Source organism: Crocodylus siamensis, chromosome 3 (genome assembly GCF_052110815.1).
Source record: "Crocodylus siamensis isolate JL-2025a chromosome 3, ASM5211081v1, whole genome shotgun sequence".
NCBI lineage: Eukaryota > Metazoa > Chordata > Crocodylia > Crocodylidae > Crocodylus > Crocodylus siamensis.
This window is the reverse complement of record NC_143397.1, coordinates 127,196,873-127,341,051: the sequence shown is the minus strand read 5'-3', so window position 1 is coordinate 127,341,051 and position 144,179 is coordinate 127,196,873. Positions and strand designations below refer to the sequence as shown.

The 144,179-nt window shown below is 45.0% G+C and overlaps 1 long non-coding RNA gene across 2 annotated transcripts; it reads right to left on the bottom strand.

Annotated features, from left to right (window-relative positions):
• Positions 1 to 35,962: 35,962 nt before the first annotated feature.
• On the bottom strand, positions 35,963 to 94,835 carry LOC149868783 (uncharacterized). 2 transcript variants are annotated; one of them, XR_016441027.1, is made up of 5 exons: positions 45,086 to 47,219; positions 44,666 to 44,888; positions 40,532 to 40,698; positions 36,677 to 36,768; positions 35,963 to 36,346 (listed from the first exon to the last, which is right to left on the bottom strand). It is a non-coding gene; the product is annotated as an uncharacterized LOC149868783 (long non-coding RNA). The 2 variants fall into 2 exon arrangements; XR_016441028.1 differs by lacking the exons at positions 44,666 to 44,888; positions 45,086 to 47,219 and adding an exon at positions 94,618 to 94,835.
• Positions 94,836 to 144,179: the final 49,344 nt, after the last annotated feature.

Here is a 144,179-nt window from a genome sequence, read left to right as displayed (position 1 = left end):
AGAGAGACTGAGAGCAGAGACCCTATTTCTCCCATGGGACAGAGGAGAGAGAATAACAGAGGGAGGAGAGGGAGATGTGGAGTGAGTTGATGGGATGAGTAGGAATAGAAGATACCGTAGTGAGCAGAGGCTGAGTTAAACATTTAAGAAAAGCTTTTCACGTGTGTTCACTCATTCTGTTTTTCTCATTTTATGAGTGGCCAGCTTGAGGCCCTCAGGGTCTGCTTTGCAAAAGTGCTGAGCACTCACAGCTGCGTCTGATCTCCATGAAAGCTGACCTTTCAATGTATGAAGTGCTGAGTATTCTGGAAAATTGCATCCTAGGGGACCAGGGATTGGGGTGACAAGGGAAGCAAGTTTCAACATCAATGGCTGACATTTTTGAGATAACACACAGTTAGGTTGGCTGACTGCCAGCTCCTGTACCAGGTGATATCAGCAGCAAAACTGCCATTGACCTCAGTGAAGATGTGATCAAGCCCTAAGATTTTCTCTTGATTTTTTCTTACATGAAAGAATTATGATATCATATTTTGGGGCCATAGAAAGAAAGAAGAATATGGGACACTACTTTATATTCATACCGTCTCCCCTTTTTACTCCATTTTGAGCCTCATGTTTTTCACTTTCTGGAAAGAAGCCAAGAATATAATTACTACATGGTAAGGCCTCTTATTTCATTTCTGAAGAATGATGCAAATCCCATAGCATCAATCAAAGTGGCTCTTCAAACAGCAGGTTTAATTAATGCCAGTTAATTTTGCATATTCTATTGGGTTTATTTAATTTACTGGGACAGATAAACAACATCTGTACATCTGAAGGACATTTAAGCACAATGCTTTGCCTTAGTAGTCATGGCACTATCATCTTAAATATACTTTCTATTGTTTATTTCTTTTTGGTCAGAGACTGTTTTAAGTGACGCCGCAAAGAATGAGACTTTGCTTTAATGGCCGTTGGCATGTTTCAGTCAAGTTTAAATAGTACTAACAGCATCACAGCTAATAACCTTACACCATCATTTCAGCTAATACTTGCCACTTGTGTGAACAAAAATCAATTCTTGAATAAAATTGTGGAAAATGAAGGGTAGAGTCTGAATATCAACTATATCATTAATTTCTGCCTTTCTTTGATTTCTTACTAAATGGCTTTTTGACCAAGTTTAATTTATCAAATAAAAAACTATTAGTGGAATAATAAGAGTTCTTGTGGTATTTGCTGAACCAATGGGCACAGACAAAAGTGACATTTTTCCGCCCAATCTGGGCAAAACACAAGTGCACGGTTGCAAGCCACTTAAAAATGACTGATTAGGCAAAAATCTGAATCCTTGTTGCAAGATGTTTCAAAACAGAGCGTCTTCTGTAACTTCTGTCTGCACTGCCTCTTAGCCTATTGCTGTTTTCAGAAGTTGAGGGGGGAAGAGAATGGGGGGGTTAGCCTCCTTTGGAGGGTGGGGAACGGGTATTGGAGCCCCCACAAGGTGGGAGGGGGCTCCACAACACCTACCCCACCCTCCAGTACCAGCTGGGGAACCCCTAGAACAAGCTCCCTCTGCTCCCTTTCCCCCCTCCCATTCTGAAAACAGGGGCAGGCTGGGAGGGAGGAGATGTCATTGCTATGGGAAACCAGCTACAAGCTCCCAGCCACCAGCTAGGTTCCCCTCCCCACCACCCTGGAACCAACAGTGAACTTCTGTTCGGTCCAGGGGATCATTGAAACTCAGAACGCTTCCTCCAAGAGGTTCTCAGTCTCAACAGGGAGCTGCACTTTTACCTGCACCCAATGTGATGCAGGAAGCCACACTGAAGGAATACTGTGAAATGTACTGAAAGCAGGACTAAAGAAAGTGCTTGTTGCTCTTTGATACCTTCTGAAATCTGATGGTTCATCTAAAACCTGTTTCCCACTCCTTGGATCATTCTCACGGCTGTTCCCTGAATCCCCTCTAAATATCAAAATTCTCCTTGAGTTGTAGATACCCGAATTGGACACAATATTCTGGCATTTACCATACTAGTGCCAACTATAGATAAGATAAAACTTTTCCACTTTGACTCCTAGAGGAACAGAGAGATAAAAACATCTGTCTAGGAATCTTGTCTAATGCCTATGACAGTTTCATAGATAAGCTCAAGAGAAAATTAATAATTCCACTTTTAGGGCAGAGTTTGAATTATTTCCTGTTATTTGAGTAAACAAAGAAAGGCTCTTCCTCCGTTTGCTTTCATGGGCTACGGCCATAAATTATTTCCTTTGTAGGATGTATACAGACCTATGTTTAGTGATACAGTGGGAACCCAGAGCACAGTTTAATTCTTTTAAATCAGAAGTTTACGGTTTTGACTAGTCTGAATCTGTCAGAATGGCTGTATTGTTAAGTCCCCTCCAAGGTTTCTTTAGTTGTTACCAAAAGGTCACGTTCTTTATTTTGAAGAAGATGAGATGGTCCCTCTGTATCTCTTCACTGGGCACATCTACACATTTATTAACATGCTTTTCCTACTGCATATTAAATTTAGTACCTCTAATGTGGGGTACTAAATAAATGTGCATTAGATTGCCCTAATGCACAGTAGCAAAAGTGCACACTTTTTTTAGTTATGCTGAATGCACAGTAGCCTATTTTTACTGTGCATTAGCTTATTAGTACATTTTTTGATGTAACGCTTTAATGTGCAGTAAAATAGGTTACTGCACATTAAAGCGCATGTGCAGATGCAGTCAGTATGTTATTAGGGGTATACTTTCATGAGGTGGCTGCTGTCTTAATTACATGACTGGAGAATATGTATCTACTACTTCTTCAGTGAGTTCTAACACCGGGAACATGATCATTTAAAGATCTCTACTCCCTAAAAATGACTGTTGTTAGGAGAAAGAGACCAGCAGGGAATAGAGAAATATCTGGCTGTATAGGGAAATCAGTATTAGGAATCAAAACCTATTCCCTCATTTCTGTATCAGTAAGACTAGGAGCAGGTGGTTTCCTTTGTCTCTGAATGAGGCAATCAAGAGGAAGGGAACAACTCACCTCATTGTCTCTCTGTCATATCTAGCCACTGCACTGACATGCCATTTGTGCAGTAGTGCTAACAAGCTGAGGTATTATATGTGTGGCTCAGCCAGTCACAAGGAACTTATTTCTTTTTTATAGTGGTGAACAGGTAACACACTAAAAAAGTTCATTAACAAGCATGGTCACAAACCCACTGTTAACATGAAAATAACTAATGTAGGGTACAGAACTTGGTAGTTAGAATAAATTCTCTAATCAAAGCCAAAAACCTAAAAGCAACGCAAAGTTTTAAAATGAGAAGGCTCTGAGACATACAATTCATACCTGAATGTCTAAAATTTAAAATTGGATGGTGATCAGAAGTAGGTTTGTGTTTCAGCTCATCTCTATTTTTATAGCAGTTCTTGTGGTTTAAAGTAGGTCTACATATAGTAAGTTTTATAGATATACTATATATTGACTTACTGTATATAGACCTACTTTAAACCACAAGGGGAGTGTCTACACATTGCCCTATGTTGCTGCAGCAGTGCTCTACATCACTGTATGATGTGCTACAATGATCTAGCAATCACGTGAATCTACATGTGCTCTCAGTCTCTCTGCCCAGCACTTCACAACTGGGATTTTTCACAAAACTAGCAAAAGGTGCAGAAGCACAGAAGCAACCCTCTTGCCAAATGTCAAGTCCCCTGCTTCAAACAGAGCCTCAGAGAGTTTCTCAACTAACTAGTTATAATCATTTGTTTTTTAAACACGAGCCAAATGATATGTTTTCAAAACAGGGATTATCCTAGGATGCCACCCTCCAGATGAGTCCCCAAACCATGAAAGAGAGTCATTCTCAATCATCTTGGTCCAATGAGTATTTGGGTGTCTTACATGGTTTCAGGAAGAGAGACCACACCAAATTAAACAGATAGGGTATTCAAAGTGAGGTTTCTTATATGCTAGGTGCGTGTTTTAACCATTAATGAGTGCCATTTGCAAATCAAGGGAAGTATTTATCTGCTCTGTTTGACACTGAAGAGGCCTCACCTGAAGTACTGCATCCAGTTTTGGGCCTCACACTCCAGGATAAATGTAGACAAATTAGACAGAAGTGACAAAATTTATTAGAGGCCTGGAAAGCGTGACTTATGAGGGAATGATGAAAGACCTAGGATTGTTTAGTTTGAAGAAGAGAAAGACTAAGGGGAATTTGATAACAGTCTTCAGACACATGAAGGGAGATTATAAAGGGGATGGAGATAGATTTTTCTCTGTGGCCACAGGGGATAGGACCAGGAACAATAGTCTTAAATTACAGCAAGGGAAATTTAGGTCAGATATTTGGAGGAACTTTCTCACTATAAGGGTGCTTGAATGTGGTGACATGCTATCCAGTGTGGTTGTGGAATTTCTGTCTCTGATGTTTTTAAGAGCAGGTTAGACAAGCATTTGCCTGGGATGGTTTAGTTAAGGAGGATCCTGCCTTGAACAGAGGTTTGGACTAAATAACCTCCTGAGGTCCCACTGAATCATAGGCAGATCTAGAATTTTGAAAAGTGGGCTGCAGATGGTGAGGTGCATCATCACATGTAAAACAATGCATATTTTTCTTCCATTAAAGATAAACTGCAAGCTTTACTAATAAGCCAGGTGCCTAGGGCTGCATTGTTCTAAGACTGAAGCAAAAAACAAGTAACTTCATGGGAATAAGTTAAAACAATCTGCAGGGCTGTGAAATAGGAGCTTAATTTATAAGAGCAGCTAAAAGAGCAGAACTGAAGAACAAAGGATAGCTTGATTGGTGGAACATTAATGCCATTAAAAAGAAAAATGGGTTATTAACACTTGTGGAATGAAGAGATTAGAAGGGATTAGGTAGATGATAAGGAGCCAGGAAGTCAAGTGCCTCCCTTAGCACTGCCTGACTACAGATGCTGCTGCCACTGCCAAGCAGTTGATTTTAAATTTTGGGTGGACCAAGAATCGAAGAGGGGTGAGAGTAGAAGTGCACCAGTGCACCCCCCTGGATCTGCTCTTGCTCCCAATCCTGAGATTCTGTGATTAGGGCAGGAAGGCCCTTGTCTCAGTGCTTCCTCCCTCTTGGCATTAGAAATCCAACCTTTGTTTTTATTAAGAAATACTGCAAAAGAGAAACAATTAGCTTTGTATGTAATTAATTATTTGATTTCACATGAAACAAATATTTTTGATTTACTAGGTATTCTAAACAACTTTCAGTTTCAGGTGGACCAAATGGTGTTTTAAAATTTTATTTTATGGTTCATCCACCAAATAAAAATAAAGTATTTGCCTAGTCCTAGTTTAGAGAATAGCAGAGTTGGTCGTCTTATTCTATTCCGCACTTGGAAGTTGCTCCATCACTAGACCATTTTGGATTTTGTTGAACAAATATCCCAGAAAGGAGGCATAGAGATGTGGGCAACCTGCACCATTGGAAAAAACATAGGTGTGGCTTCCAGAAGAAATTTTCTATGAGACAATCTCTTTTTGCACCTGGATTTTGATTGCTTCCTCCAAGCAGTCAAATGAATACAAATGAATGTTAGGCCTTTATATATTTTTGTGTCTGTTGAATCCTCAATTTTTGTTGCTATTTTGAGAAAATGCAAGCTTCACAGACCAAAAAAGCCTGTAGAGGTCTCAATCTGGCCATCTCATTTGAAAGTAGGGTGGGCTTTTTAAAAAATGATTTAGCATTAGGAATGTGTTTGATGTAAACAGACATTTACATTAGCTGCAACTACTGTCAGAATGAAATAATTTCCTACACCACCTCTCCAAAATGTGAAGGTCAGAATATCCATCTCTTTTTGATGGAATAAGTATATGGGTCAGAATGTCTGCTTCTCTATGGAGCTAGAGAGGGACTCATAGATTGATAGAAAAGTACAGCTAGAAGGGACCACAGGCATTCATCTAGTCCAACCCCTTGCTGAAGCATCCCTTTCTCAAGCATTTTTTCCTTCTTTGTGCAGTCTATGTAAGGAAGTGACTGCTCAGTCTTTGGTCCCAGACATTACTGATGGCCAAAAAGAAGTCAGAATCATGTCATGAGCTTTTTCTACACAGACCTACAAAGAACGGCTACTACGCAGAAGGGCACAGTCTGTGTCATTCTTGTGTGTGATGCAGAGTATGCAGTTTCCTCCCACGATGAATGCTACAAGGGTAAAAACAATTTATAGCATATTTTCACACACAAAATGCATATGGGACATTAAGAAGCTGCTTGCAGATATCCAGAAACAAGGGGAGCAGATAAATTCACTGTAGCAATTATTCGCTGCAAATTACTTGCTCAGCTGTAACTGCAAATATGTATAATGTAGCTTGCTTTCTGTAACAACTGGGTAAAAGGAGCAGAGAGGAAATCAGGCATTAAAGATGAGTGTGATTTTCTTTGAAATGATTATAGTACATATGACTGTGAAAAGAAAATGATAGGTGGACAGACACAAATAGACATATTTAAAAAGCCTGTGTATGTGTAAGTTATTTGTAGATAATCTTTCAGAACATACTAATTTTTTCCTAGTGAAGGCGTAAGCTCTGTAATAGTGCCAAGGTCAAGACATTATACATTCATGCTCTGGAAAAATGCTGGTCACACAATTTAAGGTATCACTCCAAATCCTGCCTCTCCAACACCTATGACTTTCTTTTCTCTCTAGCTGTCATACTGCAAGGCACACAGCAGTAGTACTTTATCACTGTAATGATAGATTAATGAGCATACTCTGTAGTATTTGCACTCCTTCTGGTCTGCCTTTCTTAGGCAATGTGATCTCCATAAAATTTCTATAAGCCATATGGCTTCACTAAGAGCTTATAAATGAGATGCATGAGCTAGTTACAAGACAGGGCAGGTAGATATTAAAAAGCTGACTAAAAGAGACTCCTGATATCCCAATAATGACACTATGAGCTAGCATGCACTTTTCACTTTTGAAAAGCTTTGTCATTCTTGTTTTTGTGACATGACATTTTTCTAAAATTGTTTGACTGAGGAATCATTAGATAAGTAGAGTTGACGCAAACTATTCTAATAATTGGAACACTTATTTTACATTGGGAAGCTTTTGCTCCTGCCCTAGCTACCCTAAAGTGGGATTAAGAAATACAATGCCTGTAGCCAGCAGAAGCATTAGTCAAGACTGTGATGCTGTCTTGGAAGTGATGGCCAGTATAACAGTGTAAGGGGAAAGGGCAGAGGTATCTGGGGTTCTCAAAATGCCTAATATTCCTGTGGTTCAGCCTGCCAGCAGTCCCTCCATCACAGGATCTCATTCAGACCATCTTGTGCAATTCCTGTGTAAGTTATTTCAGCTATAACACTCCAGTTAGGATGTAACGTCTGCTGTAATTTCACTTGTTCTTTTTATCTAGACTAGTGCTGAAATTTTATCACCTCCCGTAAGGAGTCCTTTGGTAGCCACATATTTAACTACTTTGAACCACGTCTGGATTAAGGCAGTTCAGGGAATACAGATGCTGTAATTTTTCTCTTATTCTCATACATTTTTATCCCTGCTTGTACTGTCAGGGTGTTGTTAAGATCTTATTCTAGCATGATTACTTTCTTCCTTCATTTCACGTGCTTTTTATATTCCTTTCCTGAGCTGATGGCCCCAGGTTGCACACTACAATTCACCATGTAGCCATCTTGAATGGAGACAGGAGAACAGACTGTTACCTTAACTTCACAGTTCCTTGACTTCATTAGACTCTAGATGACAGAAAAGCTTCTAAATTGCTAGGAAGGCCGATTTTAACATTGCCTTGGAGCAATTAAAAGTTGGGTTTGCATAGGATTAGAATAGCCAAGGACATCCTAGTCACTGACTCTGATAACATGACATGTTGAACTGTATGCCATAAGACCTTCTGCCAGCGTATTCTAGCTTTACTACATTTGTGATTATTCTCTTATGAACAATATTTTCATGTGACTGCACCCCTGATGATGCACCAGTATGTGTCTTATGAATAGAAACACTAAAAGTGTAATTGAAAAAAAAGAAGAAAAACCCATCAGCTAATGTCATTTTATTTCGGACATTATCTTCTGATGACCATTAAGGAGATTAAAAGTTCAAGGCAACTGTAACTTAATTAAAAACAATGAAAAATAAAATAAAGGACAAATGAGAAACTCACGGTCTATTTATTTTAATAGCTCCTGCCTGGTAGACTCCCAGATCCACATGCTGCATTATGAGGAAAGGGGGCCATGCCTCAGAATCATATAAAATATTCGTCCTAGTTTGGCCCATATAAGATCTGAAAAAAATCACATTAGAGTAACCAAATTCTGAATTATTAGAAAATATTTCAGTTTATTTAACAAAACAGCAACAAAACATTATGCTTTCCCACCTCGGTTATTAGTGCTTAAAAAAATAAGACCTAAATCATAATCCATGCTATGTGTCAATTCCCCTTACACCTCCAGTCATTACTTTGTGTCGTGGGTCATTGGGCTGCTGCTGTATCTCCATCAGACAGGTCAACAGGGGCAAGGGTTTCGTGTCGTTTTACGTTTGGAACCACTGCTCACCAACATGATGTCCAGGAGAGCTCAGTCAGTGTGGAAGGAGAAGTAAAATGCATCAAATCTTAGCCTGGCAAAGCTTATCTTCTCCATGAGATGAGAGGAAATTAAAAACTTAACTAAGGCTTTCTTTCCTGCCTCTGGGACAATGAAGCTATGATGGCTGAAGGTGGTTTGCAAAGTGTTAGTTCAGTTGCTAGTAGTAAAGTTTCAAAAAGTTCCAAATCCATTATTTAACAGAGGAGTAAGATTTCAGATCTCTGCCAATGTTTGAATGGCATCTGACAAAAAGATGACATTGCATTGCAGAGAAGTCAGGGGGAGTTATTTGGCTCTTACTGGTAATAAAAAAGGATTAATGTGCACAAGTAAGGAAACTTAACTTCTTCCACTGTCCCTAAGTATGTTGCCGTATCTCTCCCCCTACTCTGCTTATGCTCTATAGACCTCTTTTACCACTGGCTGCACCACACATTGCCATTTCCAGTGTTGAACCCACTGGGTTTTCATATCCAAATGCCAGATATTGTATCTGATTTTCCTCTCACAGTGTGGTTTTATACCAATATATCCACTGGCTCTTCCTGCCATATGTTGGGGAGGAGGAGTTATTTGTCCAACTTTTCTGCTTGCCCAAGAACTGCTAAAACACTTATGACATTGTGAAATTGAGAGAGCTGGTCAGAAATTTCCAACTGAGCATTTTTTATCCAATAATACTGATGCATCAAGATTAAAATGCTTGGCCAATGTGGTCAACTTTGGCAAAGATCTAACAGATACCCATGTGGTTTTCTGCCATCTCTCTCCCACCCAGCTCCACAGCAGAACCGCCTGATGGCCCAACAGGGGACATGACCATCCTGGCTTCTAGCTCTTTGCCAGTCTGCTTGACAGGCTGATGGGAAGCCAAGAGCCTAGGCATGTATGCTTCAAGCATCCAGCTTTGTGGTCCCCTTGAATCCTCAGTTCCCAGGGTCTGAAGCTTCATCCAAGCAGACTTTCTTGTAGTTGTGCATTTCTGGATTTTTTCTTTTCTGGAGAATTTTGAAACTTTTGGCCATTGTTATCCAGTTGGAAATAAACCAGATCTTATAATATCAAAATCCTTCATGAGACAAAACTGTTCCTCACTAGGTATGTCTACACATGCAATTGATGCACCCCCCACTCATACACATGTGAACGTTCGCTTGTTGGGAGCATATTTACTCTTGATGGGTCTGACCAGGAGCCCAGTTCACTCCAGGGCTGCTCCTGCCTTGCTCTGCCACTCCTGCAGCTGCCAGGGAGAGCTCCAGACTCCCCTGGATGTCAATCCTGGGCTGGCAGGGAGCATGGGGGCTGGTTCTTATCTCCACATTGCTGGGAGAGCTGTCCCAGCTGCTGGGACTGCTGCGTCCCAGCCACATGGAGATAGGGTCAGGAGCCAATCTCCACATTGCTGGGACACAACAGTCCTGGCTGCCAAGACAGCTATCCCAGCCCCATGGAGATGAGGTCCTGCAGCTGTCCCAACTGCTGATCTGCATGTGACTGGGACACAGCAGTACTGGCTGCCAGGACAGCTCTTCTAGTTATGTGGAGATCAGGTCCTACAGTACTCCTGGCTGCCAGTCTCCACATGGCTGGGACACTGCAGTCCCAGCTGCTGGGACAGCTCTCCCAGCCATATGGGGATCAGGATGGGTCCCAATCCCCACATGGTGAGTAGACAGATGCCCCTGCAGCTGGCACAGCCCCCCTGCTCCCGCATCGAAGCTTAGCCAGGCAGCTGCCTGGTCTGACCAGGAGCAAATTGCTCCCAATCAGTGTCTACACATGTGCTACTGTGCAATAGCTAATGCACAGTTAATTTAGTACCTGTATTTCCTGGTATTAGCAAATGGCACATTAGCTTAATTTACTGCACAGTGGGCGCGTCTACATGAGATGCTATATTGCCATAGCCTGTCACTCTGGTGACGTAGTGTCAGCAGGCGTGATCCATGATGCTGACACTACTGAGCAGTAGTATCAAGCTACTGTGCCGTAGCTCATTGCTACTGTGCAGTAGGGTCAGAAATGACAAATGCACTGCTGGGACTGCATGGTAATGGCAGTTACTGTGCATGTGTAGATGTGTGTGCCCACTGTGGAGCTCTAACTGAGGTTCTACTCTCCATTGCCACATCTCATTTCTTATTTTACTTCCAAAACATGGAAGAAATACTAGGCAATCTCCACATTGCAACAAGCCCATTACCCTGACCTCAGAGCAATATTCAGGGATTTAGAATAAATATTGAGTGAAAGGATAATTAAAGTAATGGAGCCAAATGAAAAATAGATAAAATTCATCATCAATTTACCAAAGATAGATCATTTCATAGTATTATTATTACTGGATACTCATCAGGTCAAAACATGACATTCATGAGAGAATGCAGAATTAGACCTTACCCTATTGATTTCATAGATTTCATAGATTTCATAGACATTAGGGCTGGAAGGGACCTTGGAAGATCATTGAGTCCAGCCCCCCACCCAAAGGGCAGAAAGTCAGCTGGGGTCATAGGATCCCAGCAAGATAAGCATCCAATTTGCTCGTGAAGGTGTTCAATGTAGGTGCTTGAACCACCTCCAATGGCAGGCTGTTCCAGACTTTGGGGGCTCGGACAGTAAAGAAATTCTTCCTTATGTACAGCCTGAAATAGTCTCGCAGTAGTTTATGACCATTCGACCTTGTCATCCCTTGGAGTGCTCTGGTGAACAAACATTCCCCCAGATCCTGGTGGTCACCCCGATAAACTTATAGGTGGCCATCAGATCACCCCTGAGCCTGCGCTTTTCCAGGCTAAAGAGCCCCATGGCTCTCAGCCTGTCGTCATAAGCTCTGTTTTCCTGACCTCTGATCATGCACATGGCACGTGGCTCTTCTCTGGACTCTCTCAAGCTTCTCCACATCCTTTTTGCATTGTGGAGCCCAAAAGTGGACATAATACTTTAGCTGCAGCCTCATCAAGGCTGAGTACAAGGGGAGACTGACGTCCTGAGATTTGCTTGAGAAGCATCTATGGATGCAAGCCAGTATTTTGGTCACTTCGGTAGCCGTAGCATCATATTGAAGGCTCATGTTCATCTTGTGGTCAGTGATGACCCCCAAGTCTCTTTCTTCCGTAGTGCTAGCCAGTGCAGCACTGCCGAGCCTGTAAGGATGCTGCAGGTTTTTCTTCCCAAGGTAGAGAACCTTGCATTTTTCAGGGTTAAACACCATCGGCTTCTTGTCCACCCATTTGCTGAGCCTGTCCAGGTCAGCCTGAATCACCCGCCTGTCTTCTGGCATGGATGCTTTGCCCCAAAGTTTGGTGTCATCGGTGAACTTGGCCAGCGTGAAGGGACTGTTCTCTACAGCAGTGTTTTTCAACCATTTCAGTAGCAAGTACCCACTAACTTCTGAAAATTTTAATAAGTACCCCAACACTCAATTTTCCAGGGGATTTTATGTTTACAGACTAATGTGTGCCATATGTTGGAAGAAGGGCTGTGTATATAAGGTCATGATAGGACAGATGTCTGATCTGGTGTGGGTAGGGTTGCCACCTTTTATACCAGGGGTGCACAACTGAAGTATGTACCTGGGCTAGAGGTGATGTTGGCCAAAGCTAGGAGGGCTGAACCAAATTATTATTGGGGAAATTACTGGCCAAATTTTTTGCCATAGTTTTGAGAGGAGGAAGGGGCAAGAGAGAGAGGAAAAGAGGGTGAGAGAGGGAGAGAGGAAAAGAAGGTGAGACAGAGAGAGTGTTGGGATACCCACATACCCCCTGCCTTATCATGTTTATTCAGGAAAATGGCATTAGGACAGTCCTGAATAAGTTTTCTTTTAAGGAAAAGAATTGCCATTTATTAAGTACCTGCCACTTTGTCCCTTTGTTCATGTGGGCTTTTCCAACTTTGAGTAGATGAGATGTAACCTGACTGGTCATGACTACAAATCAGCTTTAAGTTGGAGTTCTCTGAGGGGCTTCAATCCAACTCGTACAATTTCAGATTTTATTTTGTCCTTATGGCTGCATAAGGCAGAATTTAGCAATTCTGTTACATGGGGTCCACAAGCACTGTGTCCAGTTTTGTCATCCATTTTCAAGCAATAAGAATTCAAATTGGGGTAGGTGCAGAGGGGGGCTATTAAGTTATTCAAAGAAATGTAGAACCTGTAATACAAGATGAGATGAAAGGAACTTAATTTGCTTTTGAATAGATCAAAAATGAAGAAGGTTAGGGGATATGATAGCTCTCTTCAAATACACTAAGGGCACATCAGAATAAACACTGAAGAAGGAGAAGAGGTATTGAAGGTGCAAGAATGACCAATTATATCCAAGCCGTCCATAAATTTGGTGCTGTGTATCAGAAAATAATGTCTAAAAGTATTAGAGCAACCCTTTTGAAAGTTCTGAGGTGGCAAACAAATGGTTATAAGATATTGTAATTAGTGAATACTAGTAGGCACTTCAAATGTCTTTAAGATGACAATGACTTATTCAGTAAAATCCATTTTTCTAAGAAAAAAACCCTTATACCAGATAACACATGCAGAATTTCAGGCACAAAACAGGTTTGTTTTATGAGAAAGTTAGACAGTGGTCTTGGATTGTAAAAGCAGTGACCTAATGCTTTAGCTTTAGAGTTACTTCAGACAGTCGTTTCAAAATATTCTTTAGTGACTAAGAAGTTTTTATGCCTCTGATCAGGGATAGATGCCCTGGATAGTAGATAACTTTTCTTCAGCTCACAGATCAGTTCCTAGCTTAGTTTTCTGAGGATGTTTTGTTCTACAGTCTCAGCTGCACTTAACTGTGTTAAAAAAAGTTTTAAAATAGTAGTAGGTAATCTAGTTTAGTGCTGTCAAATAGACATACCATGTTTGAATCCTGTTAATCAAAGACTCTGGATATTTTGGAACATGTTATTCATTATTACTATTTCCACAACTTGTTCACACTTTAGGCTGAAACCTGATTGCAATTTTTATGTATTTTTTTAACAGCATCTAAAAGAAAGGAGAAAAGCCCTTCTTATTGCAAAGTATCACCCATATTAATTAATCTGGCTTCCTAAAATGGGCTGTAATACTTAGAAGGAATATTCAGTTTACATGGAGTTCTAAGCTGCAATGCAAACCTCCTAGTTTGTTTTAGGTCTCCTCTACACATGTAAGTAAAGGCACAATGGGATCTAATGTGCAATCCACACAATTGCACATTTGATCCCATTGTGCCTTACTGCTGATGCAGGGGGAACCCAAGATCACAATCCCAGGCTCCCTCTGCACCAGCTCCCATGGCTGTGAGCTCCACAGCTAATGGGGCTCACAGTGGTGGCACCATACCCTGTACTGCACATATGGGTCTTGCAGATGCGGGCAGCACCGGGAATGCTACCACCACTTCAAGCCTTGTCAGCTGTGGGGTGGACAGTGGATAATACACCTCTGTGGCTGTTGCACTTCAGTTGATGGGGCTCCAGCCACAGGGGAGCACTTAGCCACATGTTCAACTAACAGCGTGATTAGAACAAACTATAAAGTTATTCCACATCTTTTGCGGAATAACTGTGTACCTTATTGCTTGTTTTATCATGCCATTAATTGGTTAAAATTGTAGTTGGGTCACAACTTAAGGCATGATTACCTGATTAATCATGTAACAGCATCTTCACTGGCCATGTCCAGTTCCTATAGTCCACTGTTGAACTTAATTGGTGGAGAGTCATTGACAATATGCAACATGGTGGGTGCATCTACACAAGGTCGCACATTTATTTAGTACTGCACATTCATTTGGTACTTGTATTAGCAAGTATTAAATAAATGCACAGTAACTGGAGTTACTGTGCAGTAGTGCCACCGAATGTCTTTTAGGTGATGCTACTGCACCAGTAGCTTAGTAGTACTGTGCAGTAACATATTAGCACTGTCCATACTGTGATACACTACTACACAATATTTTTTGGCTACTGTGCAATCAGCATCTTGTGTAGGCATGCCTGGTGTGTGTTTTGCCACAGCTACATTCTGGGTTGTCACAAAGGTCACAATTTGTCTTAAAATTTTGTTTTGTCACACTCTTCTTGTACACCTCAGCACAGCAGTTTCATAGATTTCATAGACATCAGGGCTGGAAGGGACCTCGGGAGATCATTGAGTCCATCAATAAACAAAACAAAACAATGTACCACAGATAAAAGACATCACTGTAAAGGTCAGAGTTTGTTAAGTTAATATATGTTTTGCTTATTCTAAAAGGAAACAGGTCCCAAGCCACAAAGGTAACCTCCCCAACCCCGACATCCTTTGCCTTGACCCAAACATATTTCTAGTCATCATCAGTTAAATACGCAAATTTGCTAATTTAGTCCAATAGAGTCAAGATAAAATAGTGCTTGAAAAAAAGAGGCAACATTAACAATATTTTAAAATATCACTTGTAAAAAACAGGCAACTTTAACATTATTTAACGTTATATGGAAAAATAATGTATACCTACAATTTTCACATTGTAGGTATAGAAAAACAAATGAAGCAGGAAGGCCAGATTCTGTATTCCGACTGTTGGACATCTACGTGAATTTAAATGCTCAATTGTAATTCTATTATGCCCTGTCCATGTCCTGAAAAGCCATGAAAACATCTACTTTTATAACACTCCATCATCTGGCCCTTAAGGCTGAGTCACAGACAAGCAGTGAAGAGAAGAAGAGGCCACCCACTTTTTGAGTTAACAGTTTTTAGGGACTTGAATAGAGTTTAATAGAATTGCACTTAAGTGCCTGAGTCCATTTGTGAGCCTAATAGATAAAATAGAATTTGGTGCAAAATACACAGACATTTCCACATAAAATCAGCTAGGAGAGTTTCATACTATACAGAATGTTCCTAGAAGACGATAATATTCTAAAACTTTCAATCTATGCAATTATCATTTTACTAGGATAGTGTTTTCTGCTATTCACCGAATTGTGATCTGTAGTTTGGTTTCTCTCGTTCTCTGAATAGTTTTAAGAGTTAGCTTTGAAGAACTTAATAATCAGAGAACCAAGGGCATAGAACTGTTCCATTGAACTGTATGAGATTTTTTGGGGGTGACTATCGAAGACAACGGAAAAGTGGTTGAGGAGCATTCTTTTCCAACCTGCATGCTCAGATGCTGAGGCGCCAGTTTTATTATTCTGATAACATCTTGAGATGCAAAGATAGTTCAAAGAAGGTGTTCAGAAAAAATGATGATGATAAAAAAGAGAGAAGCCTATATGGAATGTGCTTTAATATGCAAAGGCACAAAATGCCTCAAGCAGAGTTCATCAAAGGAATAATGGGGACATATTTTTGGTTTGCAGAATTTAAAAAAATAAATTACATTTTTATTTCTTATTTATCTACTTTCAATAGCAAATATCAAAATAGGCTCCTTTAAGAGATAGCTGTAGTAATATTTTTATTCTTGTTACAAATTTTATGGAAATCCATAACTAGGAAATGTGAAAAATGGATATTTATGTAATACAGTAAATTTTATGTCAAGTGGAATATATTACTAGAACAGAAAGAGCCATTAAAACTCACTCTGCAATATTTACGTGGAAAGTAAAGGATATGCAACAAAAAAGCTACCTGCTAAATTCTTACTAAATGCATATCACTTCCCAGTATTTCTTGTTATGCAGCTTGTTTCTTATACCTCAGAATAATTTTTGAGCATGCTAATTCTGGGGTCTTTACCCAGGGATTAGCCCCATCTATATCAGGGGGAGCAGTCACATTAGTTTAGACAGCAGGAATACACAGCTAGGTTGTTTACATATACGGTTTTCTTTCTTTCTTTGGAGAGGAAACAAAAATGACCTTTGGAATGTGGCAATGAAGCAATTCCTGACATTTAAACTTGACCTTGAAAACAATGAAGAATATCTGAAAAAATATACAGATCGTTTCTTTGTGTGTGAAGATTAATTAGTTACTGAATATTCCAGGGAACCCTAGTAGAGCTTATTGCACTGAGATGCCACTCCAGTCCTCACTGAAGTTGATGGGAATAGCTCCATTGTCTTCACTGAGTGTTGGATAAGAGCCTACATGAAATCTGTATGGCATCCAGATATATGTGGCATGTGAACACAATGCCCAAAGCATGCTACTTTTGATTAAAGAACAAAAATATTAATGTTAGTAACTTATAATCTTCTACTTATTTCTAAGGATGGAGTTGGAGGTTAGAAATTTTCTGTGACTCTCCTAATGAGGAGGCTAGAAAACCTTCCAGTTTTACTTGCTTTAACATAATTATGAAAAACTTAAAAAAAAATCTAGCATTATTTATTTTTTCACATGCCCTATTTTATGCAATATGAAGTTCTTTGATATGAAAAATGGAGTTCTTTGATATGGTAAAGCTCAGTAGAAAGTTTGTGAATTTTACTCAAGGATGAAAGGAAAAATGAAGATTCAAGATTGACTTCCTATCCCATTGAGGTCAGTAGGGCCATTAATTTCAAAACAGGAAAACAAAAACACATCAATGTTTTTTCTCCATAAAAATGCCAAACCCTGCAGTCTTTAATCAGATCTTCAGTGGTTGTTTTGCCTGAGTAGATGTCTGGATGCTAAATCCATTCACACAGACTAGCTGAATTTTTTATTGGCAGAAGCAAAATAGAACTATGTGTGGCTAGTTATAGTTGGAAAGGTCCTAAATGACAGGTACCTGCATGTCAGTATAACTTCTTTGGAGCTCCTGAGTCCACCATCAAACATGGCCTTGCCCACCTATACACAAGCTGCGTGGGCCAGACCTGACTAAAAGGCAGTGGGCACATCTGCATGAGAAGCTTTACTGCACAGCAAACTACTTTGTTGTGCAGTAAAACATCACCATCTACATGTGGGCAGCCATAAGAGTGCAGTAAACTAATTTACTGCACTGCTGTATAGTCCTGTCAGATGGAAGTTGTATCCAGTAGGTATCACATGTAGACAGTGATGTCAGGAATAGTTTACTCTGACTCAAAACTCAGTTTAAGCCAGGGTATATTAAATTACATTAATTGCACATGTAGATGTGCCCAGTGAAGTTGGCTTGGGACCAGAGGCAGACCTGACTGGGTACTTGGTGGCACATAGAAGAGGACCACCGAAGGAGTGTCGACATACCTTGAGGTACTTGACCAGGACCTAAGCTGGTTAGGAAGCCTTTCTGTATGGGAAGCATAACCCTGTTAATTTGAATTGCCCCCTTGGTAACACCAAGACATTTAGGGTCTGGCTCAAAAGGGCTTCAGTGCATACTCCAAAGATTGTCAAAGTCTATCCTATTTTATCAGATAAAGAACTTCTCTGGCATTGTTCCTATGCACTCACATGGTGGAAAATAATACAACAGCAGCATTTAGTAAAATGAAAAATTATGTATTTTGTGTAGAAGTTTTGTTGCTTAATCGAATATCTTCTCTGTTCATTGCTTGTTTTCTTTCATTACTTCTTCATTTTTTGTGTTTATCAGATGTTTTCATGTTTTTTCTATTCATTTCTCCTCAGATTATCATGGTTTTTTTGGATGGTAAAATCCATCAACAGTCAAATAGTTTGTGACCAAAAAATATGATTAGCTGGCAGGGCCATTCAGAAAGGCCTTCACATACAAATCAGGGGGTGCCTCTACACATGCAGGTAAGGGCATGATGGGATGTAATGCATGATTCATACAATTGTGCCTCCTGCCATACTACACATGCATGGCAGGTGGCAGGATTGTGGGATTGTGAATCATCATGTTATTGGCAGTGCAGGGTGGGGTTGATCCCTGCTAATTGGTTAATCATTCCTTAAGTGTAATGTGTAGATGGGGCCTCATTGCTTGCTTTTGTAATTTCCCCTGCCACAATGATTTGTGTGCTTATTTTAGCCATGGCTTCTAATGTTCTTCAACCTTTTTAATCATAGAATAATACTTAATTCTTAGTATGAAACTTGTATGCTGTTCAGCAATACTGTTTGCACTTGTTTCCTGAAGAACTGCTAGTTGATAACTGCACGTGGTACACAGAATCAGAAAAAAAGTAAAATATGTATCTTATCACATATAGATGTATTAGGGAAAACTTTCTCACTAGGAAGGCAGTAAAGAACTGGAATAGGTTACGCAGAGAGATTGTAGAATCTCCACCCTTAGTGGTTTTTAAGACCTAGGTAGACAAAGCCTTGGTGGGGATGATCTAGTTGGGGATGGTCCTGCTTTGAGCAGGGGATTGGACTAGATGACCTCCCGAGATCCCTTCCAACCCTAATTTTCTATATGTATATGGCATCTTTCTCTATTGCTCTTTCTGAATTCTTAATAATTGTCCTCAGAGTTTCCTATCTTACTCAACTGTCAAAACAATGTACACCTAAATATTTGTAGTGTGCATACAGTTAAGAAGAAGAATTTACTTAGTTATTGTTAGGTGTTTATTTGGGTCAGGAGTGTGGTGCATGACCAGTCAATAAGCCAGATGAATGGCAGTCCCAGCGGGTCACAGTGGACTCCACATGCAGCACAGTTCCCAGACAAGCTAAGGCAGGCTTCAATTGCAGTGCAGATCCCGGAGAAGGTGCTGAGCGAGGCATGGATCCTGGACTGGCTAGAGCGGGTGCTGTGTATGGATTGCATCCCAGGCAGTGCACATGGGCCTGGTCTGACATGTCTTGTGTGCAGTATGTGGGTCAACTTGAGACCCAGGGGCAGCACTGGGGGCTGGATGATGGGGCTCCACAGGCTCGATCTGGCCCATGGGCTGGATCTTTGACAATCCTGGTTTAAGGATTCTTCAAACAGGTCATTGGTATTTGTAGGTATTTTGGTTGGTATGTTTAAAATATTGAAGTGGAAAGACAGTCCGGAATCCCACTTGAAACAAGTACATTAGGTAAGGATTCTTCCTTGCAAATGCATTTTCCATCTCTGTCAGTTAGCCACTTTAACATAATCCATTTAATGTGTGCTTTCCTTCTCTTTCATGCTGACCTCCTTTTTCAGCTAGATCAGCTTCCTGTTTTAGCTTGTTAAACAAATTTAGGTTTGGTATCAGCAATTCTAAAAGTAAACCTCATTGCATACTGTTTTCCTGAGTTGAGTGGGCAACAGGAAATAATTCTAATTTATTCTGCTTTGTACAATGGCATTGTTACTTCTCTGTCTCTTTGAAGCACATCTAGTATTTCACAGGACTGCATTTGCCTTTTTCATGGATACATTATATTCACAGCTCATGGCTATGCAATGGTTAATTAACAATCTTTGGTTTTCTCCTCCTCAGTTGTTTCAAACTGATGAATTTGGGGCATTTATACATGTGCCCTGGGAGTGGAGGTGGGGTGCTTTAATTTGAGCAGCTCTGGCAGCCGCTCTAATTAAAGTGCTCAGGGCATCACATATGTATCAGTGTTCCCACACTGAAAAATGGCGGTGGGGGCACTTTAACTAAAGCTCATCAAACAAGCTTTGGTTAAAGTGCCTCCACCACCATTTTTCAGCATGGGGATGCTGATACACGTGACACTGGAGTCTGCTGGAGTGTGGTAATTACCATGCTTCAGCAGACTCACTTAACTGAGTCTGTCTGCCCCAATGTGCTGTAATGTGTATAGGCGCCCCTGCTGTTTACAGCAGAAAATCTCATTAGTCTCTAAGTGTAGACTCTTTTACTTTCTACAATTATATTTCATCACATTTCTGTTATTCTTGTCTTCAAGATGATCCAGCTCTTCCTGCTTGATATTCTGATCTTCCTCTGTATTGATGATGCCTCCCAATTTTGTATCGTCAGAAAATGTCATAAGCATATTCTTACTGGTAACTTCCTTATACTCTTCAGATTCCCCTTTGAAAAAGCTAGTGGTTTGAATTGTTAGCAAATTTACACACTGATTTTGAAATGGCTCACACTTGTGGCTAACTTTTGGCAAGGTCAATAGCTCTGTGGCAGTTGAAGTTACAAGGTTACTTAAAATGTACAAAGTTAGGCATTTGCACAAGTCTTCACAGCTTGAGAACTTAAATGCCAACCCTCTCCCCACCCCCAAACCCCAGTAGCAAGTTCATATTTTTATTTATTTCTGCATGGTAGGCCTCTGGCAGACGTTACCCTTAAAATGGTATTAGCAACCCAGTCACAACCTAAATTGTTACCAGTCTAAACATTTAGGGAATTAATGAAAGCACAAAAAAGGGAAACCAGCCACAAAAAATATTACATAAAAATGTAATGTTTTTGTGACTGGTTTCCATTGTGCCTTAAACTGAATGCATAGCAGGGTTAAGACTGCACTGGGGTCTCCAACTGGCCTAAGTGTGGCTCCCACAGGCTGACAATCAGCTAATTATCAGCTGTATCTGGGAATGCACCATGGCTTAAATCAGCTGATAGTCCACTAGCTCTGGGGCTGGAACCAGAGCTGGTTAGAGCCTCATAACAGTCTTAATCCAGCCAACAATCAGCTGATCACCAGCCAGTTCCAGGAAGCATACTGGGCTGGATCTCATGCATCACCACTGGCAACCTCAGCATCTTTTGTCTTCCTCAGACTTCTTGCCAATTTCTTATTTTTTGACTCGTCTCTTTCTTCTTTATTCTCACATTATCCTTAACTTTAATCTAATTCACTCCAATCTATACCAAAGCTGCTACAGTGATCACTTTTCTTATCTACTACTCCATGCCCAGACCCTCTCTACATTGCTTCACTGCCTCAGGTTCCACATAGAATCAAGGCTCTTTCTTCCTTTCTTTTATGGACCTACAAAAATTACCTGCCCCCAAGTTTTGTTGCTTCTCCTTTCCAACTCACCATCTCCCTCACAACTATTCTGTAAGATCTGAGAGTCTAGGATTACTATTACTGAATAGACCAAAGAATCCTACCATCAGCATTTCAGAGCACCCATAACCCAACCTAAAACAGCTATCCAGCTGTGCAATTATTGGCTCCTGCTTTCACTGGAAGTATGAGAGTTTATGCTTTCGTAAACAATGAGGTTTACCTTCCTGAAGGTAAATCTTGCCTTAGGTCTGCTATTTCCTCAGCATTTTGCTATTTAAAAATTGTGTCTAGAAATAAAGCTGGCTGCAGGCTGCCATTACCATTTTAATTTGTGTTCTTTAACTGGAGGTAAATTGAGGGTGGGATGATATAGGAGCATATTAATTTTAATGGCATTTGTTACTGCCCGCCACTCACCCTTCACGATGCTTTCTTAGTAACTTATTTTGGAAGTGCTTCATATTTATTTTGTCTGGGGAGGAATTCTGAGCAAAAGTGTTTTATGACCATAGAATAAATTCACTTTATCAAGACTTGGTTCTAAAATCTCCATAATTGCTCACTATGTGCTATGTGTTGCCTTTAGGAGATCTTGTTTATTGTTCAAAAAGGACATTACTGAAAAACTCTGTCATTATAAAAGACTCAAAGCAATTCTCCTGCACTGCATGCCATTTCTCCCTTCATATGGCTGGTAAATAATTAAGCTCTGTCTTGTACAGTGATGCCTGTAGAAATAACCCATTTTATTTTATGTTTTTTTTCAGTTCTCCCTCCGCAGGGGGCACCTGCTGGGAGGACATGCAGGTCATGAGTCTCCCTAAGGATCCAGCCCCCCTCTAAGTGTCCTATAAATAATTAGAAATGAAAGGTTTAGCTATAATAATGATGACTGTACGTGGTCATATTCATGTCACTAATTAGCGTTACTTGGTTGAACTTATCATTAAATCAGTAAAAATGAAATGGCCTAGCAGGAGGCAGAAGTTGAATCCTCATCCAATATTAATATTTATACCCTTTGTTGTCCAGATAGCATAAAACTTTTACCAAACAGGAGAATCAAAGAATAATTCTCTGGAGAACAAATACAAGTACATTTAAGCCATCTCTTAAAAAAATGAATGAAACACAGACTTGATTTTACAAAGAAAAAGAATAGAAGAACTTGAAGAAACACAGAACATTTCATCTGGAAAAATCTCAAAGAATCTTGCAAAGCAGGTATGTGAACTTGCCACTCCCAGGGCCTTATAACACATTCACTTGCAATGGTTGCAAATCCCTGGATTGTAGTGACTTAGGGCTTTGTCGCATATTACACTTAGGATGTACTAACTATAACTACACTTAAAATGCTAGTGTCTGAGCATTCAAGTGGTAAAACATGTGCTAAGCTCCATCATAGCATAACAAAGATAGGAGTTTTCTGGAGAGGGATGTCTCCAGATCATATTACCTAACAAGTATTGGGCTAATATCCAACTGCTCCTGGGAGGTTATATGATCAGTGAACTCTGGTGTGGTGGGTGGCTGGGACCAACAGATAGCTGAGTGTTGGTTTCAGCCTCCACAGCATGGTACAGTGCAGACATTTTCAATGGCTCTGGTGCTTAGGATGCATTTTATTTAGATTGCAAATAGTGTGTGCTAAGCTGCTTGAACATGCATCTGCTTACTGCTACACTTAGTAAGTATTGAAAATGTGACACCAACCTTATTTATAGGACTTGACTTCATGCATGTGCATGGTCTCTGCAGGAATTACATGCAAATTTCAGTTCTCTTGTGACTGTAATCCAGTTGCCCGTATTCTGCCAGTAGCAGAATTTAGCATCTAGTAGAAAGATCTTCCAGTACTGTCCACACAGAAAAGGAGAAAGGTAGTTTTGGTCAGGACTCAGGGGCAAATCTCTCTTCTGGGTTGAATTTTAATGTTTTGTAGGAAATCTGTTTAATCTTCTTTAAAAAAAAATGAAGGGGTGAGATAGTCTATATCGGGGTTTCCCAAACTCTAGTACACATACCCCCTGGGGATACACAAGACATCTCTGGGTGGGATACGTGCTAGAAATTGTGTAATGGCAGAGTTAATTTTCATTATAATAATAATTGGCATTTAAGGGGTCAAAATACAAAACATATGCTGGTACATGGGTAGGGGTACATGGGAAATCTGGTACGGGATACATAATAGGAAAAAGTTTGGATCTATTTTAGATCTTCTACATAGTTGAGATATTTCAATCGTGAGGCCTAGACCCAACAAAGCAGCCAAAAAAGGAACAATATAATCCCTGACTGTTGTTGATAGTATCTTTGAAATGTGTTTCCCATTACTGTAATTGGACTTTCTTGACAGTAACTGAAAGTGAGGATGTGACAACAGCAGCACCAAATAGCTCAGTTATTCTATGTATCTGCATGCCGTCAGAGTTAGTCTGACAATTACTCACTCCATTTTATGCATGCTTAATACTGTCAATCACACTAACATGACTTTTTGGTCAGATATGTCACCCCCCATGTTGTTAGCATCAGCACTGATTAAAAGATCCACTCCTGGAGTCCATAGTCAAAACTCTCACTTGAATTTATTGACAAAGGAAGTTTGGCCTGAGTAAAGAATGTTAAATTGCACCCTACATTTCTGTACCAGAAAAGCACTAAGATAATACCTGGAATGTATTGAATGACTAGATTAAAAAAAGAAAGACATCCTTTTTGTAGGTAGAGGGTGAGAAGGAGGTAATTTTGGTATGTGCAATAAAATCACTGAGACATTCATGCCAGAGCTAATTGAAATGTGTATCAGCTGCCTGAGATATTGGCTATTATTTCTCTAATTTTTTCTGCACAATAAAACAAATCAGACCATTAATCTACATGAATGAATATTATTACATGCTTTGATAAGGACACAAAGGGAAATCAGGCTCACCATGGAGACTCTCACTCTTCGCTTCATATTCAAATATCTAGAAATCTCTGGAGAGATTGTAGCAAAGATCAGGTTTACACACTGCAGTTTGTTTGCAAATGTGGCAAGTGTTCCACCATGACTTAAGAAATTCTTCAGACAACACACTCAAGACAATGCTGAATCTTTAATGATAAATTTTACTAATATTTCTACTATGTGTATATATCTGTGCTTGTCTGCACATAAGGGATGGGAGCAGTCTAGACATATATTATATAAATTACAAGTAGAAATCTTCATTTTGAAAATGTAAATGGATTCTACTACATCTGTTAGGCAAGTAAATGTATTTAGTGTGATTCCATACTCTGCTTGAAACCTGGAGGTGATTCCTCCTTGTCACTGCTTTTTTGTGACTGTCTTAAGAGTCGGATGAAGGTGTGTTACAAAAGCAGATGCCTTAGTGGATTTTCAAGACTTGAATAGGGTGGGCTAGAATTGCATTTAAGTGACTAAGTTTAGGCACCCACTAAGTGAAATAGGATCTGACTGTAAATTTAACAACCGAAAGTCAAGAGGTTTCAAAGTTAATGTAGAGTCTTGAGTTTTGTCCTATTTATGTGCACTCTTATAATTTTTAATTACTTGGCTACATACACAGCTGTGAAAGTAACTCATTTTTTTTAGTTCATTGTTATTTCTAAAAGAAATCAAAAAGTGTTTGGTTTTGGAAAATCAAAAAAAGGAGGGGAGGGGAGTTAATGAAACATATTTACAATTTTAGAGGTGCACCGATACATTGGTCCAATATTGGATCGGTACCGATATAAGGAAAATTGTCTATATTGATATTAGCACGATGGGGCTGATAATTTGACTAATAAATGCTCATGCTGCCCGCAGGATGGAGGCATGGCTCATGGGGTGGGGCAGCAGGGCCAGTGGGGGAGGGTGGGGAAGTGGGCATATGCCCCAGATATGCATAGCTCAGGGCAGGCTGCAGCTGCATGGTGGAGCTGGAGCCAGTGCTGTGCAGGGCTTTTCATGCCAGGAGCTGGGCTTGGAGCTGGCTCCAGCAGCACTGGGAGGAGGCTGCAGCCACCCCAAATTTTGCTGCAGCTCCGCACCCAGTGCCAGGCCGCCACCTGGCGGAGCCCGGCTTTTCCCAGTGCTTGGGTGGAGGCAGGGCACTCAGCTGGGGCTGCACTGAGTGGTGGCGTGGGGCTGGGAGTGGAGCTGTGGCAAAATTTGGGGTGGCTGCAGCCTCTTCCCAGTGCCACTGGAGCCTGCTCTGAGCCCAGCCCCAGGCAAGGAAAGCCCCGTGCAGTGACGGTTCCAGATCTACCCTACAGCTGCACCCTGACCCGCACAGATTTAGGGGGCACATACTCTTTCACCCCTGCTCTCCCAGGATGCAAGCAGTGGCGGGAGCTACCCCATGAGACAATGGGGTCCTGTGCCCCTGTCCTGTGCCCCCCCTACCCCGCTGGGCAGCGCCTGCCCCCTCCCTCACTGTAGAGGGCATTGATTTGCCCCTCCACACCCCTTCCCTCTCCCTGTCCCCTTCCACCACACTGGACTTACCGCCTGATGGCAACAAATGCACGTAGCAAATTTAGTTGTGAGTAGTTACTGCACAGTAGCATACATGTAGAAGCCAACCAGGAGGAAATTTGCTCCTGGTCAGCCCTGCCACTAGGGGGCCAGCCTCAGGTTAGCCCCAGGACTTGAGAACTGGGAGCCTCTCCTGCCCCAGCTCTATGCCAGCCCCAGTTAAGGGCCTGTAAAAGCCTGGGGGCGTTTTGAGCCCTGGGGCACAAGACCAAGGAGTCTGGGGTGACTGCTGCCCCTGCACAGGCTGCAGGCCAACTGTGACAGACTGCCTGTACCCCAGTGCCACTGCCCGGTGCTGCAGTGCCACACAGCTGCCAGGGCCATGCCATCCAGACCTGCAGGATGCACCCAGGCCCAGCTGCAGGAAGCTCCTGGACACTGAAGCCAATTCTTCCTGCTTGCAGCCAACCCCTAACAACCTGCCTGAGCCCTGCAGGTGCTGTGGGACATTGCCTTGCCACATGGTTACTAGTCCTGTACCATTCCCCTGTACCAGGTAGCTGTCCAGGCCTGGCAGCACAGGGGCAGCTACGCAGAGGCACAGAGAGCTAGCACAGGGGCCTTGATGGCATAATTGTCCATGCCACACACCACCTCCCAGGGACCCAACTGGTCCATGGAGGAGGTGATCTCCTGGTGCTGTGGGGCACGGTGGAGGTGCAGCAGCAGTTTGCATGGGGTGGGTGCTCCAATGGACGCATTTATGAGAGGCTGGCAAGTGGGATGCAAGAGCATGGGCATTATCGGTTGATGCAGCAGTGCCACATGAAGGTCAAGGCCTTGCAGGCACAGTGGGTTACCATCACCAACCACAACTGTTGGTTGGGGAGGGCCTGTAAATCCATGCCCTTTTTGCAGCAGCTGCCTGATATCCGCATACCCTGAGACCTAGGCAGCAGCCATGCTGTGTACTGCAGCATGGGTGGCTTGCCCAAGTCCTAGCTCCAGACTGGCACCTATGGTGATACGTTGCTGGGGTAGGGTCTCTTGGGTTGCCAGCAGCCTGTCCCACCAACCTCCCTGCCCCTAGCCTCCACCAGCAGCTTGAGGAGCCTGGGCAGTGCCTGCCCCAGCAGCTGTGAGATCTCAGCCCCAGCCATGAGGCACAGCTAGTAATGTCACCACCGACTGCCAGGAACACCAGCTTCTCAGTCAGCAGCTGCACACTATTGCTGTCAGCCAAGACCTATTGGAGTCTCCAGGCATGCTGGCCCTTCCCGTATGGTAAGCCCCAGCCACTTCCTCCAGGCCCTGTGCCTGCTCTACTTCCATGCCTAGCCTGGCCACTCTTCCTTGGCCCCTGTGTTCCCCCTTACAGCATGCAGGGAGGTGGGAGACATTGTAAAGCTTTATTGACCAGCCCGTGCCCCTGCAGCTACTTGAGCATGTGCCACTCACATGTCAAGGAACATGTTGATGCTGGCAGAAATGTCCTTAGCTGTGGGGGACAGGGACATGTAGTATAGCCACAGGTAGCCCTCCAGGGAGTGATGAAAGTTGCAGGGCAGTTCAGGCTTGCCCTTCACATTGTCAAAGCTCAAGGTCCCATGCCAGATGTAGAGATTTGTCCAGGGCACCATGGGCATCAGCAGCAGCAGGGTGTAGTGTGTCAGGCACCCCTTGGTCCACACAAACTGCTCTTTGTGCTGTGCCAGGGACATGTGTAGCAGGGGCTTTTTCAGGGTACATAGCGCCCATGGGTGGGTGGCTGCCCCTGGGGTGCCTCTCCAGAAAGGCCCCCTGCTGTCAGAGTGAGGGTGCAAGCAAGTCCACATCCCAGTAATCCAGAAGCCTCACATCCCCCAAGCCCAGGCATTATGGGCCTGGAAGCAGTACAGGAGACAGGATGGCCTGCAGGAGAAGAAAAAGAAGTGCAGGGAGTGGAGACTGGAACGGTGGCAGAAAGTACTGCCAGGAGCCTGGACTGGCTTGGGATGGGTATAGGAGAGGCAATCTGCCTGCAGCCAAACAGGGACAGGTGGCTCAGTCAGTGGCTGCCTGGATCTGGGCTTGCCCAGCTGACTTACCATGATCCCTGGGCACCCATGCATGACCCCTGATCAGAGGCTGGGCAGTGCATGGGCCCCCAGCACACAACATCTTATCTCAGAAAAGTTGCAAACTCTCACAAATAGATGCTTTCTCATGGATCTGCAGGCCCTGCAGCTGTATGTGGGGTAGAGGCCACAGCTGGCAGCCAGAATGTGGTCTCAGGGTTGCTGCCACCCAAGGCCAGGGCCCTGCAGATCTGCCAGCTCTGCAGGAGGAGGACCCAGGATAGAACCCTCCTCCTGGACTAGCTGGTCACAGCTATGGAGGACCAGTTTGCAGATGCATGGATGTGGCTGGGCAGAAGACACTGTCTGCGAGGACATGCTGAACCAGGCAGACTGGGAATTCAGAGCATAGCTCCTGGTCCTGGAGCAGGAGCACACACAGGCCCTGCGGCAGCAGTTGAGGCCATGGAGGATGGCCACTGGGTGCTGGACACTATCCTGGCCCTGGTGGTCACCTTCATGCTGCCTGCTGCCCTGTCCCCAATTGTAGTCCTGCCTGGCCCCTTGCAGCCACCTGCAAGGGAGCAGCAGGCTCCCTTGTGGGCTTGGATGGAGGTCACCTCCATCAGCCTCCTGCTGCCTCCATCAGCCAGGAGGTCCTATCCCAGCCCCCACCCCAGGTCCTCCACCTTCAGCCCCCCCTGTCTGGGCCTAGCCCCACTGCTTGCCCTGGCTCCATATGGGTGCAAAGCCAGAGCTGCCTGCAGCAGGGCCAGGACTGTGCACCGGCCCTGCTGGCCCTAGCCACTGGATGTCAGAGTGGGAGCTGCACAGAGACTTGCAAGGCAAGCCATACAAGGAAAGGCTGAGGGACTTAGATCTCTTCAGCCAAAAAAAGAGAAGGCTGAGAGGGGACTTGGTAGCAGTTTACTGCAGGGCAATACATCAAGAGCTTGGTAAACAACTGTTCACCTGGGCACCCTTGGGGAAAACCAGGAGCAATGGCCACAAACTCCTGGAAGACCATTTCAGGCTTAACACTAGGAAAAACTTCTTCACAGATAGGGTGTCCAGACTGGAATAAGCTCCCTCCAGAGGTGATGCAATCACCTACTCTGGAAATCATCTAGAGGAGACTGGAAGGTCTTTCAGGAGACTGGAAGTTGTCTTTCCTGCCTAGTGCAGGGGGACTGCATCCAATGATATTGCAAGATCCTTTCCAGCCCTTTACAATCTATGAATCTATTTGTAGGACCAGAGCCCGCCATTGTCCCTGAGTGAGCCCCCTACCCACTGGGCTTGCTTCACCATGTGTACCCATGGGGGAATAGCCAGAGGATATTGCTGCTCCTATTCCTGGGCTCCACCACCTAGGTGCCCCTACCCCATTATCACCCACCTCAGGAGGGCACACACACAGACCACGTTGCAAATAGTGTGCACAGGGAAGAGGTTGGTGGGTGGAGTTGGTAGTGGAGGGGCTCTGTTGTTGGGGAGGGAGTGGGAAAGAGGGAGGTTTGTTTGTTGTGAGGGCAATAAAATATTTTCCTGAGAACTGTCTGCAGTGAGCATAGTGCTAGGGTGGTTGGTGGGGTGGGGGGGTCTGTGGGCAGCTAGCCAGGTGGGCTACAGCAGAGAGTGGAGGAGGAGGTGGTTGGCCAGTGCCTCTTGCACTCAGTGCCTCGGTCCCTGCTAGTAGGTGTGTGGGTCACCCGGGGCCTCAGTGGTGGTAGTGGTGGTGGTGGTGCTGGGGCACTGCTGTTGCTGCCACCACAGCGGGCGCTTTCACTGTCGGGTGTCCTCTACCTTCCATGCTTCCTCCACCCAGGCCTCATGAAAGAGGTCTCGCTGAGACTGACAGATTTTATGCAGCATGCAAGGTGCGATGAGGACCTGGGGGATATTGGCCTCGGCAAACTCAAGGTGGGCTGTAAGGGTCTGCAAGCGTCCCTTGAGGTTTGGCCCAAGCATCTGTTGAAGTGCATCTGGCAGAAGTCCAGCTGGCCAGTGTAGGGCCTCATGAGCCAGGGGAAGAGCAGGTTGGGGGGTCCCCAGTGATGAGGGGCAGGACCACTATGGCCCCTACCTGGAAGTCTGGCACCCCTGGCACAAAGCACTAGGCCTGTGCAAAGTGGCTAGTATTCGCTTCAGTTTTGGCCAATTCGGGGGACAGTGATTCAATTTGGTAATTTGAATCACTGACCCAATTCCATTTGGCTGAATCTGATTTGGAGATTTAGCTGCGGCCAAATTGCCGAATCTCAGAATGGCAATGGCTGCCCAGCCTGTCCCAGCTCCTGGCTCTTTGGGGAAAAAAAGCCCCAACTCAGTGCGTGGTGAGGGGTAATCCCTGATGTCCCCCTCTGCCCCATGCTGCATGAGCCCCCCAACCCTCCCTCTGCTCCCACAGCCCCCCCTTCCCCATAGGTGCCCCACCCAGGCCAGCTTTGGCCTTTTAAGAAAAAAAAACTGAAAAAAATCCCCAGACTCACTGCTCCTGCCGGCGGGGGGAATCCCTGCTGCCCCTTGCTACCCTGTGCCATGTGGGGGACTCTGCACGAGCCCCTCAAGGCCCAAGGCCATTGCAGGAGCAATGATTTCCAGGATTTTTCTTGGCTTTGTTTTCTTAAAGGGCCAGAGCTGGCCTAGGTGGGGCACCTGTGGGGGGACTGGAGGAGTGAGGGGGGGATCAGAGGGCTCATGCAGAGTCCCCCATGCAGCATGAAGCAGTGGGGGGAAGCAGGGATCGCACCCCTGCCTGGCAGAACCCGGTGAACACCGGAGCTTTTTTTTAAAGTACCAGGCTGGGGCAGGTGGGGGCAGCCATGGGGTGGAGGGGTGCTGGGGGAGCAGGGGAGTTGGGGGGCTGGCAGGGGTCCTCCCATGGCTTCCTTCCCTAGTCCCCCTTCCTCCGCCCCTAGTACTTACCAGCTCAGAGTCTGGCTGCAGCTCCCTGATGCGGCCACCAGTGACTGCCTGAATCATCAAAGCTCTCCAAATCTTTTCCAGAGTTTTGGAGAGCTTTGAATTGATTCAGACCTTTAAATTGGTCTCCTGATTCAATTCAGATTCTGAGATTCGGCCACTGAATTGGGCTGAATCTCCTCTGAATTGAATCACCACTCAAAGCTTTGTACAGCCCTATAAAGTGCAAGGGCTGGCAAAGCAGAGTTTCTGAAGATGCAGACATTGTAGGCATTGCCTGCTAAGCCAGTGCTCACATTGGTGAAAGTGCCAGGGTGGTTGCTGATAGTTTGGAGCACAACAGAATGAAAGTCCCTCTGGCTGTATTAGGGGTGATCAGTGTGGGGCAGACAGGTGATGGGGTCGTAGATCCCATCCAGGGCCCTGATGCACTGGGGGAAGCCTCCAGAGGGTCATGTACCCAGAGCATAGTATGCTCAAACATGTCCTGGAGAGCACTGCACACCTCCAGAATGCCGCCCCCCCACAGAAGTCTTGATCATGCCAAAGAAGTGGCCCACATAATGAAGGCTGGTGGGTGTAGACAGCATCAGCAGGGTCATGGCCAGCACAGTGTTCGCGAGGAAGTGCTGCCACATGGTGGGATCCTGCCACTCCAGGTGTGGGTGGAGCTGCTTCAGGAGGATCTGGAAGGTGGCCCAGGTCATGTGGAATGGCTTCAGCCACTGTTTGTCATTCTAGGTGTATTAGATGACATGCAGCCACCAGTTCTGGCTGGCCTGACAGGCCCAGAGGTGGCAGGGCTGGAGGCCTAGGAGGGTATGGATGACTCTGGTGGTGACATCCAGGAATATGCCATTGGTGTCTTTGCTGGGAACTGGCCAGCAAGATAGGGGCCAGGTGGCAGCTGCACGGCGGCAGCAGTCCTGGGATGGTGTGGTGCAGGTGGGCAGATGGTCACTGAATGTGGGGGTGCTGGCAGGGCCCAGATGGCCATGGGCCAGATGATGGTTGGTGTAGCAGGCTGGAAGGGCCAGCACAGAGGCTAGCAGGATCCCATGACTCTGGGTATCACTGCCAGGGGCAGGGGCAGGGGCAGGGGCAGGGGCTAGAGAAGCCATGGCATGGGGAGGCAGAGGCTGTCATGAGACAACTGCTGTGTTCTGCCCCTGTGCTCTGCATGCTGCTCCTGGCCAGGGAAATGGCTGGCCAGGGAGCAGGGAAAGGGGCTGAGACCTTTACAAAATGGTCTCTGGCTGCAGGCAGCCTCCTGGTGGTGGCAGGGGTGCATTGCACAGTTTCAGGAATCAGAAGCAGTTTGCTACCATTAGCAGCAAACCTGCTCCCGTTTCTCTGAACGTGTAGACATCTGCCCAGGAGCATTTACTTGCAAGTAGTTTACTTGTGAATAAACTGTTCCTGCATTAAATGCACTTGTAGACACAGCCAATGAATATTTAGCTAGTTATACAAACCAGAAGAGCTTAGACATGAGAGGCTCAGACATACCCACCTCAGAGAATCCTCTAACATAGGTATTAGGCCACCTAGGAGGGTGGAGCCTTTAGCACCTGTTCTAATTTAAATAAAGAAGTTATTTGGAGGCAGATTTCTCACATGCTGCATTACTGGCCCTATGGATAGGCAGGATGGTAATCTGAGTGACTTGGTTCAAATGTTTCTGATTTATTTTTTTTACAATCTGAATTCTTTCTGAATGCAAAGATAGTTTAAATTATCCTGAAACAGCATTTTTGGGTCATGAAGAATCAAATGCAAATGTTTTACCCAGCTGTGAAACTATTAATTCTGACATGACTGAGCAGAGGGGAGGTTACATTAGAAGTGTAGTGGGAATCTTAATTTGGTGCTTCAGGTATAAATATATTTAACTTGTTTACTAATACAGGTCAGATGTTGTTACCAATACTCATCTGAAGCTGTAGTTGAATATGCAAATACCCACTGAAATAATGGAACAACTCACAGGGTGCATCTACACAGTTAGTATGGCTGAATAAATTCTGGTGCAGTTTGCAACAGAGCTTATTGTTCCTGGGCCCACCACGTACATGTGCACGTAGGACCACAGTACATTGAGCCAGGGCAACATAGCCCTGGCTGGCAGAATGTCCAGGGAGTCAACCTGCCATCCTGGAGCTGCTCCACCCTGGCTCAACATGCTGTGAAGGGGTTGGCTGGGGCACAAGGGGCAGCCCCACACTATAGCACCCTTATGCCCCAGCCAGCCCTGCTTACTGTCTACACATGCATTGTGGTGGAGTAAATAATTCCGCCATAAGATAGTACTTGTGTCAGGTAGTAATATCCTACAGTGGAGTTAATTAATTTACTCTGGCCTAATAGTGCTGCATGTGTAGACGGTGATACTTTCCTGCTGAGCTAATCAATCAATGGCAGTAAAGAACACATGTAGATGCCCCCACAGAATAGGGGACTATTCTTCAAGTGTATGCCCAACCCAGTGAGGTCCTCAGTAAGTGCATGAAGCAGAATCCTGTCTTAAAGAGACCTAGTAGCACATAACAAATTGTACTGCTTTAATTATACAGGAATAAATAAAGTTGCAGAGCTGCCTATCATGGAGGTTCAGATATATTAAAATAACGCTGTTTCATGGGTACAGCTGTTCCTGTATGGAAATGGATTAAACTATGCCAGTACAAGGTACTGTTGTACCAGTGTAACTGTCCACACTAGGGTTTATAGTGTGATTTAGCAGTAGTTTGGTTAAAAAAGCATCCCTAATAGATATGAAGATAATTATATCACACAGACAGAGGGAGAAAATCTTATTGTGGGGGAGGGGCTGAGTGGATGTGTCAGCACAACAACTACAACTCCCATTGTGCTCTTTGTGGGGCAATGCATGCACGGTTACCTCTCCTTCCTCAGCCGCATGGAGCTGAGCGCATGTGAGGCACTGGCCTGGCTGCATGCCAAGCAGTGCCATGGTGCTGCTGCTGTTGCTAGTCACCACAAAATTAATTTGGGGGGGGGCTATGTCCCCACAAGCCTGGCCTTACGTCACCTATGCTATACCATTATGGTAACAGACATTAATTATTAACAAAATAGTCTTATGCAGGATTTACAAACTCTATTTAGGGTGACCACACAAATCAAGGTATGGCCAAATAAAGACAACAGTGAGATAAAATGAAGCAGAGTCTCTGCACAAGTTGCTTGGTCTGAAGTAGCTTTTGGTTATGCGCAATCTCACCCTGCCACAAGTACGAGCTAAACTGTGGTAATTTACCCCATAGGGCTAAGCTAATAGTTTAAGTTTATCTTACAAAGGCATAAGAGTACAAATGCGTGCAGTTACCATGGAGTACCTCACATGCAGTAAATCTCTGTCCCCTGTTAACTTGCTGTAATCTGTTTCTCTCCATACCCTCAGGAGCAATTTAGTAGTTCAATTGGAAAACTCATCCCCGGTAGCTACTCAGGGGAGTAAGCATTGTATAGAACTAAGCCCTTCAGTACGTAAAATTCAGCCATCCCTCTGAAATGAACTCTACCTTCATGTCAAGGCTCCGAGCCCCTTCATTTTTCAAACATCTATATAAAAAACACATACTTTTTTTTTAATTTGGGGAAAGTTTTTTTCCCTCCCAATTTTCCATAACCCCTAAAAGATAAATGGGTATTTCTCAAGTTTTCCAGCTGAAACAAAAGGGAGGTTCCATCCCCACCTTCTAATGTGAAATGTTATGAGAAGACAAAACACAACTAAGAGTGTTCTGCCCCTCTAGCTGGAATATTCACCAGCAGTGAACACTGCAATAAAAAATGAATTGGTTAGATAATAAGACTGATAGGGGCTCCGGAATGTGCACATTTTCAGAGTTTCATTAAAATCCAGCTCAGGGCAGTCGAGGCAATAGTCTGCCACTTGGCAACCTAGATAAATGGAGATTGAGGTCCAAATCCCATTTTTAAAAGACAAGTTTCCACATTGCTATTCACTGGGCACCCATTGGCACATCTGTTGGTGGCAGTTTCGTATGGGATAAAGGCAAAAGGATCAGGCACAGAGGATGTTCCTTAGGACAGACTTCTGTGTTCATCTGAAGTTTGTTTTAAACCAGTGGTGCTCAACCTTTTGGTAAAGTGGGCCAGATGAGTGGTGTGGGGCCAATCCACAGGCCAGATTGGCCCCAAGCACCAAGGTCAGGCCTCACACTGCCTCCTCCTGGCCCTCTGTGTTGGGATCAGGCATTGGGGTGCCTCTGCCTGGCCCTAGCATGCCCAGATTAGGCTCCAGATGGCCTCAGCCAGCCCCTGTGCACCCAGGTTGGGCCCCACACCAGCTCTGCTCAGCCATGCACATCCAGATTGAGCCCTGTATACTCACCCTGCATACTCACCCTGACCTTACCTGGCCCTGGATACTCAGATTGAGCCCTGCTGTACCTCAGCCTTGCTATACATGCTGGGTTCAGGTCCTACACAACCCAGCATGCTTGGATCAGTCCTATGTGCTCCACATGCTCTACTTAACATTGAGGGCCCCACAATCTGGCCTGGAGTGTTCCCCACAGGTCCAGACATTTGGCAGCAAAGGAGTGGCAATTAATGCTTCCACTGCTCCCCTGCCACTGTATTTTCAGACCTGTGGGGAGCCTCACAGGCTGGATAAGATGGCTTAAGGAGGCAGACCTGGCCCATGGGAGGTTGGACATTCCTATTTTAAACCAACGTTCCTTCCCCACGCAATCTACGGACCACTTTATTTTTCTGAAGACTTAGCAAAAAATTATCCATAGTAAGTCTGCTGTGACTTAAATTTCTTGGCACTATAATTCACAACCCTCTCCCCATCATGACAGTTGATCAGAAAATAGCAACATATGAGTGCTCTGTCACAGGCCAGCTGGGCACTGTGAGTATATTAATTTAATTGCAGACTGATTGAGCACTGCAACTTTATTAGCCACTGGGTTTTTTTGGTTCAGGATCGAGGAGGTGATGTTGGGAAGGAAAGCAATGACAAGATTTACTTATAAAAAAGAATACATTTTACTTATAGCAACAAAAGATATAGTTTACACATATGACAGTCAGTAAAAAGGTTAAGCTAATAAACAGACAACATAACAATACAAGTTAAAATTGACAGTGATAATAAAACAGGCAAAGAAATTAACCAAGAGTTTTCACTTGGTTAGCAACTTATCGATAGTTCCTCAGTTAGAAGATACATGTCAGTGAAGTCAGACGTCTCTGATTCAATGCTGTAAGAGGGAGAACCAAAGGAAGGTCTTTCGGTCAGGATCTGGTCTTTGTTCAAAGATCCATCGGGGTATGGGACAGCAATGACCCTTCTGTTCTGTCCTTCCCTGAGGGTTACTTAACGTGTGTGTTCTTTTATATCCTGTCGATGCTAATTTTTTAGTTATATAGCCATTCATAGTGTTATTTTATAGCTGTTAACCTATGGGGTGAAAAGGTGTTAGAAATCATTATAATAAGTTACTGCCCAACCTTGGGTTTACCCAATAGGCAAATCACACCACATCACTTTGGGGTCTGAGATTAACATGACCCCACCTAAGTTCAATCCAGTATGTTAATTATACCTTGTGATTACATTTGTTAATTTTTACTGACTCTAAGCAAAATTTAATAAATCAGCTATGTCTGTGGTTGTATTTTTCAGTTCTGCTTTTTAAAGTTCATGCTGTCTGAAGATTAGTATAAAAAGCTATGTATATTTTTTTTTCCAGACAAACAGGAAACTTCTCCAATAAGCTACTTCAGATACCTTCAAAAAGCAGATTTCTCCTGTTAAAGTTGCTCATTAACCTTTCTGGTTCTGGCCATCACACTGCTCCTGATAGTTCACTGTTTCTAGGGCTGTCAAAAGATTTTAAAAGTTGCTGACGGTTAGTTACATGATTAAAACAATTGGTCACAATTAATCGCAATTTTATTAACACAGCTAAAAATTCAAAATTATGCAGGTACTTTGTATGGTTGGGGTGAGTGTGGGGTGTGTGTGGGGGTGGAATTGGTGAAGGTGTGGGGGGTTGTGGATACATGTGTGGGGTTTGGAGCTGAGCAGGGAGGCATATGCCCTGGCAGGATGCGGGGTACTGTGGGTCAGGAGTGAGAGGCAGCAGCAGGGCTGGGGGGGTGTGGCTTGGGAGTGAGGGACAGGGGATGGGCATATCACTGTCCTCCCCCACAATCATATTACCCCCCCTACCAAGTATCCTCTTTTTTTAAAGCAAAATATGGTAACCCTACAGGAATGCAGTCTGGTGGCTTCTAGAGAAGCACCCAGCAGGTAAGTCTGTAGAGAGGAAGGGGCAGGGGGAGAGGGAATGAGCACATGGGGGGCACAGCTCCCCACTGTTGTGTGCACCCCTGGGGGAGGCATAGGGCAGCATGTGCCCCCCCTGGATGTGTGCATGGGATGGAGGTGAGATGCCTGCTGCAGGTGCAGCTGTACACCCTGGTGCCTTTGCCCTGGGAACTGTGAGACACCATGTTGTGCAACCTACCTTTGGGAAAGCAGGAGACACACAGCACAGCCAGTGCACAGCTCCCAGGGCAAAGGTAGCAGGGCAAAGAGCCCCAGCTCACAGCAGACAGCTGTCCTCCACCCCACACACACATCTGGGAAGCACATGCCCCTGTGCCTCCTCTGGGGGTGCACACAGCAGTGGGAGCCATGCTCTCCCACACCTGTGGTTCCATCCCATGACCCGCCCCAGCCCCAAGGCTCTATTCACTCCAGCCCCTGCTCCTGCCCCTGCTCTACTCCTTCCCTCACTGTGGGGGCCTTGATCTGCTCCCCCACCCCTTCCCTCTTCCCCACTGTCCCTTCCCCTCCACAGAATTACCTGGTTGGTGCTGCTCTACAAGATGCTGGGCTGCATTGCTGGCTGTGTGCATACTGTAGCTACTCGTCTGTGTCTGTCTGTGTCTGCATGCTCCCCCTCCCCTTTCTGCTGCAGCAGCTCAGAGTCTGTACCTAGGCTGCTCTGTGGTCCTCAGCACTGCCACCACTGCCCTGCTGAGTGGCCTGGAGGCAGAAGTGATGGCAGTGAAGTGGAGCACAAGGGTGGGCTACAAAACCACACATACAATTAATGCATAAAAACAATTAACACAAGAACCAATTAACAAGTTAATCATGCTGTCAACTGAGTAGTTGACAGCTCTAATTATAACTCCTACTGAAACCAATGAAGTTTTTCTATTAGCTCAGAAGGTTGTGCCCAGTATGCCCAAACTTTAATTGTACCATAACTACATATTGTACCAATATTTAATTTTAACAGCTTTCATTGACTAAGACAGTGGTTTTCAAACTTCCTAAAGTCACAGAACCCTTTCATAGACTTTCTTCTGCCACAGAACTCCCTACCCCTTCCTGAAGGCTGATGCAAAGCCAGGTGACCTGGCCCAGCAATGGTGGTACACTGCCCCCTGGGCTGTTCCACCAGTCCCCCAGTGTCTCTGCAGAACCCCTGAAGCCCTATTTCAGAACACCAGCCTGCCCTGGAACAGTTTGAAAAACACTGAACTATGACATCTAGAACCAATTCTGATTCATTTATTTGGCACATAAGTGGAAGTAGGCTTAAACACCCAAGTGTGATTTTGTTCCAGTCTGCTCCAGTCTCTGTAAAACAGTTAATACAAAAAGTGGGTGGGTCCTCCTCACTGAGTTGGGTTTTTTGTGACTTAGTCTGCAGGGTCAGGTCATAAGCATGTTACAAAAGTTGATGTATTAACGGATTTTGAAGACTTGGAGGCGGTGAAATAGAATCACACTTAGGCACCTAAATCCATTTAAACACCCTGTAGGTAGAATAGGATGTTCCCAAAGGGTGAAATGCATTACAGATACTAAAATAAGCACAGTATTGGAAAAAAACTCAGACTTGGTATACCCTCAAATATCACAAGTTTGAAAGTCAGGAGTATCAGGAGCGAATTTTAGGTTGATCCCATGTAGAAGTCAAGTGCAATTTTTATGCTTTTTGGAGGAAAAAAGGTGGATTAATAGTCAGAACAATACAGTAATTTTAAAGTATTTTGTTGAAGAAAACACTTTCATCACATAATCACAGTGCAAATCAATATAATGTTCTGAAACATCCAATTAATTTTGAGGCATGTGAGTTTTCTAAATGTGTGTCTTTATAAAAAAGAAATTGCTCATCTACTGAACATCTGCTCTAGACTGCAATTTTGACATGTATTAGCCCACAATCTTACACCTGATTTATAGAAATAGATGTCTCCTTACGAACTATAGGTAAATATACACTGTCAGTGAAATGTTGGGAATTGTACCACCAAGGTGGCAGAGTCATCATAATATTTATAAATCATATATCATATCTTCTAAACATATTCTTCTATGCATTATTTACCAGGTTATATGAAAAGGCATAAGAAATGTTAGCAGCTGAAGTTTGGTAACTGTTTATTTAAGAAACAGAGACCCTATAAACCCAGAGATTATTGCAGCTTTGTGGCCAAATTTACTATGACAAAAGGCATGTATTTTATTAAATTATTTAAGCCCTTTAAAAGTTAACAACAGCTGCAAGTATATGGTGAGTTTGACAAAACCTCCTGTTTTCCTTTTAATGGAGATTGCACTAGACAGTCAGCAACTGCAAACGAAACAATTTTATTAGGCTGTAGAGGAAGTTTGCCCTGCTGAGCAATGACAATGGACTACCACTCCAGCATACTTTGAATTTCATTATCAGAGAAAATTATACTGACAGTGCGGTGGAGGAATTGATGGATGTTGAGTAAAACAGTCATCTCATCAGAACTGGGGAAGCAATAAACCCCACAACAAATCCAACATATAATAGCGTGTAAGCACCTCATTTATAGTACCTCCCACCATTACAGAGCATGTATTAACTAGGAGGACTGTTCGGTATTTGACAGTAAGCCTTCCTCAGCTGTTTCACTATCGTACTTAAGGCTGCTTTGAGGGGTTTGAATCTGGACCGCCCCCCTGCTACCTGCATGCACTAAACTACTTGTTTTGGGGTGAAAACTCCTGTGGTTTTGAATGCCATTTTGGAGATGAGCTGCCTTTGGGGAGTGAAGTACCATTGAAACTAATACATTTCTACCCAAAACTTCCAGTTTTTACAAATCTTCTCTTGTTTTGCTACAAGATTTCCTACCAATTCTATGCTGAATATAAATTCACAAAAAAGAAAATGAGTGCTTTTTGTTATGGGAAAGCTCAACTCATGTCACTGGTTAGATTTTTGACATGTGGAATTTATGCATTATGTTCTTCATTTAATGTTAATGCGGGACTGGTCATTATGACTAGTTTTATGTTATGGTATGCACAATTCCCTGAGAGCTTCGTCTTCTACCACTGTTTGTCTGAGAGTTGTTGCTCATATACATTTTATCTACCAATAAGATTTTTTCTTAGTCAATGTTACAGATCGCCACTCATAGCTTAGTAAGAAATTTATTTATTTATTTATTTATTTACTGGTATTTCTAGTGGTACTTGACAGTTAACATATGTGCCAAGTATATTATGGCTTAAGTTTAATTGCTAGATTTGACAGCAATGGAGTTTCCTTAATTAGCACGGATTATTCATCTTCCTCACCTTGAGTTGCCCTTTGAGGTCTGAAAACCGTATGCCCAGGTCCCTTGATGTTTGTGTGATCCTCAGATTAGGTAGCATCTCTAGGAGGCAGTGATACTGGATACCACTGAGTAATGAGTCCACCACAAACAAACTCAGGCCAGGTTGTCCACCTCCAGCTGTCTCTGCTGAGAAACCAATGTGCTACTGGCTACTGCAACAAGGAGGGCAGCTCAGCAGCATGAAAAAAGGAGCTAGAGAATAGATATGAGACTCAGAGCAAAAAAAATTCTTCATCCTCATTTTGTTACTGACAATGATTCCCTCTGTGGTTTTAAATCAAGCATATGACCTTTCAGCTTTTGTTTTCCCTAACTGGGGTTAATAAAAATTTCATTTCACAAGGGGTTTGTTTTGGTTAATTAATGTATGTACTGTACGCTGTAAACTCTTGAATTCACTGTAGTATTCATTGGCTCCCTCCATCTGTGCCATTCTTTCCTGGATAAGTAAAGCCCCTCACACGTATTTCCATATATATTAGCAAAAGTTCAGCACAGCAACCTGCCTGGCATGCAAAGGGAGGAGCACAGGTTGAAGAAAGGAAGAGCATGGAGGAGACAGCAGGAAGCTTTTGTGTGTGTATGTGGCTATAATATTATGGTGCCACAAGAGTGATGCTGTAGAAAGTTTTTTAATTTAGGTTGTTCAGTTTAGTTTAATAGGAATGCTAGTGAAAGCTGCAGTTTTTCCTGAAAAAAAACATTTTCTTCTAAGCTTTTCTTTAGGGAAGAAAACGTTTCTAGTCATCCAGATGATACAGCAACAGGTGAGCTCATAAACCAATGGTACCGTAAGAGTGGAAAAAACCTTGTGAACCTCCACTAAAATGTTTTGTTAGATTTATTTTTTAATCTCATGATTATTAGGGCTTGACTCATGTTTGTCAAAAGCTTGAGGCTGGCCATACTGAATTCTGGCGTGTAGTTGAAATGATGATAGTTAAACAATGATTCCAGCTTGTGGGACAGCCTGAACATTTTTAGTTGTTGCACTGCTAAATATTTTTTTCAAGAAGGGTGAAGGCTTTGTGATGGAGTATTCTTTATAGTTTCATAGTTTCTTAGTTGATAGGGTTGGAAGGAACCTGAGCAAATCATCAAGTCCGACCCCCTGCCATGGGCAGGAAAGAGTACGGGGTCAAACAACCCCAGCAAGGTGTTCATCCAGCCTCCTCTTAAAGACCCCCAGGGTAGGAGACAGCACCGCTTCTCTTGGAAGTTGGTTCCAGATCCTAGCTGCCCTGACCATGAAGTAGCGCCTCCTGATATCTAGCCTAAATCTACCCTCTGCCATCTTGTGACTGTTATTCCTGGTCACTCCTGGCAGTGCTCGGGGGAACAGGGACTTTCCCAATGCCTGCTGATCCCCCCTGACTAGTTTGTAAATGGCCTCTAGATCCCCCCTCAGCCTTCTCTTGAGGAGGCTGAACAGGTTCAGGTCCCATAGCCTCTCCTCGTAGGGCCTGCCCGGCTGTCCCCTGATCATGCAAGTGGCCCTCCTCTGGACCCTCTCCATGTTGTCCACATCCCTCCTGAAGTGCGGCGCCCAGAACTGGACACAGTACTCCAGCTGCGGCGTGACCAGTGCCGCATAGAGGGGGAGGATCACCTCCTTGGACCTGCTTGAGATGCATCTGTGGATGGATGACAAGGTACAGTTGGCCTTCCTGATTGCATCCCCACACTGTCGGCCCATCTTCGTTTTGGCCTCAAAAATGACTCCAAGATCCTTTTCTGCCTCTGCACTGACGAGAAGGGAGTTCCCCAGCCTGTAGGTATGGTGCTGGTTCTTCCTCCCCAGGTGCAGTACCTTGCACTTCTCAGTGTTGAAACCCATCCTGTTCTCAACCACCCACTCATGTACCCTGTCCAGATCTGATTGCAACTTATTCCTTCCTTCTAGCATGCCCACTTCTCCCCCCATCTTAAATTTGTCATCTGTAAATTTGAACAGGGTGCATTTAACCCCTTTGCCCAAGTCACTGATAAAGATGTTGAACAGTGCAGGCCCTAGGACTGAGCTCTGGGGAACCCCACTGCCCACAACCCTCCAGGCTGAATAAGACCCATCCACCAGCACTCTCTGGGTGTGTCCCTCCAGCCAGTTAGTGACCCATTTGACTGTGTAGGCATTGACACTACAGTCTCCTAGTTTTTTAATGAGAATGGGATGAGAGACCATATTGAAGGCCTTTCTAAAGTCCAGAAAGACTATATCTACTACAACACCTGCATCCAGGGATTTGACCTGGTCATAGAAGGCCACCAGGTTGGTCTGACAGGACCTGCCTCTAATGAACCCATGTTCATTGCCCCTAAGCATAGTCTCCCCTGCTGGACCCTCGTGGATATGGGCCAGGATAATTTTCTCAAAAAGCTTCCCCAGGACTGAGGTAAGACTAATGGGCCTATAGTTTCCTGGGTCTTTTTTCCTCCCTTTTTTGAAAATGGGAACCACGTTGTCCCTTTTCCAGTCTTCCGGCACATCGCCAGAGCACCATGAGTGCTCGTAAAGCCATGCCAGAGATCCCACAATAACCTCTACTAGTTCCCTCAGCACTCTGGGGTGGAGGTTGTCAGGACCAGCTGATTTAAATACATCCAGTTCCTCCAGAAGTTCCCTTACTAGGTCCTCACTGACCCTAGGTCTGGGTGTGCCTCCCATGGGGCCTGATGGGGAGGTCCTGGTAGGGGGGATGACCAGGTCCCTACTCAGAAAAATGGAGGCAAAGAAATTGTTAAATAGGTTAGTTTTGCTGTCTGGTGCAATGACCAGATTTCCTAGCGTGTCCTGAAGAGGCTTCACATTACCCAGTACCTTTTTTTTGCCCCCTATGTATTTAAAAAAGGACTTCTTGTTGTCCTTGATCTGGGTAGCTAGTCCCAGTTCCAGCTCTGCCTCGGCCTTCCTGACCGCCCCCCTACGGTCCTGAGCAACAGAGGTATAGTCCTCTCTGGTGATGGCCCCTCCCTTCCAATGGGTGTATGCCTCCTTTTTAGCTTGGAGATGTTTCCGGATGCTTTTGGTGAGCCATGGGGGCCTTTGCACCCTCTTTCCCCCTTTGATCTGTGTAGGGATTACCTCCCTTTGGGCTTGGAGGATCATCTCCTTAAGGAATGACCACTCTTCTTGGACACCCAACTCCCCCACCCTCTGGGACCTCAGTGTCTTCCCCACTAATCTTACCTCATTGAAATCTGCCCTCCTGAAGTCCAGGGCTGCTGCTTTTACTCCAGAAGAAGGTAGACATGCTTCGTCTTGTCAGAGGCTTGTCACTAATCAGAGAAGTTAGGATGCCCTGGGTTTTTCAGCAATTATTAATTTACTGTAAGCACCAGCAAGTATCTTGTCATTGATCTGGATGCACAGTGTGAATTGCTTTCATTCAGTTTACAGAGATTGCCCATGCTTCACCTGGTTCCACATGTTTCCCTATTATCTCTGAAGGGATTTCGGGCTTGTATTGAAATTTCCCCTCAGAAATTTGAGAGAAAATAACACTTCTTTGTTACTAAAGATATTAAGAGATTTCAAAAATACTTGAAATGTAATGGATCCAGTGGGGAGAAGGGGAAATTTGTAAGTGGAATAAGTGATTTCCTCCTTCTTCCATTATGAATTCTTGTGTATATGTGATTGCTATCCTTACTGACAAATTTTAGTATTAGTTACTAGTTTAGGGACATTGTTGCCTTAGGCAACACAGGAGAACCAGTCACCTGCCTACCGGTGGCAATGTTAGCAGTGACAGACGCAGCTATATATGAGACAAACCCCTCCCTTATTATCGCAAACTGAACTACTGCCCCTGACAAACCAATTTAGTAGCAGCAGCCAAAAATGAGAAAATAATACTTTATTTAAGTGGATTTCAGAAGGACAGATAATGGAAGATATGTGTGAGTTGAATCTATTAAACAGATACAAATTTATTATTTAGTCCAGTGGTTTCCAAACTTTTTTTTTGCCATGCACCCCTTTACTTGCAAAATGTTGCTTCTCATCACTCCTACACCTGATGTGTCTCTATATATTAATTTCTTAGGAAGAGTGTTGATACTGACTTCAACTTGTGGCAACATCATTACTCACCATGCATTGACCAGTCAGAAGCTCCATTGCTGTTATTAAAATTTGGGGGTGTAGGTTGTAGCTGTGTTGGTCTAAGGACATAGGCAGACAAGCTTCTTTGGGTAAATGCAATATCTTTTATTAGACCAACTCAAATAGCTGGAAAAATTCTTCTTTGCAAGCTTTCAGGTACAGGTAACCTTTGTCAGGCTGAGGAAGTGTCTGCAGTTGATCTATGCTCTTCCTGAATGGAAAAGTAAAGCAGCCAGAGGGCAGTACATGTGCAAGAAAGCCAGTCAGTGAAAATGTAAATTGAGGTAGCCAACGGGTGAGAGGCGGGTGTGGGGGGAGGGAAGGGAATGAATGTGGATATAGTCAATGGGTGAGAGACGGGAGAGAGAGGAGGGAATAAATATAGCTGATAAAAAGTGGAGAGGTTACCTGGGAAGTCAGATGTTAGGCAGATTGTAATGTGTTATAAATCTAATGTCTATATTTAGTCCATGATTTCTTGTATCCAGTAGACTGATGAAGTGAAGCTTGTAGTCTCATCTGTGAAAGGCGCTTTGTAAATTCCCTTTGAGGGTTAGAACTGAGAGATTGGAGAGAGAGTGGTTTTCTTGTGAGAAATGTGCACCCACAGGTAATCGGGTATTCTTGTCTTTGATAGTTTTTCGGTATGCTGGTGCGCAGTTGTTGTTTGGTTGCTCCTACATATTTTCCAGGAAGTCGGGGTATGTCACAAGAGGTTTATATATGCAAGAAACAGTGATAAGAAAAAAAAAACCTATTGAACTATTCAAAGTGGACAACAGAAAAAGGATGGAATCCATCACAACATTGATTCTGCCTTCTTTTGATGACAAGCAAAGGATACGTGTGTCTGGAACATCCTGCCCCTGTTGTGGTAAGCAGTGCACAATGGAGCAGAAACGTAAGCTGGGCAGAATAGAATTGCACGTATGTGCTTGGGCCCAATTACATACCTAACGGTTGGAACAGAATCTGACTTCTAGGAAAACTGAAATTCCATTTCCCGACAAATTTTGTCTCTGCGGTTTTGATTCATGCAGGATGAAAGTAAAAATGCTGTCTTCAGCACATTAAATAGAGTTCATTTTTTAATGTTTTCATTTTGCAATTATTAATATACATGAACTGAGAAAATATAATCATGTATATTATACAGGCATTTATCTTTATTAACAGTAACCTAATAAATTCACATCACCATGCCATTATAATAAATCTTAAATATAACGCAATTTCCATAATTTCACTTACAATATTCCACATTATTTAAATTGCAAAGAATGAAGAAAGTTCTTTGTGGCTTTGGTACCTTATTGCAGTCAGATTAGAAAATACCTATCGACTTAAAGCAACTGCTACCATGCCCACCTGACTTAAGGCAACTGCTACCATGCCCACCAGCATCATTTAAGAATTACTGGGCGCATCTACATGTGTGCCCCACTGTGCAGTTGGTACTATGCAGTCATTTAGTATTTGCTAAAGTATTAAAGATTTGCTAAAGACATAGCTTGTCACTTGGCGATGTAGCATTGGTGGGAACTAACCACAATGCCACCACTACTGTGCAGTAACAACAAGCTATTGCGTAGTAGCAATGAGCAGTAGCAACGAGCTACTGCTGTTCACCACCAGGACTGCTGTGCAGTCATTTAGTACTTGCTAAAGCATTGCTAAAGCAAGCACTAAATGACTGCTCAGTAGCCACTGGTACTGTGCAGTCCTGGCAGCTCATGGGTCATTTGCGACCCTACTGTGCAGTAGCAACAATGTCATGGTTAATGCTTGCCGATGCTATATCGTTGTAGCGACTAGCTTCATCACTGTAGCTTATCACTACAGCGATGTAGCATCTTGTGTAGATGCCCCCACTGTGTGCCTTGGGTATGTGATTATATATTAATGACTATATTCTCAGGTGTGTTGCATCAAACTAGAGCATTCTTTCCTGATGAATGGAACAGAAATGCTTATCCTCCCTTACATGCAGGCCCACTTAAATGGGAATTTTGGCTTCCACTGAAGCAGACAGATCCATCTGATGATTGTCCTCATGCACACCCCAGACTCTGCCATTCCTGGTTCTTAAGTGTGGCTGTCCCATTTTCATTACAGTTTGCACACTACTGACCTCTTTGACCTACATCTCTGGTTTCCCTCACACTCTACAGACCTGATCAATACTTTCCAATTTATTGTTCATCATGGCAAACTTGGAACTCTCCATTTTCTGTTCCAGGATCTGATACTTTTCCTTTTATGCAGCTTGAACACTAGCTGCTTCATTTGCCTGTACTCACAGGGAAGGCTGGCAGCAGAGTTGCTTGCTGGCATATTGCATAATGTTTCAAGCTGGAATGTATGTCTTGAAACTACTTAAGCCCAGATCCAACAAATGAACATGCATCCAAGGCCTTAGACACTGAAGTCCTTTTAGGCACTTTTGGCCAATATTTAAACAGAAAATGAAGCTGTGCTGCAATGCAACTGGTTTATTTTTCAGTTGAGCCATTGCTTTTATGTGAGAGGAGAAAATGCCCTTCTGTTTACTCTCAAGTGAAAGGATCCTATGTAGGAGTAGAATTTGTTTCCTGTAGCTTTTACCTATGGGCTTTTGTTTTACTGCTTATTTAAAATGATTTCAGGCATTTCTATGGCATTCTTCTGAGCTGGCCTTCCTGTTTAACTGTCTGCTTTCTGTTCCTTCCTATCATAACAAGAGTAGTTCTGTCTTGGTTTACATTGTATTATTTTTCCCCAGTTATCACTTAGGGCCCTGGAGGGTGTTACATGTAGGACATATGTACATGAAATGAGAGGCATGTGTGCATGACACTAAAAAGTCGGCTAAATGCTTTTGCACCGCTTTAATAGTGTCAGTGTTTGCATGCCTTGGCAGTGTATTGTGCATTAATTCCAGGCACTGTAGGAAATTCGGTGGCTTAATGCGCCTTAAATGACTTGCGATGCAGCAAGCCAAAACTCCTTCGAGGAGTTTTAGTTTGCTGCTCCTACAGCTGCAGAGTGAAGCACCAGGCTCAGTGCAGCTCCACGGCTCTTCAGGAAGCCCTGCAGGCAGCCTGACAGCAGCCCAGGAAAGCAAGCTCTGCCCAAGAAAGCGGTGAGCTTGATCTCCCTCCACCGCCCCCATAGCCTGCTTGCCTGCGGGGTCCCAATGCTTCCCTCCATGGCTGTGGTGCCCTCCTGGGACCACCCGAGCCGGGTGCCTGCAGGTGGGTGCTGCCTGACGGAGAGCCGCAGCTGCCATGGAGGGAAGCACCAACCCCATCCCCACTTCAGCCCAGGGACCGCTCTGCTGCCTGGCAGCTCACCCTCCCCTCCCCACCACCAGAGAGGCAGGTAAGTCAGTGGGGTGTGTGCACAACACAGGGGTTTAATCAGCCTGAAATGAGGCAGTATTTTTTCAAACCCACTGCTTCAATTTAGGGCCTCTGTTTCATCTACACATGCCCTAAGACATGATTAGCCAGTTAATCATGTCTTCAATAGTCACCTGTTCACACAGTGATGCAATTAATGGTGTGATAAAACAAGGAATAAGTCACAAAGTTATTACACAAAATATTTGTAATAACGTGGCCGGTTCACATCGTGCCTTAAATTGCACGTGTGGCCAAGTTGATTTGGAGTCTCAGTCTTGGGAGCACATGGAAGCTCTCTGGGGTTTAAGGGAGGCAGGGGAGAGATGTGTGAAATGGCTGGACAGCCCAAGCAACAGAAAGTTGCTGGCTGCACTCGGTCAGCTTCCTTCCCTTTCCCTTTCCCTCCAGCTCCTCTCTCTCTCTGCAGATCCTCTCTCCCTCCAACACAAGAACAATGTAAAAGTGCCACTCTCCCTTTTTACTATAAGGAAAGCAACAGGGGGCTCTTATACATGTAAGCAGAGTCTGCTCCAACATGCTGGCAATGAATCAAGTCTGCTGGAGCACAAAAATTGATGTGCTCTGGCAGCTTTCTTCATCACTTGTATTTGCATCCACATGTGCCTCTGCACTGCAAAAATAGTGATGGGGTGCTTTGAAATAAAACACATTCAATTAGTTTTAGTTCAAAGCACCCTACTGCCATTTTTTCAGCACAGGGATGCTGATACATGTGACAAATGGGTGCTTTTAATTAGCATGGCTTGCTAATTAAAGTGCCTGGGGAGATGGTAGTCAGCCCACTATCTGTGCCATGATTTTGTTTTGCACTTTGCATCATGTTTTGCTGTTTGCACCACTTCACCATTTGCACTACAGTTTGCTGCTTGCACACAGTGCTCATCTTAGGACCACTTCCCCAGGCACTGTGGTCTGGGGGCACCACATAAACGCACACACACATACGAGCAGCTTGCACTCACAGCAGTACTGTTCCCCTCCCATGCCCTGGCAGATCCCTGCCGTAGGCAGGAGGAGCAGTGCCCAGCCCCACCCGCACCCCCATTTCCAATTGCTGCTCAGGAGCTGGGCATGTGCAGATGGGGTGGCACCTACTCCAGTCCACCCACCTTGCTCCCACAAAGCAGCAGCAATGCTTGCCTGTCAGCCTGCCTGGTGAAAGCATTTCAGTCTGCCTCTCTGCCAGACTGTGCCCTGTGCCCCTGCCCACTTGCCTCTACCTCTGCCTCTGCCACTGACTTTGGGGTTAGGGGGTGCAGCGGGGCATGCCAAAATACAAGTTTGCCCAAGGTTCCATTTTCCCTAAGGCCAGCTCTGCTTGCACATAGAATCATAGAAGTAGGGTCGGAAGGGACGTTGTAGATCTTCAAGTTCAACCCCCTGCCAGGGCAGGAGAAAAAAACTGGGCTAAAATGATCCCAGCTAGGTAGGCATCAAGCCTCCTCTTAAAGACCCCCCAGGGTAGGAGCCAGCACCATTTCCCTTGGAAGTTGGTTCCAGATCCTAGCCGCCCTGACCATGAAGTAGTTCTTACGGATGTCTAATCTACGCCTACTCTCTAACAACTTGTGGCCGTTATTCCTTGTTATGCCAGGGGGTGCTAGGGGAAACAAGGTCTCTCCCAAACCCTTCTGGTCCCCCCTAGTGAGTTTATAGACTGTCACCAGGTCCCCCTCAGCCTTCTCTTGTGAAGGCTGAACAGGTTCAGGTCCCGCAGTCTCTCATTGTAGGGTCTGCCCTGTTGTCCTCGGATCACGCGGGTGGCCCTCCTCTGGACAACCCTGTCAATGTTGTCCACATCCCTCCTGAAGTGGGGCGTCCAGAACTGGACACAGTACTCCAGCTGTGGCCTGACCAGTGTCGCATAGAGGGGGAGGATCACCTCCTTGGCCCTGCTAGAGATGCACCTGTGGATGCACGACAAGGTCTGGTTAGCCCTGCCAACTGTGACCTCACATTGTCGGCCCATGTTCATCTTGGAGTCAATAATGACTCCAAGATCCCTTTCTGTCTCCGTGCTCTCAAGAAGGGAGTATCCCATCTTATAAGTGTGCTGCTGGTTTCTACAGCCCAAGTGCAGCACCCTGCACTTGTCAGTGTTGAAGCGCATCCTGTTTTTGCTAGCCCACCCCTGTAACCTATCCAAGTCTTGCTGCAGTCTTTCCCTCCCTACTAGTGTGCTCACCTCACCCCAAATTTTGGTATCATTAGTGAATTTAAACAGGGTGCTTTTCATCCCGTTGTCCAAATCGCTGATAAAGAGATTGAACAGCGCAGGCCCAATGACCAAGCCCTGGGGGACTCCGCTGCCCACTTCTCCCCTGGTTAAATATGACCCAACCACCACCACCCTCTGAGCGCGACCCTTCAGCCAATCTTCAATCCATCTGACTGTGTAGGCATCAATGCCACAGTCACCCAATTTCTTAATGAGGATGGGGTGGGAGACAGTGTCAAAGGCCTTGCTGAAGTCCAGAAAGACTACATCCACGGCAACACCTGCATCCAATGCTTTTGTGACCTGAGCATAAAAGGCAATCAGGTTGGCCTGACATGACCTGCCCCTAATGAAACCGTGCTGGTTGCCCTTGAGCATCATCTCTGAGGCTGGCCCATCACAGGTGTGCTCCATGATGATCTTCTCAAAGAGTTTCCCTAGGATTGAGGTAAACTGATGGGCCTATAGTTGCCTGGGTCCTCCCTGCTCCCTTTTTTAAAGATGGGGACCATGTTGGCTACATTCCAATCATCCAGCACTTGGCCCGAGCACCACAAGCGCTCATAAAGCCGTGCCAAGGGCCCTGCAATAACCTCTGTGAGCTCCCTCAACACCCTGGGGTGAAGAGCATCTGGACCCGCTGATTTGAACATGTCCAGCCCCTCCAGAAGCTCTCTAACCCGGTCCTCCCCAACCTGAGGTCTGGAGGCGTTCTCCTCATGTCTATCTTGCATCCCAGTCCCTGCCCAAGAAAACAGAGGTGAAGAATTGGTTTAAAAGGTCTGCTTTCTCCTCTGGTGCAACAACCAGATTGCCCAGAGGATCTTGCAAGGGCCTCACATTTCCTGGTGCTTTCTTCATCCTCCCTATATATTTGAAAGAGGACTTTTTGTTATCTTTCATTTTGGATGAACATGCATGGGTTTGTTTATGTTTATCCCATGTGCAGCTCCCTACCTTCAACCTTCCCCCATCCCCACAACCCAGTTCCAGCAGCTTGAGAATTTCACTTCCATTTATGAAAGCTTTATTGCCAGGCTTGCTTCTTTTCCAGAAGACATATCCTGTACACACACCCTCCTTTCCCCTCCCTGTGCACTGCAGTGGTAATTGTGCGGGGGTGGGGTGTTGTTGCTAAGGGGACATGAACTGCAAATACAGTGCCAGCAATTCACAAGTCTTCCATGATCCATGGAAGGCTCAGGCTAGAAGCTGGGGGGTGGAGTGCTAGAGCAGCCCTCCCTTCCCTTGCACAGGGGTCTTCCATGAGGCCTGGAGAGACAGCCATCCCCTCAAGCCCAGGATAGGAATGCACAAATGAGTACACTGCCACTGTAGTCAATCCCTATGCACCCTTCCCAAGCCAGAGCACCAAGCCTCATCGCTTCCTCCCATGGATCCCCAGAACCCCCCCCCCCTTGCTCCCCCACAATCAGCTAAACCAGGGAACATCATGGCAAATTACTGAAATGAAAGGCATTTATTGAGAGTGAAAGTTTCAATGCACAGTTCAGTTAGCCCTCCTTCCCCTCCCACAAAGAAACACATTCTTGTAAGAAATGGTCAGTCGGGGCCTCCCTCATAAGAGTGGCCTCACAGTAGGCCTGCCCATGATGCTTGCCAGCGGGGGGGGAAACTTCACTAGCCACTTGGTTTAGGACACTGCCCAGAGGCACCAGCACCCCAGTGTCTGGAAGGACTTCCCCCTTTAATACACACATTATACAGGGTGCAATCTGCAACCACAGAAGTGGGAACATTTTACAGCCAGATCTCATGGTAGACACCCAGAGACATCTAGTGTACCTTCAGTTACCCAAAGACACACTCGACCAGCATCTGGAAGCCACTCAGTTAAAGTTCTCTTTCCTGGGGTCCAGTCAGACAGTGTATGGTTTCATGAGCTGTGGAAGGAGCAAGTAGGCTGGATCCCTGATGTTCAGAGGGGGAATTCATCACCAGCCAACTCCATGGTGAGAGTACTGGTGATGAATTCTCCTCACTCCATCTTCTCTGGAAACCCAGAATTCCTAAACATGTGGGCATCATGGACCCATCCTGACCACCCAACATTTCTATTAGTGAACCAGCCCTGGTAGTTCATGACAGCCTGAAGGATGATGGGGAAGAAGCCCTTCCTGTTGATATAATCTGAGGCATGGTGAGGGGAATATAGAATGGGGATATGAGTCCCATCAGTGACCTCCATACAGTTTGGGAAACCCAGCGGCTCAAACCCAGCAATCACCTATTATCGATCCCTGAGCCAGACCATCTGGGGCCCCAGCTGCTGAAGAATTTCCTAACATACTTTGGCCACGGTGAGCAATGCAGCATTCCATCCCATGCCAACCGCATTGTCGATGCAAAAGAGTCTGTCAGGATTTACCAGCTTCGAGATCAACATCACAAATTCTCTCTCATGGACATGGGCACTGAAATCCCAGTGTCTTGGCATGGAGCAGATGAGTGGGCTCTGAGAACGGGTCCATGAACATGCTACAGGACATTCTGAAATTCTGTCTCCATTGCTCATTATCCCAAGTCCCAAGCACAAGATGCTCCCATTACTTTGTGCTCATAGGTAGAGCCCAGCAAGATCAATAGGTCAGTGGGATCTGAAATTGGGGTGACAGATATGTCACTCATAATTTAAACACAAGTAACTTGCATAGAAGGGAAAGCAGCAGCCTCTAAATAGTGTACAGCAAAAACGCCCAGGACAACAAGTTGAAGAAATGCATATGCACATGAACTGCAAAGTATATTCAGGTTATTCACATGTATTTCTCTACTGGGGCCTTACCATTACATCAGTAACATCATAAAACGGTGTGTAAAAAGACTTATCTGATGGGAGGCAGCAGGAGGTGGTGGGACGCTGCACTAGGAGACGAGCAGAGTGAAAGTGAAACCACAGTGGGCGGAGCCACCACAGACGAAGATCAAAGAGAAAAAAGAGGATGAGCCAGAAGGAGCCAGGAACGGCTCCCATATCAGTTTGGGCACATTTTATGTGTGCATGCTAGAGCCGATTGGCTGACTGGATGCCCAGGACTGGGATAAAAGGCCCGGTGGAAGACCAGCATGGGGGACCGGAAGTGGAGTCTCCAGCCAGGCCAGAGGGGCTGGAGCACACAAGTGGTCCCAAGGAAGGGACCTGGTGGGTACCCCAGGAGGGGGTTGCCCCAAGAATCCATGGCCAGTGAGGGCCGGAGGAGCCACCCATGGAGGCAGTATGGGCAACGACTGGTGCTGACAAAGACTGGAGCCCTGTGGGACCCAGCAACACCACAAGTCAGATGCAGCTGACAAACACCAAAGACCAAGTCCAGGGAAGAGGCAACGCACCGGGCAACGCACCAGGGGATAGGAAGGTGCCAAGAACAGATGCCATATAGGCAGAGAAAGAGGGTCACCGGAGACGATGCTCGGGGAAGGAACAGCACCACCTGACTGCTGCTGTCAAACCCTGCGAGCTCGAGTGCTGAGAAGATCCTGGACATCACCCTCAACAATATGAGTGGCAACATCACGGTTGGTGGTAGGCGGGGAGTAGGAAAGGTGGAGCCCCACAAAGGAGGAGTGGAGGGAGCAACCAAGGGAAGGCACCAGGGGGGCAGGACCAGGCATTGTCCTCCTGATTCGAACAAACCAACCATCAAAGATGTGGCAGGAGAGGCCACTGGAGAACTGCCCCAAAGTCGCTTGGTAACCAGAATGTCCATCCCAAAATGCCACGGCAAGATTTGAGAGGAATCCACAAGCACGACATCCAGGGGAGAGAAACGGGAGATTACAGAGTGCCAATAACTTTTTGGAGCTTAATGTCCTTTTTGTAGCTTAATGTCCTTCCTTGGAAAAGCTGTTTAAGAAAAACTGTTTGCTTCCCCCTGCCCCCCACACCATTCCCTGCTAAGCAGGAATCCCCACCCCCGCCTCTGCCTTGCTGAGGAGGTGTCTTTGTATTAGCTAGCAGACCACGTGCTGGCTATGGTCAGTGCTGAATCAACAGGTAGAATCAACAGATAGCTGGTAATGTCCCTCTGTTGTTCTCTTAATGGGGTGATAAACATTGAGTTAGGGTGTGATAAACACTGTTATCAGTTCCCTGGTGGGCTAATCAGAGAGTCCTCCTGGGGATGCCCTTCCCGCCTCCCTCCCCACCTCAGGGCTGTGCAAGGGAAGGGAGGGCTGCTCTAGCACCCCCCAGCTTCTAGCCTGAGCCACTACAGGCATGTGCCTGCATGTCTGGGATATCTGTGCAGTTACAAAGTGATTTAACCTGGCTAGGTTAAACTAACCTGCAAAAATTGAATCATTTCAGGCTCAGGCCTTTTGAACGTCTGTCCCTAGCCCTGGCAACTCACAGCTGCAGCTCACACTCCAGCCCCTGTTCACCAGTCCTCTAGTGGCAAATCACAGCTGTGCAGGTTGAGGACATTCAGAAGGTTTTTAAACTTAATGTATATCTGTTCTAAACTCAACCTAGCACTAACACTGATCAACATGTGTGCAGCTCAAAATACCAACTGTAACAAGGCCTTTATTTAAACTTCCCAGAAAATTAAGCTGTCGGTCCCGTGGCAAATGGACAAAACCTATCCTAAATACAGTTCTTCTGTGTAGGTGTTTACACAGGCACTCCTTCACTTTGTAAAGGCAGCACCATGTGATGTCTTCTCATTGAAGAGAGGTTTGGGTACAGAACGGGGGATGACAGGAACAAATTGGGGTGTTGCATCAGTGGGTCAGTGACCAGTCCCCATAAAAGAAGGTGCCCAACACCAATGGTCCTAACAGATTCTTCTTGAATACATCCTACATATCCAAGCTGTTTAGGGGAAGGCTGGCTCCAGTAATTTGTTTTTAGGTTTTAACTGGGGCCTTGTAATTGAGTACACTTCAGGAATAAAAGAATGTTAATCTCACTGTTAACATCAAATCCATTTATCTGTTTTTTTTAATTATGCCCATTCTTTCCCCCTGAATTTCAGGTGCAATGGCAAAATAGTATAATCAGTTTAATAGGGGAGTCCCCCATTTCTTCCTTGCAAGAGAAAGACAATATTTGTATTGAAGAATTAACCCACTGACTTCTCTTATAAGTCATTTTAAGACTACACTATTAACTACTCAGTAGGGCAAATTCTGGTAAGGTGTTAGGAAAGGTTCTCCCTCAAAATATCGACAAGTATTAGGGATGTGTATCTGAGCCTTGAAGTAATTTTCCAGTATTTGACCCACAAAACTAATGGCATCTATATTTTTATTAGAGCAAAGAAAAAGTTATTGGCACCATTTTATGATGTTACTGCTGTAATTGTAAGGTCTTAATGGAGAAATACATGTGAATACCCTGAATATACTTTGCAGTTCAGGGCATTTTTGCTGTACACTCTTTAGAGGTCACCGTCTTCCATTCTCTGCAAGTTACTTGTGTTTAAGTTATGAGTGACATAATGTGTAAGAATTATACCAGGCTCCCTTTCTTGAAATGTGCAGATTCTTAAATCTGCTTTGGGTTCAACTAAAGACACTGAGAGTCTATGCAGATGCAAGCATCCATGATCTGGGCATCTGCAGGGCAGGGGAATTGTCTGCATTCATACCATGTTGTTGTTTGAGGGGCTGGTAAATGCCTTACTCATTGCTCAAAACTCTATTGTAGTGAGCAACAGAGACAAATTCCTGTAATTATATTACTGAGCAAAAGGAACCACAACACCTTCCTCTGGCTCAGAAGCATCCATCTTAGGGAAACTGGAAGGGTAGAATGTCAAACCATTTTGCTATTTATTACCTTTTTATGCATAATGTAATCTAAAATGTTCAGTTGAGACACATAATATTGAAGTGATTTAAGATGTCAGATGTGCTTACATGTAATCTGTCTGAGTAATTATTTTTCAGCTATATAAACCTGATTCTGGTTTCAATGTCTTTTCCTCTGGCATGTGATATGGATGAGGAAAGGAGGATGGGAATGAAAAGTACTCATATAATGGTTTAATTTTTCTTTACTGCTGTTTTTCCATCTTTGTTGCTTAGAAAATACCATGTGCTGTGGATTGTACTGTAGATGAAAACTTGATTGTTTCTGCCATTATTATACACCATTTTGAATACTGTCATTAAAGACGGTAATAAATATTTCAGGGTTACATCATAATATAAGCATAAGAACTGGATTCAATAAATTGACTTTCACAAGAAATAACAATTTTTCACTCAGTTCCTTCATCCAGTTAAAATTAAAAATCATAAACCAATTTCATAGAATCACAGAACTTGTAAATGGAAAAGCCCTGCATTATTCAGCCCATTTTCCTTTCCAGTGAAGAATTATTTGCTCAAATGTATTTTCTAATGTTCTGTCCAATATAGCTTTACTTTAAAATATTAAGAAGTAATTTCTAGAGATCATTATATGCAGAATTTAATAAATATAAAAATAAGATGATGTGGAGAACGAAGGTTTTAAGGCTTACATTCTGAAGTTTAGCTGCTAGGACTTACGTCCTTTTTCCAGTCTTCAGGAGTCCCTGAAAATGAGTTAATACAAAATGAATGTGGGTGGGTCAGCCCCCTCCTGAGTTTTTTTGTGACTTGAAGGTCAGCTGACTCAGGCATACTAAGTCCATTTGGATACCCAGTAGATGTAACAGAATCTTAATTTTATATATATTGTGCTCTCCCAGCTTACTTGCATGGTATCTTCCAGCCTGGATGCAAGGAATTAACTTAAAGAAAACTTTGGAGGAAATTATTGGGAAGTTAGCAGGGTAGACTAGCACCCTACATTAATGATGTGTAGACTGCAGAGACATAAGAAAAGAAATCATAGATAAAGCAGATTCTGGGGAAGGATGGTAAAAGTGATTCTATTCATGTAATGCTGTTGATCTGCTATAGACCCTTAGGGTGCGTACAGATATTTGGAAAAGTTAGGGGGAGGGGGGAGGTTAGATTCATTAAAAATGGCCACCTGATCTAACTTATTTCTCCTAGGTGCTGACCTTACACTTAGATCCCTTGTTAGGTCAATCTAAGTGAAAACTATACAGAAGTTCCAGGATTTCATAGATATTAGGGCTGGAAGGAACCTCAGAAGATTTTCAAGTCCAGCCTCCTGCCCCAGGGGCAGGAAGTCAGCAGGGGTCATAGGATCCCAGCAAGATAAACATCCAAATGTCTCTTGAAGGCGTTCAAAGTAGGTGCTTGAACCACCTCTGGCGGCAGTCTATTCCAAACCTTGGGGGCTTGGAAAGTAAAGAAGTTCTTCTTTATGTCCAGCCTGAATTGGTCATGGAGGAGCGTGTGACCATTTGATCCTGCCATCCTTTCCTGTCCTCCTTTCTTGGGGTGCTCTGGTGAACAGACATTCCCCCAGATCCTGGTGAGCACCCTGATAAACTTATAGGTAGCCATCAGATCACCCCTGAGCCTGCACTTTTCCAGGCTGAAGGGTCCCATAGCTTTCAGCCTGTCATCATGAGGTCTGTTTTCCTGATCTCTGATCATGTGTGTGGCTCTCCTATGGACTCTCTCAAGCTTCTCCACATCTTTTCTGAATTGTGCAGCCCAAACTGCATGCAGTACTCCAGCTGCAGCCTCACCAAGATTGAATACAATGGGAGAATGACATCCACGGATTTGCTTGAGAAGCATCTATGGATGCAAGCCAGTGTTTTGCTCACTTTACTAGCCACAGGATCACATTGAAGGCTCACGTTCATCCTGTGGTCAGTCATGACCCCCATGTCCCTTCCATCCATAGTGCTAGCCAGCACTGCCGAGACTATAAGCATGCTGTGGGTTTTTCTTCCCAAGGTGCAGAACCTTGCATTTTTCAGTGTTAAACACCATCAGGTTCTCATCCGCCCATTTCTTGAGCCTGTCCAGGTCAGCCTGGATTACTCTTCTGTCCTCAGGTGTAGACGCTTTACCCCAAAGTTTGGTGTTGTTTGGTGAACTTGGCCAGTCAGCTTCTGATGCCAATGTCCACATCATTAATGAAGATGTTGAATAATATAGGCCCAAGGACAGAGCCTTGAAGGACCCCACTGGTCACGGCGCACCATGACAATTGAATTCCGTCAACCACCACCCTCTGGGTCTGACCACAGAGCCAATTCCCCAGCCAGCGGATCGTGAAGCTGAGGCCGTAATTGGCCAGTTTTGCTAAGAGGTGATCATGGGATACCAGATCAAAGGCTTTTTTGAAGTCAAGATATATGACATCAATCTCTTCCCCCTTGTCCAGGTGATAGGGCACCTGGTCATAAAAGGAAATAAGACTGGTGAAGCAAGACCTACCCGTGACAAACCCATGCTGGCTATCCCCCAGGATTTTGCCATCTGTCAGTCTGTTAAGAATGGTTTCTTTGCTAAACTTTTCTAGGATCTTCCCCGGGATAGAGGTCAGGCTGATGGGCCTGTAGTTTGCCAGATCCACTTTCCTCCATTTCCTGAAGATAGGCACCACATTGACCTTCTTCCAATCTTTGGGCACTTCACCAGAGTGCCAGGAGTTCTCAAAGATCCATGCCAGGGGCTGGGCTATGATGCTTGCCAGCTCCTTGAGTACCCTGGGGTGTAAGCTGTCAGGGCCACCTGACTTGAAGGTATGCATCCTCTGAAGGTGTTCCTTCACAAGGCCAGCACTGATGGAGGGTAAGGAATCTCCCTCACCCTTCCCGTCCCTTAATGGGCAGGGGCATCACTTGGGACTGGTGAAAAACTGATACAAAGAACCCATTTAGCAAATTGACTTTTTCCTGGGCGTTGGTTGTCAGTTGTCCCATCTGGATCCAATGTTGCCTTTGCTTTTCCTCCGGATCCCCACATATCTAAAAAATGACTTTTTATTGTCCTTGATACTTGTAGTTACTTGGAGTTCAGTCACAGCCTTGGCTTTCCTGGTACACTCCCTGCAGGTCTGGACCAGTGCAGAGTATTCCTCCTTGGAGGTGGATCCATCCTTTGTAGTTCTTTCTTTTTAGATGCAGCAGGTCTGCTAGTTCCCTACAGAGCCAAGGGGGCTGCTGTGCCCTTTTGCTGCCTTTCATCTGAGACAGGATAGACTTTGCTTGTGCATGCAGGATCACTCCCTTGAGGAGCAACCACTCATGCTGAACTCCCCTCCCCTTTGGGTCATGGTCCCTTAGGGCCTCACTGACAAACTTCCTGAGCTTGTCAAAGTCGTCTTCCCTGAAGTTGAGGACTTCTGTATTGCTGACTGACTTGCCAGCTTTATGGCAGGTGGTGAAGGCAATCAGCTCATGGTCACTGTCACCCAGCTTTCCTTCAATCGTTAGGTCGCTGATAAGGTTGTCCCCCATTGCCCATACCAGATTAAGCAGTGTTTTGCCTTGCCTGTCATCAGCCCGTAGACTTGTTGCATCAGATAGAGCTCATACACACACGAGAAAGCTTTGCAACCATTCACATTTGGTTGAGCGCTCTTCCCATGGGATGTCCGGGTAGTTGAAGTTTCCCATGACAACCATGGACTGGGAGCATGTGGCCTTGGCCAGTTCCCTAGTAAACTCCTGGTCCAACTTTTGATCCTGGGGAGGAAGTCTGTAGTAGACTCCCACCATTGTGTCTACTGTGTGCTGTGTTCCCCATGGATTTTAACCCAGAGGGTCTCCAGTCATCCACCCTGGGTGCCAATGTCGGCTTGCAGGGACATGTAGCTTTCCTTGACATAGACAGCTACACCCCTGCCCCTTTTGTCCACTCAATCTCTCCTGTACAGGGTATAGCCATCTATACCTGTGGCCCAGTCATGGGTGGAGTCCCACCAGGTCTCCATTATCCCTATGACATCGTAATTATTGGCATTAAGCAGGAAGGTTAGATCAGTCTAAAAATGACTGACCTAATATAAGTTAACCCTACCTCCAGGTAGTTTAACTTAGATTGGGTTGTCCATTTTTAAACTGATCTAACTTTCCCAACCTCTGTATAGTTCCCAGCACAGCCCCAGGGCTCAGAAAGCCCAACCACTGGCCCCAACCTTGGGGCTACACTTTTCCTACCTGCCCCCCTGGCATCAGGTTATTTTGAACCCCCTGCCTCCTCACCACAGCCCCTGATGGACAACCCCCCATGGATCAGTCAGCCATCCCACCCAAACCTACCAAATCTCCACATCCTGCAAGCTGCTTCCAGTGCTGGTTTTATCAGTGCTGTCCAATACCAGGAGCAAAGGAAATAAGTCCTGGTGGAGCAGTAGGAATGGGGAGGTAGGTTTTCCAGGGCAGATGGGTCAAGGGGACTAAAATCTCTTGGCCACAGAGCAAGGAGAGACAGTCCACATCTCTCCAAGCCCCTTCCCCGCTCCCATGGACCCTACAAGCATTGCTGATCCTGCCAAACCCTCCTACACCCCAGCAACCCACCTGCAGATGCTGCCTGCCACATTGATCCCCCAATCTCGCTGTGGATACCACTTATTCTTCTGATTCGCCCATGGATGCCTCCTGCCCTCCAACCCCTCTCCCCTGATGCCTGTGCACCTTGCCTACCCCCTGATACCTGCAATCTCTGCCCACAGATGCTACCTACCCCCTGATCCCTCCCATGGATCCCACTCCCTCCCTGATTCCCCTGATCTCCACAAACTGCCTGCACCCTGATTTCCCCTTCTAAGCTTGTTTGCCCCTCCAATCCCCCTAACTCCCCTTGCTAGCCCCCCATCCTGACTTACCTTAGGTTGGGTGGCCGTTTTCAACTCCATCTAACTTCCCCCTAAACTTCCAGAATGCCTATATCCAGCTTTGGATGAAATCAAAGATGAACTCAAATTGGAAGAGGGCCATTAGGGCCATTAGGATGATATGGGGAATGGAGAGCCTATCATGTAAGAGGAAAGCAAAAGAGCTTGTCTTATTTGGCCAAACCAAGTACTGAGAGGAGATAAGTGTGCTGTCCACAAATATGCCAGGGTGAGACACAGTAGGCATGTCTACATGAGACTCTACAGTGCAGTCATTACTGCACTTTTATTTAAGACTTATATTAGCCAGTACTAAATAAATGTGCAGTAACTGGAGTTACTGTGCAGTAGTGCTGGTGAATGTCTTTTAAGTGATGTTACTTCACAGTAGCCTAATAATACCGCACAGTAGGATATTAGCATTGTCTGTGTGGTGATGTGCTACTGTGCGGTATTATTTGATTATTGCATAGTCAGCGTCTCATGTAGATGCGCCCAGCAGGGAGGAAAAAAAGCTAGGTAAGCTGAAATACAATCCAGATTTTGTTTTTATAAGCATGAATACTCAGGATCATAGAATGAATGGTAAAGTGGTCTTTCAGAGCATGTCTACACATGCATTTGATCCAGGATCAGTTTACTCACAAGTAAACTACTTGTGAATAAATGTTCCCAGGCAGGCGTCTACACATGCAGAGAAGTGGGAGCAGATTTCCTGCTAATGGCAGCAAACTGCTCCTTCTTCCTGGAGCCTTGCAATGGGACCTTGCTGCTACCAGGTGGATTTCTAGCTTCCTCCTGGGTACTAGCCCAGGGACTTAAAGGGAGCACTGAGCCAGGAGACAGATTTCTTCTGGCCAGGACTATGACATTACATTCTGCCCCTGGGGACTGTCTGCTGCTGGGGTGGGGACAATGCCCCCTGCCCTGAAAGCAGGGAGCTTCTGGCCCTGGCTCCCCAATCAGGGGCAAGAGACCTGGAAAGAGCTTCAGGGGAGAGGCAGGTCCCAGCCCCCCTACTCTGATCTGCCAATCAAGGCAGGGAACTGGGACCTACCCCATCCTTGAAGTTCTTTCCAAACCCCATGCCTTCATCACCTGATCAGGGCATGGGGCTGGGACCTGCCTCTGACCAGGACAGTTCCCAGCACTTGCCCCATGAGGGTGGAGGATGGGGAGCCTGTTCCCCACTCAGCTGCAGGAGTGTGAAGCTAGGTGAGGAATAGGCTGGGGAACAAACTCCCCAGCTTGTTCCCCACCCAGCTCTATGCTCACGGAGCTGGGCATGGAACAGGCTCCCTAGCTCCTGCCAGCAGGGAGCCTCCAGCACCAGCTCCACACTGTAGGGCCAGTGCTTGGAGACCCTTATCTCCCAGCCTGAGCTCTCTGGTTATGGGGCTTGGGCTGGGAGATCCTTATCTCCCAGTGCCATCTCTGTGACTGTGGGGCTGGCATTGGAAGATAAGGGTCTCCCAGTGACAGCTTCATGGTCATAGTACTGGCACTGGGAAATCCTTATGTCCCAGTGCCAGCTCCACAGTTGTGGAGCTGTGGCTGGGAGGTAAGGGTCTCCCAGTGCCAGCCCCATGGTTATGGAGCAGAGCAGGGACTGAGAGATAAGGATCTCCCAGACCCCACTTCCAGATCATGATCACAGAGTGGGGAGCTTGGAGCTCCCTGCTGCCACGCATGGGGAAACAGATCCTGCCTGGGCTACAGTGGTGGAGCCTGCACCAGTAGCAGGCAGCTTCTTTGGGACAGTGAGCAATCTCCTGCCTCCTGGTGGCCAGCTGACCAGGGGCAGATTTGCTCCCATTCAGGCATCAATGTGTGCACTACTGCACCATTACTAATCAAAAGTAAATTTGTTACTTACTTTTGCAGGCAGCAAATTTACTCACAATTAGCGAGGTTTACTGCACAGTAAGCATCTGCACATATAGACACACACATGCTTACTGTGCAGTACACTATGCTACTGTTCAGTTAAGCATCTCATGTAAACACGTTCATGAATTCCCAAATCTCTCCTTTTAGAAATTGGGTTAAATTTTCCAGCAAGTTCAGGCTGTGAGGACACCACAAATAGAGAAATGAGAGTTCCTCTGAATTCAGCCAGGAATATAGTCTACAAAAGTGAGACATTACAATTATAGTGTGTTCTGATTATTAGAATCATGTTGGACAGAGCACTTTTGTTTTTAATATCTGGCAATTCTAATAAGCAGCACTGAAGTAAAGAGAGCAAAGTAAAAAGCTTATGTGGATGCTGTGGTTACACATGCTCTGCAGTCACCAGCTGTTGCATAGCAACCTGTGCAGTGAACATGTGCATGCGTGGACTTGATTCTAATACTCATGGAAAAAATTTGTAGGCATAGAGGGTGGTTTCATATTTGGATACTATTAAGCAGGTACTACTATTAAGAAAGATTCCAAAAAAACAGCAGACACTAATAGTTCAACTAGAAGATGAAAAAACAAATCTGTTTGAGTAAACTTGTTTTCTATTCTTGATTCATACTAAATCACAAACCCCCTCAAGTCTGCATTCTACATTAGAACTGTATCCTTGAATTGTAAGAGTTCCCTTGCTTTTTTCTTTCCAGCTGATTATGTAATACTAGGATTACTGGGAAGAGGGAAAGTTAGTGGGAAAGAGGTAAGAAGAGCATTGCCATTGTTGAGGCAATATATGAAGAGTGCTTGAGTAAGAGATTTTCACAGATTGTAAAACCAGTCTGACCTCCTGTGTAACGTTGGCCATAAAGTTTTGGCTGATGAGATAACAGTAAATCTTGGAGATGTTGAGGAAGAAGTGTTAGTGTTCAGAAATATTCTGGACATGTAAAGCAATGGAGAAGTGGAAATGAAAAATAATCTGAGATTTGTAGGCTGAAGGCAGGAAGGCTGACAGGCAGGTGTTGTCAAGGATAGACAAGAAGGGAGGAAGGGAAAGATTGGGGAGGAAGTTAAAAAGTTTGGTTTTGGGTAAGTTCCATTTAAGATAATGACAATATATCCAAGAGGACACAATACCAAAAGACAAGCTGAAATGTTGAACTGAATAGAAAAGACATGTTAGTAGTAGAAAGATAGGCTTGTGAATCATCAGTATCAAGATGAAAAAGTTGAAAATGCATGAGCTGATGAAATCACCTAGAAACAGAGACTCGCAGTGAGATGAGCAAAAGCCAAAGGACACCAGGCCTCAGCAACTCCAGCAAATATGGCAGAAGTAGGGAGGGATCAGACCCACTGAAGGAATGGTCAAAGACACAGAAGAACCTTGAGAATATCTCAAAGATGTTGAAAGATGCAAGATGTCCCAGTAACAAGAGCCAGAGACCCCAGTTACTGAGAAGGGAGAAATACAGCTGACAACCCCAACCTGGCAGCATAAACAAAGAAGTGGCAGAGAAGGGCTGCAAAATTCAAACAAGCACTGAACCTCACTAACCTCATCACCAGAAGTCAACTTCCTACAGCCCAAAACATACTGAATGGATCCAGGCCATGCCATGACAAGACATGCAAAACTTGCCAACAGTATGGAGATATCTTCACAATACAATATATATATGTGGAGACACCAGGCAACAACTGTGCACCAGAAAGAGTGCACACCAAAAAATCTATCAAAGACAAGAACAGAACAGACCTGATCCTCCAAGGGAATTTACAAACCACTTTTCACAGACGAGCTTATGAACTGCACTTCATCAACCTCCTACTTATAAAAACTCATGGACTCAATATAGACATTTGAATTCTGACACACTACAACCTGCTGGATATCTTACTCCCCAGGTACCTCTCCACTTTTACAAGCACTGCTACCCCCCTACCCCACCATCCCAGCCTGTCCCTCACCCTCTGACACCTCCATTTCCATTGACCGGCTTTCTTGCCTGCATTGCGTGCCAGCCTCTGGCTTCTTTACTATTCCTTACATCCAGGAACAGCACACACACCAACTGTAGGTACTTCCTTAGCCTGACAAAGGGTTTTTCAGACTGAAAGCTGGCATCCCAGGCAGCTAAGCTGAGCTCACTTGGAGCCTCACAACTGTACTGCAACAAGCAAGCCTCAGGCCTGTCAGAGATGTGATGGGCTTGGGCTTACCCCAGCCAGGACTGTGTGCTTGTGTGTGGTGGCTGTAGAATATAGCACATCCTACCCACCTTTCACCAGGGGGATCCTTGATCCTGGCATTTCCTGCGGTTGCTGTACAACCAGCAGTCCCACCAGGCCTACCCGACCCTAGCAGAGTGGAATTTTAGTGGTCATGTCTAGGACCTGGGGCCTCCTCCTTTCCCATAGCCCCAGCCCATACCTCTAAGTTCATCCTGGCATGGGAGCCCAGCAGGGACATGTTCTTCCCCTACTGGCTGGTGATGCAGTGAGTGCCACCTCCAGCTCTGAGAGCAGGGCATTAAATGTTTTTTGGCAGATAGTGTATGTGGGATCATCTGCCAGCTCAAAATGATCCCAGACCACACTACCTGCCAGCTTCTGGGGTGCGGGTACATGTGTGGATGCTGCAGTTTCCCCCTCTTCAGCAGGCAAAGGCACAGCAACAGGAGAAGCAGACTTAGCTGAGCTGCTTGCCTCTGCACCCTCTACCTCAGTCTCCTCTGAAGTGCCTTCTGGGGAAGGAGACCTGGCTGTAGGGGAAACTTAAGAGGTGTGGAGCACAAACTCAGGTGATTCCCCCTCCTTCCCCAGAATTTTCCTTGCTTGTGTATGTGTTCCTATATAAATTCTATATTATTATATGCAATACAATTATGCTGTGCTTCCTTGCACAGTGAATGGCATGCACACTGTATGAGAGAGCAGAGATTTGAAAAGAATCAATATAGACTAACAGAAACAAAAAAGAGGGTTTTGGGGGAGGAATAAATTGAAAGGAATCAATGAATATAACAATAAAATAAAAGGGTATAGAAAGCAAAAGGTATTGATGAATCCCACTTGCTAGGCTAGCAAGTAGGAAATAAATGGTAGATGTTGTCTGATGCTGCTGAGCTGCTGGAAGGCAGCTTAGTTACTGACTCCAAGACAGAAAGCAGCTTAGTTCAAACAATGCTGCTTCTGAGGCTGCTTTTCCATCCCTCCTCCAGAGCACTGGGATTGGAAGGGACCTCAGGGAAGGATCACAGTCACTGGCCAGCTATACAGTCAATATCAAAGCAGTCCTTCTTCCTCCTTCTCCCTCCCTCTCCTTACTTTCCGTTTCTGTGCAGGCAAGCCCAGCTTCAGCTTCAAAACTTGAAATGTTTCAAAACTTTTGAAACGTTTGGACTGCCCTCGTTTCATTTCAAGACTCTTTTGAAGTCCTTTGTTTCATTTCTATTTTGCTGTTTCAAGCTCAAAATGAGTTGAAACAGCATCAAAACGAAACAGCCAGCAAAATTTCGCACAGCCCTAGTATAAACAGACATTGCCAAATGAAGCAGATCAACTGTGACAGGATGCGTCCTGGAGATTCAATGAGAGAGAGAAAGTGTTGTCTTACTAGGGAAATGGTGGAAGTGAATGGAGTCCCTGTAAAAGAGGAAATCATCAAGGACATTGGACTACCTCACACGTGTGACAACTCAGGAACAAGAATGAAGGAAGCAGATGATAGGAGTGAAATAGGTCTGTCTGCTAAAGGGACTAGCTTTGTTTGAAGAGTTGGGGGGACATAGAACCCAAGGGTAGAGGGGTGGACAGGGTGGAATGAGAAAACATGAGAGGACTTGCCCATATTGGGGATGCTTTCCAATATAATTATATCCATACAATTATATTGATGCAGTCATAAAAGTACTGCTCTGAAACTTTCAACTATAGTTTATGTTCTTATATTAAGTAGCATTGTCACACTGAGATGATTGTGCTTATCAGTTCTCGCTTTCTTCTTTGAATTGAAAAATAAAGCTTGGAGGAGGTGAGGATGACAAAAAAGTTATGGATATTGAATGGCTGGCTGTTTCAGGATATCTGGTTGGAGGAATGTGGACAGAGGTGATTTGGTGATCTGGAATGCCAGAGAAAGAGAATCCTGAGAGATCAGAGAGATCACTGTTCTCAGTGAGAATAAGATCAGGTGAGAGGCTGTTTTGTTGAGTCAGAGGATTGATCAAAGTTTGATGATTTTGGTAAAGATAAGGGCAAGGATGTAGGACACAAATAGAATGGGTATGGCATCAACATGAAAATTAAAGTGACCAAAGAAGAGATGGGGAGATTGAGAATAGGGGAGAAGGGGCAACTAAGTATCAAAAACAGAGGAAGATGTAAATATTCAAATATTTATCAGTTTTTAACAGTTTCATCTTCAATTGTATCAAAATTTAAAAAGTACACAAACCCTAGTCTTAATGATACCACTATTATAAGTCACACAGTGTACAGGAACCTAGATTTTTTAAACTAGAATTCTGGAGCCAAATATGGGATACAGCATGTACTGTATTCAGTCAGGTGGTTAAGGTAGTGCTTACATCTATAGGGGGTGGGGGAGGGTTATAAGCTGCACAACTTTTTTTTCTGAATTTAGGCCAAAATTGCTCCAGCATTCCAATGGCCCTGAAGGATATGAATGCCTGCATGCATAACTCCAAGTTCCACGACCAGTTTAGAAAAGCATTACTGATTGGAATTTGCCAAGTCCATTGTAGAATAACAGTTTCCAAACAAAGTAACATTTCCTGCTTCAAAAAGAGATCATATTGAAAACTAAATTATCTGTTTAATAATGAGTCAAATACTACTTTACAGCTCTGGCCTGGACAATGTTCAGATGAGATCTACAAAGGGATTGAGTAATTCCCATTTATCACATATCCTGCCATCTGATGAAATAGTACAAGTATATATGGTCATCCTCATTATTTTCACTTTCTGAACCACCTTCGCATGATGTTAACATCCCATTGTACATCGCATAGCTCTCCTACCTTAATACTGTGTACCATGTTGCTGTGACGTGATGGGTGTATCTATACTGCCATCACAGTGTACAGTTTCTTCGAAGTCCCTGCAATGACTGTAATGGCCAATTTTTTAGTTACACCTCTACTATTGTACTCCGAATAGCATATATTTGTCTGCTATTGTATGCAAATCCCATATCTACATGTGCAAATTAAGTATCTAGATGTGTAATGATTCACTGTGCATATACAAATATCAGTCCCTATGAGCAAGCATGGGGTTTGAAGTCTATCTGAGGCTAACTGAAAAACTGCCCATAAATATAAAGTATTACCAAAACAGTTGAGCCAAACCCATGCTGGCTGATGTCAGACACAGAGACTGAAAACATATGGAATGTGTTCTATATTGTAGATGCTTTTTTGTATTGTGATAAGGTTTTGTTGGTAAAATTAGGAGAGCACTAATTTGGCTGTCTTGTTACTTTATTGTTAGAATTGTAGGCTCATTAAGGACTCACTGTCTCAGATAAGAAAAAAAGTATCACAGCAGGGAAGTGTTAAAATATACATAGATACATGATATTGTTTTACATTTTTCATGAACAGCCTGCAGTAGCTGGAGACTAAAACAATTCTATTTTTCTGACATGTTTACTTTTGCTTTTAACAAAAGATAATCTCACTGCTGCAAGCAACCATAGGACAGAAGCACGGCAGTGTGATTTATTTGGCTTTTTGCTTACTTTTTCTCCACATAATGAAAAAGTCATAGGTCTGAGTCTTTACTATCTCTTTTCATCTGCCTAACAGGAAGTAGATTACCAGAAGGTAGAGAGATTTCTTATTCTTTGCCTTTTCCTTTGTTGGATACTCCCTTGCTCTTCTTTCCCTTTACACACTTCCCTTACTGGAATGATCTGATCCTTTTTCTGAAAGATGAAGAACTTCTCTGGGATGCTACTACTCTCCAGGTTGAAGGAAAATGAACCATGAAGTTTCCTCAGCCTCATTAGTTTCTCACGTGACGCTATTTGTTGATGCTGAATAATGCAAATTAACACATTAAGAAAGTCAATTTCATTTGCTGAAAGTACTATATATTGAATGAAAATTGTTTCCAGAGCTAGATGTCCTTTGAACAATGTGGGAAGACAGTTTTCAGCTTCAGAGAGCACAGAATTGCTTTAGCACATGCCATGTATATAGATCATCTGGATGAAGGTTTTCCCAAATAAGCACATTAAGTGATGTATGCTTACATACATATTGAAACAGAATCAAAAAAGGAGAAAAAAGGAGATACTGCTATGCCTAAGATAGGCTGAGGCCCAGGGCAAAAACAGAGGTAGACCTGTTGAATGTTTCTGGGTCCAGGTAAAAAGGCAAAACAACATTTTGATATTATGGGTCTATATCTATTATAGACCACCCTACCAGGAGAAGGAAAAGGAATTGGATAATACTTAAAAAAATAACCAGCTAAACTGTCCAAATCATAGGACCTAGCACTTATCTGATATCTTCTTTCAATTTGCTGCTTAACAATAATATGGAACTGGTTGAGAATCTGACAGTGATAGGTCATTAGGTTGACAAGAGAAAATATTAAGGACACAAGAGACTTCTTTCTTGGTGTGAGAGAAAGATAGGAAATGTCAAATGAGAACTGATTGGCAAAAAACTAAAAAAAAAAAGAGCTGTTCAATGACGTTTTACTTTCAAAATCTTAAATCATATAAAATCTGCCAACTGGGAGAAGTATAAAAGTACAGTAGGAGAATATAAGTACAAAATCGGAAGACCAAGGCACAAGTTGAGCTGGAAAAAAGATAGAACAGTCAACAAAAAGTATGTTGTGAGTGCATTAGGAGTGAAAGAAAACCAAGGAAACTGTACGCCCCTTACTGAATGGAGAGGGAGATGATAAAAGATAATGTGGAGAATGATAAGTATTTCATGCTTTTTTACTATATTCTTCACAAAAAAAGTAGACTATTGGGTGACAAGTGTGATGGGCTAGCTGGCAGTGACCTAGACCAGGGGTTTTGAAAGGACAAAAGATGATTGGAGGACTTGGGATTCCCTTTCCTCACCAATCTGGTAATGATTTGGCCCTGGGGTTTTGAAGGGGTAAAAGATGATTGGAGGACTTGGGATTCCCTTTCCACACCAATCAGGCCCCAGAGACTCCCCGCCCCATGTCCCGATTGGCCCCTTGGGTCACCTGGAGGGGGATAAAAGGGGCAGCGTGGGCTGACTCAAGGGGGAGACCAGTGAGGGACAACAAGGAAGGAGGGCCACAGAGCTGGTGAGAGCTGAGCCAGCAGGGCAGGAGCAATGCACCAGAAGAGCCTGAAAGAGCAGGACCTGCAGGCAGCAGCGGGACCCTCAGCAGCGCAGTGTGCAGCCGGCAGGAGAGGCTCCCAGCTGGGCTCCAGGATCCCCTATGAGAGGCTGTGGCCAGCAAGAGAGGCTGCCCAGCTCCAGCAAGGATCTGAGCAGTGACCGGAGAGGTTCCCAGCCCTGTGTCCAGCTCTTCCAATAAGAGACAGGGAAGCTTCATGTGAGGCCAGGGCTCTGGGAAGGTCAAAACCCATAGCAGGCTGGAATGATGCCATTAGTGGTGGCTGTGTAGCTATGTTCCTGTCTTCCACATGGAAGATCTGGGTTCAAGGTCTAACTGAGGTGACTTGGGGTGAGTGAGATAACAAGAAGCAAATCTTCTTGCAGTGGAAAGGGGCTGTTGTGTTTTCCCCCTTTCTCCCCCTCCAGGTACCAAGGCCCTATATTTCCTTGTCATTTGACATTTTGCATTTTGTGTCTTTTTATATTTCACCAACCCATATTGTTTGTTCTGCTGTTTGTGTTTTATATTTTGTAACCCCTGTTTTTTGTCAATGATTGTAAGTGTCTAACCTCTGTTGAATCCTGCCCCCTTGGGGCATTGTAGTGTCCACTATACCCTCTGATTTTATGCCTGTTATGTTCCCAGTATTAAAAGGTATATGGTTAAGTCCCCATTGGTGGTTTGGGTCTGGCTCTGCTGTATAGGGGGAGGAGAGTCCCTACATCTCCCACTGTGCTTGTGCACCTTCTTTGATCCCTTCATTTGGAGAGAGGGTACCTCTTGGAGTACTGCCTGGGTTACACAAGCACAGAATGTAGCAAGAACTGGAGGTTAGTAATTACTGAAATAGCCTTGAAGTTTTCAAATCACCAGGGTTTCACGATACTCATCATGGCATACTCAAGGAGTTGGATGGAGTAATCACACAAACATGGACTACTGTCTGTGAGAATTCATGGAGGTCAAGTAAGTTCCCAGAAGACTGTAAAAAAGAAAATATAACACCTATCTTTAAAAAAAAAAGTAAAAAAGGACCCAGAGAATTACTGGAAAGTCTAACTTTAATACCTAGAAATATACTAGAGAAGGCCATCACAGGACTAAATTCTGTTATCCTTTATGAGTACTCACCAATGGCACTTACCAAGATAAATAAATGCGCTTTTTGGCACTTATACACAATCTGTGATACTATTATCCTCTACAACCTGTGTAGTGTGGGCTCATAAGTGTATGTGCGTAAGCTGACTTATGCATTAGGGTATACACTGACCAGGCATGAATGCAGCTACACACACCCAGTGAACACAGGTATGACTCAAAATTACAACCAGACAAAAACCCCTGGCTAGCTGGTGTTAGACACCAAAGGAGCAAGAGGGTCTTTTCCTATTTTAGCCCCAATAGCTGAGATGTTATGACACAAGCAAAAGAAGCAGGGGATCAAAGTTCTAGGCCTTTGTTACCCCAAGGTAGCATAAACCTCTATCCCTCCATCTCCCCAATACAGTGCTCTAAACATCACATCATGTATTAAGTCTTATCCTACCCCCTTCTCCAAGCTCTCCTTTTGAAGCTGGCAGCCAAGTGAGGGAGCTTTGTAGTGCCAGAAGTAAAAGAGCAAATGAAAGAGTGGATAGTTCAATGGGATTCATGTCACTCTAGGAAAGAACAGGCTGTGTATTCTTGGATTATTTCTAACAACGGGACAGAAACGTCTGTACTGAACTTCATCCATTTATCCAATAGCTATGAAATACAAGGTGAAATGGCTTGACTTTTAAAGGAGAATTAGCACGATAATGCCTGAACTGCAGTGTGGTGGGTAGAACACTATTTTGGAAAGTCTGAGAGATGAATGTTAAAACCGCCTCTGGGTGAGGGAGGTCTAGAAAGTGTGTCCTTCTGGTTCCTAAGCAAGCTCCATAGCATAGGAGTTATTGGAGCTAAAACACATAAGAGACCTCCTCCTCAGGACTCAGACAAGGGAGGATGTTCCTCCACCTACTTCTTCCCAGGATTTACATTCAGGTACATATGCTTATAGCTATTTGGCTGCCCCACCAGTACTTGTGTGTTAGGCCTGTACGAAGTGGCTAGTGTTCACTTCAGAATCAGATCTGGCTGATTTGGTGATTTGAATCACTGTCCCAAATCGATTCGGCCAAATCTGATTGGGAGATTCGGCTGCTACCGAATCTCCAAATCTCTGAATCAGTCAGGCCCATCCCCACCAGCCTGGCAATGGCTGCCCTGCCTGCTCCAGCTCCCAGCACCTGGAAAAAAAGAGCCCCGACTCAGCAGGTGCTGCCAGGTTGGGGGTGATCCCCGCTGCCCCCCACTGCCCCATGCTACATGGGGAGGCTCTGCACAAGCCCCCTGACCCCCAGCCCCCACCATGCTCCCCTCCCTGCTTCCCCAGCCCCCACCATGGCTGCCCTGCCCACCATGACTCCAGCCCTTTATGCAAAAAAAAATGAGCAAACCCCGCAATCACCACTCCTGCCAGTGCGGGGCAATCCCCACTGCACCCCGCTGTCCCGAGGCCACTGCAGGAATGGTGAGTCCTGGAGCTTTTCTCCTTTTCTTTTTCTTAAAGGACTGGAGCTGCAGCAGGTTGGGCACCCGTGGTAGGGCTGGGGCAGTGGGGAGGGGGGCAGAGGACTCATGGCAGAGCCCCCCATTCAGCATGGGATAGTGGGAGGCAGAAGGTATTGCCCCCCCACCTGGCAGCACCCAATGAGCACTGGGGCTTTTCTTTAAAGGTTCAGGAGCTTGGGCAGGAGCGGCAGCCATGGGGGGGCTGGGGGAGTGGGAGGGGATGCTGGCTTGCAGGGGTCCCCCCATGGTCACCTCTCCACTCCCCCAGCCCCTGGTTCCCTGACCCTAGTAGTTACCAGCTCCTAGTCTGGCTGATGCTCCCTACTGCAGCCACTGGGGACGGCATGAATCATCGAAACTCTCTGAATCTTTGGAAAAGATTTGGAGAGCTTCAGATTGATTTGGACCTTTTAATTGGTTTCATAGTTTCATAGTTTGTAGGGTTGGAAGGGACCTGAGCAGATCATCAAGTCTGACCCCCTGCCATGGCAGGAAAGAGTACTGGGGTCAAACGACCACAGTAAGGTGTTCATCCAGCCTCCTCTTAAAGACCCCCAGGGTAGGAACCAGCACCACTTCTCTTGGAAGTTGGTTCCAGATCCTAGCTGCCCTGACAGTGAAGTAGCACCTCCTGATATCTAGCCTAAATCTACCCCCTGCCAACTTGTGACCATTATTCCTAGTCACTCCTGGTAGTGTTTGGGGGAACAGGGACTCCCCCCAATGCCTGCTGGTCCCCTCTGACTAGTTTGTAACAGGCCACTAGATCCCCCCTCAGCCTTCTCTTGTGGAGGCTGAATACGTTCAGGTCCCATAGCCTCTCCTCGTAGGGCCTGCCCTGCTGTCTCCGATCATGCGAGTGGCCCTCGTGTGGACCCTCTCCATGTTGTCCACATCCCTTTTGAAGTGCAGCACCCAGAACTGGACATAGTACTCCAGCTGCAACCTGACCAGTGCCTCATAGAGGGGGAGGATCACCTCCTTGGATCTGGTTAAGATGCATCTGTGGATGCATGACAAGGTGTGGCTGCCCTTCCTGACTGCATCCCCACACTGTTGGCCCATGTTCATCTTGGTATCAATGATGATTCCAAGATTCTTTTCTGCCTCTGTACTGATGAGAAGGGAGTTCCCCAGCCTGTAGGTATGGTGCCGGTTCTTCTTCCCCAGCTGCAGCACCTTGCAATTGTCAGTGTTAAATCCCATCCTATTCTCATCCGCCCACCCCTGTAACCTGTCTAGGTTCGATTGTAGCCTGTTGCTTCCTTCTAGTGTGCCCATATCCCCCCACATCTTAGTGTCATCAGCAAGTTCGAACAGGGTGCTTTTTACCCCCTCGTCCAAGTCACTGATGAAGATGTTGAACAGTGCAGGCCCGAGGACCGAGCCCTGGGTGACCCCACTGCCCACATCCCTCCAAGTCGAAAATGACCCATCCACCACCACTCTCTGAGTGCGGGCCTCCAGCCAGTTGGCAACTCATTTGACTATGCAGGTGTCGACACCACAGTCCCCCAGTTTCTTAATGAGAACAGGGTGAGAGACAGTGTCAAAGGCCTTCCAAAAGTCCCGGAAGACTATGTCCACTGCTACCCCTGCATCTAAGGATTTGGTGACCTGGTCGTAGAAGGCCACCAGGTTGGTTTGACAGGACCTGCCTCTAATGAACCCATGTTGGTTGCCCCTAAGCATAATTTCCCCTGCTGGCCCCTCATGGTCATGTGACAGAATAATTCTCTCAAAAAGCTTGCCCAGGACTGAGGTAAGACTAACTGGCCTATAGTTTCCTGGGTCCTCCTTCCTCCCCTTTTTGAAGATGGGAACCACATTGGCCCTCTTCCAGTCCTCTGGCACCACACCAGAGCACCTCAAGTACTCGTACAACCATGCTAGGGGTCCCGCAATGACTTCAGCTAATTCCCTCAGTACTCTAGGGTGCAGATCATCCGGACCAGCTGATTTGAATACATCCAGTCCCTCCAGAAGTTCCTTAACTAGTTCCTCACTAACCCTTGGCCTAGGCGTGCCTCCCCTGGTGTTTAAGGGGGGCCCAGAAGGGGGGTGGCTGTTCCTGTCCCTGCTCAGGAAAATGGAGGCAAATGAAATTTCCTAGCATGTCCTGCAAGGGCCGCACATTACCCAGTACCTTCTTCTTGCCCCCTATGTATTTGAAAAAGGACTTCTTGTTGTCCTTGATCGGGGAAGCTAGTCCCAGTTCCATCTCCACCTTGGCCTTCCTGACTGCCCCCCTGCATCCCCGAGCAACCGCAGCATAATTCTCCCTGGTATTGGCCCCTCCCTTCTTTTGGGTATGTGCCTCCCTTTTAGCTAGGAGACTTTCCCAGATGCTTTTGGTCAGCCATGGCAGCTTTTGTGCCTTCCTGCTCCCTTTGATCTGTATTGGGATTACCTCCTTTTGGGCTTGGAGGATCATCTCATTAAGGAGCGACCACTCTTCTTGGACACCTGGCTTCCCTCCCCTCCGGGACCTCAGTGCTTCCCCGATTATTCTCCTTAGCTCATTGAAGTCCACTCTCCTGAAATCTAGGGCTGCTGCCTTGCTGTAGGCCTTTGTCACCTTGCGCTGGATGGTGAATTCCAGCAGGCTATGATTGCTGTCACCCAGGTGGCTGAGCACCTGCATCCCCCTCACCAGGTTGTCGTTGGTGGTCAGCACCAGGTCCAATAAAGTGTGAATCCTGGTGGGGCTGCGCACCTCCTGGGTTAGATGGAGGTCCTGCATTCTAGCTAGGAACCTACGTGAGCAGTCAGACCTGGCTGACTGCTCTTCCCAGCAGATGTCTGGAAAGTTCAGGTCATTCATAATGACCACATCTTTTGACCTAACTACTTCCTTGAGCTGACTTAAGAATTCCTGGTCTAGCTCTTCCCCTTGTTTGGGTGGTCTGTAGTAGACCCCACGTTAAATCTCTTTCCCCTCGATTGCTTTGTATTCTAACCCAGAGCACTTCAGAGTGCCCCCCTTTGATTCAATTTGGATTCGGAGATTTGGCCACCGAATCAGGCCAAATCTCCTCTGAATCAAATCATTACCCAAAGCTTTGCACAGCCCTATTGGGTACGCACTGTAGGGGTAATAGAATCATAAACTCTGAGTAAATGCCAAAAAGGTCAGTTATGTGACATTTAAACACACAATGGGCAGTAGGACTCAACCCTTACAAAATTTGTAGGTGGCCACAAGCTGCATTGGGGAGCAGAAATTTTGAAGGGTACAATTAGGATTCAAAATGACCTTGGCAAATTGAAAAAAAGGCTGAAATAAAGAGCATGAAATTCAATATGAGGGCATGGTATGGCACTTAGAAAGGAACAATCAAATTTATAAATACAAAATGGGGGATGAGTGGCTAGGCTTTTGTACCACAGAAAAGGATCTAGAAGTTATAATGGACCAAAATTGATGACTCAACAGTGTAATAGCATGTCAAAAGCAAATGGTGATATACTGGGTGCATCTACACATGCATTTGATCTGGGCTCAGTTTGCTTGGAAGTAAACTTCTGTGGATTAAGTGGTCCTGGGAAGGCATTTACACAGGCAGGGACTAGGCATCAGATATGCTCCTTTTAGAACCAAACTTCATGCAGCCCTGCAATGGGCCCCTGTCACAACCAGGCAGAGCTTCAGGCTCTGGGTTCAGCTGCCAGCAGGGTGGACAGTGCTCACGATGCTGGCATGTTTCAGTCTGGTGGAGAGTGGATCCTTCATGCTGCAGGTGCCAGAGCTGCAGCTGGGTGCCATTGTGGTCCTGCCCCTCCTCATCACAGACTCCTCCTACCCATTCCTGCCCTGGCTTATGCAGCCCTATACCAGTACCTGGACCCCCGCCAAGACCACTTGAACTGCTGCCTGGGCCAGACCCACACCCTGGTGGAATGCACCTTCAGCTGTCTCAAGGGCCACTAGCATTTCCTCACCTCCTGCCTTGAGTTTGCTGAGGAGAACCTCCTCTGAGTCATCAGCACAACCTGAATGCTGCATAACATCTGTGAGACCCAGGGAGAGCTGTTCCATGAGGCCTAGCTGGAGACAGCATGGTGGAGGATGCCTGGCATTGGGAGTACCACTTGTCGCATGTGCTCCAAAAACATGGGAGTTCTTACTACTGCAGTACAACTGAGTCCACTCTTAATGCATTTCCTGGATTATGATCAGCCATGGGATGAATAAATGCTACACTGCTTTTTCTTGTACATGTGAACATGCATTTAGAACTGCAGAAACTGAGATCCAGATTTTTTTTTATAAGCACAGTAAGACCCCCCCCCACCAGCAGAACCACACTCCCTACAGACACATGTCAGAAGAACAAGTTTTTATTCCCCTCTGAACCCCCTCCTCCTCCCTCCCCAACAGACAGAGCCCCTCCACCACCCACCAAAAATAAAACACCCTCTTTCCTATGCAAACTATTTACAAAACTGCTTTGCGTGGTGTCCTGGGTGAGGGGCTGAGGGGTGGGGACATCTCGGGGACAGACCTTAGGGACAGGTGCCCAGCACCCTGGCCTCTGGCCCTTCCCCTGTGGGTGTGGACACTGCGGTGTGTACAGTGGGTAGGGGAACTCAACCAAGGGAGATGGTCCTGTGTCACAGGTGGCTCCCCCTCTGGCACCCAGTGGCCAGGGCCAGCAGGGCTGTTATGCAGCCCTGGCCCTGCTGCAGGCAGCTCTGGCTGTGAGATCACGTGGAGCCAGGGTGAGCAGCAGGGCACCAGACATAGATAAACTGAAAAGAGTCCACAGGAGTGTTCTAAAAATTATTAGAAGTCTAGAAAGGATGACATATGAGGAAAGGTTGGCAGAATTTAGTTAGGATAGGAGAAGACTGATATTTACATATGAAAACACCAATGTGAAAGAATATGATCAATTGTTTGATGCATCCACAGGGGACAAGGCAAGAAGTAAAGGACTTAAACTGCAACAAGTGAGATGGAAAGAAAACTTTCTAACTATGACTGTTGTGGATTTTATGCCACTGAAAGTATTTTTATGCAAATATTGGTTGGAATAGTTTTGATAGGGATGATCCTGTTTTGGGATAGATTAGATACCTTCTCAAGTTTTTTCAAGGTTTATTTTGAAACCTAATTAAGAAAGCATCCTCAATTAAACTAGTTAAAGGGAATTTCCTGGGTACTCATTTCATCTGAAGATTGGAGTGCTTTCAGTATACTTAACTATGATATATGAATTATGGCATCTAATTTGGAAAATCTTGGTGCCATTGTCCAACCTTTTAATGGTCATTATATAGGATCATCTTGGTAAAAAAAAAATTCCTGAACAAAATAGTCTTTATGCTGAAGAGGGGTGAGACAAAAATCACTATTAAGCAAATTAATGAAAAAATGTTTTTGCTTTCAGGAGGGGAAAGGTTTCTAATATATGTTTTATAGCTAGAAGCAAGGGGTTCTGAAAGATTGCTTCTAGTATGACAACTCACCTTATTTTCTCTTATGTTCAAGGCTAAGCTTGCTTATCCTTGATATGAATAATGACCTTTGGGAGATATGATTTGGGGAGCGCTGGAAAGAAAATATTTGTTCTGACTTGACTTTAACATTGAAAAATATACAGAAATTTCCAGTTTAAGTACCAAGGTTAGATAGTTCTGAGAACTAGGCCCTTGAGTCCTAGGGGATTGCAGGGGACTGTGTGCCTAGGGGCAACCAACACAGGTTCATCAGTGGCAGGTCCTGTCAGACCAACCTGATGGCCTTCTATGAACAGATTACCAGATCATTAGGTGCAGGGGTAGCAGTGGACATAGTCTTCCTGGACTTCCGGAAGGCATTCGACACTGTCTCTTACCCCATTCCCATTAAGAAACTGGGGGAATGTGGTGTCGATGCCCACACAGTCAATTGGGTTGCCAACTGGCTGGAGGGCCACACCCAGAGAGTGGTAGTGGATGGGTCCTTCTCAACTTGGAAGGGCAGTGGGGTTCCGCAGGGCTTGGTCCTCGGGCCTGTACTGTTCATCAGTGATTTGGATGAGGGGTAAAAAGCACCCTGTGCAAATTTGCTGATGACACTAAGATGTGGGGAGATGTGGGCACACTAGAAGGAAGCATCAGGCTACAATCAGACCTAGACAGGTTACAAGGGTGGGCGGACGAGAATAGGATGGGCTTCAACAGAGACAAGTGCAAGGTGATGCACCTCGGGAGGAACAACCGGCACCATACCTACAGGCTGGGGAACTCCCCTCTTGTCAGCATGGAGGCGGAAAAGGATCTTGGAGTCATCATTGACTCCAAGATGAACATGGGCCAGCAGTGTGGCGAGGCAGTCAGGAAGGCCAACTGTACCTTGTCATACGTCCACAGATGCATCTCGAGCAGGTCCAAAGAGGTGATCCTCCCCCTCTACGCGGCACTGGTCAGGCCGCAGTTGGAGCACTGTGTCCAGTTCTGGGCGCCGCATTTCAAGAGGGATGTCGACAGCATGGACATCCAGCATGGAATTCACCACCCAGCGCAAGGTGGCGAAGGCATGCAGTAAGGCAGCAGCCCTAGATTTTAGGAGGGCAGACTTCAATGAGCTAAGGAAGATAGTTGGAGAAGCGCTGAGGTCCTGGAGTGGAGGGGAGCCAGGTGTCCAAGGAGAGTGGTCGCTCCTTAAGGAGACGATCCTCCAAGCCCAAAGGAAGGTAATCCCAACGAGGATCAAAGGGAGCAGGAGAGCACACAAGCCTCCGTGGCTCACCAAAAGCATCCGGAAATGTCTCCTTGCTAAAAAGGAGGCTTACACCCAATGGAAAGAAGGGGTCATCACCAGGGAGGACTATTCTGTAGTTGCTCGGGGATGTAGGGGGGTAGTTAGGAAGGCCAAGGCAGAGATGGTACTAGGGCCAGCTTCCCAGATTAAGGACAATAAGAAGTCCTTTTTTAAATACATAGGGGGTAAAAAGAAGGTCCCGGGTAATGTGGGGCCCTTGCAGGACGCGATGGGAAACTTGGTCGTCACACCAGACGGCAAAGCTAACATGTTTAACGATTTCTTTGCCTCCGTCTTCCTAAGTAGGGACCAGAACAGCCACCTCCCTGCTGGGCCCCCCTCGGGCCCCGGGGGAGGCACACCTGGGCCACGGGTTAGCTAGGATTTAGTTAGGGAGCTCCTGGAGGGGTTGGATGTATTCAAGTCAGCCGGTCCGGATGATCTCCACCCTAGAGTTCTAAAGGAACTGGCCGAGTTCATTGCAAGTCCCCTGGCACAACTTTATGAGCACTCATGGTGCTCTGGTGAGGTACCAGAGGACTGGAAGAGGGCCAACGTGGTCCCCATCTTTAAAAAAGGCAGGAAGGAGGACCCGGGAAACTATAGGCCGGTGAGTCTCACCTCAATCCTAGGCAAGCTGTTCGAGAAAATTATGCTGGCACATATCCAGGAGAGGCCAGCAGGGGACTGCATGCTTAGGGGTAACCAACACGAGTTCATCAGTGGCAGGTCCTGTCAGACCAACCTGGTGGCCTTTTACGATTAGATCACCAGATCATTAGATGCAGGGGTAGCGGTGGATATAATCTTCCTGGACTTCCGGAAGGCTTTTGACACTGTCTCTCACCCTATTCTCATTAAGAAACTGGGGAGCTGTGGTGTAGACACCCACACAGTCAAATAGGTCGCCAACTGGCTGGTGGGCCGCACCCAGAGGGTGGTAGTGGATGGGTCCTTCTCAACCTGGAAGGACGTGGGCAGTGGGGTTCGGCAGGGCTTGGTCCTCAGGCCCGCACTGTTCAACATCTTCATCAGCGATTTGGATGAGGGGGTAAAAAGCACCCTGTTCAAATTTGCTGATGACACTAAGATGTGGGGGGACGTGGGCACATTGGAAGGATGCAACAGGCTACAATCAGACCTAGACAGGTTACAAGGGTGGGCGGATGAGAATAGGATGGGCTTCAACAGAGACAAGTGCAAGGTGATGCACCTCGGGAGGAACAACCGGCACCATACCTACAGGCTGGGGAACTCCCCTCTTGTCAGCACGGAGGCGGAAAGGTATCTGGGGGTCATCATTGACTCCAAGATGAACATGGGCCAGCAGTGTGGGGAGGCAGTCAGGAAGGCCAACTGCACCTTGGCATGCATCCAGATGCATCTCGAGCAGGTCCAAAGAGGTGATCCTCCCTCTCTATGCGGCACTGGTTAGGCCGCAGCTGGAGTATTGCGTCCAGTTCTGGGCGCCGCACTTCAAGAGGGATGTAGACAGCATGGAGAGGGTCCAGAGGAGGGCCACTCACATGGTCAGGGGCAGCAGGGCAGGCCCTATGAGGAGAAGCTGCGGGACCTGAACCTGTTCAGCCTCCAAAAGAGAAGGCTGAGGGGGGATCTTGTGGCCTGTTATAAACTAGTCAGGGGGGGATCAGCAGGCATTGGGAGAGTCACTGTTCCCCCGAGCACCGCCAGAAGTGACCAGGAATAACGGTCACAAGCTGGCAGAGGGTAGGTTTAGGTTAGATATCAGGAGGCGCTACTTCACGGTCGGGGCAGCTAGGGTCTGGAACCAGCTTCCAAGAGAAGTGGTGCAGGCTCCTACCCTGGGGGTGTTTAAGAGGCAGTTAGATGAACATCTTGCTGGGGTCATTTGACCCCAATATTCTTTCCTGCCATGGCAGGGGGTTAGACTAGATGATTTGCTCAGGTCCCTTCTGACCCTAGAAACTATGAAACTATGAGAGGGTCCAGAGGAGGGCCACTCACATGATCAGGGGACAGCAGGGCAGGCCCTATGAGGAGAGGCTGCGGGACCTGAACCTGTTCAGCCTCCAAAGAGAAGGATGAGGGGGGCGATCTAGTGGCATGTTATAAACTAGTCAAGGGGGAACAGAAGGCATTGGGGGAGTCACTATTCCCCCGTGCACTGCCAGGTGTGACCAGGAAAAACCGTCACAAGCTGGCAGAGGGCAGGTTTAGGCTAGATATTAGGAAGCGCTACTTCACAGTCAGGGTGGCTAGGATCTGGAACCAACTTCCAAGAGAGGTGGTCCTGGCTCCTACCCTGGGGGTCTTTAAGAGGACGTTGGATGAACATCTTGCTGGGGTCATTTGATCCCACTATTATTTCCTGTCATGGCAGGGGGTCGGACTAGATTATCTACTCAGGTCCCTTCCGACCCTAGAAACTATGAATAGAATCAGTCTTCCACAGACCTGTGGCATGCCTAGCAAATCTGTGTCAAACAGACAGAAGTAGGAACAGTGAAAGGCCTCATGGGCAGGAAGTGGAATTTTCCTTCTCAAGCTTATTATTTGTAAGGTAGATCAGTGTTTGCTTTTGTTCCACTAACTCTTTGTATCCCAGCCCACTTTTTTCATGTCATATATTTATGCCAGTGGTTGCAGGAAATACCGCCTTTAGAACTTTATGCTTTGTGATTCTAATCCCCATAAACTGTAATGAGGCCAGGCCCAAACTCAAGACCCAGCCAGTCCCAATCAAGAGATCAGGGCAAGTCATGTCCAGAATAAGCGCCACCCACAGCAAGCCTGGGACATCACTCTTGTCCAGCTGAGTGAGGCAATCAGAGCAGCCAGTTACCTGAAGCCAGAGGCAGCAGATGTCACTCACTCCAGCCCTTAAAAGCCAGGCCCAGCCTGCAGTCTCCTCATTTGGGTAGAGGCAAAAGTTCTTGCTCTTGATCTTCTGTGTATTTCCTTTCTGGTCGTCTTGTTTTGACTCCTGGCTCTGACTCCAGCTTCTGTCTCTAGTAAGACCTTTGGCATTCTTTGGTTCTGGTTCCTGACTCCTGATTCTGGTTTGACCTTCAGCTCTGGCTTCTGATCCTGGTTAAGCTTTGCCTTACCTTGTTTCTGGCATGGACTTCTAGCCTCAGCTCATCCTGAATCTGGTGAGGGCTTCCAACTCCAGTTCTAAACACCAGGCTCCAGCTCCTTTGGGAGCCAACCTGGACTACATCTGCACTTCAGCTAACTATCTAACTTAGGCTAGAGTGGTGCATAAGAAAACCCAAATATATGCAGTGCATGACTAACGTTGTTGAGATGCAGGTAATTTTCAGCTGATTTTCGTGAAAATTCCATTATTGGAAAATTATTCTGACAAAACATGAGGGCTGAAGAAAGATCTAATACTGGATCAGTTTACTTAAAGAAGTGAAGGCAGATAAACATACCTTATATGTCACTAATGGAATATGAGTAGACTTCCTGCCTTTATCCATTATAGCATATATTTTATTGATAACATCAAATAATGTACCACCCTGCTGTTTCAAGATTTTTCTGGGAGGTTGGGATGTTATTAGATGTCACACACACTCAGCCCTGTTAAGTCTCTTTCTGCTGGATAGTCACTCATTAGACTTTTGGGTTTGGACCCCACTGTTCTGGTTTCTCTGTGCTCCTTAGTTTCCTTCAATCTGGGTAAAGTACAGCACATTCTCTTTCTTAGGCTCAGGTCATGTTACTCAGCATCAGCTCTGAAAATAAGAAGGTCTCTTGCACTAAATAATTAACAAACAAACAAACATCAAGGGAAAATACCCCTACCCTATAGTATAGATACAGCCACAAACCTATAGAAAATAGTTTTTTATCCCCTAATAAATGGAAAGAGCTGTGTAACATCTCTGATTATCAATGACTATTTAACTGGGCATTACAATCTGACTTTCTATTTTTATACAGGTTGATAAAGCACTATGAAGTGTCCATTCAAGGTTCCATATACCGGCTATTGTCTTCTCTATCTCCTCTTGCTATCTGAAAAGAATACCACATAAATGTAAATTTGGGTTCCCTCAGATTTGAATAGTCACTTGTTTGCATTTGACCCAGAATCCAGCCAGTAAGTTTCAAAATAAACTTATATCAAGTCCTGTTGTTTCCTGTCTTCGCGACCTACTGACACAGTGCATACTTGATAACTTTCTTAATTAAGTTCAAATAAGGCCACAAGGATTTAAAGCTTCTTAAGCTTATTTTCATTGTTTCCTCCCCTCCAATTTGTTTGGGTTTTTTTAATGCATGCGAGCTATAATACAAGTGGTAGTACAAGCAGGATTCTTCCTCAAACTTTCAGTAAGAGTGAAAGATTTCCTACTAAGAAGTGATTAAAAAATTCTATATAAAACTTTAGAAGAAGAGGAAGGAATCCCAGCTGATATAATATCACAATATTTGACAGCCTGCCACCAAATCAAAAATGGACAAAAGTAGAAGACGGGGACCTTGTATAAACCTTCTCAATGTGAAACCTGTTTCTAGACATGGATAGTTGATGTGAATTGATTTTGGCAGTATTTGTATATTTTGCCATATGAATAAATCTACTGAAATGTGTGATTCCTCTCAGAGCCACTACACAGAATGGAAATTCCAAAGTACAAATGTAATTTTTTTAATTTTTTTTCCTTCTGAAAGAACTTTCCCTTTTTCAGGTAAATTAGCCATATTTTTAAATACTTTTGTGAATCCAGTGCTTGTGAAAAATACTGGGCTGGCAGTTATGAAGTCTAAAGCCACAGACAGGCATTCACTTCAACCAACACAAATTTCTCTGAAATTGTTACAGGTAAAAAAAAAAGAGCCTGGGAGCTACAGCAAGGGAGGGAGAGCAGAGGACTGTAGGGCTATTAAGAGTGCCTATACAAGATATATATTTTGCATGATTGGGCCCCTAAAAACACCCTACAGCTATGACTTAAAAAGCTCTCTGCAGCCATGCATGTGTGTTAAGTTGCTGATCATGTAAAATGTTAACTTTGGTCAAGTGTGAGGTATTAGATGAAGGTGCTCTAAAAGCAGAGCACCTTAGGGAATTTGCGTTCCTCACAGGGTTAATTTTTCATGTGGGGACAGGGCTGGGCTGGTGCTTGTGCCCTGGAGCAGCAGCCCAGCCCTGCACCCTGGGCTGTCAACAGGGGAGGGAGGGAGTGGGGGAATGGCAGCACAGAGCTGCTGGCTGCTTTGAGTGGTCAAAGCTGGACGGACCGGGGATTGGGAGGAACAGAAACCCGTTGCCTTGCAGGCTTGGTCTGCCCTCCCCTGCAATACCCCAGCCAAGGTAGCTGGAGGCACCCTATGAGGCCAGGGGGCTCTGTTCCACCCTGACCCCACCCCCAACTCTGACCATTCAAAGCACCCAGCAGGTCTGTGCTGCCGCTCCCTCCCCTCCTCCACCTCCCTACCCCGCTAACAGCCCTGGGGCTCAGAGGCTGCTGGATCACCCCTGCCTGTTGGCCAGGCCTGGTGCAGGCAGGCTCCAGCCCTTGCCCCTGACAAGACAGGTAGACATCTGTTGAGATGGGGGTGGGGAGGGGGGGGCTCTAATTCATGGTATTTTGTGTAAAGCGCCATGAGTTAGAGCAGGTCCCTGAACATCTATAGGCACCCTAGGTGTCCTCCACCCTTGCAAAAAGTGTACAGCCACTCAAATTAGATCAGGAGGAAAGAGATCTTCTGCAAGAAGTAAGATCAGATACCTATAAAGAAGATTCTGTTCTTTCCTGCAAGAAATCTCTTGAAGAGCTGTACACTTTTTGTCTTTGGAGAAAGGCTTTTCTCCTGGCAGAAATATAACCCCTGTTTATGACCCAAGGTCATGTCTTTATCCACAACACATGTACAACTTATGTCTCACCAAGGCATTTCAAAGTTAATCTGGGCTACCAACACTAGTATTGAAAAGCTTTTCCTAGTCTCTATGTTAATTTCATCATTGGCTTCTTAGATGTGTATGCTGATCACATAGAGTTTACACCCAAGTCTGGTAAATCAGTAGGGATGTGGGAGCAGAGTGGTTAAAGTGTCTTGCAACAGCTCTGGAAGCATAAACTCAAACGTTTCCCTCACCCCCAGCTGACCCGTCTATAAATGAGTGTTTAGTCATTCAGACTGGAGAGTCAAAGATGGCTGGATATGATGCTGACCACATCATACCCAGGACCTTGGCACAGGTTACCTTAAAACTGCTATTAAGGCACTAAAAACCAAAGCAGTCATTAATTAATGGGTGTTAAACTGCCATAAGTACCCTCTAAACACTTTAAGGATAAGCTACTCAAAAAGTTTATCTAGGAAACATTTTATTCATGCTCTTCCAGGGGATTGTATGAATGGTCAGGGGAGGTAAAACACTTTACTTTCATTCCTCCAGGATACCAGGATGCACACCTCCAGCTGCTTTACCCCTTCCAAAACTCCCTGCTTTACCGACTCCAAAACTCCAGTGGTTCCTCACCCCCTTCCTGCTGAGAGAAACTACTCTGAGCTTAAATCACAGAGAGACCATGGAGCTGGAAAACCCCGATTCCCTCAACTTCCCTTTGAGCAGGGGGCTGGACTCAATGATCTCTCGAGGTCCCTTCCAGCCCTGATGTCTATGAAATCTATGAAACTGCATGGTCTTGCTATGGGAAGCTCTATTTCAGCGGGACCATAGAGATTCAGGGAAGTGTGCTTCCCCACAGTTCTAGGCTCTTGCCGAGCCCCTGCTGCTGTGCATTGAGAGCTTGGTGGCTCCACTCTCAGAATGAAGTGGCCATGTCAGTCCCTGGGGAAGCTGCTTCTTCTGGGCTGAGTGCTCTCACCAGCCCTCTAGTGGAAAGTCATGCAGATCTGAAAAGATATGAAGACTTCACCTGTTACTATACTAAAACACTCTAAATTTATAACATCACAGCATTTCATAAATGCACAGATTTCTGGCATTATACAGGTAACCTGTGCCAAGGGCCTCAGTTTCTTCTTACCAAAGAAAATGGGAGCATGAACCATGTTAGCACAATGGATCATTTAGCTTGGATGAGCGTTCTGTAAAATATGCATAAGATGCCTATGAAACATGGAGCTCCAAACATGGCCCCCCAGCATTCATGACTTTGGTAGGCTTGGGGCCTTAATTTCCTCTGTGGGAGCAGGAAAGCCAAAATAAATTCTGTCATCTCTGGGTGTGGCTACACGAAATGCTTTATGGCTCAGTAGACCGAATTACTATGTAGTAAGTGTCACTGTCTACACCTGCTGCCCTTTACTGTGCCGAAATTTGCTTTACTTGGAAGTTAATTTGCTACCTACAAACGCAAGTAGCAAATTAACTGTGCAGTACAGCACATCTAGATGGCTGACCAGCAGCAAATTTGCTCCTGGTCAGCTAGGGAACAAGGGGCAGGAGGTTGCTCCTGCCTCCTGGGAGCTGCCTGCTCTTGGGGTGGGCTCTGCCACCGGAGCCTGGCCAGGGACAATGTCACCCTGCCCCAGTAGAACGGAGCTCCTAGCCCTGGCTTTTCAACTGGGACAGTCACCAGCCACCTCCACCTCATGTGTTCTGTGATTCTGTTCTCAAACCTTCATCGATCTCTCACTTCCCAGCAGGTCTCTTGGTCTAGCAAATCTCTCTTAACTCTGATGGCAATACTTTCTCCAGCAAATCTCTCTAACAGCTCTCTGGATCTTACCTAACTTCCAGCTTTCCTTTCCCTAACATATCTTAACCATACGCTTTCTGGGCTACAGGCTTCACAATTCATTCTCATCAGTGGCCCCTTCTTGCCTTGCTCTCTGCAAATGAATTCATCCAGAAAATTTTGGTCTCTCTCTCTCTCAGACAGTTTCACATGCTGTGCTGGCCTTCTACAAACCAAAGACAATCTCTGTCTCCCTCCCTCACAGACACACAGCCCAGCAAGCTCTGTTCCAGGACCAAGAAACCCCACTCTGAAAGACTGTGGGTAACAAATTACACACCACGCACAATCCCTCCAGGAAAAGCTCTTCCTACCTCAAAAGGGAACCCTCAAACTATGCTTCTGCAGAGAACAAAACAAAACAAAACATGCCTCTGATAAGTTCATTTCTCTTTCTCTGCCCAGAATAACTCAAAATAATTCTGGGCACTGATCTTTGTTTACACAGTTGTACCATGATGTTTCCTAAAACAAGCCTTTAAACACTCCGGTAACAATCTCTCTCTCATCTAGGTTGTTCCCTGTTCCTGGAGGGGTCAGGGGAGAAACAAGTTTCACCCTACTTTTCAATTACAAATTCTCTGCCACTGCCTGAGCAGATGTCCAGTAACATACTGTGTCTCTTTCTGTGCCACCTGCTGCCTCTATTTTCTGGTGCAGACAGGATCCCAGAGTAGCTGTCTCACATTCCTCTCTGATCCCTCTGAAGCTGCACTGCCTGGGTAAAACTTTGCCTTGCCATAACCTGCACCTGTAACCTTCACCTTACAGACTCTACAGCAAAACACATAAAACTGCTCTTGTCCTCTCTCCACAGAAAACTGTAACTATTCCCAAGGACCTTAGAGTCAAAGGACCTTGTTCATTCACACAGCCTGTCCAGCAGAGAGATTACTTTCTCTGCTCTCTAGCTTCCTATTCCAAACACAACAGGAGGTTTTTACTTAATCCCAAGCCGACCACAGCATGTAACCATGTCCACTACTGTGCCTTACCTAGGCAAACAAAGTTTCCTGGTCAGCAATAACAAACATCTCCTGTACAACACTTACAACCCTAATCACAATTACCATACAGCTCTACCTTACTACAAGTCTCCACTAACCCCTCTAGAAAGGGTCACTCTGTATCAACACATTCCCTGACAGGTTACTGTCCTTGTCCTGGTAGAGTCACCACATGTTGGCACTGGATTTGGATCTAGCCCCTATACCTTTGTTCTGGGTGAACACAACCCTCAGTGTGGCTACAACACCTACCAGTTGACAATAGGTGAGTTGACTGATACAGAGTGATAACAAAAAGCAACAATACAAACAATTCTATATCTGCCAATCCTAGGGCTGTCATCAGAGTCAAAGTACATCTGGTCAGGATGCAGGCTCCACTCGGAGGCTCTTTCTCTTAGGTGTCAGCAGTCTGGAGGTGGGATGTTGAGACCCGTAGCCCCTCTCCAGTTGGCTGCATGAGACAGGCTGCTGGTATGCCCTTTGTCCATGGTAGCCCTGGGGACCCTTCCTGGGCATTTCAGGGAGAAGGAGGAGGGACAGCAAGGAGGAACAGGAAGCAATGAGAAGGAACAGGGAGGGACAGACAAGACAAAAAGGGAGGAACCAGGAGGAAGAGAGAGGGGGACAGGGAGGAACCCTTTGTTAAACTCAAGTCTCTGCTTTTGTATTCTCCTTTCCCCTTGATGACTCCTGATGACTCTTCATCTGTGGGTCTCCCTGGTTGGTTGTCTCTCTGTGGTCACAAGTCCATGTAGCCTTCTGGGTCTTCTCCCAATTTGGTCTGTTCCCCCAAAACTAGGGCTCAGGCCCCCCTGCTGCTCTTGGGCTGTGCAGCTGGTGTCACTTATCTCATGTTATGGGACAGTATGGTACATATTTCCTTGGTTCCCAGGCTGTGTGTTCTTGTTGTGTTAGACAACCTGTCTGCCTTGAAGGCTGTGATCTTGTGTTATGGCATGCCCCCCTCAATTCTCAAGCTGTGTCCATCCATTGGCCTTGTCATACTAGACAGCCTGTCTGCTTCCAGGGCTGTATGGAGCTATGTGTGAAACCCAGGCTCTTGAGAAACCTAATTAACCCCTGTGGCTCATCTTGAACCCTTATAGCACATATATCTATGCATATATCTCAATTTCCCCCAAAATCAAACCTTGAAATACTGTAATGGGGGCCTTCCATGGGCCAGTCTGATGTTGGCCCACCTACCCATCTCTAGGCTAACCACCTGCCTCTCTCTCCTGCCACATCTTGATAGAAAATGATTAACATATTACACAGGTGGGAGGCTACCCATTTCTTGCCCTGATGCCAGAGGGCATTATCTGTGGCTCCAAAACCTCCTGGACACTACAGCCCATGCCTCACAGATGGTATCCATATGACGTTCATAACCAACACCATGACTCCAGGGTCTTGGAGGAACTCTGACTCCCATCCTGGAGCAGCAGGTCATTATGCTCAACCTTTGGTCTTTCTTTCAACCCACACTCAACTTCCTTGCAGTGGAGGACTTATCGGGGTCAGGACTCACCCCTAACTCTCTCCTGGCCTCTGGCCCAAACTATGGCTTCAGGTATCCATGAACATACCTTGGCTGCTTCCCCACACATGGGGTTTCTACTATGCCCACTCTAGGGCCTCTACACCACGCCCCACCCTGGGGTCTTTTCATCATCCTCATAACCTATTACTTATGGGGCTGGCCCTTGCACTGCCCTTCATGCTTACTCCCAGTTTGGCCCTACTCAACACACCCCTGGGACTGTGCTTCAGGCCTAATCCCTGTTCAGCCCTACTCAGCACCTCCTTACACACAGCCCTTCAGGCCTACTCCTATTCAACCCTACTCTATGTGGGGCCCCACAACTCTGCACTCTTTCCTACAGCTATACCCCTGTTCCCTCCCTGGGACCATGCTACCACCCCCTCTCTGGGGCTACGCTTCTATCCCCTTCTGGAGTCTTTGGGGTCTCAATCCCTTGTGGGTTCAGGTGGCCTTGCTGCCTGGCCCCACTTCCTAGATGTAACCCACCCAAAGATGGGGCTAGAGGTTATTAAGGTTCCCTGACCTGCCTTTCACCAGAGTGGTTACTGGCCTGGCATTTTCTGGGGGCTCCCATGCCACTAGGAGCCCCACCAGGCCACCCATCCCTGGCAAGGTATAGTTTTAGGTCATGCCCATGACCAGCAGCCTCCAAACCATCCCCATAAGCTCCTTCCCTTACCTCCAAGATGTTTTGAGTCTTAGCTCAGCTGGGTAATGTTACTCCCTCAGCTACAAGCAACACTCTAGCAGTTCTGCCTGGCTGACCTTATTTTTAAAATGGCCACCCTAATCAGGCACCTGCCAATTGCCTGTTCCAGCCCTTAAAGTAGCAGGCACCCAAAGGTGTGCTAACACAAATGCCATTTCCAAGCCAACACTATCAACCTGGGATGTATTCCAAACCTAAGTTTCTGATAGAAATGTCTAGTTTGATAAAGGGTGTCAGAAAAGTAAACCCAAAAGGCTTATAAAAATGTCATCTACCAGTCCAAGTGTTTTGGGGGTTTCTTTGGGAGGGGGTGTTTATAAATTACAATTTTTCCTTTAATCTCTCATGTCCGATTAATATTCAGCCATATACTCAAAGAACAAAATAAGCAACATAGTCTGTGTTTTCTTCTATAAAGACACTCATTTACTGAACAAAAATGTATCAAAATATTTGCTGTTGGAAGCCCCTGTTTGTTTGGCTTAAAGTACTTCAATAGCAATAACATTGGGCATGTGTTGTAATAGGTTTTCCAGAAGAGTTGTTGGTAGCTTGCTTATAAAACTGTTTCTCTGGCTGCCTTTAGATAGACATTATTTCTTGATAATCACAATGACTAAAACTGTATTATGCAGTATTCTCCTCTGGGGTGTCTATATCTTCCAAATATAGTTTGTAGTCATGTTAAGGAATAGATGGAAAGCACAGAGCAATAGAGCTATTAGGTTGGTTGGATGTCATCAAATACATGAAACGCCTTAGTGAGTGAGTGAGCTCCCAAAGTCACCAAGCTGTCTGCCTGCTTCTCTTTCCACTTTCAGAGGGAAAATAAAAGAATTGCATATACAAGTTTGGCAGCTTTAAGAGCTGGTTTATTTGTTTTCTTTCCTTCCTTAATGGTGGGGGAAGAGCAGTGAGAATGTATGCATTTTCAACCAGTCTACCAGGGCTGAGTGTAAGGGAGATGGAGTGCTGGGTGAAAAATTCGTTTGAATTTTGTTTCATATAAAACTGTGGTTACAAATGAAATTCCATCAAGCAAAGTATGTCTTTAATCAGAGGCTTTTAAACCTCATCCAATGAACTATATTCTTGATGAGAAACAAAACACAAACAAAACTCAGGGACTTTTAGCCATCTTGATGCTGCTAACTGATTCATTCAGTATAGCTTAGATTTATCAAGCAACATAACTTCAAGTGAAATATTTTTAGAAAAGCTGTAATTTACTTACTCTTTGGGTGCATCTACATGTGCATTTAAGCATAACTAAATTTAATGTGCCTTAAGCTAATATGCGTTAAGCAATTTTGGCATGTGTCTACACATGCAGGGAATCTGTATTAAAGTTAGTCCTGAATCCCTGGACTTGGCACTAAAATTGGTCTCAAGTCCCTGCAGCCTTGCCATGTGCTCCTGTTGTCATTGGGGGAACTCCAGCCTCTGCCTACATGGCTGCCATGTTGAAGCCAGAACTAGCTGCCAGCACCTAGAAGCCATCTGGGAATCTCTGATCCCTGGCCAGCCCCCTCCCTGCCCAGGAGCCATGTGCCCAGTGCAGGGGCAACACACAGGTAGCTCCCTCCCTGCCCACCCTGGCTCCTTGTGCCAGGGCTGCTCCAACCCTAGCCAGCAATGCCCAGCACCCTGCTGCTCCAGCTAAGTCTCTGCCAGCAACAATCTGCACCCCACACTCCTGCTGGTGCTGGCTCTGCTGGTCCCAGCAGGTTTCCCCCCCACCCAGGCCCAGGACAGCCATGCACCTGCTAGTAGGGGCCAAGGTACTGGCTGTAGGAGGCTCTGCCTGATCCCCTCTTCCTGTACTCTCTACTCCGGCCTGCCTTCCCCACCACCCACACAGCCCCTGCCCCCTGCCCACCCCCAGCACCACTGTCAGGAAGCATACGTGGGTGAAACAAAAGAACTTTATTTCCCTTACAAGACCCACCCCCATCCTGCCCCTCTCAACAAACAAAAGTTCCTCCCTGCTTCTGCTGTACCACCCTACCCACCCACCAATAGAAAACCCATTTACAACTGGGAAACTATAAACAAGGGAAAAACAAGTTACAATATTTTGGGCCTTCAAGCCTGGGGGTGGGGGTAAGGGGGCAGGGCCATAGGGCAGATGCCCAGCATCCCAACATGCTTACATCTTCCCTGGGGCAGGTTAGTGCTGGGTCATGTCTACACATGCATTAATGTGCATTAACTAATCGCACCTAAATGTGATACCTGCATTTGCAGGTATCAAATTAAGGAGCAATTAGCCTAAGCTAATGTGCATTAAGGGTGTGCACATATAGACATGTGCCTGTAATGCACATTAGCTTAGGCTAATATGCATTAAAGTGTCTTGTGTAGACACATCCTTTGTGTAGCTTCATTTGCATAATATGAAATGGGGGTGGGGGTGGGGGTGGGGGGGAAGGAGAAGTGATTGTAATCTCCTTCCACCCAACATATTTTCCTTTGCTGTGCTCTCTTTCCTTTTTTCCAACCAGCAGTGGTGAGAAGTATAGGTGTGGCATAAATTTGCTGGGCATCCAAAAGGACTAATCTCAAAGCCAAAATGCTACATGGCTTTTTCATTGGAATATTGTTAGTGACCTTTCCTGGTGTTTTTGTTGGCACCCAAGGACTGATAGGCCAGTTAAGGAAGCATACAGTTGAAGCTGCATAGCCCCAGTTGAATTAGCCCATCAACAAGACAGGGAGAAAAGCTAAGTTAGCTGAAGCAGTTGATTCCCAAGTTTCGTCTACATTCACAGTTGCAGCAGTTTAAGCACAGCTGTGATTTTAAACTGTTACAGGCTCAGAAGCCTGTTTGAATATCTTGATATCAAGTTAACTAAGTCCAAACACCATTTTGCACTTACTTACCTGTATATGGGTCTCTGAAGTTAAGCTGATGCAAACATTAAATGTAAACCGGGACTCAACCACGATCATTTCCTGACCTTTGAGTGAAACACATCACAACATGATGGAAGTGGAGAAGATTTTACCCTACAATGAGGTCAGATAGCTAGGCAATATAGTGTTGCATTCCTAATTCCTTCATTCCAAATGTTATGAAGACATGGATATTAGTTCCATCTGTGATGTTAGGTCAAACCAAATAAATTTAAAAGATGGCTGCATGGAAGACTACTTGTAGCTCCTACTAATTGGACAGATGAGATATGTCAGTAAAAGTCAATGATCTTTCATGTGTGAGTGGCAGAAGGAAGGATAAACTTAAGTAAAGCAAAGTGCTGTTTTTATGACATATATTCACTAGTGGAAGTTATATTTATGACTGTATTTTCTGTAACAGATGACTAATGAATACAGAGAGATGCAAATTACAGGCAGGATATTAGAAAGAAAGCAAAAAAAATTCTGTCATTACTGGATTCTTAACTTTTGGGAGTTATTAGATTGTTGGAAATTTCCATCAACCATGCTAGTACTCTATATACAAAGAGGAAACTTCAAGAGAAGCCTGACTTGCAGGGCTTGTGTCATTTGGTGCTAAACTGTCAGCTACAGCATGGTTGGACACAATATAAAATGAAACCTGTGGGATTTTGCAGTGTCAATACTACAGACACGTGTCTTGCTTCATCTCTGATGCAGCAGGAGGTAGAAACAGTTAGCAAGCTAGTCAGGGCTGTTAAGATTTCTGTCCAAGGAGAGGATACAGTGTTGCTTGCAGTTCTGCCTTTTCTTGGCAACTCTCCACTAGCACACTGTTTTCACTCTGAAGTGTAAAGCAAAGGCAGCGTAGAAGCTCTAGTCAAAGAGGGAAGGGTGAACTACTTTGGATAAAAGAAAAATTTCTTCCACAATAACTTAGGGGCCACTGTAATTTGGGACTCAGGATTTCAGAGGAAAGCCTGAAATTTACCATTTTCTCAAAAGCCCTGGAAAACTGCAATTTGGCCGGAAATGGCCTGGAACTGTAGGGGAAAGGGAGGGTGGGGAAAAAAGTTTTAAAATACTTACTGGAAGTGCGGAGAAGGCAGAAGAGCCCTGGAAACACTGTGGAAGCCCCATACGATTTCAAGGGCAGCCAGCTACAGGCTGAGCTCCTGCCAGGGCTCACTCAGGTTGTTCAATTCCCCGCTTCCATAAAAGTTAGCACTCAATAAAAGTTGTTGTTTAATAAAGTTTATGATGGTTTCATTAAGCATTGTAAGTGGTGAGCTTTACTTAAAAGTTGTTGCTTAATAAGTGGCAAGCTTTACTTTCTTAAAACGAATGAAGAACAGCCTGTGTCCTGCTGTTCAATGGTAATCAGCCCTGCAGCAAGCTCCCTCAGCCAATCAGAGGTGTTGGAGAGCCCACCCTGAAAAAAAAGCCTGAAATTGGCTCTAGTGAGCTTGCAGGGATTGCACTTTTCCCTCACCAGAGCCTAAATTCCAGTGGTGCCTAACCATAAGCCTCACAACAAGCCTTAGGTCCAACCAGACCCATGTATTTTACTGGACTTTGGGGTGGAAGGCAAGGCAAGCATTGTAACCCATTTGTTTTGGGGTACTGACCAAATAACTTCTCTACTTTGTGTCTTGGTTCCTGCTCTCCCCTCACCCAGCTCCCTACAAAATAATGATAATTCCTATTTAAGTGCTGACCTACTATGTATTATTGCCTACCTATACCCATCCAAACAGTCAGGGCTGTCAGCTGGCAGCATTTACGGAAGTAATATTTCTTTGATTTGCTTCTGGGGGTAGTTGCTTCCCACGGGAAGGGGTGGGAGTTTTAGCAGTGGCTTTTTCTTAACAAAGACTTTGTGTAAGGGAACCAGGGTCCTAGAGATTTGCAATGATCTACCTCAGTCCTTGAGTATTATAATGTCAGATGAGAGAGACAATAGCTCAGAAGTGTAGTGCTATTGCCTGTGAAAGTTGGTGAAACTGGGTTATTACAGTAATCAGTTCAAAGTTGGCAAATCGCTTGGAGGCCTGGTGTTCATACACAGAGTGACTGAATAAGGAAATACTCCCCAGATAATTGTGGGTTTTGAATGGAAGCTGTTCCTGAGCTGTGTAGGCAATATTTATGGCATGTATATACTCATTCAGTGCCAATACTTTGGATATGCAAGTACATTAAACAGAAACTAAAATATACTATTCTGTTGTCATGCAGCTCCTTGTGGGTTGCCATGGCAGATTTATGGACCCCTACAGAAGATGCATGGACAAAACATGTGCTGCCAGCCCAGCTTGAAGGCCTGTGCTATAAAGATGTTGTATACATCTGTTAGTCCAGGTGACATTCAATGCCATTCCTATGTGATTTCACAAATGAAAAACTGCAATTTTTATCTCAAATGTCATTCAATTCTCTGTATTTTCTGGCCTCTGCCTCCTTCCAAGCCTGATTATAGCTCATTCCCAGGAAAAGCACAGTGAGTTGCAAAAACCTTCCCACTCCCTAAGATTTCACTTTAATAAATCAACCATTGCTTTGATATCAGCTTACAGTTAGATGGCTGCATGCTGATACATGTCAGGCATTGTTTTTGCTGCTGCACCAGAGACTAAAGTGGGAGGCAAACCAGAATTCTTTTCTCACAAAACAAGAAAGAAATGATTTTTTGAAATAATTATCATCCTAAATCAGGAACAACAACAACAACAAAAAAGGAAAAATGTGACATTTTAACTATATTTAATATTTTTTCTAAGAGTTTCTTCATTACTTGGATGTTTTCTCTCTTTGAAGAGACTGGATGCCTTACAGATTAAATTTATAGGGGGAAAAAACCATTTCAACACACATTCAGAAAACTAGCTTAGAAAAAATGAGTGGCTCCTGTCTTAGGGTGAGAAAAATGGAGCGGCTCTTGTCAACCCCATGTATACATGCTCCCTGCCACATCTGGACTAGAGAGTAAGTCTTCATGACCTATTTACAGACTAACTTCTGAACACAAAGGTGGAGGGGAGGGAACGCCACTAAGCATTCCAAAATGCAGACAACCCTGCTGCTGCTAATGTTACTCCTGTACCATGTTTGTCACAAAATGGGTAGATCCTTAGAGATGATGACTCTAGATGCCCTGACATAGCTCCACACAGGGTGCTATATTCCCACTCAGACACCAAGTGGGGCTGCTCTGTTCTATCCAGCAAGTTTGCTTCCAGCCTTTTTCTGACAAAGGAGCTTCAATCAAGCTCATTGTTGCTTAGTTGTTTATAAATGGCTTTTTTTCCTTTCAGGCTTCATAAACAAGCATAGTTAGCCTTTTTTAATGGACTGTTGGGAAATTTATGGACAATCGGCAACCCTGACTGTAGCAGATAACATAGCCTGTACAGCAGTGGTAGGCAATTATTTTGGCTGGAGGGCCACTTAATGACTTTTGGTGAGCTGTTCAGGACCACAGGGATAGCCCCACCTCTTAACACATGCCCTGCCCATATCACTATCTTGGGACCAGAAGTCCCACCCCTAACCCTTGACCTTTGCCACTAGAAGCCCCTCCAATTGCCCCCAGAAGTACTTCTTTTGGGAGGGGGGTTTGACATCTTGGAACCAGAAAAAAAAGGTCATATACTAATAACTGAACATCTACTATAACATACTTTAATTTTATTTCAGAAAATATTTTTGTCCTGATATATGTGTGTCTGCATAGTGTATATAGAAGTGATTGCATAATAGCTCAAAATAATAAGTCTTAATCTTGTATATTGTGTGTGGGGAGGTGTGTGGGTTTGGGGCTTGTGGGGGGTATGGTCTTTTGAGGGGGCATGGGAGTTTGTGAAGGGGTGGGGGTTTGTGAGGGTATGGGTGTAGTGATTTGTGGGAAGTATGTGGGGGTAATGGGAGTGTTTAGGGGGGTTGAGGGGTGTGGGACCCCCTGCCACATGACCCCTCCTCCCATAGTGCACAGCCCTCACTGCCAGCAGCAGGCCCTCGAGGCGCTCATGGCCTGTGGGAAGTCCTCCTGGCAGGCCACTCCAGCTTAGTCCCAGGGGCTGCATGTGACAGCACAGATCCAGCCCAACCCACTGGCATGTGCCTTCAAACCAGACCAGGTTGGCTCCATGCCAGCACATGGGGCTCACAGCACTGCAGACAGGAGGTGCATGCCAGTGGCCTGAGCTGGGCCAGCACTGTGCCTTCACATGGGGCTTTCAGCACTACAACAGGAATCTGTACATGGTAGCATGGAGCCCACTCAGCCTGATGATTCTCTGTGGCTCCCAGTCCTTGCACCACCAGGCTGTGGAGGCACAGAGCCGACCCAGCCCACACAGGTCCCTCCTGCAGGGCTGAAAGCCCCATGTTCTGATATGGAGCCAGCCCAGTCTGGTTTTAAGGCACATGCCAGTGGACCAGACTGACTCTGTGCTGCCAGGTGCAACCTTTTGGACTCAGCTGGAGCTGAGTGCTGCCAAGTGTCATGACATGCAGCTCCCAGCACTGAAGGCAGGATTTTCTCTCCCCACTCACCAGCTTTCAAGTCACCCACCATTGTGCTTGGTGTCTCCACATGGAGCTTCCAGCTGGAGTGCCGAGAACCCCACAGGGGTGGAGATACAGAGCTTGCCCAGTCTGATGGGGTACAACCTCTGAAAGCCTGTGCTTTCCACTGGCTTTCAGAGGGGTAGCCATGGGTTGGTAATATATGTTTTTTGGAGAGGCTCTGTGGGCTGTATAGAATGGCCTGGTGGGTTGCATTTGGCCCATGGGCCATATTTTGCCTGCCCCTGCCCTACACAGTGCTGTATTTGAGGCATGGTGTTATAGGTATCTGACACTTGGAAGGTGGTAAACTTAGACAATGTAACTAGTTATCTGCTTTTCATGCAGTGGGTTTGAGGTCACAGTGTAGCCCTACTGCTGATCTTTAGAAGTCAGGCAGGTTCAGAAATCAACGTTACAAGGGAGTGAGAGTTACAGGGACTGGGGGAGTTTCTGCAGGAGGGATAGAGTGGCTTAGAGAAAGGGTGTTCTCTGCATGTGAGGCTGTGATGAGTTTCTTGACACATACACTTACTGAAGGACACAAGCCAGGACTTTTAGTAAGGTGAGAGGGAATTTATGCCCCTCCTTTTTTGGCCCGAGGTCAGCAAAGCAAATGGACTGCTGAGAGTACAAGGGGATCAGAAGAGGAGCTATAACCTATGGTGGGTGAAAATATAGGATAACTCCAGGGGAAAGGATATGGAGTGAAATTTAGGAAGACTTATGCTCTCAGATTATTTTGTTTCTTTTCAGGCCTGAATAGTTGACGCTTTTTCACTGTTGTAATGTATGCTGTTTTTATGTTCCAATGCGGGTAACACAGGGATCCAGAGTGGATAGACAAGGAGCTGCTCACTATAGGCATTATTAAAATGTCTCCCCCACTTGGTTGTGGGGGAGCAGGTAATGTGGTGTTTTGCTTGCAGCAAACAGCCATTTTGAGACAGAAGCAGACACTTAGTACCTACATCAGTGTAAAGTATCGGTGTAATTTTATCCTTGACTTTTCCCAGGATAATTCTACACCAAATCTTTGTAGCATACATTGGCATAGGGGGTCATGGGCACAGACGGATGTTAGGGCCCCACTCTAACTCATGGCACTTGGCACATTACATAAAGCTCCATGTGTTAAGAGCCCACTCCCCGACCCAATAGATATTCCCCTGGTTTCTTGGGGTGGTGGGAGGGGCTGGAGCCAGCCTGCACTGACCCTGGCCTGAAGGCAGGGGCATCCCAGCAGCCTCCAAGGGGGCTGTGAACCACCCCTTTCCTCATTCCTCCCTTCCCCTCCAGCCTTTCAGCAGACAGAAGCCAGCACAGAGCTCCTAGCTGCTGAATGGCCACAGCTGAGGGGGAGCGGGGTGAGGGGGGAACAGAGCTGGGGTATTGGGGGTAGCTGGGGGTGCCTGTAAGGTGAGGAGTCTCCATCCCTGTCCTCTCCCCCTCAGCTCTAGCTATTCAAACCATCTGGGAACTCCCTCTCCTTCCCCCTGACAGCTTGGGGGGCAGGGCTAGGCCCAGCCCTGCTGATCAATCAAGGAAAAAATTAAGTCTGGAAGGAACACAGTCTGAACACAGACACTCTGGAGGGACTGCTTTTAAGTGCCTGCTCTGCTTTTAAGTGCCTTAATGTAATACCTGACGTAACCAAGATTAATCTTTCATGGGACCAGCCATTTTAAAAGCACTCTGCAGCTGTGCACGTGCTATGACACAGCTGTAGAGTATTTTCAGGGATCAGATTACTCAAAAAAATGTCACTTCTGTCTGAGCCCCATGTTGTCCATTTGTCTACCCTTATTCACATCAGGCTAAACAAATGTGATGTCTAAGCCTGTAAGTTAACTCTGGAAAGGGATGAATTCTTGTGACTTAGCTAAAGTTCTGGCCTCATTTTCCCTCTGTTGAACACCAGTAACTGAAGTCTGGAATTCCACTTGGAGACTGGCGGTCCCTCAGATGGAGAATAAGGAGTTGCAAACTGGTCCGGAGCTAGGATATCAAGAAGGTCCTTCTGGACAGTTAAAGTGGGGCCCTATACACTTGGTTTGAATAGTGCTGTCATAGATTCAGTAATTAGAAATTAGACCTTTATCCTTCTTTTGTGGCCAAAATGTGACAAACAAGTCATCCTGCTTCCACAGATTTAGTACCCTCAACCCCCACCCCCCTGCAAAAAACAAACAAAAAAATCACCTACTAGGTAACTCTTTGTGGAAAGGGAATCACTGACATTGCAATCTAAACTCACCTGTGTCTTTTCTATATGCCAGAAGCCATAATAGCTCAAAATAGATAACACATGCTTTAGCTACTACAGTTAGAGATCAATTTAGTATTGCCACCTGAGACCTAACCACAAATAATGCCTGATAGATTAAAGCCCTGCCTTTTGCAAGAGCTTAGTTGCTGGTGGCAGCTCTGATTGGTATGCTGTGCTTGAGAGAGGAACCTTCATCGTAAGAATGGCTGGAGATAGGCTAGGAGGTAGTGTTAATTCTCAATATATCAAACTGCACTGACTTGCTTTCCAGATCTAAAGCCCCCATGACTTCATGTTGCACTCTTATCTGCCATGATTCACATTACTGTTAATGTACTGTGAGCTACAAGGAAAGTGGAACATTTTAAAGAATTCTCTGCTTGGGGCACAAAATAAAAATTGCATGATGTCCTAGCCCTTTCTTCATAACAGCAGAGTCGCTGATATGGCTGAAACTACCTTGAGAGAAAGAAGCAGTGTTCATTGTCTGGTTTAAATTGCCAGAAGTAAAAAAAAAACCAAACCGTAACAGCTAATACAGAAATTCGGTTTCAACCTAACATTGCCTGGTTTAGGGCTCGAGTGTACCTTTTTGAAAGTACGGGCTCATAACATCAATATGTTGTTGCATAATGTTGTTTGTGCATCACATATACCAGAGTTCATACCAGATTCTAACCTGGGAGTTCTGTGGCTTTAGAAGCAGCAGTGAGGCCTGTGCCAAATACCATTCAACTTGAACTATGCTTTTTTTATTCTGTATTGTGCCTCCTAGAAAGACACTTGATTCTCAGTTCTATAGTGCTAATAGTGTATTGTCAGTTGGGGAGCTTTCTGTTGCAAATCCTAATTTTGCATATACATGCTCTTGTCTTCCAAAAAAGACAAAACTAAATTACTTTGGCTTGGCTTCTCATATTGGAAAAGATATCTTTTCTTTTTCTTCCCCTAGGAGCACAGAAAATAGAGCCAGCATCTGAGTAACTGTAACTTGTGCTCGCTCCAGGGGTGGTTGCAATGCCCACTAGTTCAGCCCTTGCCAACCTGGCTCCTTTTGGGCATTATCCCATTCACTCACCCATCACACCTTGATGTTATTAACTTTTAAGGAATGGGAGCCTGCCCCAGGGCTTCCCAAGCCTGGTCTCACTGTCATGACCACAGGAGTCCATAGTCATTGCCTTAAGGGCCAATTACATGGCTCCGATCTCCTCTTTACACCATGTCCATGCCTCAGATATTCTCCATCATCAAGCCCGCTTGGGCTGTGGCCTCAGCCCCCTTCTGGTCAGTGATTTTCTAATTGGCCCCTGCCACACCTGCAGGCTGCTTCTCCCCTTCCTCATAAAGTGACAGGCACTCCAAGTGCCCTATCACAGTAACAAGATCATAGAATCATAAGGGATAGGGCTGGAAGGGATCTTGGGAGGTTATCTAGTCCAACTCCCCTGCTTAAGGCAGGATTATCTCTATTTAAATTATCCCCTAAAAAAACTGTCTAACCTTCTCTTAAAACTGTATAAGCCACCTGGGGCACAACCACCAAGCAGTGTCCCAAAACACCAACGACATCCTAATCCACCACAGGTACAGCAGGGAGGAAGAGGGTCCATGTCTAGCCACTCTGAAAGGACAGAAGTAGTTTGTTAGATTACACTCAGGAGATCCAGAAAGGGAATATGGTTCTGTACTTGATTCATTTGGACAGTGGAAAAAATCTTTTACTCAGAAATGGTAGGCTTCTACATTTCTTATGCATTGAGGGCTAGATTCTGTTCTACCTGTTAGGTGTCTAACTGGATGTAAGGACTTTGTGCATTTAAGGGGAAACTCTTAGCCATGTCAGTGCCAAAAACATCACTTGTATATGGGATAATGATTCTATTTCCCTTGCAGTGTAGAGATGTAAGAGTGCATGCTGAGACTTAGTATGTATACATAGCAATGTATGTGTATGCCTTTTGTGAATGTATACCTGCATCTAAAGGCACAAAAGTGTAGGCGGCCCCAAACACTTGCCTAGAAGGTGCTAGAGGGAGGAGTGGTTACCACTACATTTTTGTGCCTTTAGATGCAGGTATACATTCACAACAGGCATATATACATGGGTATGTATGCATGTGGCCAGTGGCTAGGGCACTTGCATAGGAAAGGGCAGACACCCAAATTCTAGGCCCATTCACTTAGAAGGGGGTTTTGCGTCTGTAACTTTTTACACAGCTACTCTGAGGTGTAGCTTCCTGAGTGACTTGGAAGCTGATAAGTTGGCAAGAGAAAGACATATGTAATTATGGGTTACACTGTGATTTGATTGCTCACAGAATAATTCTAATATTATAAAAGCCTAAGTCTGTCCATCTGTAATGCATTATTTGCACTCTGATTGGCTGTCTTGGCAGCCAATCAGAGTGGCCTACACAGATAGGGAGAGAGAGCAGAGCGCGCCAATGGGAACCGAGGGGCCAGAGGGGAGGGTGATGAGGCCAGCAGAGCTGGTCTTGCCTCCCTCCCCTGCTCCTTGGAGGCAGAGGGGGATGACAGGGACCGGAGCACTGCCATAAGGGAGGGGACGGAGTGGGGCGGTTCTGCTCCTTGGAGCCAGAGGCTGGTGTCGGCCCTTCCCCCTCCCCACCCCCCAACAACAGGTGGCAGGGAGGGGAGGCAGCAGGGAACAGGGGAGGGAAGGGAGCAGGAATGGGACGGGGGTTGGGGAGTTACTGGTGGCTGAGCCCCGTCCCTGCCTGCTCCCCACAATCATTCTTGACAGGCAATTTGCTCATGCATATATAAAAGTGTATGTTTTCAGGAGAGCCTTGGTTTTGTATATCCTGGCATTTATCCCCTCTGTCAGTTAGACTGACCGTGTACCTGCCAGTAAATAAAGGCTATTTGGTTGCTATTTGGTTTTGATTCACTGGCAAACGTGCAGTAATGGGACTGAGAAAAGTATCCAATGTGGTCCCCTCTACATGCCATGCAATTATCATGCAATTAACTGGTTAACCTTGAGACTAGCTACACATGCAAAGTAGTTATCATGCCATAAAAAGTTCCAACCAGCTATAAAGTTAGACCCTGAAAATGTGTATTAACTTCATAACTGGTTCCAATTGAGTTTTAATTTGCATGTGTAGCAGGGTCTCTTCTACGGCTGGGAGCCCCATCAGTTGATGGGGCTCCCAGCCATCAGGGTCAACCATGCACCCCAAGCATCAGGGTGCACCATGCCCAGCATGAAACCCCCAAGCCCTGGGGATAGCAGCTACCCTGCTACCCAAGGCTTGGAGGTGTGTGAAACCCCCAGGCCCACACAGGGCTCTCAGTCCCAGCTGCACCTCACACAGAACCAGGACCCAGTCCCACACCTGACACAACTCTGGGTCCCAGCTTTGACTGAGACAGCTAGGACTCAGGGCCTGTCATCTCTCAGTCCTGGCTGCTCATGACCCCTGCAGCAGGGAGCCCCCACAACAGTGATAACCTCTATGGGTACCTGCTTCTTACTGATGCAGGGGGAGCACAAGATCAGGCTTCCTCTATACCAGCAATAAGGTGCGACTGGATCTAGTGCACAATCCCACATTCATACCTCCTTGCCATGTACCTGTGGCATAGCAAGAAGTGCGATTGTGTGGATCCCGCATTAGATCTAATTGTGCTTTCACCTGCATGTGTAAAGGAGACCTGACAGGTGCAATACACACTAGCCTGAATGAGCTGTTGGGCCTGGGTGAGCATTCCTTGGAACTCTACCCATGTAGAAGGGTGCTTAATTCAGGACTGCTGGAAAGGCTGCCTGAGAGTTAGATAACATGATGCAAGTCCCTGAACAGATCTATCCCAAACTCCCTTGGATTGCTAGATCACATAGGTTCCTTAGCACATTATCTTGCCAACAGAATTTGGAGGGGGAGGGAAAAAAACAGTTAAAAAATTTGGAAAAGTTCAGCATTGCTCATCTAGAATGTAACCTGACAATATAATTAAAAAAGATTCTAGTCTTATTTCCTGGCTATAATTTCCAAGAGAACTTTACCCAAGACATTAACTTTTCAAGAGTTCAATGGGATTATTATTCTTTTTTTTTTCCAATTAAGTATGTACAAAAATGTTTTCAGTATCACAGCTAAACTTTGTATTGGTAATAATCTGTGTACAGTCTAATTCTCAGTTATATGTATCTGCCATTGGTAGCATTTAGATGCAATCAAATAGCTAGTGTATATGAATTCCTTCACTGATTCCTATAAGATCCCACATGAAAAATTAGAGAACAGATTGAAACTCCTTTGAAAATATAGCTCTGGAAGCCTGCATTTGTTGCTCCATTTTATTTGGTTCAAATTAAAATTCAAAATATATCCAAAGGAGCTCAAAATAATTAGAGCAAATGGGAAATAATACTTTGGGGCTGAAAATGCTAAGTGTAGATGGGAATACTTCAAACAGAAGTAGATGGGAATACTTAAACGAGAAATACGTGGCAAACTCGTGACCATAATGTATCATCCAGTCTTCCCAGATATCTGGCTGGTCCTATCATCTGTCCCTGTGCGAATACTTCTTATTGTCAGGTAATTGTGAGCACTTTATATAGACATTGATGTTTATTCACCCAAGGGTAGATATAATTCCTAGAGAATAGGTTTCTCAGAGGAGCTATTAAATATTTACACCTTCTAATCAATATTTTAGAAGTGGCATTCATGACCCTGAATTCATCAATAATTAATACGTTCATCTAGTATTTGCAACTGTTTACTGTAATGATAGAGAGCATCAATATGAGTTTCCATTGAACTGTAATGTCAAGAGCAAGATTCCTTGCATTCTTCAGGACACTGCATATAACTTCAGTAGGAAAATAGGCATGTCTTTGTGATGCTCAGTAGCTGAAATAAACAGCCATCTGCAAATGCCATGGGAGTTTAAGGTAAATTGAAAAAGATGGGGGGATTGGTTGGTTGTTTTTTGGAAATGAAAATATAACCAGTATGGTTGATGTTTTCAAAAAGCACTTAAGTGACTGCAGAGCCAAAGCCTTGCTAAATACTCTGGAGTCCACTTAAATACTTTGAGAAACATTATCCAGAACTCCTGATGTTTTAGGAGTGTACTCAGGCACCTAAATGTCATCTTGTTCCACCCTGCTGCTGTCAGCATTCACGTGCTTAATTTTGAACAAGTCTTGGGGTAAGATGAAGACAAAGTCACAAAAAGCCTTGAATGATCAGTATTCATCTGCCATTTGCATTAACAGTTTTTCAGGAACTTGGGGTGGAACAAGATCACACTTAAGTACCAGAATATTAACTGGCCCTCACTCCCCTGCAAGATATTCCTCTCAAGAAGAGCCCTGTGAGTAGGGTGGCCATCATAGAAAGCATTACAGTTTTCTGCTCCTCTGTCCTCAGATGATATGAAACCAGACACCTTTATTTCCTCCATTTTTCTCTTAAAGAGATCAATAGAGGACTGTCCTCTATGATGGCCACCTGGTGAGGTACGAAAGCAGTTTGGCAAAGGAAATGTAGCCACAGAGGGGTCACTTTTTAAGAAAGGAATTTATGCAGATTGTAACAGTCCATGTCCCCAGGTGCAGCAGTGGCTCCCCTTGTTGACTGAAAAGCTTCTGCTCTGCTTTCATTCCCCAATCTCCCCTCCGTTCCCTCACCAGCTACACCTTGCTGGAATTATTTAACTCCGGAAAAGGGAGGCTGCCCAGGCCCCAGAGTGCCTTCTCGTCTGCTGTTGGTCAGTGCACTAGCAATATCAGCCTTATGGGTTAATTTTGCAGCCTTTGACCTCCCCTCTACCTACACCCATGCTTCACAGGTGTTAGCCATTAATGTTCAAATAGGCCCTAGTCAAATATGTGACCCTCTCTGGCCTCACTGTTTAACAGTCCCAGCTGGTTCACAGCCCAGTTCAATGTGGCCCTGTCTGGGCTCTGTCTCTCATGGCTAAACTGTAGCTTGTGTCCTGCCTGGACAGGCTCAAGCCTCCTCATGCCTTCCTGGAACTATTAGGACCTCCACCTTTCTTTCTTAGTCCTAAACCCAGCCCATCAGTTACAACTACAATGAAGAGGTAAGCCCTCTAACTCAGACTAGAAGCATTTGGGCTACTGAACCAGTTGGCTGTTGGCAGGCCCCCAGCTCCTTACTCACAATCAATAGGGCAGTGGGGTTTCCAGCAGCAGTTTCTCAGCTACAGTTACTGCTATACCAACCTCCACCCTCCACAGCTCACAAAGCCTGTTTGCTTCTCCAGACTCTGCCTGGGTTATATATCCACCAACCCACACTCCTGGGAGTCATGTGCCTTCCTTTGGCCTGTTGCAGATGTCCTCTACTAAGTTTGCACACCAAACAAACTGGTGTAGCAGGTTCCCTCTTCTCCAGGCTGAACTCTTGTCTTACAGTACTATTACTGTGCTACCAGTACTGCAATAAGTACTCTACCACCCTGGCCACTCTGCCCATATCAGTTTATGGTTAATCCTCTTGTGCCTGCAGCCTATAGTCCCCTATGGACCAGCTTCTACTGGCTGCTGGTAAGCAATACCTGGTACCTGGGTTTCCCTGCAGCTGTTGGCCACTTGTAAAATAACAGGGAGTCTCCAGTTCCCTGTTATACAGGTACACATCTATGAGGGTTTTCAAAAGCACCCTTGAAAATCCCACCAGGTACTTTTAGACACCTCACTACATTAAAAAATCTGGTACTGAGATACTTGGGCCAGAGCACAGAAGACAAAATCTGTACCAGAGCAGGGAACAGAGTCCCAGGCCAGTATCTTAAACACTGACCCATCCTTCTCTAAGTATCCAGAGAGTTCTGGTTGTGAGGAGCATTGAGATTGCCATTATATAGATAGACAAGGTTCTTTGGGTGAATCTGATATCTTTTATTAGACCAACTTAAATAGTTGGAAAACAATTTTAAATAGTTGGAAAACAGCCTATACCATTATATAGATAACATTTAAAAAATATTAAACAGAAAAAAGTTATAGTGGTTTTATTTCTCTTTGCATTACAGAGCCAACACACTGATGGAACAATGAGCTGGTATCTATTCCTTTATCTAAATGTTATGAAAAGAAGTGTTAACTTTCATTTGCATATGTAACTATCAGTTAAATCTAGGCTAACCCCTTGAAACACTAGGATTACACAAGAGCAAATGGAACAGATTTTGGCCTGTAGAGCCTTTCTTATGGGAAATATCAAAGCACAAGCTAGAAACAAGCCTGCCTTTCAAATTGCATGTGAAATTTGCAGGGATGGGGGGTGGAAACAATGATTACTCATAAACTGAATAAATTGGATTCAGAAAATGCTGACATGCAGTGGACACAGAGCCCAACAATCCCATTTTAACTAAAATTTTCAATAATACAATGCATTCCAAGGTAACTTCAAACAGATGGATTCCTTGCGTATGAAGGAGGGAACATGCCACATATATGAGATAACAAGGCCCCAGGCAAAAGACCTGATCACTCAGGGAACAAGAGTGCTTAATATAGTCTAGCATTGTTCCCTTTGTGGGAACAAATGTTGAGCCCTGAATTTTGCCAAAGCCAGGCATGGACATTGGGTTGGACTGTCACTACTAATATGGGTATTCATATAAATGCAGATGGAATAAAAGATGATGTTTCTGGTATCATCCAACAAAGCCAGCCAGACTTTGAGTTTGACATGCAGTTAACTTACTGACAGAGTCCAGTCCATCAGGCTGAGTTATTTTATTTCAGGCACAGTGCTGATATTTACACTTTTCTTATGCTTAATGAAATTCAATTAGCTGATCCTGTTTTGTTTTGTTTTTTTGCTTGTGGCATAATATCATTAATTCTGATGGGAAAAGGGGTAAGTCTGTAGTTCCTACCAATACCAATCTGGAACTTGATGAGCTCATTAGCCAAAGATTTATAAAACTTATTACTAGTGACAGGAAGAAGATTAAAACCTGGGTTAATGATTTCTGTTGTGCAGAATATGCACACTGAACTCTCTGACCATCTGACGGCCATATTACTGAACCACTACTAACTGCACTGCCTGGTGTACGCTCCAGTGTTTCCACTAAGACCTGACTATAGTAACCTCCATTTTGAATTATGCCAAAGTGAGTGTGTATAAGTGTGCTGGAAGGGGACGGTACGCAAGTTGTGGATGGATGTTGTGGTAGGACGCTTAGGTTGACTGCTACTTTCAGAGGTCAGGCACGTGAGGCCAGGGCTAATTGTGGAGTCATCTGATTCAGAGAGCCTGCAAGTCAGACTCAGTCTGTTTGTGGAGTCATCTGACCCAGGAGGAGAGTTGGGTTTAGAGAGGATTTAAGCCCAGGCCCGAGCAAAGCTGGTAGAAACATCTTGGAGGCTGCTGAGAGAACATTGTCTCAGCAGGGTGGCTACAGCTCTGAAATGTTAGCATGGAGAATAACACCTAAAGCAGTCTGGAAGCTTGGGAAGGAACTGAAGAGGTAGAAGAGGTCCCTGGGAACCTAGGGAAGGGTCCAGAGCCCAGAGATGGGGTCTGAGAGTGTGGACCCAGAGAAGGTCCAAGAACTGAGAAGTTGCATGTGTGGGACCTCATGAAGGTCCTGGGGCCTAGGGAGAAGTTGAGTGTGTGGGACCTAGCAAGGGGTCTGGAGCCTGTGGAAAGGCTATAGGTGAGCTCAGAGAGATATGGGGCTGTGGGAACTGAGGTGGGGGGCTGGAGGTGAGACTGAGACCAGTGTGCTAGGATCTCAAGAAGGATGTATGACTTGAGTGGGGGAGCCCAGGAGGGGCCAGGATAGTTAGGGCCAGATAGCCTAGAGGTTGGTCCTGGGTAGGACCAAACCCTACTGGGGTTTGTGGTCACAGTGGTGGGGCTGCTCATGGTGGTGTAACCCCTAAAAGTGCCACTGGTGGCAAACCCCAGGGAAGGCTGAGTATGGGGCACCCAAAAAACCCATCCCACACTACTGTGTACATCACCTTTTGGTCAGGAAAGACTAGGGAAGCACACCCTGAGAGAAAAGCACTATCAGAGGAGGGCCCAGCAGGGAGTGCAGAGGCCCATAATGAGTGCTGGAAGTAAGATCAGGAGCTTGAAAAAAGCCCAAAGCTCAGAGAAGGACTGAGAGAGTGGAGAAGCTGAGACTGCTTGAGCCCGCAGAAGGGGCAATTATCAACAGGGCCACAGAGCCCATAGGCCTGAGGTCCCAGTGGGAAGTGGATTGGAGACAAGAGGGAGGTCTGAAAGGGCTTGAGCCCACAGAAGGGACATTGCTTATCAGAGCAAGTGAACCCACAGGTGAGTGAGGACTGGCAGCCAGGGTTTGATCTATGGAGTCTCAACTAGCCTGTGTGGGGCCAGGGCCTTGGAATGAGTAGGCCAGAGCTCCTCACGTAGCCACAACCCAAGAGAAAGAGGCTCAAGGACCAGTGGTCCAGGTACCAGAGGTGGTACAATCGCCTACCCTGGAAATCTTTAAGAGGAGACTGGATGGGTACCTTGCTGGGGTCACTTGGTCCCAGTTATCTTTCCTGCTTGGTGCAGGGGGCTGGACCCAATGATCTTCTGAGATCCCTTCCAGCCTTACAATCTATGCATCTACAAGGAGTCTGCAGTCCAGCATGAAGATAGCTAGGTGTTGCCATCCGAGTTGGGAATGTCAAAAAAAGAAAGGGAGAGCTGGAGCCCTGGGACTGAGAGTGGGCCCAGCAGGAAGACCAGGAGCCTAGAGAAAGAGCAGGACCAGAAGGGTCTAGAGGCCCAGAGAGGGGCTGGAAAGAGCGATTTCAGATGTGGGATCAGAAGGGTCTAAAGGCCCAGGGAGGGGCCACAGGAGAGACTGAGTGGTCTGGCAGCCCAGAGAGGAGCTCTGTGTGTGCCTGCAGGCAGGTGCCACCTGGTGGGGCAGGGGGGAGGAGAGACACTGCTGCTGCAGAGGGAAGCACTAGCCCCCCTCACAGCCCAGGGACTGCTCCACCCACTGGCAGCTCACCCTCCCCTCCTCACCGGGGAGGCAGGTAAGTCATCAGGGTGTGTGTTTGACACAAGGATTTAAAACCCACCACTTCAATTTAGGGCCCCTGTTTCATCTACACATGCCTTCAGATGATCCCTTTTATTAAACGTAATCTCTTCTAGTACTCATCATGAGAAGTATGACCTGTCAAATCTTACCGTTTAATTCATCAAGGTGTGTGATAGGTGGTGGCAGGCTGATGTGTAGAGATGGGCTTCGCACATGATTTCTGAGCACATCATTGCTTTTTACTTAATAGTATAAGAAGTAGAGAGATCCACATGCTTGGTAATTATTGGAACAACTTGTCAAGGACTGGTGTATTCTTCATCCATTAAAAAAACTTTAAAGAGGCTCTTTTAAAATACAGTCTAAGTTAAACAAGAAATAATTTGGGACAGTCTTATGGCCTATGTCATACAGGAGGTGGGACTGACCCATTATGACAATCTCTTTGGCTTTACAATCTATGAAAATGTATCTATTTTTAAAGCCAGTCTGTGTAAATGACTTTGCCCAAGGTGTCCTTCAAGTTGAAATGTGACTCTGTTTTGAGGGACTGGTCCATTAAACACTTGCTGGTGTATGCTTAAACAAAAATGAATGTGGGTTAATACTGCTCCACTCATGCGAACAACACAAGGTGCTATTAAATATTAATTAAACTACTAACAGTGAATGGATTATGCTTAGAAAAGTAATGGTGAGAAATTTAGCTTAACATCTGGGGGAATTTTATGGTCAAATAGCTGCTAGCCCAGTGCCTTTGCAAGATAGATATCTATAGATAAAACAGAAACCAAAGCTGGATTGTTCTTAATTATTTATAGCCAGATGTTTAATTTTACATGACTTCACACAGATACATAATGAGCAGTACTGTGAATTCCCTGGGCACCTCTTTGTTAATAATCTGTCACAACACCATTAAAAATAGAACACCCCTGGCTAAAATAAGTAGCTTGTAGCTATCATGCTCAAGATGATTTAGATGCTTGGTGGGCATGTGTGAATTTAGGGCCAAATCTTAAGATCCTAAGTCTGTTCATACTTAGGCAAAACTTTTATTGAAGTTAATGGATTCTTTTATGCATCTGGAATAGACTTAAGTCTATTCAGTTGGTAATACTTGGGTGAATAATTTCTAATTATGTTGAAAAGACCATAAAAATACTTTTGTCTTCTCAAAGAGAAGCAGCTGAAAGCATACTGCCAAAATAGTAAATAGTTTCATAGCTGGTAGGGTCTGAAGGGACCTGAGCAGATCATCAAGTCTGACCCCCTGCCATGGCAGGAAAGAGTACTGGGGTCAAACGACCCCAGCAAGATGTTCATCTAGCCTCCTTTTAAAGACCCCCAGGGTAGGAGCCTGCACCACTTCTCTTGGAAGTTGGTTCCAGATCCTAGCCACGCTGACGGTGAAGTAGCGCCTCCTGATGTCTAGCCTGAAACTACCCTCTGCCAGCTTGTGACCATTATTTCTAGTCACTCCTGGCAGTGCTCGGGGGAACTGGGATTCCCAATGCCTGCTGGTCCCCCCTGACTAGTTTGTAACAGGCCACTAGATCCCCCCTCAGCCTTCTCTTGTGGAGGCTGAATAGGTTCAGGTCCCGTAGCCTCTCCTCGTAGGGCCTGCCCTGCTGCACCCTGCTCATGTGAGCTGCCTCCTCTGGACCCTCTCCATGTTGTCCACATCCCTCTTAAGTGCAGCGCCCAGAACTGGATGCAGTACTCCAACTGTGGCCTGACCAGTGTCGCACAGAGGGGGAGGATCACCTCCTTGGACCCGCTCGAGATGCATCTGTGGATGCATGACAAGGTGTGGTTGGCCTTCCTGACTGCATCCCCACACCACCGGCCCATGTTCATCTTGGCATCAGTGATGACTCTGAGATCCTTTTCTGCTTCTGTACTGACGAGAAGGGAGTTCCCCAGCCTATAGGTATGGTGCTGGTTCTTCCTCCCCAGGTGCAGTACCTTGCATAATCGCAGTAAAGTCTGCATGTACTTTTCTTTACTTTTGCCTTTGGCTGATGTAGTCTGAACAACTCTATGTTGACTTCTTATTATCTAATCAATGTTCTCACCGAAGACTAATTGGAATATTAAAAGTAACTATTCATATAAAGCATGGGCTCCCGAACTGTGGTACATGTACCCCTGGAGGTATGCAAGACATCTCAGGGGTACATGGGAGAAATTGTGCAATGGCAGATTTAGCTTTCATTATAATAATAATAATTGGCAGTTAAGGGGTTAAAATATAAAATGTACACAGGTAGGAGTTTGTGGGCACCTGGTAAATCTGGAAGGGGTATGGAATAAGAAAATGTTTTGGGGAACCTCTGATATAAGGTATAGTATCTCAGAACTTCCTAGGGTTTTTTTACCTTTTCATTTTTTACCTGTTTCCAGTTTTAGTTATGTGTGGCTTCATTAATCAGAGAGCACATTGTCTTTGAATCTGCCTCTATGAGGAGTGTACCTACATTTTTAAGCCTAAGTGAAATGACTTTTTAAAATCTCCTAAGAAGGCAATGCAACTTTGCATATATCCTGTAATACAGTACTTACAGGTCAAGTAGGCTTTTTAATGTGCTTCTTGAAGGCAGGCACATTGATGGGACATTTCAGTGTATGCATTCTTTGGTAAGATGTTACGTGCTTTACTGACTAGAGCTCAGGAAAATGTCTGTAAGTGCGTATCTTAGGATGAAAGCAGAGACAGTTTGGGAAGGAATGCTGTTAAACATTAGCTGATAGTAATACTAACCCTATAAGTCTGTTGTTACAACTCTGAGGAAAGGACAGGACAGTAGAAGAAAGAAATCGTTATTTTTGTAGCAGAATGATCATTTCTCAGTGCACTTTGAGACACTTTCACCTGCTGAACAGGGACAGAGGTGGAAAGAATGTTTTCAGGGTCACAAATGCAGGAAGAAACAAGGAGTGAAAGATGATACTGAAATAGGGGATGTGTCAAGCCCCACAGCTCTCAGCCGGGGTGCCATGCAGTAGCATAACTGGGGGGGGGGGTGAAGGAGACCCTTACTTAGGGTGCTAGCCATCTTTCAGGAGCTGATGCTGAGGATCACCACTCTGCTGCTCCTCACCACTACTGGGCGATGCTGCTGGGGACTGGTGCTCTGCTGGCTTTGGGAGGTGCCACTCTGCCTTCACTGCCACTCACCACCACGCATGTCTTTTCCTCACTGCTGCTGCTGCTACATTTCCAGCTCTTTTAGATCTAGAGCAGTTCCTGGTGATCTTTGAGAGCTCCTGGTGCTCTGGTGTAGTGCCCGAAGACTGGAAGAAGTCCAACGTGGTGCCTATCTTCAAGAAAGGAAGGAGAGTGGATCCGGCAAACTACAGGCCCATCAGCCTGACCTCTATCCCAGTGAAGGTCTTAGAAAAATTTATTAAAGAGGCCATCCCTAATGGACTGGCTGATGCCAACATCCTGAGGGATAGCCAGCATGGGTTTGTCATGGGTAGGTCTTGCTTAACTAATCTCATTTCCTTTTATGACCAGGACAAGGGAGACGAGATGGACGTCATGTATCCTGACTTCAAAAAAGCCTTTGATCCGGTATCCCATGATCAGCTCTTGGAGAAACTTGTGGCATTGGGTCCACCATGATCCGCTGGCTGGGAAATTGGCTGTGGTTGGACCCAGAGGGTGGTAATAGATGGAAGTCAATCATCATGGTACTCTGTGACCAGTGGGGTCCTCCAAGGCTCTGTACTTGGACCCATATTGTGCAACATCTTCATTAATGATGGTGGACATTGGAGTCAGAAGCGGACTGGCCAAGTTTGCTGATATCACCAAACTCTGGGGCAAAGCATCCACACCAGAAGACAGGAGGGTGATCCAGGCTGACCTGGACAGGCTCAGCAAATGGGCAGACAAGAACCGGATGGTTTTTAACACTGAAAAATGCAAGGTTCTCCACCTTGGGAGGAAAAACCTGCAGCATCCTTATAGGCTCAGCAGTGCTACGCTGGCTAGCACTACAGAAGAAAGAGACTTGGGGGTCTTCATTGACCACAAGATGAATATGAGCCTTCAATGTGATGCTGTGGCTAGTAAAGCGACCAAAACACTGGCTTGCATCCATAGATGCTTCTCAAGCAAATCCTAGGACATCATTTTCCCCTTGTATTTGGCCTTGGTGAAGCTGCAGCTGGAGTACTGAGTGCAGTTTTGGGCTGCACAATTCAAAAAGGATGTGGAGAAGCTTGAGAGAGTCAGAAAAGAGCCACGTGCATGATCAGAGGTCAGGAAAACAGATCTTACAATGACAGGCTGAGAGCTGTTTAACTTGGAAAAGTGCAGGCTCAGGGGTGATCTGATGGCCATCTATAAGTTTATCAGAGGTGACCACTAGTATCTGGGGGAACGTTTGTTCACCAGAGCATCCCATGGGATGATGAGGTCGAATGGTTATAAACTACTGCAAGACAGCTTCACGCTGGACATAAGGAAGAATTTCTTTACTGTCTGAGCCCCCAAGGTCTGGAATAGCCTGCCATCAGAGGTGTTTCAAGCACCCACATTGAACACCTTCAAGAGAAATTTGGATGCTTATCTTGCTGAGATCCTATGACCCCAGCTGACTTCCTGCCCCTGGGGCAGGGGGCTGGACTCGATGGTCTTCTGAGGTCCCTTCCAGCCCTAACGTCTATGAAATCTATGACTTCAGTTCTTTTAAAATCGGCTGCAGTGGTTTTCAGCCAGGTGCCCTGAAGTCCTATGAGGGATGCTGTGGGGTGTCAATCAATAATAACTCTTTTAAGGCTGAAAACACCTACATATGATTCACAAGAGAAACTCTGAGCTTTCCAATAGGAATCCATAGTGTCAACAACATTCTGACCTTCTCTTTGCAACAGAAGAATTGCTCTACTATTTTCCTATATTCAAAATCTGAATGAAATCTAAGAGCTGTCACTTTCCAAGGAGTGCCTTCAGTCTAAAAAAGTGGAGAACCACTGTTGGAGTGCAGTGTTTCCCAACCAGTGTGCCGTGGCACGAAAGCATGCTGTCAGAAATGAACAAGTGTGCTGTGGAATTTTGCCATGACAATGAGCTACAATGATTTACAATAGGTATGAGGATGGGGAATGCCTTAACAGGTGTGCCACAGAGAATTTTTATTAATGTAAATGTGCCTTGGGCTGGAAAAGGTTGGAAAACACTGACATACGAGACCCAGCCTTCCCCAGTATATGGAACTGTACCTACAGGTACTCCACAAATATCAACTCTTTTTAGAGGGAGGTGGATAACAAGCTTCATTCCAAACCCCTTATAGGAAACTGAACGTCACAGGTCTCTTGTCTTTAAGACCTGATGGAAAACTATAATATCACCTCAGAATTAATTCATGTACAGAGGTTCCCCCTGCCCCTCCCCTGAAGCCTCTTTCATGCTGCATCTGAAGGTCAAACCTCTGCATAGTGAATGCTGTACTCTGTGACCTTTTCCCAATGTTCTTGTACATTATTCGTACTCTTATAAACTTTGCAATTTTGGAAGGGAAAGGGGCAAGGTATAAAAAACCAGATTTATCTGACCTCTTACATTAAACATCTTTTCTTTTTACCTCAGTACATTTAAAACAGACACAAATAATTCCCAACTCTCCAGTCCTGCATGCCAATAGGGATATGCAGGTAAGTGATATACAAATGTCATCACATGCAACAGAAATAACAACAGCGTGGTTACACCTGCTTTCTCTGTACACAACTCTTAACATTTGCTTCTTTGTGCATGCCCTGAAGGACAATAGATATATATCATGCTTTGGGCCAAGTTTGAGGAGCTCATCCAAAAGAAAAAAAGGCCTCACAGTAATGACCTAGTGGCCTATATCTATTTTATGCCTAGTGAACTCCATTTTGAACTGTAACAATGGAAAGAGAGGTAATCTCTCAGAACCAAATAGCCCAAGTCATTTAATGTCTTATTGGTCAATGTCAGCACCTTCCACCAAGATGTTTGCTATAGCTAATGCAGATTGTGGAGCACTGGTTGATACTCTTAACAAGCAGGCTGTTGGCATTCTGCAGTAGCTTAAATCCACTGGGAAAGACAAGGTGTAGTCCAAAATACAGCCTTTACAGTAAACTAAGTGATAAACAGAAGTCTTGGCTGCTGCTGGAAGGGGGGCAGACAGTCATAACTGGGATTCCACAAGTTGCTTCTTCATTGCAAAACAGAGAGACGGCTGATAGAAACATGCCAGGCACATCTACACATGCGCTCGACTATGCAGTAACCGCTGGTACTGCATGGTCCTGGTGCCCCATGGGTCATTTCTAACCCAACTGTGCAGTCATAGCAATATCATGGTTCATGCCCACTGACGCTATATCGCTGTAGTGATAAGCTATGGCAACATATTGTCTTATGTAGACCCACCCTCCTTCAATCATGAAACGTGCAATTTTATCCTATTTTCTACTTGTTTTGCTCAACCTCCCAGGATCCCCTCCTTTTACCTGGACTGAGCTTTAGCCAGTTTACTCTCATCCATTCCTCCACCTTTGCCAGAGCCCCAAAACGGCATTCAATTGTTGTTTCTGTGTCACAAGAAACAATAAAGATAAGAATGAAAGCTGTCAGCCTATGCATTTGTTTGTAGTGCTACATAGTGTCTCAGCCACATGGGTGTGTACAGACATTCAAGCCCCCTAGACAAAGAGCTATATAGTCACCTCAAAGGTGAGCTCTCCAGCAAGGGGTGATAGGGACTCCTCCTTTATTCTCCCTGCCCCCACAGAAGGCTATCAGTGTGGCATGCAGGGTAAAGAGGCCTGGTGGTTCGGGAGACACAACAGCAGCTTGGGGGGGCTCACTGGGCTACCTGACAGCTTGCCATTGGGTGGTTTTCCAGGAACCCACTGCTATCCTTTCTTCCCTTCCCCCTTGGGGGAAGGGAGGGTAGAGCACTGTGGGATGCTGGGGTCCAAGAAACCCCTGTATTGCTACATGTAACTAACTGTACAGACATTTCACATAGCCCCACAAACCCAGAGGCTAAGTACAGACAGTCAAAAAGACCAAGGCTGAATTGATTCAATCTTCAGTGATTAATCTATGTTGCATAGATTGAACTGATAAGCAACAGACATTCACTTTTGATTCTGGAAATGCAGCTACATGCCTGCAATGGCCTAGGCCAGAAGTCAGAGGGTTCTAGAGTATGTCCCCACGCTCAGCTGGAGCAAACATCTTGGGCCAAGTGCTAGCCTACCCACCTCACTGCATACCCTCCCTTGCAGGGTGCAAAGCATCTTGGGATGCTGGAGGACTGCAAGTTAATGTGAATCTAGAGGGGATCTGGGACAGAACTTCAATAATCTGATGTAACCTGTATCAGTTAAGTCTGATAGTACATCCATCCAGGTTTATCTTAAACTGGTTTTGACCACTTTGAAAGCAGTTTATGTGCTCTGAACTTCTGTTGTGTTATGGATTTGAACTGATTTTTGATCACTTACAATCACTTATACCAGGTTATGTGTAACTTCTCTCCCTAGCGAGAGAATTCCTCTTTGAAAAATACTATTATTTTGTAGCACTTTCACTCTTTGTAGTGCTACATATAGTCTGAAGAGCTGTACCCTCCTAAAAATCTGTACCCTCCTAAAAAGCGCTACAAATATATCGCCTGTCTGTGGCCTTAGATATCTTAACCATTACCCTCCCTGCAAAGCTTGGTAATAGCCTTATATCAGCTCCAACTATTTTCTAGGAAAGCTGGATGACTCGGTGTCTTCCATCTATATTCATTTTCCCATTGTTTGATTAGTTTAACCTGCTATTGCAAACAGAAAATTCTGATATCATCTTTATTTTCTTGGCAAAGCACTCATATGCTACAGGAACGGCTCGGGCTGATTTGTAGAAAACCTGACATAGCAGCAGAGCTAGCACTTTAGTTCAAAGTTCAAATATTGAAACTGAAAGTTCAAATATTGGCTTTTCAGTGAGGCAAAGGCTTAAATGGGTATTGGAGGTTGGAGCTATTAGTGTAAGAGAACAATCAGCATTTTTTATCAATGTAAGACATTTTATCAGCCAGCTGCCAGGTTCATTTGTGAAAAAATAATCTCACAGCGATCAAGTGTTGATTTCAGCCAGAGACTTAATGCTGGCTTTGATTCACTGGCTCTCTTTCAACTAGACATTTCCCTCTGTATTTTAAGTCAACAAGATTGAGTTGTACTATTTGGGTTAAGTGGTCCCTAGGAGTCCCTCTTCCTCTTGTCTAACAATAAAATTCAGAGCAGATTTTCAAACTGAAGGAAAAGCATAAGGTTTCAGATTTCAGTGTTCCAATGCCAACACTTTATTCAGCTCCATTCTCCATTTTTCTCTGGAATTTCTGGGTTACACACTGTATATTTCTATACCTCAATGAATTCCACCATAGGTTGAAGACTGCAAAAAGTACTTAATTTATTTGACAGATGTCAGCATTATTAGCTAAATGCACATAAGGAAAAAATGTCAGATCAGTTCTACTAACTGAAAGACACAACCACAAACTAAAAGACACACAAATATCTACTCCAAATCAGACACTGGCCAAGATTTGTAAAAGAGGTTTTGACTTGTAGCAAGTCTTCCATAGATTCATAGATGTAGGGTCAGAAGGGACCTTACAGATCTTCTAGTCCAACCCCCTGCCCTTGACAGGTGAGAAAAATGGGCTCAAATGACCCCACTTAGGTACCTGGGGTGTTATTTTGAGTTTGTTACAAAATACAGCAGTTGGTAAGTATCATGTGGTTTAAAGTTTTGTTGCAAATACATTACATGGCTTTGATTTAATACATTAATACATGATGTATTAAAACCAATGGGACTAATTTTTCACTTCATTACACAGATTTTCTAGCCAGTAAAATGTCATTGAGGGGAAACTCTAACTGGTGTAACAGCATACAGAATTAGGCACATAGTAAGAATGTAAGATTTCAAAGAATCTCCCTGAGAAGCCTTTTGGCTGGAGGTTTACAGATTAATAGGATGTTCGGGTTAATTTAAATGAGGGCACTCAGAGGATTTTGATTCTGGTAAGCTTTTCCTGACTTTTGCCCAAAAAGAGAGGGGATACTTTTGCACTCCAGATTTTGTCCTTTCTCATCCCAGGTCTGTGTCTGCAGTAAATATAAAGGTAGATATAGGATGTAGGGTGCTATGGCCTTGTTTACACCTTGGTGGTTGTCCTGGCTGGGATGTGCTAAATCACACCCTGCCAAGCCACCTGCGCACACAACCCAAACTGAGAGTACACAAGTGAGGCCACTCTGGGCTTATCCCCAGCATGCTGAAGAGTGAGGGCTCAAGAACATCATCAGAGGTGTCTGCCTTTGAGAAGCCTTATTGGTGAGCTTGCAGGTTTGTCTGTAGACATGGATGCACCTATTCTGGCTAGAATATGCTTCTACCACTGTTCAGTTAAGCCAGAAAGGGGACCTGAGGTGCCTAATTCCAACATTTAGGTACTACTGGCATTCAAAGAAAACCATTGGCTCCTACGATTCTGCTGTCATCAGTGGGTGCATCTACACATGCATTTGCTCTGTGGTGGGTTTACTCTACAATCAATTACTCTAGAGTAAACCCACCCCAGGCAGGCATCTACATGTGCTTGAATGTGGGAGCAGATTGCTTTTCAGAGAGCAGGGGGCCAGGAGACAGCTGTCTCTTGGTGGGGGCTGAGAGATTGCTCCCTGCCCCCAGGTCTGCCTGCTGCCAGGGTGGGCTCTGCCACCGGAGCCCAGACAGGGACAATGTGCCACAGCCCCTGCAGCAGGGAGTTCCTGGCTCCGGCTCCCTGATCAGGGGCAGGAGACTTGGAAAGAGCTGCAGGGGAGGAGCAGGTCCCAGTTGAGGCAGCTAGCAGTGAGCCCCCCAACTGGGAGCCTGTTCCATGCCCAGCTCTACTATCATGGAGCTGGTTTGGGAGCAGGCTTGGGAGCCTGTTCCCCACCCAGCTCTGTGATTGCAAAAATTGTCTTGTTTCTTCCATTAAATAGTCATTGGAGCAGGGATAGGATCCAGTCATTCCCTATCTGAGGCAACTGCTCTAACCACTAAGATATTAAAAAGTCATATTTATTCTCTTCTCAGTACAGTTAAGAAGCCCAGGTACAGTGCTGCAGATGTGGTAATTGACTCTTCCTCTCAGGAATACTACTATAGTGTTCCAGTGCCAATGCAGCTACCCTGCTTCCAGTTCAGGGGCTGGTGTGCACAGAAGAAAAGAGAATGTTTGACAGTGTTGCTGTGTGGTGGCCTACATCAGCAATGTAGACATGCCCTATGCACTTCATATGTACTCTCAACTTTAACCCCATACAAGAGTAGCAATTGCTTGAATTTTACTTCAAGAGAAAAAAACATTCCTATCCATATGTGATGGAATATATGAGATTATGATGGGCCTAAGCTATGAAATAGATCTAGATCTGCTGTAATCCTGATGCTGCAATCTTTCTTCAGCACTGATTCATGTGTGTATTTCCTCTCAGTATAATGGGACTGCTGGCAGAAATGATAGTTGGCATGAAAAGGGAATGTGGAATCATCTATGTTACTCAGGCGGTACCAAAAAAACCCAGGAAGCCAGCTTTGGAAACAGCAGTAGGACAGGTAACAGCAGGCTTGTCTACACGAGACATTTACTGCTCAGTAGACTAATTAGCTGTGCAGTAAATGTTGTGCACTTACGCATGCACCCCTATTAGGTGGAGTAAACTAATTAAGTCTGCAGCAGGATAAGTACTTGTAAATAGAAGTACTTATCCTGCTGCAGAGTTTTTTTAATCTGTAGTAGCACACGTGTAGAAACTGCCCTGGCTGGCTGGGGCACAAGGTGCTTAGCAGCTACCTGCCAGGGAGCCAGACAGTGAAGCACCCTCATGCCCCAGCCAGCCTCTCCACAGAGTATTGAGCCAGAGGGAGCAGCCCTGGGCCCCCTGCCAGCTGGGACTGCTCCAACTCAGCTCAATGTGCTGCGGTCCATGAGAATGCAGTGCCTGGGAGCAATAAACCCTGGAGCAATAAACACCAGAGTTTAGTCACACACATTACTTGCATTGTAGATGTGCCCGACCTCATTCTCACTTTTGCTCCAGAAAGTCTGAAAAGCAAAACCAGAAGGGATTGATTCTAATATTAGTCAAAGAAAATAGAAAATCATGTTTTCTTCCAGAAGGGGACACTAGAAACAGATTGGATGAACAATATTGCAGGGCTCTTCAAATGAGTAAATGATTAATCGGTTTCTTAGCAGCCCTTCCTCAGTGTTACCTTTCAGTAGCAGTAATCGGCACCGTGCAGTGTGGATTCAGTTGATTATTTCTGGGCAGTGGATGAAAGAAATGGCAGCCATTGTAGATTCCTGATCAGCTTCCGTGTCTGCAACACCTCTGAAACTGCATGTTAAGCAGTAATGATCAAACCACTTTTTCTAAGTCTAAGAAGCGAGTCCTTTTCATTAAAACAGCTGAGAGATGCTGGAATCTTGCCCTCTGCTTTCCTACATTACTACAGGTTATTTTTCCATGGTCAAGTATGGAACAGTGCTACTGCTATTTGTGGGCACTGAAGGTTGTTGATCCTTGTCTTAGTAAAATATATGAGTCTTATCAAATAGTTTTATGCATTCATGTCTTTAGTTTCACCCACTATGGGCTGAAATGTTGAAGCGGGGCAGTAAGAAATGTCAGAACACCTCTTATTTTTTCTATTACATAGCAGAGATTAGTGCTTCAAAATTTTGTTCACTGTTCTGTAGAAGAAGACAGGATGCCCAACAACCTCCTTCTCTCAAAATCACATTTTTTTACTAAAATATACTAATAAACATTAGAATAATTAGAAAATACTTTAGTACATTCTTCAGAACTTTGTTTCCATTCCTTAATAGTAGCAGCACTTTTCATCTGTTTTCGTGCCCCTAAAAGAAAGAAACAATGTCAGCAAAAAATATGGAAATTGTTTCCCCCTAATTCTCTAAGCCAGTGATACTGAAATATCAATAAAACACTGGGCTTTACTTTGAGAAGCAAATCAACACCCAAGCTCAGAACTTTTTTTTTTTTTTAAATTGTGGATTGTTCTTTTGCTTTTACTATCATCAGCTTTTAACTATGATTCATGAGGTAATAAACAAATTCTCTGGTTAAGAAGTCACTCATCCCTGTCGTTTCTTGTTATTACTTCTCTTATTTGTGAAGAATATTACTACTGGTTTTTCTGCTTCAGTAACAGAGAGGGTTAGCATGATAAAAAGAGATTTTTTCTGTCAAGGGGCACAGTGGGGAGAGCACCTAAATTTTCAAAAGCAATTCATGATTTCAACGCGCACACGTATTTATTGTTGTGCATGTGTCTACAGTATAGTAGCCGTCTAGCTGAAGTTGCCCAATCCTTCTTGTTCTTTCCCTATCATTTTAGTTTAGCAAACTGCAGTCACTCAGTCTGAAATTTTCATTGCTTGATCTCCATTTCAAACACTAAACCCAAACTGTACATAGCAGGTAATTTTCATACATGGAGAAAGACAGAGAATATGTGTGGAATACAATAAAATGTTATGTCCATGTATTTGTATGATTATATTACTCAATGAGTCCCATGTAAATCTACATATCCATAAGAAATGACTGTCAATAAAATGTGTATGCAGCTCATTGTATGATTAATATAGATTTCTAATTGCTATCAGTCGTTATTTTTGAGGAAAACTTTTGGACTAAATAGCTGAATGAGTTAAGAAAAATCATAGAATCACAGAAAATTAGGGTCAGAAGTGACCTCAGGATGTCATCCAATCCAACCCACTGTTCTAGGTAGGACCATTCCCAACTAGATCATCCCAGCCAAAACTTTGCCTAGCTGGGTCTTAAAAACCTCCAGGATAGAGATTCCACAACCTCTCTGGGTAATCTGTTCCAGTGTTTTACTACTCTTAGGAACCTAAACATCCCTTGCTACAACCTGAGACCATTGCTTCTTGTTCTGTAATCTGCCACCACTGAGAACAGTTTAGCTGCATCCTCTTTGGAACCCCCCTTCAGGTAGTTGAGGGCTGCTATTAAATCCCCTCTCAGTCTTCTTTTCTCCATACTAAATAAGCCCAGTTGCCTCAGCCTCTCCTCAGAAGTCATGTCTCCCAGCCCCCTCACCATTTTTGTTGCCCTCTGCTGGAACCTCTCCAATTTGTCTACATCCTTTCTAGGGGGTGGGCAAAACTAAACACAGTACTCCAGATGTGGCCTTACTAGTGCTGAATTCAGGAGAATAATCACTTCCCATGACCTGCTGACAACACACCTACCGATGCAGCCCAGTATGCTGTTGGCTTTCTTTGCAACAAGGGCACACTGCTGGCTCATATTCAGCTTCTTGTCCACTGCAACCCCAGGTCCTTTTCTGCAGAGCTGCTGCCCAGCCAGGCAGCCCCCAGCCTGTACTGGTGCTTGGGATTCTTCCATCATAAGTGCAGGACTTTGCACTTGTCCTTGTTGAACCTCATGAGATTTCTTTTGGCCCAATCCCCTAATTTGTCTAGGTCACTCTGAACTGCAGTCCTAATCTCCAGCATATCTACTACTCCCCCCAGCTTTCTGTCACCAGCAGACTTGCTGAGGGTGCACTCTATGCCATCTTCTAGGTTGTTCATGAAGACATTGAACAAAACCGGCCCCAGGAATGACCCCTGGGGCACTCTCCACTTGATACCAGCTATGAACTAGACATCAAGCTATTGATCACTACCTCTGAGCCTGATGCTCCAGCCAGTTTTCTATCCATCTTATAGTCCATTCATCCAGTCCGTACTTCCTTAGCTAGCCCGCGAAAATGTTGAGAGAGCCAGTATCAAAAGCCTTGCTAAAATCAAGGTATATCACATCCACTGGTCTCCCTGCATCCACTTGCCTGCCTGTCTGGTGGCAGGGAGGGGAGGGTGAACTGCCAGTGGATGGAGTGATCCCTGGGCTGTGTCGGGGCTCTGTGCCAGCACTCACCTGCAAGCACCCGGCTTGGGTGGTCCTGGTGGTACTGCAGCCTCAGAGGGAAGCATCGGGCCTCCCGCACAGCTCAGGCAAGGCTCCAGGAAAAGAAAAAAAGATCACCACTGTTTTTCCTCTTGGGCAGAGCCTTCCTTCCCAAGCTGCTGCCAGGCTGCCTACGTGGGCTTCTAGTAGAGCCTCTGAGCTGCATGGGGCCCAGGGCTTCACTCTCTGGTTGTAGGGCAACAAATTAGGAGGAGTTTCAGTTTGCTGTACCCCAAGTCATTTAAGGCATGTTATGCTACCAAATTTGCTACAGTTTCTGGAATTACTGTGCAATATTCTGCCGAAGCATGCAAACACCAACACCATTAAAGTGGTGCAAAAGCATTTAACCCACTTTATAGTGTTGTGCACACATGCCCCTCATTTTGTCTACACATGGCCTATAGAAGACAATCAGGTTGGTGAGGCATGACTTACTCCTGGTGAATCCATTCTGACTCTTCCTAATCACCTTCTTGTCCTCCAAGTGCTTAGAAATGGATTCCTTGAGAGTCTGATCCATGATTAGTCCATGATCTGCTCCAAAATTACTATTACCATGATAAGCAGAAGCTGCAAATTACAAGGTCGCAAAATGCTGGTTAGTAAAACATAGCAAATCAGCCAAAAAAAGCCCCAAATAAAACATAATCCATACATCATTTCTTCTTCAAGATTCAGGACCTAATCAATCAGGAGAAATAAATATTGTCATTATAAACAGTAAAAGTTATCAAAAGATTGCCCTGCATAATTGCAGATGGAGAGATAAGCATATGGATGGATGGATGGATGGATTAAGAAGGGTGAATAGATTCCTCCCCCCCCCGGCCCCCCAAGATATCCTTCTTCCTCTATCTTATCTTATGCTGCAAGGTCAAAAAATTACCCTCCCCCCCACCACATGAAATGTTGGTATAGATTAACAGATACAGGCTTCTGCAAATGGATAGATCAGGAACAGGAAGTGCACACAGAGTACAGACTGACCTGCTACAAAAAAGCTGCATCATTTCTCCTGTTGTATCTCTAACAAGTGGTATGTTAAAGGCTGAGATTTGGACAGCTTATATTCAGTATTTGGTAACAGAGAACATTTCCTTGTTAAAAGGAAAAGAAAAAGAAAGAGGGCAAAGTGCAGTCCTATTTTATATCTGTTCATTTTAGTAACAGGAATGAGAAACAGAGAGACTGACTCAGCACCTTGTTACACTTGCTCTAATTTTCAATATTAGTAAAGTTACATTAGATGAAGGGAGTGGTGAATCAAGTCCAAAGTGTCTTGTTCACTATGTGGCACTGTTTCCCCTTTTTATTTGACTTACAAATATTTAACCAGTGATCTGAGTGGCCATCATTTGCTTATCTTTATATCAGGCTGAAAAGCTTAGTTTGCTCCTCTGGGATTTTAATGGCAGAGTGTTCTTGTTCACTTTTGGTTTTTTCATTTTCTAGAATGAGAGAAATCTCTATAAAATACAGTAATCAGCAAACACAATACTGTCCCTATCCAAACATTAAGCATGCCTGTACCCTTACTTTGCTCAATGATTTTTCTAGTCAACAAATTCAGCAAAAGAAAACTATACATTAGGCAGTGACAATGTTTGTGTGAGCAACAGCTATTGGCATCTTTATCAGGTATATTCTGCCTCAGGTTTTTTTTCCTTTCAAATGCTTAGTGTTCCCAAGGGCTTACTAAATCATTTTATCCTACAGCTTTTTGATCAGTGTTATACAATCTCTGTGGCCCAAGGGGAAGAAAATGCATAATATTAAATGAATAATTGCATAATATTTTAAGCAGGTTTACAGCAGTAAAATAAAATAAAAAAGATGTGTGTGTAGCCTAAAGATGCACTGTTTAAAGAGACTAAAAACTCAGACCTGGCCTAAGATGTATAATAACACTGGGATTGCCAGCTAGATTTAAAATATATTTTATTTACTTCAGAAATAAAATTCACAACTCTGATTAAAAGATATGGAAACAAGCAAATAAAAATGCCATTAATTCACAGTCTTATAAAGCTTGTTATTGATAGCTGCAAAGCCAGCTGCTTAGTCAACATAGAGAGCACAGCTAACAAACTGTAATCTTGGATTTGCATTAATACTTAATATAGAACTACAAGCCAGGATATTATACACTTTAAGGCTGGCCTTATGATTCATTCTGTGGCCTCAGCCATGTCATTTAACTTCCTGACTTAAGCTTTATCCTCTACAAAATAGGGGAACTTGTATTCCCTTGCCTGACTAACATGTGAGGACATCAAAATGTTTTACATATGCACAATGCACTTCAAAGTTACAAAGCATGCTAAAGAGAGCAGCAGAGTATGGATCCTTGATTTCAGAAAAGCAGACTTCGACACCCTTGGGGAACTGCTGGGCAGGATCCCTTTGGGAGGCCGGTCTGAGGGGAAGAGGAGTCCAAGAAAGCTGGTTGTATTTTAAAGAAATGTTATCGAGGGTGCAAGAACAAACCATCCTGATGTGCAGGAAGAATAGCAAATGTGGCAAGCAGTCAGCTTGGCTTAGCAGAGAACTCTTCATTGAGCTTAAACTGAAAAAGGAACCTTTAAGAAGTGGAAGCTTGGAGAAAACTTGGGAAGAGTATAAAAATACTGCTCAGGCATGCAGGGATGAAGTCAGGAAAGCTAAAGCACAATTAGAGTTGCAGCTAGCAAGGGACATGAAGGATAACAAGAAAGGTTTCTACAAGTATGATAGCACCAAGAACAAGGTCAGGGTGGTTCTCTTATTGAATCGGGGAGGCAACTGAATGACAGAGGATGAGAAAAATGCTGAAACACTTAATGCCTTTTTTACTTTGTTCTTCACAGGCAAGGTCAGCTCCCAGGCTACTGCACCATGCAGCAGTTTGGGGAGAAGGTGAGCAGCCCTCAGCAGTGAAAGAACAAATTAAGGACTATTTAGAAAAGCTAGATGTATACAAGTCCCTGGGGTTGGATGCAGTGTGCCTGAGGGTGCTGAGGGATTTGGTTGATGTCATTGCAGAGCTGCTGGCCGTTATCTTTGAAAACTCATGGCGATTGTGGGAAGTTCCAGATGTTTGGAAAAGGGCAAATACAGTATCCACCTCTAAGAAAGGGAAGAAGGAGGATCCAGGGAACTACAGATGAGTCAGCCTCACCTCAGTCCCTGGAAAAATCATGGAGCAGATCCTCAAGGAATCCATGTCGGGTGCAATGGGTGTAATCAATGGCTCAATGCCTAGCTGGCAGCCAGTATCAGGTGGAGTGGCCCAGGGTTCAGTTTTGTTCAATGTCTTTATTATCGATCTGGAAGATGGGATAGATTGCAGCCTGAGCAAGTTAATGGATGACACCAGGCTGGGAGGGTGTAGTAGATACACTGGAAGGTAGGGCTAGTGACCTAGACAAATTGAAGGATTGGGCCAAAAGAAATCTCATGAGGTTCAACATGAAGGACAGAAGAATCCCATGCATTAGTATATGCTGGGGGCTGACTGGTTGTGTAGCAGCTCTGCAGAAAAGGACCTGGGGGTTACAGTGGACAATAAGCTGGATATGAGTCAGCAGTGTGCCCTTGTTGCCAAGAAGGCTAACAGCATAGTGGGCTGCATTAGTGGAAACATTGCCAGTCGGTCAAGGGAAGTGATTATTTCCCTCTATTCAGCACAAGTGAGGCCACATCTGGAATACTATGTCCAGTTTTGGGCCCTCCAGTATAGAAAGGATGTGGACAAGCTGGAGACAGTCCAGTGGAAATCAACAAAAGCAGTGATGGGGCACATGACTTGTGAGGAGACTCAGGGAACTGGGTTTATTTAGTCTGCAGAAGAGAAGATGGGGGAGGGGGCTGGAGGGGGGCAGGATTTGTTAGTAGTCCTTAACTACCTGAAGCATGGTTCCAGAGAAGATGGAGCTAGACTATTCTCAGTAGTGACAGATGACAGAACAAGGAACAATGACCTCAAGTTGCAGCAAGGTAGGTTTAAGTTGGAGATTAGGAAAAACTCTCTCACTAGGAGGGTGGTGAAGCACTGGAACACGTTATCTAAAGTGGTGGTCTCATCTCCATCCTTGGAGGTTTTTAAGGCCTGGCTTGACAAAACCCTGACTGGAATGATCTAGTTGGGGACGGTCCTGCTTTGAGCAAAGGATTGGACTAGATGACCTTATGAGGTCCCTTCTAACCCTAATTTTCTAAGATTCTATACAACTATAATTTTAGGTGAAAGCTGGACTTATTGACTAGTGGTCTATCAGAAATAGTAGGGGAAAAGTAGGGTTTCTTATACTGAAAAAAAACCCCAAAACCTTATAACAAAAAATCCATTCAATGAATGATAACCATATGTTAGTAATGCTTTCTATTTTTCTCTTTGTGGGTAGAAAGCTGGACTCTATGAACAACTAGAACGTTCCTATTACTAATTGTTGTGATCTAAGTACCTTTTAAGGACAGCAATGTCTCTCTCCATCCCTACGGTAGGGTAAATAATTATTTTTCCTTATTTTACAGATGAGGACTCAGGGAACATACATTAAGGGCCAGATTCAATTTCACCATTTAGGCATGGAAGTGGATATTGTCACATAGGGTAATATTCTCCTCCATTTCTGATTGTCTGAGTGTCCATATTTGGGCATCTGCAGGGCATTTTTGGTCATCTAAGTGCCATTAATGCCATTTATGCACAGGCTAAACTTCTTTTTTCTAGCCTGCAGCCCTGTGCATGTGAAAAACTACCTGCAACTACATAATCATGCAGATTAAGCATGTGCAGTAGTAGCTAAAACCAAATCATGCACCCCTTGTCAACACTTAGCTGCCAGAGATGCCCAGAAATTGTGTAATTCAGAACTTGGCACTACCAGGTTTAGCCTCAGGAAAGGAAGAGAATGGGATGTGTATGCCCTTCCTTTGCTCAGGTGCTAAGGCACTCACCTAGAAAGCTAGATGTCCTGCCTTGTGGGCCTCCCCTTCACCCAGTAGGGCTTTGGACCTGGGTATACCTGTTTTTCTAGCATAGCATTCCCACGACCCTGCCACAGATCAGCCAGTATTCAATTTCTTCTTTGGTGTTCCTTTTGAAGCTCAGACACTTAAGAGTGTTATTCAAAAAAAAATAGATGGGGGACAGTGCAAGGGAGACGTTTTCTGGCATTTAGACAACCATGTTGATGACCAGATCCTATTATTAATCCAGTGTACAGCTGTAACTATATACACCTGGTGGCCATAGTCTGATTTAAGATTGTCTCCAGTTCAAGTTAACTAATCCTCATTGAATCAGGATTAAAGTTAATGCAGACTAGGGCAGTCTGAATTAGTCAACTTAAATTACATTAATTAACATGTATACAGTGCTGCTTTTAGGAAAAACAGTTCTTAGGAACTCAGAGAAGCAGCCTTAAAAAATATCAGTCCCTGAAAGGGAAACTCAGATAGGTTTTTGCAAAACAATAGAGGCTATCAGGCACAAAATAACACCTTTGCAAAGTCAAATGTGCCAACAACACCTCACCCTGCTAAGTATCAGGTCAATTACAGCTCCTGAAGCTGCACTTTAGATAACTGCAACAGTGTAGCAATACTTATACAGGCTTTTCATCACCTCCTAATTACTTCCAACCTCTGTTAAGGAGCTGTATAGTGCCCCCTGCTGTGATGGTCAATGATTGTCTATTAACCCTTAAATCAAACTGAAATTTGATTCAAACTGTGTGATGCAAATCAGTTAGAACAGTTTAGAAAATGCTGAACACACCTACAAATGGCCTTAGATGACCAAAAAAGAATAAAATATCACCTCTAAATGTTATTCTATTACACCCTGCTCACAATCCTAAAAAACAGTTACTGCAAAAGGTGGGTGGATCTTCTTCCACCTCACTACTTTTTGTGACTCAATCATAAGATTGAGATGGTGTGTTACAAAAGCAGATTGAGAAGAAGTGGCCTCATAGGTGGCAGCAGCTTCCTGGGGCTGTCTGCTGCCAGAAGGCCCCATGGGTCTCTCCACTTCCGCTTCTGCTCCCTGCCATCTGCGGGCAGCCACTGGTACCAGCACCACTGGGACAAGATGGGATTGCCCCATCCAGCCCCAACCAGGCCAGCAGAGGGGAAGGCAGGCATCCAGGGGTGGAGCTCATGCTACCCCTCCACCCATGTCAGTAGTGCTGCCATCCTGTGTCAAAGCATGGGGGGTGGAGTGGGCTGGGAGCCCTGGAGGCTGCACCAAGGAGGTCTGACAGGTAACAGGCACCAGCTCGAACCATAGGGTTTGCAGTGGGTAAGGTGAGCATGGAAGGTGTGGGGAGGACCCATGTGATACCCACAGGGAGCTCAGGGTGGGGGCAGTGGGGCCTGGCTCCCAGGGACTAGGTGCTAGGCTGCAGCTCTGCCCAGGAGGTGCCAGGCAGCCATGATACTTCAACCCCCTGGGCTCACTCCAGCAAAACAGCAGCACTGGGAACCATGCTCATTCCACCACTCCTGGGAAAGCCATGGGGCATGGCATGGCCCTGGCCATGGCCACAACCAGCTGTTCCTGCAGTGCCCTCACAGACATTGCCCCAACCCATCCATCTGCGACCCCCAAGCTGGAGCAGGAGATTTTTCCCAGGGGGCCCCTAATTGACAGGAGCCCCTGGGCCCAAGCCCCACAGGCCTGTGTATTAATCCATCTCAGGTGACAGCCCTAGAACTGCTAGATGTGGAATCTGGAAGGTTATTTTGTTTGTCTTGCCTGCATTATTCTTATCTGCTATCACTGTATATCAATAAAATTTGCCTATTATCAAATGGAGAAGTTGTGGTCAGTCTGAGGGTTTAGATCCACCTGGAACAAATTATTTTGATCATGAATCTGGTGCCAGACTTCTCCAATGCTTTTGCCACATCTTCAACACCCTCTTGGAGCTTGGGATGCCTGTCAGCCCTATCACCCTTATGTGGGAGCTCCTCTACAGCTGTACCATGACATCTGGTCATTGGAGGGTGAAACATGTGCTATCCCCATCCAGTCTGGTGTAAAGCAGGGCTGCCCACCCAGCCCCATCATCTTTAACCTCACAATGGAGCCACTCCTTTGGGTGGTGGTGGAAGGCTCCAGAGGCCTCAAGCTCTATGAGCAAAAACTTAGTGTCCTGGTCTAGGTGGATGACCTGGTCCTCCTTCCCAGCAATACTAAGCAGCTGCAGAGGATGCTGGACATCAGCTCCAAGGTAGCTGAGTGGATGGGGCTCTGCTTCAATGCCACCAAGTGCACCTCCTTGCACACTGACTGCAGGAAGAAGAGCACCATCCTAGACTTCAGCTTCACTATCCAGGGCAAGCAGATGAGGTACCTGAAAGACAGAGAGAGCTATATCCACCTGGGAATCCTCATTGGACACCGGGCTTGGCAGACACTGGAAGATGCTATCTACAGGATCGTGCAGGATGCCCACAAGCTGGACTTGTCCCTGCTGGCCCCCTGACAGAAGATAGATGGGGTGAACACGTTCCTCATACCCTGCATTGTGTTTGAGGGGCTTGGCAGTCTCCAAGACCCCCCTGAAGAAGGTGGATGCCAAGATCTGCCAGCTGCTCAAGAAGTGATTGCACCTGCCTCTATGGGCCAGCAACAAAATCCTGCATGTCCCCTGCTGGCAGGGAGGCACCAACGTGCCCAATGTGGGAGACCTCTACAATGCCACGGTGGTCACCCATGCCTTCTGCCTCTTGACTTGCCTAAACGAGACAGTGAGCAGCATTGCCACCAGCGTCCTGAAGGGCACCGCCCACAAGAGGATCAGGAAGCAGCCTCCTGGACGTGATCTGGTCACCTTTCTGAGCAGCTCTCTCAAAGAAGAGTTCAGCCGAGATGGCAGGGACTTCTACTGAGGCGGCGAATGGGTGACCACTGCAGTGTCACAGAGGTCTCCCATTTGAGGCAAGTTGGTGCCTCCCTGCTGGTAGGGAATGAGAAAATAATTTTGACCAGAGCACCTTGAGTGGTGATGGGGGAAGGATGGTGTAAGTACTGAGGAAAAGGAGGAAGGAACTAAAAGCAGTGAGAACTAAAGAAATAACCCAAATAGAAGTGAGTGCAGAGGTGTGGTGCAAAGGTGACCACAGCAGCAGAGTTTTATAAAGAGTTGTGCAAAAGGAGTGAGAAAATGAAGGTATTCCTTGAGGGGATAAAGACAGGAAAAGAAGATGGGAAGAAACCAAAATTGGAGAAGAAGTTAAGTCTGACAGATGTGGAGGGCTTCTTAAAAGCTTGCAAGAGAGGGAAGGCTATAGGAAGAGACAGACTTGTGGTAGAATTTTATGAAAAATATTGGCAGTGGCTGGGGACTAATAGAGAAACACCAGAAAATAGTGGAGAGTGGGAAAATAGGGGAGGATTTTGCAGAAGGTGTGGTAATTTTGAAATTCAAGATGGGAAAGAAAGGCAACTGAAGACTAACAACCCTTTTAAAAGTAAACTACAAGTTAATGGCAAAAGTATCAGCCAAAAGAACGTGAGACTGTTTAGTAGATATGACACAAGAAGAACAAGCATGTGCCATTCCTAAAAGGAGGATCTACCAGACCCTATGGTTAATGAGAGATGTTATATCAGATGTACAAAAGAGAAAAAGAAACATGGTAATAATGAATTTAGACCTGGAAAAAGCTTATGATAGGGTTGAGCACAATTTCATGTTTGAAGTATTGTGAAGGATGGGGCTTTCAGTGAAGATGATAGGATAGGTCAAAGCGCTATACAGTAGAGCAGAAAATCAAGTACTGGTAAACAGTTACTTGAGCAAAATATTCCCCCTAGAAACAGGGGTAAGATGCCCACTGCCCCCCTATCTTTTTGTGTGTGCAATGGAGCTGTTGGTGCAGAGAAATTGGGATAAGCTGTTAAGTGGTATGAAGATACTGGGAAGGGGAGAAGTTAAATGTACATTACACATGGATGATGTGAACATAGTCACTCGGGGCATATCAAATCGAGATTATATTGAAGCATACTGAACACTACAGTAAGGTATCAGGGGCAAAATAAAATAAGATATTAAGTATATTGATTATATTGATAAGTGTGGGGAATAGGAAGAGTTTACAGAAGTTCAGGCTGTGGGTGGTAGAGGGTATAATCAATATCTTGGGAATCCTAACTGATGTCAAAGGAAAAGTAACAAATGCATGGGAGAAGTTAGAGATAAGAAGGTGATATTGAATGAGAAGATATTGGATCATGGACCAGTAGAATATTATCTTTCAAAGCTAAAGTGGCTGTGGTGAAAACAGTGCTCTTTGCTGATTCTCCTTTACATGGGAGTGCCACCATCAGGGCAACAGATAAGGAGGGTACAGATGAAAATATGCATTTGTGGGGGGGGAAGTAAAAGAGAAAATGTATACAAAGCTATAAAAAGCCAGGGAATTAGGAGGTTGGAAATGCCAGATTTGGAAAGTTTTGTATATATCTACTTTATAGGTATGTTCTATAAAGAGATAACAGAGGGGGTGGGGAAGACTGCATGTTTCTGCCATTACCTGACAGGAAAAAATTAAGAAGATGGGGCATGTAGGGGGAAAAAATGGAAAAAGCTGTGGATGTGGCAGTCACCAGCCCGCTATGTGAAGATGGAGAGCTTCATAAGCATAAATAAACTCGAGGGACTGGATTTAGAGTGCTTGAAAGACCATAAGAAGGAGATTAATATGACCAGAAAGAAAGATAAGATAACAATAGTTGGGGATCTGTTGGAGAGACAGATGACAAACGTGTGGAAAGAAGTGACAAATAGATTGAAAGGAGAAGCTACGGGTATCATATGGATGATGGTATGAAATATTCTTCAGGAGGGGCATCCAGCATAAATGGGGCTTAGAAAGATCGGTGGCATGCCTGAGAGAGGGATGTGGGACTGAAGAATCTGTGCTGCATGTATTTTGGGACTGCCCTTTTGTGCAAGAGGCACAAGAGGGGGTGCATCATTTTTTGAGGGCAATCAATATGATCTGTGACATAACATATGAAATGGTGTTCTATGGGTTAATGCCAAAGGACACAGAGAGTGAGAACCATACTACTTTGTATGACAGCAGAAATACGAAGGTGAGAAACCTACTGTTGGTCAAAGGACTAGATTTCACCAGCAGAGAATGTTTGGAGTTGGCAATTTATGAACTGAAATACTATGTGGATCAAGATGTGGAGGAGATGGGAAAGGAGAAGACAGAGAAGTGATGGAGGAAAGGAAAATGTCAGTGTTAATTTCAAAAGGAAATAAACATGGAGTGATAGTTGTTGCTTCTTCCTGGGATGGGGGTGATTTGTAAGAGATCATGGAATCATAGAATCAGTGAGTCAGAAGGGACCTAGACAGATCATCTAGTCCAACCCCTGCCATGGGCAGGAAGGAGCACTGGGGGTGGCAGGGGTCATAAGACCCCAGCCAGTTGCCTATCCAGTCTCCTCTTGAAGATCTCCAGGGAAGGTGAGAGCACCACCTTTCTGGGAAGCCTATTCCAGGCTCTGGCCACCCTTACCGTGAAGTAGTTCTTCCTAATATCTAACCTAAACCTGTCCTCCCTCAGCTTGTGGACATTGTTCCTGGTGACTCCAAGGGGGCCCTGGTGAACAGACTTTCCCTGAGTTCCTGCTGCTGGCCCCTGATAAGGTTGTAGGCAGCCACAAGATCCCCCCTCAGTCTCCTCTTGCAGAGACTGAAGAGATTCAGGTCCCTCAGCCTCTCCTCACAGGCTGGCCACGGAGGCCCCCAACCATACAAGTGGCCTCCTCTGGACCCTCTCCAGGTTCTCCACATCCCTCTTGAAGTGCGGCGCCCAGAACTGGACACAGTACTCCAGCTGCGGCCTGACCAGCCCCGCATAGAGGGGGAGCAAGACCTCTCTGGACCTGTTAGGGATGCCCCTGTTGATGTATGACAGGGTGCGGTTGGCTCTGCCTATTGCTTCGTCGCATTGGTGACTCATATTCATCCTGGAGTCAATCATGACTCCAAGATCTCTCTGCCTCTGTGCTGCTGAGAGGGTCAGCCCCTAACCTATAACCATAATGCTGGTTCCCTCTCCCCAGGTGCAGCTTCCTGCACTTGTCCTTGTTGAACCGCATCCTGTTCAGATCCGCCCACTTCTCTAACCTATCCAGGTCTGCCTGGATGCGGTCCCTGCTTGCCGGTGTATTCACTTTGCCCCACAGCTTGGTGTCATCAGCGAACTTGAACAGGGTGCTCTCCAGGCTGCTAATGAAGATGTTGAACAGCACCGGCCCAAGGACCGAGCCCTGGGGGACTCCACTGCCCACACCCTCCCAGATCGACTTCAACCCGTCCACCACCACCCTCTGGGTACGCCCCTGGAGCCAGTTTGCCACCAATGTGACTGAGCATTCGTCAATGCCGCAGTCCCTCAGCTTGCCCACCAGAATTGGGCGGGACACTGTGTTGAAGGCCTTCTGGAAATCCAAGAAGATGACATCGACTTCCTCCTTCACATCTAAGCTCTTTATTACCTGGTCATAGAAAGAGACCAGGTTAGTCAGGCAGGATCAGCATTGCACGAACCCATGCTGGTTACCCCTCAACATCACTTCCCCTGCAGGGCTCTCACAAATGTGGCCTTTGATAATTTTTTCAAAGACCTTCCCCAGTTTAAAAGTGAGGCTGACAGACCTGTAGTTGCCAGGCTCTTCCTTCCTCTCCTTTTTGCAAATAGGGACCACACTGGCCCTTTTCCAGTCCTTAGGGACTTGGCCCGAGCACCAGGAGTCCTCGAACAGCCGTGCTAAATGCTCCTCAATGACACCAGCCAATTCCTTCAGCACCCGCGGATGAAGGTCATCCAGGCCCGCCTACTTGGACACATCTAAGCCCTCCAGGTAATCCTTAACTAGGTCTGAACTAACAGTCAGGGGACTCGCATCCTTCCTGGGCCTCTCTACGCTGTCACCCGAGAGCACCCCATTGTCAGCAGACAGGAACACGGAGGCAAAGAACTTGTTGAAGAGTTCTGTCTTCTCTTGCGCATCCATCACCAGCTGCCCTGCCCTGCCTGCCCTGCCCTGTAAGAGTCCAATGTTACCCCAAGACTTCTTCTTGCTACCTATATACTTGAAGAAGAACTTTTTATTCTCCTTAATCCCAGAAGCTAATCTAAGCTCCAATGCTGCTTTAATGTGATTAATGTGTTAATGGTGAAAGGGGGTGTAAGAAGAATAATGTATTATTGTAGGGGAGGTTGTCAAATTGTACGTCAATGTAATTTCTTTTAGTTGTTTTGGAAGAAGAGAAAGAAGAGGAAGAGATCAGTATCTCAGCCTTTTTGGCTAAGATCAAACTGATTTACTCATCTGTTTTCATTTTGAACTATTCTTCAGTGGGGCTGTAAGGACCTTCAGTCTTCGATTTGATTCAGAGGAGATTCAGCTCCTGTGGGACGCTCCATCCGCCCCACCATTTCAGTGTTCACAAGCCGTGCCTGGTACCTTGAGGTATGTAGAAAAAACATATAAAGCTGTGTCTATGGCTGAATCGCTGATTCTCTGAATCAGAATTGAATCTTCAGATTCAGGATTTGGCCAAATTGAATTGGGACAGGGATCCGTTTCAGCAAATCAAATCTCTGTCCCCTGAATCGGGCTGAATCTGAACTGAATACTGCCTGCTTCACACACCCTTATTCTTCAATCCACCACTTTGTCTTCCAGTTCTTCTTTCTTTTGTACTCCTCTTACCACCTCCTTTAATAATTCCTGCTTCCTTGCCTGTAATTCTTCTAACTCTTCCACCCTCTTCCTCACTTCTCTTCAACCAACATTTCTGAAAAATTCTCGTTCTTTTCTTTTAAAGCACTCCCAGATGCTTTTGTAATATCTCTTCAGATTCCTCTATCCTTTATACAGTTCCACACATTCTTGAAAGGTCTTCTCAATTTGTAATAATTAAACATTTAACTTCCACATTCCTTTTCCCCACCTTTGGTTTTTTTTTTTTGAAATTCACTTCCATTCTCAGCTCCAGTGATCACTGAAGGCCACATCCAAGATCTCCTGCTTTCCAATCCCTAGCACTTTTGATGTTAATAAAAGACCGATCTTTGACACCTGTTTCCCACTCAGTTCCGTCCTTGTAATAACCTTCTCACTGGCCCATACATCGTTTAAACCTCCTTCTTTTATTATACTAATCAGTACTTTTGATGAGCTGTCTAGCTCTCCCTCCCCTCTCCTGTTCCCCTCTTTAATAATGCAGTTAAAATCCCCCACCAGAATTTGCTGCATAGCTCCACATACATACACCTCTAATTTCTTAAACAGAGCGATCCTTCCTTCTTTTTCATCCATTGCAATCTCCCTTCCACAATCATTTGCACTTGCTGCACTTCCACTTGAGCAAAATTGTGATTCCACAATTATATTTGCATCCAACCCCACCCACCAGTTGTCCCCATCCCCCTCTCCATCTCTTTACAAAACGCTTATAATCTCTCTCTCATGGGATTCCACAATTCTGCAAACATGTTATGTCTGCTTTTACCCAACTCAATAGTGGCAGAATTTTATTCCACCTCTTCCTCAATAATGCACTTTTGACATTTATAGATGCAATACACAAAAGTCATTTTCTTTTTCTTTGGCTGTCTTCTTTCTCCTGTTCTATCCTCACTCATCTTTCTTCTTTCTGTATCATTCTGTGCTCTTTCCCTTCTCTCTCCTCTGTATCAAAGTCACTTGTTCCACTTATTTTTCCTTCTTTTCCCTCCACTATTGCCAGCTGTGCCACTGCCTACTGAAGTTTCACTCTTTTCCTTCCTGGCTTTTCCTTCTTGTGGTGTCACCTCCACTGTCATGCATTCTGACTCAACATCTTCTTCCCCACTCTTCCTTTCCTGTCTCTTCTTCTTCTCTGTAGATCTAGCTTTATTTGAGAAGGACCATGGGCAGTGGCATTGTACGTGTCCCTCTTCCCTTCAAATAACACACTTCATTATTTCTAGGCACTCTTCCACCCTGTGCCCTTTCCCTTCACATCTGTAGCATATTGTGTACTGCCAGTATGTGGCCAGGTGTCCTTCTTGCCCACACTTCCTACAGAGTTTAGGCCATTCAAAATGCATTGTAAACCCTTGGTGTGAACCTGCTTGGATTACTGGCAGTAAGTGCATTATCCTGCCAGGACCCCTCTTATTTACCACATGACTACCCAAGCTCTCCATGATCTCCTCCATATACTCTATTTATCATGTATCTTTTCAATGTACATGATTTTTTGTACATCTTTCTTCAACCATTTCTCTATCTCCCGCATCTCAAGCATGTCCATATACATTTGAATAATTACTGTCCTTTCTCTTGTCTTTTCTCCTGCAATAAAACATATCCCTTTCAGTCCTTCTCTCACCTACTGCTACATACAACTTCAACAATCCTTATAACCTTCTTGGCTTCAATACAAAATTTCTCAACATTTCCAGCTAAGAAAGGCAGCCAGGCTATTCAAATGTTCTGCTTTAACATCTAAACCATCAAATAATATTTTTCTATAAATTCATATCTATTCCTTATCTGACTTCTCTCCCTTGCTACCACTGTCCTTATTATCAGGTGTAGATTACCTGCTGCTCCATCCCTCATTTCCTCCCATCCTCTCTCTCTTTGCAGATCTGGCTTATTTCTCCCACTAGACTTCCTCTTTCCTTCAAGCACTGTTTCATTCCTCATTTCTCCCTCCTGACCTCCTCTCCTGTTCTTCCTACTGACTGGACTTTTCCCTAATTGCTTTCTTCAATAAAGTCTCCTTCAATGCCGGTGATCCCACCACACTTTTCTTTCCTACCTTTTGTCCCTTCTTCCCCACCTTCATCAGACTCTAGATATTTGCTTCTGCTCTCAGAGTCACTTTTCATCTCTTGGTTTGCTTTGCCTTCCCTGTCACTCTCCACTCTAAGACCACCACTTCTGGCATCAATCCAGGTAGTATACGGTGCCTCTGCCCAGCCACTACACTTGATTTTAGTCAAAGGTGGATAGAAATCTACCCCAAGGATAGATCAGTGCAGACCACCTGAATAAGGCATTTATCAATACTCATTGAGTATAGTCCTCCTTAGCACCAACGCTTTTACCAGTCATGGCAAACCACTACATTGCATACATTTCAACTTCCTATTCACTCCCACACCTGAGCTACACTTTCTTTCCCATTTCCAATTATTCTTGTTTTTTCACCTGGCTTAAATATCCAGCAAACATCACAAAATGGGGCCCCACATAGTTTACTCAGAATTCCTCTGTCAGCTTTTCTCTCAGCCTGTCACATATAATTAATGTGGCCTCGCTCTCCAAGAGGTAAAGCTGGACTAGGTTGCCCTGCACCTCATCTGCATATACATTTTTGGAGGATCCCAGGACTTGTAACGAGGTAGGTAGGTGCTAAAGTGCTGCTTAAAGGTGTATTTATGGACTACCTGTGATAAAACTTTCAGTTATTTAAAAAAAAAATAAGTGCATAATTTCTGGGTGAAGCAAATCTATGGGTACTACATGCAAATTGCTCTAGCTGTTTATTTCAAGGTCAGTTTTTTCAAATTTGTTGCTCACTTCCATGTTCTCAGGGATAGCTGGATCTGGCAGTAAGGAGTGGGAGAGGGCTGCCTGACCCCCCAATTTATTTTCCTTCCTGTAGCATTGGGAGGTAGAAGAATTCAAGGCAAATCTCCAATAATTAGGTTCTATGCCTGGAAAATTATATCAATTTTATAAACTGTTCATAAAAAGAATCTAATTTTTGGAGGGTTGTCTTATAATCATGATCTTCTTATATCTAAGTAAATACTGTATTAATAGATTTTTTTTCCAGGGACTTGAATAGGGTGAAGCAAAATTGCTTAGATGCTGAATTGATGGAATAGAATCTGGCCCTAGGCAAATAACAGTGTATTACAGAATTAGATATATATTTTCTTCCTATTCCACCTAGTTCATATTTTCTAGTTTAGAAAACTTTCTTGTACACAAGTCAACATCAGAATCTGTCAGCATTTCCAGTCATACCTTTATTGAGATGATACTCTACTGTAGCAGGGCACTAAGGTGCCTGCTACGGATAAACAGTAATATGGGCTCAGCTGCCACTCACCAGGGCAGCACAGGTGTGGGTTGCTGAGACAGCCAGTCTGGTCAGCTGACCGGAAGGGGGCAGGGCCTGGCCTATATAAACAGCAAGGCTGAGGCCGGAGTCAGTTCCCCTCTGGCAGCAGAGGAAGCGGGAGCTCTGCCGGAGTAAGAAGAGCAGGAAAGCCGGATGGCCTGAGCAGTTGCGGTGTGACAATACTGGGTGGAGAAAACCCTTGTAGGGATATGAAGGAAGGTTAGCCAGTTTGGCTTGGAATTTGTGTTGGAACACAGGAGTGGGAGTTTTCTGTTTTGGTTGTTAGACCAGAGGACTGGGTGAGGCTGTAGGGGTTGGAGGAGGCCTCATAGGAGCTCCCCAGTAGTGGAGGGGTTCCTGGCGCCAGAGAGGGTGCTGCATTTTGGGGTGTCCTGACCCCAGCCCCAGTGTGGGCAGCATCAGGAGGAGCCCACTGTGGGCGCAGGCGAGAAGCCCCAGTGGGCATGAGACCCGGGAAAGGGGTCTGGGGGCCAGGCACGGCTACGGCCACCTGAGCCTCGATTGCGGGGGATCGCGAGGCGAGGACGCAGTGCGGGCGGGGGATCGCGAGGCGAGGCCGTAGTGCGGGCTACGAGAGCCGCGGGGAGACAGACCCCGGTGGGGGCGAAAGCGTGGGAGATGGGGCCCGGTGGGGGTGAGAGCCACAGGAGAAAGCAGGAGGCACCCGTGAGGGCACAGGCGAGCAACTAGACAGAGCCCAGATACATCAAGGCACCATGCCAAAGAGGGTAGAAAGGCAGCCTCCCTTTTACTATATCAACATCAAAGACATGGTGGGGGAGATAAAGAGGGTGCATTTAAGACCAATTTGGCACGGTAGCAGGGCGCTAGGGGAGTTCACGGCACCCCTAGGTCACGCGCTGCCACATCTACCTAGGTACTATACAAGTAAATACAAATGAGACAGCATTGACAGAATTAGTCAAATCCATGTTTCTCATTTTGTGACGTAATGTATTTTTACTTTGTCTCAAAGAAAAACAAAATAAATGTCAGACCCTTGGCACAGGTGCATTTAATGGATCAATGGGATCTAATCCTGAATCTCAACAATTGTGTCTTCTGTCATGCCACACATGCATGGCAGGAAGCATGATTTTGGGATCAGCAATCAAATCAAAACAGTACCTTTTTTAGCTGCCAGTGCTGAGGAAGCCCAAGATCACAGTCCCTTGCTCCCCCTGCACTGACAAGTTGAAATCCAAGTGCCTGGAGGTCAAGAGCCAGGGCCAAAAATCAGCTGATTGTCAGCTCTGGCCAGAGGCCACATCAGGGTCTCTAACCAGCCCCAGGGCTATTCAAGGGCATGAGCCAACAATTAGTGCATTCAATTTAGGGTGCCATACAAACCATCCATAAACTGGGTGCATATGTATGTAGTACCCTAGCCACTTATGGCTGTAACATGTTAATCACAGCATAAATATAATATACAGAAGGAGCCCTAGACACTTCTCAAACAGATGCAAAAGAACTGTCATTACATCTTGAAGATTCCAAGTTGTAATTTTAAATGGATAGGATTGTTTTAAAATGTATATTAAAAGAAGGATCGAAATAAGCCTTAGAAAGATAATACCACCGCTCCTGAATGAATGGTACAGTCATACAGCAAAAAGTAAAATCTAACCATGTAGCTCAATCCTCCCATCCCCGCACAAAAAACCCCCAACAAAAACAAAAAAAACCCTACTCCTTCAGCTCATCCCTGGATGCTACCTACAAAATATATAAAATATTGATGACTTTCTTTGTAAACTTCAATTAATCAATATAGTGCAATGTGTTTTAAAAACATGTTGCAGTCTCCCTTGGAGTTCAATGACAAAAACAATCAGCCCTCTTACTGAGATTGGGAAGCGGAAAGCCAAGTCCAAAACACTGAATAAAATCACTAGACACAATTCTATAAACAAATGTTGATCATAATTCCAACATATCTTCTTCAACTATACATTTCACAAGAGTCTTCTAGGAAATTAAGCTTATGGAAAGGTTGCTGAGATAGTAAAAAATCTATCCTTTAAGCAGGAAGGGGGAAAATAAAAGTAAGTTACAAACAAGGGTCATATTTTAATGATCTATAACTCAAACGTAACTTGAACAAATTTAACTATTACTACCGGAAACATTTTCTTCTACATTTTCAACAAATCTGGCACTTTAAGGTCAAACTAATTTTCAAACTAAAAATTATAGAAATGGATAAAATAAGGCTATATTAATTGCAAGCTCTACGGAAAGATTCTGCCTTTCCATTAAGCACCTACACTATGGGCATGTCTAAGTGTGCATTTAAGCATGCCTAAATTTAATATGCATTAGGTTAATGTGCATTGAGTGGGTTTAGGCAGTGGTCTTCATGTGTAGGCACTAAAGCTATGTGTGGACTAATTTGGGACTAAAGTTAGTCCCAAGTCAGTCCACACACACAGTGTTAATAAGCTTTAATGTGTCGAAATGTTTGTCAATGCACTTTAACTATTTACACCTAAATTTGATACCTGCCTTTGCATGTATCAAATTTAGGAAAGAACAGCCTAAACTTGCCATTTTTAAAGCACACTAATGGTGAACACATGTAGATATGTACTCTAATGCACCTTAAATTGAGGCTAATAAACCTTAAATCATCTTGTGTAGATATGCCCTGTGTATTAGAAAGTGAATAATTTTAACTTTTAAAAGTTCAGACAATAAAAATGTTACTTTCTGATTCTTATAGCAGACATAATATGTAGCCATTATTCTCCCTCATCCCATCAAAAATACAATGTTTGTGTATTTATTCCTTTTATCACACTGGGTTCATCTACATGTGCTGTTAATACAAAGCAATAGACTCCACTGCACCTCACACCAGACTCTGTTGCTCTCAGGAGCTGCATTTACATGTGCACCTGGGATCATAGCACACTGAGCTAGGTTGAAGCAGTTCCAGCTGGCATGGGCTCCACTGTGTTCTGCGAAGGGACCAGCTGGGGCACAAGGGTGCTCCAGTCAGTGTCTATATATGTGCTGGTGCTGAGTAAAAAATCTTTGCAGCAGGATAGTACTTGTATTTAAGTACTATCTGGCTGCAGAGTTTATTAGTATCCTGTGGCCTAATAGGGCTGTATGTGTAGATGTGAGACATTTACTGCTGAGCTAATTAGTGTACTTCACAGTACATGTCTCATATAGATATGCCCACCAAGAGGCAAACTCCCCACAAAAGCAATCATGATTCTGAACCTACTACCATTACCATGTCATTTCAAATGGGGTTTTTATATATTTTTATAGTGTAAGCAGTCATAGCAAGACAAATTGAAAATCATAGAGTAAACAGAAAGATTGTTTTTTAAAATACTAATATTAAATGTTCAAGAACAATGCTTAAAATTATGAGCTAGATACTTAGCTGATGAGCATTGCCATTGCTTCATTTAACTTAATAATGTTGTTTTAGATGAGTTCAGAACCTGACTATATCAGTATGGGCCTAGCACAGCATCCTGGCCATGTGAATAAAGTCTCAA